The following is a 144,179-nucleotide window of genomic DNA, read 5'->3' as shown; positions in this document are numbered from 1 at the left end:
CAATTAAGTTGAAAGACTAAAACCATCTATAATCTCCAAACCTAGCAGTAACCACTGATAAATGTTAGACATTAATGATATATTTCCAGATCCTCAAATTTGCACAGTGTTTAAAGACTCATTTTCTTAGTCCATTATATTTTATGATTCTCAGTCTATGTCAAAATCATATATTTTCTTACTGAAGTATAGTTCATTTACAGTATTGTGCCAATCTCTGCTGTACAGCAAAGTGACTCAGTTTTATACATATATACATTCCTTTTTTAATATTCTTTAATAGTCTTGGTTTATCCCAAGAGATTGGATATAGTTCCCTGTGCTATACAGTAGGACCTTATTGTTTATGCATTCTAAATGTAATAGTGTGTATCTACCAACCCCAAATTCCCAGTCCATCCCTCTCCTTCCCCCTCTCCCCCTTGGCAACCACAAGTCTGATCTCTATGTCTGTGAGTCTGTTTCCGTTTTGTAGATATGTTCATTTGTGCCATATTTCAGATTCCACATATAAGTGATATCATGTGGTATTTGTCTTTCTCTTTCTGACCTACTTCTTTTAGTGGAATAATTTCTAGTTGCACCCATGTTGCTGCAAATGGCATTATTTTGTTCTTTTTTATGATTGAGTAGTATTCCATTGTATATATGTACCACATCTTCTTTATCCACTCATCTGTCGATGGACACTTAGTTTGTTTCCATGTTTTGGCTATTGTGAATAGTGCTGCTATGAACATAGGGGGTGCATGTATCTTTTTGAGTTAGTTTTGTTTGGGTATCTGCCCAGGACTGGGATTGCTGGATCATAAGGTAACTCTATATTTAGTTTTTTGAGGAACCTCCATACTGTTTTCCATAGTGGCTGCACCAACTTACATTCCCCCACTAACAGTGTAGGAGGGTTCCCTTTTCTCCACACCCTCTCTAGCATTTGTTGTTTGTAGATTTTTTGATGATGGCATTCTGACCAGTGTGAGGTGGTACCTCATTGTAGTTTTGATTTGCATTTCTCTAATGATTAATGATGTCGAGCATCTTTTCATGTGCCTACTGGCCACCTGTATGTCTTCTTTGGAGAAATGTCTATTAAGGTCTTCTGCCCATTTTTCGATTGGGTTGTTTGCTTCAAAACCATATATTTTCAAAATCAACGGCTACATGGTATTTACAGCACATGATTATAATATAATCTCCACTAGAAATTGGAGAACCTGATCTTTTCAAGAAAAAAGCATACATTTATAGCAAAACAATTAACAGAAAGTTTCTTCTTCATCTTCCTTAGCAGAGTTTCATCCATAGTCAATATAATGGAAAATTCTAAGACTTATGACTCTTTTCAACATGAACTTCAGGATTATATTAGAAAGCAAAGAGCCAGAGGATTACAACCAGAGGTTTGCTTTAGAAAGGGGACAGAAGACTCTGTGTCCAGAGAAAAGGACCACACTGCACCCAGACCTCCAATGCTGGAGCGGAGAGTCCCCTTCAGGAGGCCCCATAAGTCCCCCCGTTCCTACAAAAGGCCGAAAACAGTGGAACGCCGCTTACCCACCCTGTCCAATAGTCATCACTTCCGGCAAAGACTGGAACCTGTAAATCACTGTCAGAAAAAACACGACCATTTCTTCAATATCCGGTGGTTTCCAAGCCCACCTGTGCGAGGAATGACCATTGGCCCACACACAGCACAACACAGAGAAGAGGCCAGCTGCTTCTCAGAGGACCACACCGGCGTCCATCAGGCAGGAGATCAAGACGGAGGCTGGACGGGAAGGTCCAGGGAGAAGGGAGGAGGACATGGCAATGAGGAGCAGGTATCGTGGAAGAGGAAGCACCACAGGGATGAAGAGGAGACCCACAAGGAGGACAGGAGGAAGGCCAGAGTGGCGCCAGGAAGCACAGAGAAGTCCAAGTACAGAAAGAAGAGCACCCATGATTGGGACCCCATGAAGGAGGGAAGAAGGTCCAGTAGAGAGAAGAAGCATCCTGGCAAACGTAGCACCCACGAGTGGGACTTGTGAGATGAAGCTGTCCTCGGTGGTTGTTACTGATGCTGGAGATCTGGGACCTGGATATTAAATGACTTGGATCCATTGGAAAGGTTGGGTTAAATGGTATTGAAGCAATTCAATAGCCATACTTCAAAGAAAATAAAATTTGATCCCCACCTCAGACTCTGTTCAAATATAAAAACCCAGTTGGTTTAAAGATGTCAATTTAAAACCAAAATAGAAAAGTATTAGAAGAAAATAGAGGAAAATTGTTCTCAATCTTGGAATATGAATGGCTTTCCTGAACAAGACACGTTAGCCAGGGGCCATAAAAGAAAAAAAAAAAATAGGGCTTCCCTGGTGGCGCAGTAGTTGAGAGTCTGCCTGCCGATGCAGGGGACACAGGTTCACCCCCCGGTCCGGGAGGATCCCACATGCCGCAGAGCGGCTGGGCCCGTGAGCCATGGCCGCTGAGCCTGCGCGTCAGGAGCCTGTGCTCTGCAACAGGAGAGGCCACAGCAGTGAGAGGCCCGCGTACTGCAAAAAAAAAAAAAAAAAAAAAAGGAGAAAAAAACCCCGTGTTTTTGCAAAAACACTTAAACTCTGCATATAACAGAAGATTTTGTGGTACATTTTCTTTAAAACAGAAATGAAAAGATATGCATTGTGCATATGCATTGAGCAGCTCCAGAAAGATACACGAAACACTGGTAACTGGGCTCTGGGGGCAAGAACTGAGCTGGGGGAAGCGGGTAGACGGAGGTAGCTGGTAGACTAACTTTTCAAAGTGTACATTTCTATTTTGAATTTTGTATTATATGAGACTACTACCTTTCCAATAAATAAATATTTTAAAGGTAAGAAACAGATTGGGAAGAAATATTCGCAACACTCTCTACTAATATCTCTTGTGTCCGTGATCAAATGATTGCCTCTTAGCTCCTAGCAGCTTCTTTGCTCCGCTTTGTGAAACTGGACCCTGTAAACGTGTCTCCTTTGCCAGCCGGCTAGTTAGTCTCTGCCAGTAGAGGGCGCTGGAGGGACACCATAAACTGGGAGCTGGAGGGACTTTCTTCCTTTTCCCGGGTTTGCCAGTTTTCCCGGGCAGCAACTCTTGCCTTTGTGTGTGTTTGATCTAGCGGCAGCCCAAGCCCTCTGACATATTTCTTTGTCACTGGGGGGCTGTGTGACCCGAGAGATCTATGTTCTCTCTGCAGAGCTCTGAACCTCAGTCATGGGAGGCCCTCTTCCAAGTTTCTCTCCGCTGTTCACCCTCCCTTAACCGTCAAGGGTGGGCAACCTTCAGCCTGCAGGCCAGATCCAGCCCTCTGCCTGCTTCGTGTACAGCCCTTCATCAAAGAACCGTTTTCACACTGGATCCCCAAAGAAGCAAAATGTTATCCCAAAACAGTGGATCCCATTCTTCTCATTAAACAACTTTGTTACAAAGCTTGTACTCAATTATTATTATAGTTTTAATTTCATCAATACAAAGATTGTGGAAATTTGTTTTCTGTGTTGTCATATAAGTACCTACATAATATCATTGATTGTGCCTCTTATTCCACAAAACCTAAGCTATTCACCACCTGGCCCTTTACACGCAAAGCTCGCCAATCCCTACCTCAGTCTTTTTTTTTTTTCTTATTTTTTGGCGGTACCACGTGAGACCTTAGTTCCCCCACCAGGGGTCGAACCCGTGCCCCCTGCAGTAGAAGTGCAGAGTCTTAACCACTGGACCACCAGGAAAGTCTGCCTGCTGTAGTTTTTTTATACCCCTTTTGGTTGTTAACCACATTTTATTAGTTAAAAATTCTTTATATCTAATTTTCTCTGTTTAAATTACTGGTATGGTTTGTCTCTTGATCTGGCCCTGAATGATATAACCCTAATAGACAAAAAGCTTCTACCATTTAATAAGAAAATATGAACAACCTAATAGGAAAATAGGCATTTATCTATTCATGTAGTTAACAAATACTGAATTCCTGTCATCGTTCTAGGCACTGAGATAAAGCAGAGAATGAAATACAAGTGAGATACAAAGAAGGAAAGTAGGAAGGCAGGCTTTGTGGATGTATATATAATAGAGCTCATTTCTGGAATTGGGTCATGATGAGCAGGTAACCCCCCTGGATGTGGGTCCGGATAGACTTTGAGAGGCTTGCAGGTTGTTGGAGTGTCCATTGTTTGCTGTTTGGTATCATCCCACATTTGTAGAACATCTGGCATCCTTAGTCCCCAACCACAAAATGCCGGTAGTTCCCTCTCCCTACCCCAAACACAGACGATCAACATAGGCCCCCATAAGTCTACGAAAGGTGCCCCCTCCCCAGAGGTTTCTTCTCCCTCTGAGAATGCCCGGCTTAGCCTTCGAGTTCAACTGAACAAAAATTTAGAAATCGAGTCCCCGATTTCCTTTGTCCCTGAAGACAACCCAGGGAGACAAACAAGGCTGGTATCTTACCTCCATTTATCAAAGGAGGAACTCAAGACCTCAGGGGCTGGAAGAACCAAGCAACAATTCCAGCCCAGATCCTCTGAGACCTGACCCAGTGCTCTTCCCACCTTTGTTTCCAAATGCTACTTTAGGCAATGCACAAATACAGCATCAAACAACATTGAATGACACAGGGAGAAGGCGGTTCACTGTTCTCCTGCGTTCCTTGTGCAAGGAGAGAGGCTCCATTCAGTGCTAATGTGTCTTTACACCCCTCTCTAGGGCTGTTAACCTCCCCTGCTGACTTCAGCTTTTGTTTGCATCGTATGTAACAGTTACTTTCCATTTATGGCATTTTTCATTAGACTTTTAAAAAAAATTAATTTACTTGAGCTTTTCTTTTTAGGTCAATTTAGAGAAAATGCCATCCTGGAATAGATAAATCTGGAAAAATAAAGGTGAGGGGTGAATAACGACGGGGAGGGAAACACCAGCCTAAACCACGCCTTATATGTTTCAAATACAGGCTGACATGTTGAGGTATAAGGTAAAGATTCAAATAAGGAATAATTTGGGGAGGGTGCAATCTGGTTATGAATAGTTAGTATATCTAAAGCTGTGTCTGGAGGTTGGGAAAGTTTTTAGGCTGAATGGCTTGGGCTTTCTAGGAGTGTCTGGGCTAGTTGTGTTTCATCAGGAAGCAATAACCTGTTTCAGGCTGTTTCAGATGCACTTCACATCATCTGAGGCCCTTAACTTGAAAGTTCTTTACTAGAAAGTTCACGTGTCTGCATCACTGTCCCCCGCAACGTTAGGATCATTTTTTCCAGTATACAATTGAGAAAACTGGGGCTCAAAGAGTTGAGTAAATGTACCCAAGTTACCCAGATGGTGAGTGGCAGGGCTAGAAGGGGCCCCTGCTTTCCCAACACCACACTTGCCTCCCTTCCCTGCAACCACCCGCTGAGAATGATGGGTACAGAAGGATCAGGGACAGAGGACTCAGGGCAGGTAAGTATCAGGACCGTGGATTTTAGCACGGGAGTTCATGTGTGATGTGGAGCTTGAACTGACTGCAATTGTAATTGTCTGGCAACACGTCTGTGTCACGCAGGAGATGCAGCTCCTGAAGGGCAGGAACTGGCTCTCATACACCTTGATTTCCCTGGGCTGAACACGGGGTTAGATGGCTCCCTCTACGTGTTTGTTGAATGAATGGCATGAGGACAAGAAAGCTCTTCTAGATCAGCAGAGCCTGCAGAGGCTGGAGAGTAAAACTGGAAACGTGGCTCAGCTTAGATGATTTACAGTCATTAATGCCTCTGCTGCATTGACTACAGCACAGGATTGGCTACAGCTCTGAAAGCATTCACAGGCCAAAGCAGCTCAGTGGTTGATCTTGTACAAAGGTCACACTAGAGACCAATATCCCTTAAGAATATAGATACAAAAATCCTCAACAAAATACTAGCAAACCAAACCCAACTGCATGTTAAAAAGATTACACATTGTGACCAAGTGGGATTTGTTCTAGGAATGAAGGGACCATTCAACATAAGAAAATTAATCAATGTAATACACCACATTAACAGAACAAAGGGGGGAAAAACCCACAGAATCATCTCACTTGAAGCAGAAAAAGCATTTGAGAAAATCCAATAACTTTTCATCTTAAAAAACACTCAGAAAATTAGCAATAGATGGGAACTTCTTCAACACGATAGCATACATTTATGTGTACAGCAAAACCATAGCCAACATTACACTCAATGGTGAAAGACTGAAAGCTTTTCCCCTAAGATCAAAAATGAAACAAAGTTATTTGCTTTCACCATTGCTATTCCACATTATACTGGTAGTTTTACCAAAGCAATTAGATAAGAAAAAGAAATAAAGGCATCCAAATAGGAAAGGAAGAAGTAAAACTATCTCTATTCTGAGATGGCATGATCCTATAAGAAGAAAATCTCAAAGAATCCACACACACAGAAAAACTACTAGAGCTAATAAACATTAAGCAAAGTTGCACAGTACAAGATCAATACACAAAAATCAGGTGTGTTTCTATACACCAGCAGTGAGCAATCTAAAAAGGAAATTAAGAAAAAAATTCAATTTACAATAGCATCCAAAAGAATAAAATACCAAAGAATAAGTTTAACCAAAAAGGTGAAAGACTTGTACACTGAAACCAAGAAAAGAAAAAAAAAATGCTGAAGGAAATTAGAGAAGACCTAAATAAATGGAAAGAAATTCTATGTTCATGGGTTGGAAAACATAATATTGTTAAGATGGCAATACTACCCAAAGCAATCTACAAATTCAATGCAATTCTTATTAAAGTTTCAACAGCTTTTTTTGCAGAAATGGAAAAGCTGACTCTTAAATTCACATGGAAATATAAGGGGCCCCAGATAGTTAAAACAATATTTTAAAAGAACAGAGTTAGACAACTCACACTTCTCCATTTTAAAACTTACTACAAAATTACATGTATTAATCAGGGTTCTTCAGAGAAAGAGAACCAATAAGAGGTATAGATATAGATATAGATATAGATAGATAGGTATGATTTATTAAAGGTATTGGCTGTCTCAGGCATGATGGCTGAGAAGTCCCATGAACTTCTGTCTGTAAGCTGGAGACCCAAAAAAGCCTGGGTTTTGTTGTTCAAAGGCCTGAGAGCCAAAGGTGTAGATTCCAGTTCTAGTTCAAAGACCTGAGAACCAGGAGTGCTAAGAGCAAGAGAAGATCAATGCCCCATCTCAGGCAAACAGGCAGAAGGAGGGCAGATCTAACTTTCCTTCACCTTTTTGTTCTATTCAGGCCCTCAACACAGTGGATGTTACTCACCCACACTAGGTTGGACCATCTGCTTTAAGCAGTCCACTAATTCACATGCTACTCTCTTCTAGAAACAATCTCACAGACACACCCAGAGTGATGTTTAAACAGATATCTGGGCATCTGTGGCCTAGTCAAGTTGACATAAACTTGACTATCACACTACAGTAATCAAAATGATGTGTTGCTGGCATAAGGACAGACATATACATCAATGAAATAGAATTGAGAGTCTAGAAATAAGCCCATACCTCTGTGGTCAACTGACTTTCAACAAGCATACTAAAACTATTCAATGGGGGTAGAATAGTCTCTTCAACAAATGATGCCAGAACAACTTGATATCCACATGCAAAAGGATGAGGTTGGACCCCTACCTCACACCATGTATAAACGTAAACTCAAAGTGGATCAATAACTGAATTATAAGAGCTAAAACTATAAAACTCTTAGAAGAAAACATCAGGGTAGATCTTCATGACCCTGGATTTAGCAACTGATTTTGAAATATGACACCAAAAGCATGAGCAGCAAGAGAAAAATAGAAATATTGGACTTCATCAAAATTAGAAAGTTATGTGCATTAAAGGACATTATTAACAAAGTGAAAAGACAAGCAGCTGTATGGGAGAAAATAGTTGCAAATCATATATCAGAGAAGAGCCTGGTATCCAGAATATATAAAGAGTTCTTATAATTCAACAACACAAAGACAACCTAATCTTTTTAATGCGCAAAGGATTTGAATAGCCACACAAATAAGAAATACAAATAGCCAAGAAGCATATGAAAAGATGTTTAACATCATTAGCCATTAAGAAAATGCAAATCAAAAGCACAATAAGGGGGCTTCCCTGGTGGCGCAGTGGTTGAGAGTCCGCCTGCCGATGCAGGGGACACGGGTTCGTGCCCCGGTCCGGGAAGATCCCACATGCCGCGGAGCGGCTGGGCCCGTGAGCCATGGCCGCTGAGCCTGCGTGTCTGGAGCCTGTGCTCCGCAGTGGGAGAGGCCACAACAGTGAGAGGCCCGCGTACTGCAAAAAAATAAATAAATAAAAATAAAAATAAATCACAAAGATACTACCTCACAGCCACTGTGATGGGTATATTAAAAATAAATAAATAAAAAAGAACAGAAAGTAACAGGTGTCGGTGAGGACGTGGGGAAACTGGAACCTCATACACTGTTGGTGGAAATGTAAAAGGCACAGCTGCTATAGAAACAGTTTGGCAGCTCCTCAAAAAGTTAAACACAGAATTATCATATAACCTAGCAATTATACTCCTAGGTATAGACCCAAAAGAGCTGAAAGCAAGTACTCAATACATACTTACACAAGAAAGTTTATAGCAGCATTATTGACCGTAGCCAAATAAACAGAAACAACCCAAATGTCCATTAATAGATGACGGGATAAACGTAATGTTGTAAATATGTACAACAGAATATTACTCAGCCATAGAAAAGGAATGAAGTACTGATACATGCTACAAAATGGGTGAACCTCAAAATCATTACTGCAAGTGAAGGAAGCCAAACACAAAAATCCACATGTTGTACGATTCTGTTTATGCGAAATATTCGGAATATGTAAATCAATAGAGAGAAAATGAAGATTCGTGGTTACCAGGGGCTAGAGGGGGAAGGGAGCAATAAGGAGAGACTGCTTAATTGGGACAGAGATTTCCTTTGGGGAGATGAAAATGATTTGGAATTAAATAGAGGCGGTGGCTGGACAACATCACGAATGTACTAAATACCACTGGATTATATCCATTTTTAAATGGTAACTTTGTGTTTTGTGAATTTCACTTCAAAAAGAAAAAAGTTCACACTAATGTGTGGTCTCTCCAGGTCTGCCCTGTGTACGCTCAGGCCTCAGCGGTTGCTCCTGGTTAGGAAATATGGAGGGAGACTCTGGCCTCTGGCTGGGCTGTAGGAGCAGCCCCTTGAACTCTGAACCCAGCTCAGCAGTGCCGGTCCCCAGCGATGGGTAAGGGAGCTGAGGCAGGGATAGGTTGGAAAGGAGATTGGCTTTGGATGCTGAAAGTATCCCTGCCCCATGGCCTGCTTTAGACCTCCAAGGACACTCCATCCCCTCTTTGGTAAACTCCAGGCTTTTAGGGTGACCCACACGGCCTGCCTGCGGGTCTAGGTCCTTGTTGATATTGTGACCTTCTCCCACCGCCCTCCCCAGGTTCCCTCTGCCCCGCAGGCCCTCACGTACCCAGCTCTCCTCCTCCCCCACCTTCCCACTCCCCGCTTCCTCTGCTAACCTGCACTTGAACAGCAAGATCACCCTGACAGGTCTCCCTGCCCAGACCTTAACTGCACCACCAGCAGACAGAGCTGCAGGGCACCGCACAGCAGGAGGGGAGAGCAGGGTGAGGGGGCACACACACTCTCACACACACAAACACACACACACACACACACTCACACACACATTCACACTCACACACACACACTCACACACACACACACAGCTTCAAAGTGGGCGGGCATCTTTGTTGATCTTCTGCTAACTCCCCATTTCAGTGTTATTTTAACAGAAATTATACATTGGGGGGTGGGGGGGTAGAGAGAGCATCCTAATCTTCTCAGCTTTTCCAGACTCTGAAGGTCAAGGTCTGGCTTTGCCCCCGGTCCAGGCTGGTGCCCCAGCTCACCTTCCTCAACATCAGACTATGTCACTGTCAGTTAACTTTCCTTCACCCAAACAAGTGTGAGCCCTTGAGGGAAGGGCCTGGGTCTTGGCGACTTCAGGTCCAGCTGGCCCTGGAGTACACAGGAGGCTGCTGTCAGTAACCACTCAGAAAGGAAGGAAGTGACCGGAGTTGGGGTCCTGAGCCACCACCACTCCCGTGGGACCCTCCTGAGCATCCTGAGTTCTCTGAGACTCAGCTGCCTCGTCTGGAGTCACATGGAGTGAAGATCCTGTTCTGATCTCCCAGGGCAGGAGGCGATCACACACGTGCGATTGCTTGGAGACGCAGCCAAGACCTTTGAACTGCGGGGAGGATGAGGGCAGAGACCTTGCTATCCTCTCACCAGACTCCCGCCCCTCTCCCCCGCCGGGCCCCTCCCTCCCTGCTACCCGCTCCGCCCTCCCCCAGCTGCCCCGCCGGGTCCCAGCCCAGACCATCTTAGCCGAGCCCCGCCAGGACCAGGTGTCCCGGGCGCGCCAAGATGCAGCCGCGGCTCTGGCTTCTTGTCGCCGCGCAGCTGGCAGGTAAGGCGGGGAGACCCTGGGGCGCGCGGGGCCGGAGCGGGTAGGCTTCGCTGGACCCGGGAAGAGCCTGAGCCGTGGAGTTTGGGAAAACTGTCCCCGTGGGATGCCCAGCCCGGAGCCCGGAGCTGCGGTGGCGCCCGGGAGGCGGCCGGCAGGCACAGTCCCTGGGGGTGGAAAACCTCCCAGGGAGCTCATTACCCCAGGGCTCCCGGGAGCCTCAGGACTGAGGCCACCTCTGCCCCAAAGCCTGAACCTAGAAGGGGAGACAGGAAGAGAGGAGGGAGAGAGGAAGGAGGAGGGAGGGTTGAAGGAGATGGGAAGGCAGAAAAGAGAAAAAGGAGGTCCAGAGAGGAAGGGAAAATGCCCTTGTCCAGGTCTGGCAGAGATGTGCCCCAGGAAGGGGCCAGGGGCCTGGTTCTGGCTTTGGTGCACCGGCACTTGGCCCAGGGTTCTGTAGACATATTCTTATTACTTCCGGGGGAGTATCTGTAGCACAATCCACCAGATACGAGGCTGCTGCCAGTTCTCAGGCAGGTGTGTCAGGGTACCCCCTCAGGGTCCCCAGTTTCCCGAACACTCCCTGGGGGTGGGTGTCGTAGGCAGTGTGGCTCCCCGAACAAGCAGCGATGGAGTTCGAATGTTGTGGTTAGAATATAGCTGAGAGTCTGTCCCTCTGGCCAAGCCCAGTCTGTTTTCGTTTTTGTTTTCTTGCCGTACACGGGCCTCTCACTGTCGTGGCCTCTCCCGTTGCGGAGCACAGGCTCTGGACGCACAGGCTCAGCGGCCATGGCTCAGGGGCCCAGCCGCTCCGTGGCATGTGGGATCCTCCCGGACCGGGGCACGAACCCGCGTCCCCTGCATCGGCAGGCGGACTCTCAACCACTGCGCCATCAGGGAAGCCCAGTCAATCTGTTTTTTAGAAGAAACCCCTCCACACCCCAAACTGCCCCCTAACCTGTGGTTGATTTGCTCTCTTGTTCAAGACGTCCAAAGCTGACCCTCCTGCCAGGGTGACAAGGCCTGCCCGCCTGGGCTCTGACCTAATGAACTCACCGACATCTCAAGTAGAAGCTAGTCTAGGCCATTCAAAGCTACTAGTGTTACTCTGGGTCATTTTAGAAACAGCAGGTCCCTCTGAGAGTGGAGTCACGGGGGGACTGAGACCATCAAATAAATCAAATGAGACCATGAGTGTGGTAAGGCCTGGCTCTGGGCCCGGAGCACAGACTGGACTCAGTCAGAGCCGGGGGTTCAGCCTCCAGGGGCTGCAAAGCAAGTGGGCACGAGAGAGACCAGGGTGTGTCTCAGCCAGGAGGTCTTCCAGTCAGGACGCAGGCGAGGATGGTACACAAAGAGCCCAGGGCCCCTCGACCCCTGTCCGCTCTGGGCTTTCTTGGTAGAGCTTCTGGAATCTTATTTGCAGCCCCACTACGTGCACATGAGCCCATGCTGTGGATCCGGGTTTCCTCAATTCAAGGAGTGGCTCAAAGCTCAGGTTCTGGGGTCCCAGACCTGAGTCTGAATCTGGATCCACCACAAAGAGGCTGTGTGACCTTAAGCAGCCTCTGTTATAAGGTTAAGCAGCTGTGTTAACCTTCCTGAGCCTCTGTTTCCTCATGTGTAAAATGATATGTTTCCTCCCAAAAGATTTGGTGAGGATTAAACAAAATAATGCACGTACCATACTCAGCCCAGTGATTCTTTTTTATTTTATTTTATTTTATTTTTTTTTGACCAAGCCGCGCAGCATGCAAGATCTTAGTTCCCTGATCAGGGATCGAACCTGTGTCCCCAGCAGTGGAAGAGAGGAGCCCTACCCACTGGACCCCCAGGGAATTCCCTGTCGATTCTTACTATCTCCCCCAGGAGGTCAATGACCCCACACAATGAAGAATCTCTACTCTGCTAAAAAGACAGTATGGCTTTTGGGGAGAAGAGAGAAGGCCCAGCAGTCACTTGGGCCCCAGGTACCCTTTCATTCTCAGTGCGAACAGAAGCTCAGAGCCATCTGAGTGTGAGGGGAGTCCAAAAGTTTAAGTTCATTTCTTCAGTGTTAGAGAAGGTCACTCTGGGGCCAGGGAGCCTGAGCTCCAAGTACAGGCAGGATTATGAATGTGGGCCACGACCTCAGAAAGCCTTGGATACACACACACACACACACACACACACACACACACACACAGACTGTGGCCTCCTCTGCCCATCCAGGTCTGTGTCCTCTCTGGACCTTGATGCTCCTGGGTCTCTGCCCTGGTCTGCAGTCTCCTCTGCCCCGCAGCTAAAATGAAAGCTTTGCCTGGTCAGATTCAGTTTGTTGGACTTGGCCATGAAGGACCCGTTCTAATCCTCTCCTTACGATTTCATTTGCTACCAGTAACAGCCCCTGAGATGTGAGACACACAGACAGTGGTTTACCCACATATAGCACTTTCCACCTGGCAGTGCTTTTCGGACATTCTAAGCCTCAGAAGCAGGCAGGACTGCAGTAAGCCGCCCTCCTTTTATAGGAGGAGACAGGCTCCACGACTCGCCTGAGGTCCCACAACGCCATGGGGCACAGACGGGGTTCAAGGCCAGGTCTGTGTGTTCTGCTCTAGCTTTCCTGAACAATCCCCTACCTGCAGGGGCTTCCCATCTGAGACTGAAATGAACTCCCAGCGCCACGTCTGGGGTGTCTGTCCTTCCGCTCGGGAATGGGGATCCAGAGACCAATTGATTATGGGCTTGGGGAGTAATGGGCTAGAACTGTGCCTACCAGGGGAGAGTGAGTTCCTCTTGCTGGTTGTCACTGTCCAGAAATGGTGGCTGGCCCTCTCTTAGGTTGGCCAGACCGGCCACGTGCTCTGCCGGTGATTCTGAGCTCCTCTCTGAGCTTGCCCTGGGTCTCCTTCAGCTGCTTGGAGCCTTTTGAAGGTCTACCTAGAGCGGCAGCAGGACAAGGTGAAAGGCAACCGGCTTTGACTTCAGACTGAATCCTTGAGTTTGACCCCCGGGCACTTACTAGCTGTAAGCAGGACTTTGAATAAGTCATATCATGCCTCAGTTCCTCATCTGTGAAATGGGAATAAAAATCCCAAAGTAAGTCTGAGGCATGATTGAGGTCGTTTATGCAAAGAACGAGGCATAAGCATGCAGTCAACAAACGGTGCTCTCTCCCCTGTCGCCTTGTCAGGCTGGCATCATGAACGCCTGCCTGGTGGACGATCGCATGGGGGATGGGGTGCTCGAGCTCCGAGTCCTGGGGCCACACAGCATTTCCCCAGGCCCTGCAACTGGGCAGGCTGTCTCATAACTTCTCTCATACTTGACTACGGGTGACTGTGAGGCCCCACGAGCCTGGCCAAGAAAAGGTGCTGATGGTCTCTGCCCTTTCTGCTTCTCGCAGCTCTGCGTGGCAGCTCAGTACTTCTGCAGACCCCTGCGTCCACGACGGCTCAGACCAATCAGACGGTGATGTTGTCCTGTGAAGCCAAAACCTCCCCCACTAACTCTCGCATCTACTGGCTGAGGCAGCGCCTGGCCCCGAGCGCTAACAGTCACTTCGAGTTCCTGGCCTTCTGGGATCTCACCAGAGGGACTGTGTACGGCGAGGAGGTGGGGCAGGAGAGGCTAACTGTGCTTCGAGATTCTTCCCGGTACACTCTCAGTCTCCAGAGTGTGAAGCCTTCCGACAGCGGCGTCTACTTCTGCATGACGGTTGGGAACCCCGACCTGACCTTTGGGAAGGGAACTCAGCTGAGTGTGGGTAAGAATCTCAGTGCTGTAGATGAGCACCGAGCACCTGCTGGGGGCCGGGTGCGTGCCAGGCCCTGGGACATCCCACTCTCAGTGAGCCCCGCCCTACAGGAGGGAAGGACCTCCAGAAGCAACTGCACTACCGCTAATAGAAACAAAAAGTAACCCAGGGCCAAGCAGGTACAAGTGTCGTACGTAGTTATTTCACTTAATGCTGTCAAGCACCCTGGGAGGCAGGTGCTGTTTGATCCCGTTGTAGATGGGTTGCTTAAAAGCATCGCTGCTTCTTCTGGAGACAGGGCACACTGTCCTTCAGCCATGCTACGTTCACCTGAGGCTGTGGCTGGATTGGGCCGAGTCCCCAGACCTGCTAGTGGTTTCAGAAATCCCCTCCCAGTGTGCACGCAGGGAAAGAACGAGCATGGGGACCCAGAGCTTGAACCCACGCCCAGAGTTGCAAGGAGTGAGGAGGCTGGATCCCAGACCCGGCTGCAAATTCTGCTGCAAATTTACCCAGTGCCTGTGGGCAGGTCGCTCCCCTCCCTGGGCCTCAGTTTTCCCATCTGTATTGTGGGGCTGCTAAGGGCCTCCATGACTCCCTCCAGCCCTTAGAAACTGCAGTTCCTCAGGGGTTAAGTCATCATGTCCAGTAGAAATATGTTTTAAGATTTTCTAATAGCCACGTTCAAAAAAATCAAAAGAAACAAGTAAAATTAATTTAAATAATAGATTTTATTTAACCCAGTGTATCAGTGATATTATTATTTCAATGTGTAATCAGTATACAAATGATTACTGACATATTTTACATTCGCTTTTCATGCTAAGTGCTCGATATTTATGGGTACAGCACATCTCGGGTCAGACTGGCCGCGTTTCAAGTGCTCTGTAGCGCACGTGGCAGGTGGCTGCCATATTGGATGGTGAGGGTTAAACTGTCAAGGGTGTGAAGGAATCCTCAAAGCCCCCTCCCCAGGTTAGCCCAAGGCCAACGCCCAGTGGGCCTCCCACGGTCTTGCTTCCCACTCCCCTGGGATCTTTTCAGGCTGGGGGCATTGAGAGTGACAAGGGGACCCCCAGGAATTAGACCACTCAGCATGGGAGGTGCAGGCATAGCGACATGATCAGGAAGACACAAACCAGAGTGATGCCCTCGTCACAGGTCACCAACCTCGGGTCTTAAATCAGGAGGTAGGGAAGGTAGGGAGAGCCCTCCCGACAGGAAGCCGAGGCATCCCTGGAGGGGTGGGTGTCAACTGATGCTTGCATTGAAAATTGGGCTTTTGTGAGTTTGGGGTTTTGGTTTGATTTATTGTTTCTGTCTCTATAAGCCCCACACTGCCCACTCATGAGATTTCAGGGTCTAGGAAAGGTGGATGGTGAAATAAGCAAAACTGGTTTTCAGAAGATTCCCGCCACGTGTACCACCGCCCGCTCACTCCTGGCTTTGATCTTCCCAAACCCCTCTCACTGCCTGGTTCCCCGGGAATGGCAGTCCCTCCCCACAACATGTGCTGGCAACCGTATCATCTCCGCAGGGTACGGGTATTCAGAGTCAGAGCCTGCCCTCCTGCCAGAAGGTCAGTACATTTTAAAGGAGGAAGCCTGGATGGTAGAGAAAGTATTTGGGGGAAGATGGGCCTTTTTCAGGCCCCTCAAGACACCATGGGCTCAAAACTCCTGCCCCTTGCCAAGAGGAGAGAAGTAGGAACAACTGGGTGTGGCGGAGTGGTATCAGGAAGAATCAAGGGGACCTGCCTCTGGGCAAGAAGACATTGAAATAGAACAAGTCTCCCCCACAAACCCCCCCACCCGTCCCCAGGCCACTGTGCCCAGGCAGGGCACGAAGTCCTGTAGAGCTGCCCCCTCGAGGCTCACCACTGCCGCGCTGGGAGCCTCTGTGCCTCCACGGGTAGGAGGTAGGGGAATGAATACTTCCAAGGCAGTGAGGACTAAAGGGGGTAATGGAAGGTCAAAACACCGCAGCAGAGGGCCGAGCTCCTCCCAGGCTTTCAGGGCAAGAGACTGAGGCTGTTTTCCCCTTTTCCAGGAGGTTCCCTCAGCGCTCTGATGATCTGATGCGCTTAACTTTTTGTCGAAAGGCATTTGCTCTTGAGGCGGTGTGCGGGGTGAGAGCCTAAGACGCGCATCTTTTGGCCCAGATGCCGGCCCTGGCGTTTCGTGGCTGTTGAACTCTGAGCAAGTGATTTATTTCAACCTTTTGAGCCTAGGCTTCTTCGGAGATCAGATGGGGAAAACAGTGCCAGTCCCCAGAGTTGTTGGGTTCAATAAGCTTCAGCTGACGCTCTTGGCATGGGCAGTAGCCCGAGGTGGGAGCTTGGGAAGGGTTAATTCTGGTTAGTTGGCTCTTCTGGAAACCTCGTGGAGCAGGCAGAGTGGGGCACGTTTTCTCTACTGATCATGGCTCAGGGCAGTGAGCGTCTGAAGTGTCCACATTTTATATGGAAGCTACCGGGCCCAAACGACCAAACATTGGCTGCCCCTTCCTTTGCCCTTGACTCTAGAGTTCAAGTTCATGATGTCACCCGATTCCCTCTCCTACCATTTTGCAGAAAATCATTTCAGTGAAATGTCTTTCCCCAACCCTCAGAGGCAGGGGTTGGATTCAGCGGCGCCCGGTGTCCCCCCTCCCTTAGCATCTCCGAGCCCCAAGTGCCTCCCTTTGCCCCGTGGGCTTGTCTCTCTGCCCTGTCCCAACACTTCAGCACGTGACACTGGATTAACATGGGGGAAACTGAGGCACAGAAAAGTGATAGGACTTGCCCCAAGTCACGCAGTGGTTAATCAGGGGTTCTGGGGCTCTTTTCACATCTGGGTGGTTCCAGAGCCCCTCTCTCCAGGACACCAAACAGACCCCCATCCCTAGGCCTTCAGGTTCATCTGAGAGTCGGGGAAGTAGATCAAAAATCCCAGTGATCTGTGACCTTCAAGCCCTATAGCAGCCTAGGGAACACTGAGAAAGACTTTAGTCCCTGGATATGAGATGTGCAGTTGTAAGATTTATCTCTGAATCCACCTGCTGTTTACCTGGCCAAAACATGTGTCTTGCTTTTGTAGTTGATGTCCTTCCCACCACTCCGCAGCCCACCAAGAAGACCACTCCCAAGAAGAAAGTGTTACGGTTCCCAAACCTAGTGACCCGGAAGGGTGAGTTCTCCCACACCCCTGGATTCTCAGAAGGGCAGCAGACACTCTCCCTCCCTCCGTCCCTCCCTGCCGTCATTCCTTCCTTCCTTCCGCAAGCCCTTCCCAAGTGTGGACTCCAGCCTGTTTCTCTAGCCCTGAGCTGGGGTCTGAAAGGGAGCTGAGTGTGACAGCAGTGCTATCGTCCAGCAGCTCACACTCCAGTGGGAGACACACTCCCAAATCATCACAGGACAAAACTCAATGAAGGATACATCCACCCAAAACTTGCATACAAATGTTCCTAGCAGGATTAAAAAGTAGAAACCACTCAAATGTCTACCACCTGATGAATGGATTGACAAAATATGAACTCTCTATACAATGGAATGTTATTTAGCCATAATCAAGAGTGAAGTAATGATTTGCTACCACATGGATGAATCTTGAAAATATTTTACAGCGGAAGAAGCCAGTCACAAAAGACCATATCTTATATGACCCCCTTGATATGAAATGTCTAGAATATGACATTGCTTGAAGACAGAAAATAGATTAGTGGTTGCCTAAGGCTGGGGGATTGGGGAAGGAATGGGGGGAAGACAGCTAATGGGCACAGGATTTCTTTTGACGGGGATTAAAATGTTCGAAATTAGATTGTGGCGATAGTTGCACAACTCTGTGACTATAACAAAAACCATTAGATTATACACTTTAAACGGGTGAACTTTCCAATATATAAATTATCTCTTAATAGAGCTGTTAACAAACAAAAAACTCAACCCAAAGGACCAATGCTTTGGGACTGACATATACACACTACTATATATAAAATAGATAACTAATAAGGACCTACTGTATAACATAGGGAACTCTTCTCAATACTCTGGAATGACCTATATGGGAAAAGAATCTAAAAAATAGTAGATATATGCCTATTATAACTGATACACTTTACTGTACAGCAGAAACTAACACAACATTGTATATCAACTATACTCTGATAAAAAGTAATAAAAAAAGACAAAGGACCAGTACTTTAACCTTCCCCAGTTTTGATGCCTAATAGAGGACCTAGCGCACAGTGTGTGCTTCGTATATGTTTACTAATGAGTAAACCAACTCACTGCTCTGTGCTACACGCACCAGACACCATAGCTGAGTACACACACGCACACGCACACACACACTTGCCTTGAACCCATCAGCCAAATGTGTTTCTGGAAAAACACTGACCTCTGTCCCCCCAAAGTTACTGGTGACGAAAAGAAAGTGTCACCTGCTCCCGCCCATAGGACAAACCACAAGCAGCCACACCGGGGCCGCCTCATGCTACTGGTGTTGCTTTGTCTTAAATATTTATATAAAGTATCAGAAAGAGTCTGGGGGGAGGCATCTAGCTGGATCCAGGGCATGGGAGAGGGAAGCTGCCACGTGAGTTCACAGTCAAAAGCAAATCAGAACCCACGTACAGAAGGACAGAGCCTTAGGGAACATAAAGGCGGAGACAGAATGAGCTCATTTTATAAAGTACGCCCCCCAACTTTGCCTAAAGGATTTCAGGCAGGGTATAACCAAAAAGAGGACACAAAAGGCCAAGACAGTAGAGGCACTAAGATGAGGATGTAAAACCTGGGTCTGTGCCCTGGCTCTGGAAGAACCAAAAAACCCAGTGAAGCGAAGAGCAGACCCCAAGTCACGTGGCATCACTAACACCCCTCCTCCCACCACAATGATATAAAGAAACCACCCGGGCATCAAAGCCTTCATCCTGGCGCTAAATTCTAGAAAAAAATCTGCTCTGTTCATTCTTATGTAAGGACCGCTGAATGACAGTGAATTCAGTAACACTTTATAAATGATGGAAAAATGGTCTTCAGAGTTTTTGCATCATTTCTGATACCAACCCTCAGTAAAATCCCAGGGTAAGATGCAATTCCAACATTAGCAGGTTATTAAGAATAACCAGGATGTGTGTGAAGGTGGCCAGGTTGGGGGGAGGGGCGTCAAGGGGAGTAGGTGGAGGTTGTATTGGGGGTGAGGACCATGGGGAAGTGTAGCCTAGTGGTAAGTTAACCAGGCCTAGGTCTGCATCCCTGTCTACCGCTGCTTATACTGTGCGACCTTGGGCAAGTGATTCAGCCTCTCTGAACCTCAGTTTCTTTCACCTGGCAAGTGGGAATGCTCACCTGGCTGCAGGCAAGGCAGGATAAAATGCGATACTATACACAAGGCGCTCAGCTTGGCGGGGCACCTAGACAGAGCTCAAAGCTTGTTATCATGAAAGAAACCCACAGGCCGCCATGGGGAGGGGCCTGCTCCCCTTGAGACAAGCTGGGGAGGTGCTGGGGGACAATTTCTAAACTGCTGTCACAGGAACAGTGTGGTGAGATACAGATCTCAGGAGACCCCAAGACTCGAGTGAGGCAAAGAAGGTGGGGCTGAGTGTCGCTGGTGTGTCTCTGGCCACTGGCTCCCTGCCCAAGCAGGCTTTTCGCCACCTTTACTAGAAGCGGCAGTTTTCCTGGTAGGTGATCGCGTTTCACCGAGGACCCGAGGACCGGTAGCTGTCTCTCGGCCTCTAGTTCAGGTCGTAGCTCAGGAGGCCTCCCCTGACCCCTCTCCCCGATCCCTGCAGCCTGTGTCCACCTCCCTTACTTAAAACTTTATCCAGGCATAATTTGCATGTCATAAAATTCACCCATTTCAAGTGCATGTCTCAATGATTTTTAGTAAATTTACCGAGTTATACAACCATCACCACAATCTAGTTTTAGAACATTTCCATCAAACTGTCAGATCCCTTGTGCCTGTTTATAGCTAATCTCTGTTCCCACCCCAGCCCCTGGCAACCGCTAATCTACATTCTGTTGCTATAGATTTGCCTCTTCTGAACATTTCATACAAATGGAGTCATAGAATATGTGGTCTTTCATGCCTGGTTTCTTTCACTTCACACCATGTTTCTGAGGTTCCCCCAGGTCGGGAGAACCATGGGGGAGATGAGAGGGAGGCAGACAGAAACCCTCACGCATCAGAGGTGGGAAGGACTTCCAAGGGCCTCTCACCCAACCTTCTTCTCCACGTGGCACCATGCAGCCTTGGTGATGGCAGGCTCCCTCCCACGGAGCAGCCCACTGCATCCCTTCTGCCACCTCTCCTGCCCTTAAGCTGTCACGATGGGACTGGCAGGGGCTGTAGAACTCGGGGCATCTGGGTCCAAATCCTGGCCCTGCCTTTTAGTATCCAGGTGACCTAGGGCATGTAATTGAACTTCTTTGAATCTTGGTTTTTGCTGAACTGTAAAATGAGAGATAAAAATGACAGTAATACCTTCCTTCCTCACAACATGGACGTTTGTAGTTAGTACTATACTTGGCACATAACAGGTCTTCAGTAAACCTTCTCCCCCTTCCCTGACATCGAAAACTCTTTCTAATTTTTTTAACCTTGAGCTCAAATCTGCAGCCTTTCCCTTTTCACCCATGGGTCCTCATTCTGCTCCCTCAGCTACTCACAGGGACACGAAGGGTGCCAGAGAAGGATTTGGGGCATCGATGATATAAACTCTGCTGTTTACATAGCATCCAAAATGGGCAAAGGAACAAATAGGCAACTGAGAGAAGAAAAATCATACGCGGCCAATCTATGAAAATAGGCTGAAATGGACAAATGGTGAATTGAAGTGAAATATCATTTTTAACCCACTGGACTGGCAAAAACTAAAAACTTTGATAATGCCAAGGGTCGGCAGGGTGCACAACGGGTGATTAGGAATGGAATTCACTGCAGCCTTTTTAGAAGGCATTTCACAGTATCTGTTATAATTGAAGATGGATATAGTCTATGGTTAGTAGTTCTCGTTTACAGTATCTGCCTCCGGCAGGCTCCTGCATAAGGAAAGAAATGTACCTGGATGTTTTCTGCAGAGGTATTTGCAAAACACAGGAAACAAACAAAATGTCCGTTAAAAAAAAAAGAATGTGCTGGCATGTTTAAGTGAAGAAAAAAAAAAACCTGGTTGCAGAACAATTTGTACTATATAAGCCTCTGTATTTTTAAAAGCTCTATGGGATGTATCTATGTAAATTATGTATGTGTACATGCAAATTAACAATGACAGTTACTTCTGTGAAGGAGCTGTGTTGCCAAGGGGCATTCTAACCATATACTTAAATCTTTTACAGTGAAAATATATTCAGGTATTTCTTCTGAAATTAAAAGTTTTAAAAATAAATAAGAAAAATCCCATTACCAGGCATGCAAATTGTCTATCTCATTTGAACATAAATAGCTCCTGAGTTTATTAATTTTTAAAATTTGCACGTGGGACATGAAATTTTATATATGAAATGATCTCAATGTGTTTAAAGAGCCCAGAAAAAAGACTGGAAGGAACTACGTAAACAGCGGTATTCTCTGGGAGGTGGGGCTTCCGGTTGATTTTTCCCTCTCTGTGTTCATCTGCACATCTCAAATATTTAATACGTGTGTGTTTTCCAGGCCCGTCCTGTGCCCCCCTCATTGTCGGCCCACTGGTGGCTGTCGTCCTTGTTCTGCTGGTGTTCTTGGGCGTGGCCATTCACCTACACTGTAAGTTGTGCCCTCCTGGGCCGTCATGGCGACCCCTTTTGCTGTTGGAGGTGTCCCTGAGGGTCCTTCCTTCTCTAGGGAAGCAGAGCACATGGCAGCCTGTTGGAAGTTTGCCCCTCCAACCCTGAACCCATGATAGTTCCAAGAAGTGATTCTTGGCCTGAGGCCAAGCTTCAGGGATCAGAGAACACCCTGTCTCTGGAGTCAGGCAAACTTGGATTTGAATCCGACTCTGCTGATTCCTGATCTAGTGACCTTGGGCATATGCCCCGGCCTCCTTGAGCCTCAGCTGCCTCACCCCGGGTAACCATGTTACCTACTTCCCAGGGCTGCTTTTGTAAAGTCCCGCCCAAGTGCCCGGCTCGGGGCACGTGCTCAGTAGTCAGGAACACCCGTGAGCAGTTGGGACGGAAGCAGTGCATGGAGATTGTGGTAGGGTTTGGGTTATGTTCCCAGAAGCTAGAAATCCTCCGCTCTGTGAGGCTGTGGGGGAACTCAGAGATGGCTGCTGCACCCCGTCACTTCAGAGGTGGGATCACCTCCTTCTACGGGCCCCCCTGGGAGCTTCAGGGGAGGCCCACACAGCTGGCCAAGAGCCCAGAGCCCCAGACTCTAGCCCTGACTCTTCTGCTCACCTGTGCCACCTTGTGCAAGTCACTTACCCTCTCTGGGCTTCTGTAAAATGGGACGGGGTGGCCCACAAGGACGTGGACTAGATCAGTGGCTCTTTCATAGGTCACAGACCCCTTTGAACGTATGATGGCAATATGGACCCTCTCAGCAGAGAAATGCACCATGTGCCTATTTTTGCATACAATTGCCGCCCCCAAAAAAGGGATCCATTTATTCCATTCTAAGAACCGTTAGAGTTCAGTGGTCTGCAGACTTTTTTGATCAAGGACCTCATCAGTAAAAAAATCTTCTAGTTATAAACCCTAACTTCAATTAGCTGTATTTATTTATTTAATATATTATGTATGTATATATTTAATATATAATTATAACTATAGTTATATTCTTAAATGATTAATATTTATGCTAGCTGTGTTTATTTAATAGTCTATGCATGTTATTAATGTGCTTCATTAATAACACACTAATAATAATGTGCTTCAAAATTAATAATGTGCTTCAAAAATAAAAAGGATGAGATAAACATGTAAATAGACATGGTCATCTTTCCTTCCTTCTTCCCAGGGGGAAACCTTGCACTTCCCCAGAATACACATGCTCTGATTTAAGGCCACCTGTCTGTACAACCTCTGCTTCCTGACCTGCTGTGAAGGGCAAGGTGGCACATTTAAGGGCACACAGACTGCCACTTACTAGCTACATGACTTTGGGCAAGTCATTCAGTAACACACTCACTCTCTATGTCAGCTTCCCCATATGCAAAACGGAGATAGTAAGAGTACCAACTCTTAGGTTTGTCATGAGCAGTAAGGGAGTTAAAACCCATGAGGTGTCTGGAGCAGAGCCGGGCACCAAGGAAATGGTCCGAGGTGTCAGCTGCCCCTTCATCGCCCTCCTCCCTCTCTGGGGCTCGGTGTCAGTGGCTCACAGCTCATGCCAACCAGCGGTCTTGTTTTCTCCTTCCAGGCCTGCAGAGGAGAGCTCGGCTTCGCCTCCTGAAACAGTAAGTGGTTGGGGCCTTGGAAAATTGCCTGGGCCGCAGCCCTGGGTGTGGCCCCGGCTTCCTCAGCCCCTGCTGCTGCCCATAGCCTCCAACTGTGAGAGCCCCAGACACACACCACCTTCAAAAAGATCACACACTGTGTAAATAGATGGGCTCATGGAGTTCAGGCAAAGAGAGAACCTAAGCAAACAGAATACTGATTAGTCGTCTAAGTATATGTCAAGTATGGTAAGATTTAGCTCTTAGCTCTCCTGAGAATAATAGTGAACTCTTTTTTTTAAATTTTTATTGAAGTATAGTTGATTTACAATGTTGTGTTAGCATCAGGTGTACAGCAAAGTGATTTAGTTATATATATTCTTTTTCAGATTCTTTTCCGTTTTACGTTATTACAAGATACTGAATAAACAATCAACTACTGCATGGGTAGAACCAGTAGGATACCCCAAACTCTTTGCCACCGTTATTTCATTCAACTTGGTCCTGCATGACACGGGAGGGTTATTTTTACAGATGAAAACTTGCTCAAAGCATTTGGAACAGTAGAGAGCAGCCTCGAACTCAAAGACAAGTCGGTTCACCCCAAGGCCAGCATCTCCACCAGTGGAATTCCTTCCCTCCTGGTGGTGTGTGTTGGACTTGACCCCACCTGGGTCCCAGGAGTCGGCAAACCCACCGGCTGAGTCACATAGACACGGGGGCTACAAGGCTCACTGCTTAGGCCCACTGAGCTGGGTAAGCTCCAGCAGAAGCCAAGGCAGAGGCCAAGGCTGCCTGAGGCTCCCAGACTCAAGGGCTCTGGACCCCTGTTTGGCCACGGGCAGTGTCCTTGGACTGCCTCTTCTGCCTCAAAATAGAGCTTGTTTTGCATCTACCTATCTCATTCATTACACTCCCCTCTATGTAGAGCGTTTGAAAAAAAGAAAGCAAGCCCCCACTCCTAGATTGAAGATTAGCTCCGTTGTGAGGCAGATCTGGGTTTGAGTCCTGTCTGCTACTCACCAGCCTTGGGACTGTAGGCAAGTCACTTCACCTCTCTGAGCCCCTGATTCCTCATCTGTAAAATGGGATAACAGTACCAACCACTGGCTATTGTAAGGACTTACTGAAGAGGCACCGTCTAAGTGCACAGCCCCTGGACGCTTGGAGTCAAGGCAGCAGCTCATGTTACTTACAAAAGGCGACTTTACGAGCCCAAGAACCAAGAAACAACATGTTTTATTGTGGAATTATAAGTGACAGACCATATTATATTAGTTTCAGGTGTACAACATAAAATGTATTTTTAAATACTCTGAAATGATACATTTTCATATATGCTCACTAGACTGTCTGCTCTACACAATTACACACATTGTGTATGTATATATTTGTATACATTGTGTTGTATAGTTGCTTAAACATGCCTGCTGCATGTCGTGGGCAATTTTCGATGGTAATTTTGATGGTGTGCAATTTTCGCTTTACGTGCTGGATTTAGAAACTACCCCGTACTTAAGAGACAGTAACTTAAGTGTATTTGTCGAACTCTAGACCTCCAGAATGTTCTGTTCAGAATCTTCCTTGTGGTGACCTGTTGTGGAGAACGACTCCCCCTCAAGGAGCTGCCTGTGTTGTGCCTCCCCCTCACCCCTTCGTTTTAACTTGTTTCCCAGTGATTTGATGCCAGTTTGGGAGGAGTCGGCTGCAGGACCTCATGCTATGGCAAACCCCAGGGGTTCCGAGGATCAGCTCAGGCGAGGAAGGGGCTGTGGGTGGCCCCGGGTGGGACCCTAGCCCCCCCCTCACCCTTTTCATTCCGAACAGCTCCGCTTTCATCCGTTGCCTGTAATTACACTTACCTGTAAGATGTCTTTGAACAAAAGGGTTTGTGGCTAAAAAGAAGTTTGAAAACCACCTCTGGTTTTGCTGTCATGATCCAGGTGTGGATGAAATAGTCCCTGGGCCTCAAAGATCAGCTGTTACTAATTCAAGTTGCAATTTGGGGCAGACATTCCCCAGCCTCTAACTGGCCTTAGAAAATCATCTAGCGGCAGGCCACGTGCCTCTGGTCCCCTAGTGTGCATCGGTAAATCGCTTACCTTAGAAGGTACCGCAGGAAGTAACACTATTCAAAGCTAGAGTTCTTAGGGCTGCGTTTTTTGAGCATTTCAATTTTTCTTAATGACTGAGTTGGGCCCTAAAAACATACCAACACAAAACTCTTGGCCCTAGGCTACTTACTTGGAGTGGAGCCTTGCATCCTGACGTGCCATTTATCTCTCTTACAGGAAATACAATAGCATTTGCCTGATAAGTGGTTTCACAGCTCGCTCTTTTTTTCAGGTTTTATAAGTGAGCAGAGGATACGTTTTTGGTGTCCTGCTACAAAAATACATTGGTCGGTGACGAGCAAGATCTGGAAAAATGAGAGAGAAAGGACACACTCAACCATGGAAGTGTCACTGACCTGCTGAAGCTGCCTGCTTTTAACTACTGCAAGTTCTTTCTGTGGGCCTCGTGCATGGGAGCAACTTGTTACATGGTCATCGGGATCTTAGAGAGAAGGTTTCAGAACCCCAGGGCACTTTCTGCAACTTGCAAGGCAACTTGCAAGGAGGATTGAGTACAAAATAGCACCAGCGCCCCACTTCCGGCTCCTGTACTCATCCTGGGTTGGGCTGGGAATTTCAGTGTTGGCCATCCAGCCACCGCCTTGCTTTGTCCAGGTAAGGCGGTGACATTGAGACCCGAGTCTCTCGTGGGATGGTGCCGGGATGGGTTCCTTTGGTCTTCCCAGGCTGGGGCTGACCCTCCTCACAGAAGGCCCCAGAGAGCAGACCCGGACTGGAAATGAGGCTCCCAAGAGGGACTGACCTGGCTCCCACGGTCACTTCAGGTTCTGAGGACCTCCTTTGGGGCTTGGAACTTGTGGACTGGGGGACATGAGGCCACTTGATCTCCCACCAGAAGTCATTCAGCTTTCACTTCTGCCCTCCCATGACTTGTATGTTTCTTCTCTTACTCTCTGTTCTTTTTATGATAATATCTTGGTTGTAAAAATAAAATCTTGAGTCAATGGTGCACGTGGCTCCTGTGATATAAACACACAAAAGCTCATCTACGCGGCAAAGATGTCGGTGCTCAGTTAAAAAGAGATGAGAAGGTTAAAATGACTATGTCTTCATTTTGCGTCAAGCTCTTCATTTGCCCCCAAACATGCTGTACTCCACTGTATAGGTGCAGAGAGAAAGCCTGGACAGGTTGAAAGCACCCAGCACCCAGAGCCAGGTAGCAGGTGCCCCAGGGGCCACCCCCCCTCCAGCCCACCCCCAAGTTGCCTTCACTAGCACCTGTTCACTCCTACCGAGCATGGGACCCCAGGGACTCCCGGCCACGAGGCCGGCGACCTTGCACCAAAGAGAAGGTGAGACACATCAGGGTCTCTGTCACATGTCCATTAATATTTTACTGTCTCTCAGCTTCCATAGTCGAAGAAAGATGCAAGGAGAAAATGCTGAGCTGGGATGAAGGAGTTGTAAAAGCCTCTGGATCTTATCTTAGTTCCCCAGCCTGGGCTTGAGCAACTTAAGAGCTATTGAGCCAAAGAAGAATCCAAACTTTGGCTGCATTAACAGAAGCACATGGCCCAGGTCAAAGGAGGAGAGAGTCCCACCTGCTTTTCCTGGCCAGCCCAGGGCTGGGAGGTGGGATTTAAGCAGGGCAATGGCAAACCAGGCCGTCTTCAGAGGCCTCTGGCAGCCGCAGAATGTGACGAAGGGCCAATGAGACCGTCTCCCAGCATCTGAGAGGCTCTCTGTGGAGTCAGGGGCGCAGCAGGACTCTAGCAGTGGTGGGTGGGAGTTAGAAGGGCGTAGATGCAGGAGGTGCTCAAGAGAAACTGACTCTTACTGCCCATCAGCTGTAAGGCTGCCTCCCAAGGCTTACCAGACTCTTCCGGGGTTCACTTTGCTCCGAGACGCCCTGTTTAATAATAGACTAAGGCCCAGACATGCAGCCTACCCTCCCTGAAGGCTCACACCCTGTCCGCAGAGGAAGTAAGAACAGATCTCAAGGCCCCCCAGCCCACTACGGGCTCTGCTATTTCGCTGCATCTCCCCGCTACTGTCTTTGTGATTGTGTTTAGTTGTTTGTGCGTTTGCATGGGGTGAGGTTTGGGGTTCAGGATGGGGGGGGTGCCTTTCTGTTTTCTGTGCAACAGGCACCTGCTGGGGCAGCCTGGGCTCCGTCTGCCCGGGGAGCTGGCACTGGTTTGGCTGCCAGAGGCAGGGGCTGCGGTGAGGAGGTCTGCACTCAGCACCTGACTTTTGTTTTGAAGAAGGAACTGAGCATTTGCTACTTTCTGGAGGGCCATTATGGCAAAATATCAAAACTTTTTTTCTTCATTTAGCTATCTTTTGACTAGCAATTTCACTCTTCGGCACGTATCTTAAAGAAACACATCTCAAAGTGATGTGCGCAAAGAAATATGCCTCAACTTGTTCCTTGCAGTGTTGCCTATTAGCCAAAAATTGGAACCAATCCAAATGTCCTGCAAAAGGAGCCAGTTAGATCAATTGTGACGCAAGAGACTCCACGCAGCTGTGAAGGAATGAGCTAGAAGCCTATACACTGGCATCAAATGATGACCGCTACATCTGCATCTATTATAACATCTGTATTGATTATTCTCATTTTAAATGTAATACGTTGTCACTGTTAAAATTCAAGCACAGATAAAAACAGGCAAATATATATAAGCTAGAAGTCAGGATATGGGTACCCTTGGTGCAGGGACGGTCATGAGAAGGGAGTAGGAGGTTTGGGGTGGGCATGTTCTGTTTCTCCATGTGGGAGCTGGTCATAGGGGTGTGTTCAATTTGTGAAAAGTCAATAGAGCTGTACAGTCATGAGATGTCAACTTTCATATATAGCTATGGAAATAGATATACATTATACTTCTATAAAGAGATATTTTAAAAATCCAAGTACAGAACATTTCAGAAATGTGTAAAATTGGTGTTTGAAAGTTTCTTGTTCTTCCAGATTTTTCCTGCAGTACTTTTTAAACAGAAAATTGAAATCTTATAAAATATAATATACGATATATAACATAGAATATTGAATCTTATTGCTTGATTTTTTTTCTCTAATCAAGACCTCTGGACATATTTGTTCCTATAGGAATAGAAAAAGGTCTGGAAGGATATGCTCCAAACTGTTGATGGCATTTCCTCTGGGGAATTTCCATTTCTGCATGGTACATTTCCGTGGTCCGTGAATTTTTACAATAATCATCTATTATTTTTATAACTGGGGAAAAAAACGGAGGTTTGGAAAAAAGAAACAACTTCTTCTAAAAGAGGCTCTGGTGATTGTAATCTTAAAAAATTGGAATCAGCTTAAATATCCATCAGTGAGGGATTTGTTCATAAATCATGATTTTTAAAAATCTGTACAACAGAAATCACTGTGATGCACGCTGATACGGCTGGACAACAGGACCTAACTCTACCAGCTGTACAACATTGGGGGAGCTACTTGACTTCTGTGAGCCTGTTCTTTCCTTTGAAATGGGCGCTCCAGCAGTATCTCCTCCTTGGTCTTGCTGTTGGCCTTGAATGACCACAGATAGGAGGGTCTGGGGCAGTGCTTGTTTCCTCCCCTCCCTTCCTCTTAGTGGGAAGCAAGAGTGGAGGGTTCTGGGCCCCAGCTTGCAGGTGTGGCGCCCGCCCAGCCCCAGCGGGGCCAAGTTCAAAGGAAGAAGGGGGCTCCCACATCCCCCTCCTTTTCATCCTTACTCAGCCCCACCCCCTCACCCCAGCCGCTCACTCTCTACCTGTGGGAAGTGAGCAACTTGTTTTCAGAAAGTCATCCCCTGCCCCGTGTGGGCTACAAAGCTGATCCGAATCTACCACCCAGTCAAAGGGAAAGAGAGAAAGAGCCCCGTCTTCAGAGGCCTTTCCAGGTGTGGAGGACAAAAGAGATTTTCTCTGTCACTTCTTGGGAAACCTCCTCAGATGCGTCACTGACACTCCTCAGTGGCTGTGAGTCACTGGCTCCTGGTGTCCTCCTGCTGCAAAGCTCAGCGCATCAACTCCAACAGAAGGGAACCATAGTCCCCAGCACTGGATCAGTTTGAGAGTCACAGAAATATGCGAAACACGTGTGATTCTTTTTTTTTTTTTTTTTTTTTTTTTTTTTTTTAGCGGTACGCGGGCCTCTCACTGTTGTGGCCTCTCCCGTTGCGGAGCACAGGCTCCGGACGCGCAGGCTCAGCGGCCATGGCTCACGGGCCCAGCCGCTCCGCAGCATGTGGGATCTTCCCGGACCGGGGCACGAACCCGTGTCCCCTGCATCGGCAGGCGGACTCTCAGCCACTGCGCCATCAGGGAAGCCAGACACGTGTGATTCTAATCAAGCCGAAAGCAGAAGTGCTGAAAAAGGCACGCCTGTTCCTGCACAGTATCACTGGTTCTCCGGGGTCGTGTTTTTTTCCATCAATTGACGGCATTTTACATGCGCGTCCTCATCGTTAGAGCTTAACTTCTGCTTCTAAGTTTGAATGGAAACTGCCTACCTCTCTGTTCATATATTATTTTTTAATTAATTTTTATTAGAGTATAGTTGCTTTACAATGTTGTGTTAGTTTCTGCTGTACAGCAAAGTGAATCAGCTATACGTACACATATATTCCCTCTTTTTTGGATTTCCTTCCCATTTAGGTCACCACAGAGCACTGAGTAGAGTTCCCTGTGCTCTGCAGTAGGTTCTCATTAGTTGGCTACTTTATACATCGTATCAATAGTGTATATAAATCAATCCCAATCTCCCAGTTCATCCCACCACCCCCCTTACCCCTTGGTATCCGTATGTTTATTCTCTACATCTGTGTCTCTATTTCCGCTTTGCAAATAAGTTCATCTGTACCATTTTTCTAGATTCCACATATATGCGTTCATATACGCTATTCGTTTTTCTCTTTCTGACTTACTTCGCTCTGTATGACGGTCTCTAGGTTCACATATTATTGATGGCAGGCCATCTCCCATCCTGCCCCTCATTTCTGTGAACTAATTACCTGTCCCTCTCCCTGCAGTTAGTGACCCTCTTCCTTAGGCTGTTTGCTGCCACTTCAAATATATTAACTTGGGCAACATCTGTGTGCCCAGCCCACCCTGTGCTGGGATGAAGGTGGACAGGACGACAGAGCACAGCCCTCCAGACTCACATCTGCCACCAAAGAGGCTTCTAGGCTGCAGTTCCCTTCTTTCTAGCCATTCCCTCATTTCCTGGAGTGAGAGGACCAAGACCTGTGGGAACCCTCTGGCCCCATCCTGCCACCTGCACGAGTGGTCAGCATTCCCAAGCCCTGAGGCCAGAGTCTATGTGAATAAACAAACAAGCGACTTCCTTCACTCTGTATGACAGACTCTAGGTCCATCCACCTCACTACAAATGACTCAATTTCGTTTCTTTTTATGGCTGAGTAATATTCCATTGTATATATGTGCCACATCTTCTTTATCCATTCATCTGTTGATGGACACGTAGGTGGCTTCCATGTCCTGGCTATTGTAAATAGAGCTGCAATGAACATATTGGTACATGACTCTTTTTGAGTTATGGTTTGCTCAGGGTATAAGTCAGAAAGAGAAAAACAAATACCGTATGCTAACACATATATATGGAATCTAAGAAAAGAAAAATGTCGTGAAGAACCTAGGGGTAAGACGGGAATAAAGACACAGACCTACTAGAGAATGGACTTGAGAACACGGGGAGGGGGAAGGGTAAGCTGTGACAAAGTGAGAGAGTGGCATGGACTTACACATAGTACCAAATATAAACTAGGTAGCTAGTGGTAAGCAGCCGCATAACACAGGGAGATCAGCTTGGTGGTTTGTGACCACCTAGAGGGGTGGGATAGGGAGGGTGGGAGGGAGGGAGACGCAAGAGGGAAGAGATGTGGGAACATATGTATATGTATAACTGATTCACTTTGTTATAAAGCAGAAACTAACACACCATTGTAAAGCAATTATACTCCAATAAAGATGTTAAAAAACAAACAAACAAACAAGAGAGAAGGCTCGCCTAGGAGGCCTCGTGTGCCCACAGGCAGGTTGCTCCAATGGCAGTGGGCCGGGAGCACCGCCCTCCCTCTCCGGCCCGTCAGCACCTCTCCTCCTGGATACCCCACCTAACCTTGCTGGGCATCCCAAAGCGGTGAGGACTCAACTTCTCCACTTTCTGAATGTTTACTCTGCCAAGTACAGTCGACAAACCCCCTGGAGAACAGAAGCTCAATGTATTAGATGCTAATTGAGCACCTAATGTATCCCTGGCACAAATCCTGGGCTTACATCATCTTCGGGGACATGGACACAGGGCTGGCACCTGGGTGACGCCCAGAGTGAGTGCCCTTGGGAGACCTCACTCGCCCCACCCTCGAACCAGGCCTGAACAGTTGGCAAACAAGCCACCAGGTAAATACCCAGCTGATGGGAACACAGGCAAAGGCATGAATTGCTTCCTCACAGAAAAGCTGTGTTCCCACTGACAGAAGGGTTTGCAGCCTCTCACAGCAGATTTGTGGAGGTCTCTGTGGTTGGGTGCGGGCAACGTGAAGAGGGGAAGATTTGAAGTGTTGGCGGGAAGCGGAAGACCCTCCTTCACCCCCTGCATTCCCTCAGCATCCTGTGGGCCGAAAGCTGGCGGCTTGGCTAGACCTGCTGGCCGGGGAGGGCCAGGCGGGGCCAAAGGGAGGATGTGACTCCTGTCTCTCCCCCTTCTCCACACTCCGGGCCTCAACCAAGCTTGGGGGACCCAGAGAGATTTGGGGGTGGGAAGAAAGCTGACTTCTACAAGAGGAGCAGGCCTTTGTGGAAGACCTTCTCTGGACCCCGCTCAAAGCCCACCTCCCCAGAAACCCAGAACCCCATCTGTGGTGGCCCACCCAGCCGTGTGGGGGGCTGAAGGAGGCGCAAAGAAAAGCACTCTGGGGCTCAGACTGCACCCAGTCTTTCCTCCAAGGGCTTTGCACCTCCAAGGGCTTTTGCATCTTCCTCTATCAGGACTCTGCCAGCCCTGCCAGTGCATAAGGAGCTGATCCGTGGAAGAGGGAATGATGCTACTGAGGTTTTATCTAGGTAATATCCAAGTGAGTGTGCTGCTGTGTGTGAGGGGCGTAGAGGATGTTTGCCTTGTGAACTAGGCCTGATTTGATAGACGAGGCCTTTCAATGGACAGCTGTCCCATACTTGAGCCTGTTCAGACTCTGCTGAACAGAACAAAATCTCCCCAACGGCTTCCCTGCCCTGCTTTTAGTATCCAAACTAAATTAAGACCTCTGTGCGTATCTGTGTGTTTATGAGAAGAAGATATTCACATGTTCTCAATCTCCCGTCATAACCTCTACAGAAAAATTTCATCTTCATAGAATGAGTTGCGACTCGTCAAGGTTAAGAAGACATTTTCCAGAAAATGGAAACCCGTCGTTTGCCTACAAATGGTCACTGGGTGCAAATGTAAAAGCAGGATACCACTCGCTGCTGGAGAGAATGTGGACAGCCTCATGGGGGTTGTCGACGGTATCGTGAGACACTGCAAACGCCTCGAAAACAGTTTGGCAGTATCTAGTAGCGTCTAATATAAATCACATCCTCTAACTCAGCACTCCTGGGAATATGTCCCCTATAAAGGAAAAGCACCGCTACCTAAGAATAAATATACAAAATAAATATACCGCTACCTAAGAATAAATATACAAATAAATATAAAAAATATATAATATAAATAATATTATATATTTATTTATATAAATAAATATACAACAAATAAATATACAAATAACTGATGATTATTTCAATTTCCTTTACTTGGGTAAAGTAAACACTGGAAACAACCCCAAGTTAATGAGTAGGGAATCACTAAATAAACTGTGCTCTATCCACACCTTAAAATATCATACAGCCATCAAAGGAATGACTTAAAAAAATGATTTGGCAAGATTGCCAGGGACCCTCAGAGAACAAAGACAGAATGTATTTAAAATATGATCCTATTCTGCAAAGCAAATAATCATCTGCAGAAAACCCTCTACATATATATATATATATATATATATATATATATATATATATATATATATATAACTGAGCGTATATGACTGCATGAGGAGGTATCAATATATGCCGCTGTAGAAGGACACCTAACTGACTACCAACATGAGGCACTGTGCTAAAAAGCACTGAAAACGGAACTAGTGTCTTTTAAGTAATGAGAGATTAAAACAAAAGTAATCCTTTTATTTTTATTAACTTGACTGTTAGTTAAAATTCAATTTCACAACACATCAGAAAGCACTTAAGAATAGATATTTTTATTTATTCTGGCACTGTCCAATTCCAGAAAGGATTTGGGGCAGCTGACAAAGCTATATGCACAAAGGGAGCAGTAAGGACAAACCAGCAATGGGACGGAGCCGAGGCGGCATCACAGCGACCCAACACCCACCGGCCTTCAGCATCTCTAAGCTGGCTAATCTGGTGCACGTAAAACTTGATGTTTCTATATCCTTCAACCTGATATGATATCACCTCTTACTTTCCAGTTTTAGTTTTCCAATCACTCCAGATAATTTATTTTCTCCTCTAAATTTATCTAAAATTACAATTCACCTCCCCCCAAAGTCTATACTGCTCCGGCTGTGGGATCGTGGTATGAACACTCAGGTCGCTCAGAAGCATGGTGAGATGAGAGAGCACAATTTCCACTCATCTGTACTTTTTTCCACAGAAGTAGAATTTGTTATTGCAGTAGCTGAACATATTATAGTTCCTGCATTTAAAAAGATGTATCTTGAGCATATAGGTACAAGGAAGTTATTGACTTACTGAGAGGTTGTTCTTTGATCCTTTAAAAACTTTATTTTTTTCTAAAAGCTTGAGAACAAAACTTCTCCCATCTCCCCAAACTCTTAGTTTTTAATTTCTTATCAGGGTCTCAGAGTCAGGCTGACTTCTCAAAGTGTCAGAATCCCTGAGGCTGGTCTTCAGCCTCTTCTGTGAACACCCCTACCCGCTGAGACTGGGGGATCTTAAGTTTTCACACGAGCTTTTGTTACTGGTCGGCCACATTCTGAATTCTGGATTCCTTCTTCCTCACCGTGAAGGCCTGTTTTTCCCATCCTTACGGCCCAACAGAGGAAAAAATTGCAGAGATGGAAGAATGTGTGACTAAGTCATCTTTTGAGAATCAGAAAAGTTTTCTTTCTCAGAGGTAAGAGTCTCTCCCTCCCAAAGGGATTAGCAGCTACTAGACACATACTGGTCAGTTTACAATTACTGATCCCAGTAATTAAAATACAGTGATTCAAGAACAGACCCCGTAGAATATATGGATTATATGCTACAAGCGGCATTCACATACACGGGGAGAGACTGGATTCTATAATAAAGGGTGCTGGGACAATTAGTAACTATTAGGGAAAAAGCAAGTTTTAGCCTTTCACATCTTGCACCAAAAGAAATTCCAAGTGGTTTCAATAAGTGAATGTTTTAAAAATATATACTGAAGGACAGAAACCAGAAGATCAGTATTTTAATGAATAATAAACTGTAATAAAAATGAAAGACAAACTTGTTTCTAATACAGATTGGAGTTGTTCAAACAAAAAATAAACAAAAAAGGAATCCATTTTTAAAATGCATTTTACCAGATTACACCAGAAAATAATACTCCAGGTAGATAAGAGTGCTGAAAAATGAGCCCATGAGTATTCCATGGCTCGGAGTACAGACTGGTGCCACTACCGTGAAGGGCAATTTGGTAACATGTACCAAGAGCCATAAAGTTGTGTATATTTTTTGACCCAGCAATTCCACTTCTGGGAATTTATCATGAAAAGATCCTTATGGTTACACATAGGGATTATTAACAGCAAAGACATGCGAGCGTACTGAAAACATGCTAAAAACCTAAATATCCACCAGTGAAATAAAAAAATACAACAATACAATGTAAAGAGAGCCCCTAAAATGATGCTGTGCAAGAATGCTTAGTAACTGGAAAGATATTCACAATATATTTGTTGTTTTTTGATTTTTATTTTTTATTGAAGTATAGTTGATTTACAATGTTTCAGGTGTACAGCAAAGTGATTCAGTTATACATATATATATTATTTTTCAGATTCTTTGCCATTATAGGTTATTATAAGACATTGCATATAGTTCCCTGTGCTATACAGTAGTAGGTCCTTGTTATCTATTTTATACGTAGTAGTCTGTATCTGTGAATCCCAACTTCCAAATTTAGCCCTCTCTCCCCTTTTCCCTTCGGTAACCATGAATTTGTTTTCTATGTACACAATGTATTTTTTTTAAGATTTTTTTTTGATGTGGACCATTTTTAAAGTCTTTATTGAATTTGTTACAATATCGCTTCTGTTTTATGTTTTGGTTTTTTGGCCGTGAGGCATGTGGGATCTTAGCTCCCCGACCAGGGATCAAACCTGTACCCCCTGCATTGGAAGGCGAAGTCTTAACCACTGGACCGCCAGGGAAGTCCCCACAATGTAGTTTTATTTATTTATTTTTTTAACTCTTTATTTTATATTGGAGTATAGCCGATTAACAATGTCGTAATAGTTTCAGGTGCACAGCAAGGGGACTCAGCCATACATATACATGTATGCATTCTCCCCCAAACTCCCCTCCCATCCAGGCTGCCACATAACATCCCACAGCGTATTTTTTTTAACTTATTTATTTTATTTTTGGCTGTGCTGAGTCTTTGTTGCTGTGCGCGGGCTTTCTCTAGCTGCGGCGAGTGGGGTCTACTCTTCGTTTCGGTGCGCGGGCTTCTCATTGCGGTGGCTTCTCTTGTCGCGGAGCACGGTCTCTAGGCGCACGGGCTTCAGTAGTAGTGGCGTGCAGCCTCAGTAGTTGTGGCGCACGGGCTTAGCTGCTCCGCAGCATGTGGGATCTTCCCGGACCAGGGCTTAAACCCGTGTCCCCTGCATTGGCAGGTGGATTCTTAACCACTGAACCACCAGGGAAATCCCGGCTCCACTTTTAAAAGAGAGAATCTGGAAGGTGACCTAACAGAGGCTGCCAGTTATATCTGTGGGGTAGAATTGTATGAATGTTTTCTTTGCCTCTTCTCTTTGCTTTGCTATATCCTAAATTTTCTCTAAAAAGACACATGACTTTGAAAATAATGTTTTTCAGGGTGTAACTATTTAAAACATAACTATTTTAAACATACAGAACTTCACACTCACACGTTGGCTCTGAACATCACAGATCCACCCTCTCTAGCCACCCTGAGGATTTCACATCTCTGAGTCCATGACTGTCAGAAAGGCATCTTACCCTCCAAACTGAGCTCCACAACAGCATTCCCTGCAGCTGCAAGATCTCCTCGAGAGGAAAAAAATCATCATCACATAACAAACAATAAAAAGAAATCTCAAATTTATACATCTATTTTTTAAAGTTGTCCATGGGTCTGACCACACACGCACACACATTTCTACTTGTTTTCAGAGAAGGGTGGCCTGCCTCCAATCTCACTAGAAGTTTAAAGTAACCAGATGACCCACACTTTCACGCACTGTTTACTGACATTCGATTCAACCTCAATGGCCAGCCACCATCTCCACTTATTAGGCACTTATTATGGGCTTGGTACCGTCCTGTTTTACCTGCACTGTCTCAACTAACCCCTCATGCACATATGCATTCTTGCTATTTTATAAGCAGGATGCTAAGCCCAAGCTCCAACAAGTCCCCGGGGTTGGAAAGCAAAAGGCAGAGACAGGAATACCACCACCCGGTGATACCTGGTGAGATGTCCTCTTCACACCCCAACCTGTGAGGACTGGAGCAAGACCAGTTGAATCTTGGGTCCTGCACAAGCTTACCTGGTCTTCTCACCATACAAAACCCCACAGTTCATGATCCCTGCATATAACACATCCCGTGGGCTCTTTCCCTACTCTTCCTGTGGCTGGAGCAAACTGCAACTAAAATTCGAAAACCTTTGCAATTGGTAAAATCCTATCTTTTAGAGTTATAGAGCTCTATGTTGGGAAAGGAACTTAAAGCCTATCTGATTCAGCTTCCAAAATAAGACTTCAACACCCTTTACTACAACCTTGCCAAGAGCTCGGCCCTCATCCCCGCATTTAAATACCTCCTGTGGCATGGAACTCACATTCTCTGGGCAACCCAGTTCGCAGTTAACTAATTCCACTCGAAAATGTTTTTCTCAAAGGAAGTCCCTGCAAACTTCCAAGAACCGCTCAAAAGCAAGTCTACTCAATGACTGATACTTGACGGCAGTTCTGAATCACGAATGCACCAAGTTGACCTTTTTGCTGCCATAAAATTCACAGGGAGGGGAGTTTGGGGGAGAATGGATACATGTATATGTATGGCTCACACTATATATCAGGAATAATCTTGAACCAGCTCTCCTGGTTTTCAGGAAGTGGGTATTTTTAATTGCCACTCTTCACACCCAGCAGTGACACAGTAAGGTACCCATACAGAGAAGGTTAAGAGGGTGAGTTGGGGTTCCTTCCATGTGACAGGGCTCAGGCGATGCCCCCAGATGTACCGCCACCCTTCCTGGGTTCATCCGCTTTCCCAGCACATCTGTTGGTGTTCCCCTTGCCCAGAACCACTGCAACTTTCAATGGTATCACTATGAATTGAGCAGTGGTTCCTGTTTCCTCTTCATTTACAAACCCACACATCACAGATTCTCTGACTATTCCATTGTTTGCGAGAAAGTCACCACTTTAGGTTGCTGTTTGTTTTGTTTATTGGGAGGAGCGCACTGGCTTTATACCTCCCTCACCCTGCCACCCCGCCAGGTGGTGTCGCTGGTTAAGCAGGGGACAGTGTGACCTTCACTCCCCTGGCCCAGATGGACTCCTCCGAGAGCAAATGCTCCCCACAAGACCGCACTTCCTCCCAGGGTTTCAAGGGCATATCAATACAAGAAAAATGAGACTTTCTAAAAAAACACCTAAAAACACGGGTGCCTCAGTCTGCTGGGTCTACAGATCTATCAGAGTTTGGGGGCACTGTCTTGGATGTTCTCCTCCAAGAGCTCCAGCCGACGATGTCCACACATTCGGGTACGTGCTCCCCTTCATGACCAAATGGTGTCCCGTCCCTGAGAACAGGGTCACGGCTGCTCTCCTCGGTGCATCTCTGGGGGTGGCTGACAGACACCTGCTGAGTCACTGGGCCTGATACAATCAGGTAAGGGCGGTAAAGGGTGACCATGGATGGGCAGGAGATAAGCCGACCAGGAAGGAGGTGGTCCTTTCTGGAAAGCTCCCACGCCTTGGTGACGGTCTGTTGAGTACTCAGACTTGGAGGTGGTACCAAGAACGGGTCTCAGCAGTTTTCTTCTCCCTTGTATGTTCTGTTGGTTTCTTGCCAGAGGTGTCTGGCCCATGGGCATCAGCCAGTCGGAGGCTGAGCTGGCGGGAGCCCAGGCTCCCAGGGCAGGGTCTCCCCCAGGGCCTCAGGGCACCATCCACTAGCAGAAGTGCCAAGTGGTATCTGCCAGGGCTGCCGTTCGGACTTCAGCGTGATCACAGCAACCGCAAGCCAGCCACAGGCCTCTGTCTTTGCGTGCCTGGGGTCTGCTGCAACAGCTGGGGACTCTGAGGCTGCCCTTCAGATGAGGTCAGATTAAAACGTGCAAGAATTCCTGTACTCTGGACTCTTTCCCAAGGGAAGTTGAAGGGAATGGCCCAAGGAGGGGTTGGGGGGACACCTGAGGCAGGCAATTGACACCCATGAGCAAGGGGAGTCAGGCAGAGCTGCTGCCACCCTGGATCCCACCCGCACACCTGCCCCTTTTATGTGGGGACGTTATATAGGGCGGCCCCCCTCCAGCAGCTGTTTGGGCTGAGGAACAATTTCCCTTACAAGCACAGATGCAGTGTCTCGGTTCTGACCTCTGTGGAAGGCCCACAGACACCTTAGGTACCTTGGGAGGTCAAAACGGACAGGGCCCAAAGAAACTGCTCAGACCTTTGAAACCCAGTCTGGAGATCAGTCTCAGGAAAGGTTACTCTTGGTGTTATTTGAATTGTTTAACAGCATTGTTTGTGGACTTTAGAAATTATCGAAACAATGTAAATGATTGACAGTAAGAGGAAATTTTCATAAATTGTGGTCCATTTACTTGGCAGACAATTATTCAACGCTCAATAATGACAAATATCTTGTAAGAGGCTCAGAGAATGTTTATGCAAATAAGAAATGGAAAAACAGGACATAACGTTGCATTTACAGTAAGTAAGGTCTAGACGAGGCTTTAGGAAAGAAGCAGAAGAAAGCACACCTAAGTGTGCTCTGAAGAGTCTAGAATCTTCTTTTCATCTTCTGTGGTGGGCCCTGCTCCCCCTTCCTCTCCCCTCCTCCCCCCACAGGCCTCCCTCTGTCTTCCCCAGGCCCAGTGGAGTGATGAAACCTCCCTCCCCCAGGACCCTGGGAGGGAATGAGGGAGAGGATGCGGGGGCATAGGACTCTTTTTTTTTCTCTTTTCATTCGCTCTTTCATGCAATCACTTATTCAGTCTTCACTCACTTGCTCTTTGACCTTGGGCGGCAGCTTCTGGTCCCTATGCCTGTTTTCACTCCTACAAATTTAGAGATAACAATCGCCTGCCTGCCGTACCGCAGGCACTGTACCCACAGCCGCCCAGCCGTAAACCAAGATGCAGAGCAAAGTGGCAGTTCCGGGCTTGGGCAGTGCTGGGTGAGAGGCTGCACTGACCTGTGCCTCGGCCTTGGTGTCTGGGAAACAGGGCTCCCTGGCACCTGGCCCGGGAGGTCGTGCGGGTACAGAGTGTGGTAGAGTCAGCAGCCCGCACGAGATACTGGCGTTTGTTCCTGCTCTTGGCTGTGCACTTGGCCAAGCCCCGGGCACTTCTTCCTCTCAACCGGGCGAGAGAAGCAGGTCTTCCACACCTTCCACCACACCTAAAATACATTCCTCAGCCCCCGGGCCTGCCATCTCCCTCAGGACTCCTGCACGCGCGCTCACTCACACACACACACACACACACACACACACACACACACACACACACACTCACCCTGCGCAAAGACCCCTTCCTCCTCATACTCTGTGTTCCCCTCCCTCTGCCTGGACCCCCCAGGGCTCCTCCTCGACTCCCTCCAGGACCCCTCCTCCACTCATCCGACAACACTTAGGTTTTCCAGAAAGCCCCCTGCGGTTCTCCGTCACCACACTCAGCGTACTTCTGATGCTGTGTCCTTCTTTCTCTGTTTTCCCTTGTTCTCTCTGTGCCACTGCCCCGGAGACTGACCACGTGCGTTTCTTGAGCATTGCTGAACCCTCTGCCTAGCACTGTAATATTGGCATAAATGAGCAAATACACATTACGTTTAAAATGAAAATAAATCGGGGGCTTGGTCCTTATCGTTAGAGAGCTTTAAAAATGATGGTGGAAAAGATAAATATTATATGATTCCACATAGAAGAGGTTCCTAGAGTAGTCACATGCATGGAGACAGAACGTAGAATGTTGGTGGGGGGAGAGTTAGTTTTTGATGGGAATGTGAGAAAGTTAGTTTTTGATGGGAATGTGAGAAAGTTCTGGAGTTGGATGCCACTGATATTGCAATGTGAATGTACCTAATGCCACTGAACTGTACACTGATTCAAATGGCAAATTCTATGTTATATACATTTTGCCACAGTTTTTGAAAATTTTAATAGTTGTGGGAAAGACATAAACATACTAAACTGGAAAATTATGAGACGACATAGGAATACACAACACAAACAATATGGAACAGAAAGCAACACACACACACACACACACACAAACACACACACACACACACTACTCGATTCAGCCCCAGAAAGACAGAAGCCGAGTTCTGAAGGCTGTTTCCGGGCAGAGTGAGGCTCTGCAGTGAGCACTGCTCCCCGGCAAGGGAAGTGAGTTATTTTTAAGTCTTCCATTTGTAAAAGTAATAGAATCGTGGTAATACACATCGCAGAAACTTAGAAACTAGAAAAAAGAGTGAGGAAAAAGCATCTTGATGTATTTTCACCTAATGTTTTTAAACATTTTTAGTTGTAATCATGCTGAGTGTCTATTTTTATTAAGTATACTATAAGCATTTTTCTTGTTCTTACACAGTTTTCATAATTACAACAATTCATAATTTTTTTAAAAGATTTATTTGGTTGAACCGGCTCTTACACGGCAGGTGGGCTCCTTAGTTGCACGGCATGCGGCATGCATGTGGGATCTAGTTCCCTGACCATGGATCGAACCCGGGCCCGCTGCATTGGGAGCGTAGACTCTTATCCACTGTGCCACCAGGGAGGTCCCATCAATTCATGATTTTAATGTTTAAGATTGTATTGAGTGGATTATCATAGTTTACTTAAATGACCCTTTATTTCTGAACATTTCAATTGCTTTCAACCATTAACATCTCTGTTCATACCCTACTGTGACAAGTCTAAGATTACATCCACTAGAGAAATTTTCCAGAACATACGGGTACAAATATTTTTGTAGCTTTTAATACTTGGTTTCAAATTGCTTTCCAGGCCATCAGCAAGTACCAGTTCTACACCACTTTCACCCACAATAAAAAAGGTATCACTTTTTTATCGCCCTGCTGGGTTATAGGTGGGAAATACTTTTTCAGTGTTGGTATGATTCTGTATTAGGAGATTGCCACATTTTTTCAAAGACTTTGTATTTTTAGAGCAATTTTAGGTTCACGGCAAAATTGAAAACGTACAGGGACTTCCCATATACTCCCTGCCCCCAGATATGTATATCCTCTCCCCTTACCCACATCCCCCATCAGAGTGGTACATTTGTTACAATTGATGAACACATCATTATCATCCAAAGTCCATAGTTTACATTAAGGTTTACTCTTGGTGTTGTACATTCTATAGGTTTGGACAAATGTAATGGCACGTATCCATCATTATAACATCATGCAGAGTAGTTTCACTGCCCTAAAAATCCTCTGTGCTCCACCTGTCCATCTCTCCCTCCCCTTAACCCCTGCCAACCACTAGTCTTTCTGCTGTGTCTATAGCTCTGCCTTTTCCAGATGTCATATAGATGGAATCTTCTCACACTGGCTTCTTTCACTTAGTAATATGCATTTAAGTCTCCTCCATGTCTTTCCATGGCTTGATAGCTCATTTCTTTTTAGCACTCAATAGATTCCCTTGTCTGGATGTACCACACTTTATTTATCCATTCACCTACCGGAGGACATCTTAGTGCTTCCAATTTGGCAATTGTGAATAAAGCTGCTATAAATATCTCTGTGCAGTTTTTTGTGTGGACGTGAGTCTTCAACTCCTTTGGGTAAATACCAGCAGTATGACTGCTGGATCATACGATAAGAGTATGTTTAGATTTGAAAGAAACTGGGAAACTGTTTTCCAAAGTGGCTGCGCCGTTTTGCGTTCCCACCAGCAACGAGTGAGAGTTCTTGCTGCTGCGCGTCCTTGCCAGCATGTGATGTTGCCAGTGTTTTGGATTTTGGTCATTCGAATAGGTGTGTGGTGGTAACTCGTTGCTTTAATTCGCGTTTCCCTAATAACGTATGATGTGGAGCATCTTCTCTCATGCTAGATTGCCATTTTCCTATACCCTTTGATGAGGTGTCTGTTAAGCTCGTGGCCCTTATTTTAATCAGGTTGTTTGTTTTCTTATTGTTGAGTTTTAAACGTACTTTGTATAATTTGGATAACAGTCCTTTATCAGATGCATCTTTTGCAAATAGTTCTTCCGGTCTGTGGCTTGTGTTATCACTCCCTTGACATTGTCTTAGCAGAGCTGAAGTTTTTAACTTTAACGAAGTCCATCTTATCAGTTACTTCTTTCAGGGATCGTGACTTAGAAAAATGCAACATTTTAAAACTCTGTGTTTCCCAAGTGGAACAGCTTCCCTTGTAGTACACAGACCTTCCTGCTGTGTTTATAGACCTAAAGCATAGAGCTTATGCTAGAAACACTGCAGGAACTCAAAGCCCTAAGGAGGGTACCTGGTTTACTCCACCCTGTGCCTGGAGGCAAGTTAGGGCAGGATTATTTGGAAGCGGTAACCTAAGTACAGGGTTACGCTGAGTTGCTTGAGGAGACAGCAAGAGAGGCTTCACTGAGGTCCTTGGGCAGAGACTCCTCATCCAGGCAGATAGATAATCCAGAACCTGAAAGCAGTGCAGTAGCTGTCCAAAATGAGAGAGAAACAGAGCTGGAAAAGGCAAAAAGATAAAGAAGGCAAGATGGGGTGGAGCTAAGGCATTAGCAGTGGGAAGAGCAGGGTGCAGGAAGCAAGGGGCATAGAACGAGCGCATCCCCCCACAAGGGGACTCTGCCTTTGGAGAAGGTTGGTTACGGTGGGGGCTTTCCCCCGCTGTGGCAGGGTCTTGCTAAAAGTGAAACTGGGATTTTCCAAGGGTTCTGAAGGGGTTTGCCCTGGGAAGGAAGATGTTCCACTTGGGGGTCCACACTGGCTTAAAAACAATCCTCCAGCTTTCGTTTACCAAGCCCTGTGGGAGTGACCCCAACTCACCCTGCATCTCAGCGTGGGCCGGGGCGTGAAGGACCCCCAGTGTGGCTCAGCTCAAGTGCGCAAGGACTAGACCCCAGCTGCTTCCTCACCACAAGATGAAGAAGAGTAATAAAGCTCCCATCTGCTGAGTGCCTCCCAGGCGCCAGCACGATGCTGGGATCTGTGCGTTCCTTTTCTTCTTTACTTTCCTAACAGCCTTATTTAAAGTAGATATTAGTGAGGAGACTGAGGCTCAGAGACGTTCCCCAGCATGATCGAAATCACACAGCATTTAATGAATTGGAACAGTACGATGTAACACCTAGCTCCAACGCCTTACCCATTCCCCACTTATCCCAGAAATAGTCCAGCCGCTCCATAAGACTTTCAGGGGCATCAAGCAGGTGAGTCTGGAGAAAAACTTGCGAGAAGCCTGTGTAACCTGATAAAAGTCTGAGTTATTGGATTATTTGAGAATAAAGTTGGTCTTTTCAAATCAACTAACTCCAGCTACACAGCATGGTTCAGGTAAAGAGGTGAGGCTGGAGGACGGGTGGTCTGAGCTCTTGGGGCAGACAGAATGTCTCAGTGGTTAGGACAGAGGCTGGCGTCTGGCAGACTTGGGCTGCTGTGTGACCCTGGGCAAGTGATCCTGGTTATTTCTCCCCCAGTTTTATTGAGAGATAATTGACAAAATACCTTATTAGTTTACAGTGTACAATATAATGATTTGATATATACATATTGTGAAATGTCTACCACACTAAGACTAGTCAATGTCCCTCATTTCACATAGTTACAGTTTTTTTTCGCATTATAAGGACTTTTAAGACCTACTTTCTTAACAACTTTCAAATATACAATACAGTGTTGCCAACTACAGTCACCATGCTGTACGTTACACACCCGGAACTCATTTATCTGATAACTGGACGTTTATACCTTTTGATCCCCATCACCCAACCCCGCCCTCCCATCTTTTCTCTGTTTCTCTGTGTTCAGTTTTTTTAGATTCCACATATAAAGGAGATCATACAGCATTTATCTTTGTCCATCTGACTCATTGCACTCATTTAATGCCCTCAAGGTCCATCCATGCTGTGGCAAATGGCAGGATGTGGCTGAACAATATTCCATTGTTTATATACATATTTTCTTTAACCATCCATTCATCTATGGACTTTTAACTTGTTTCCATATCCCGACTATTGTCGATACTGCTGCAGTGAACATGGGGATGCCGATCTCTCTTCAAGACAGTGATTTCATTTCCTTTGGAGCAATACTCAGAAGTGGAATTGCCATATCATAGGGTAGTTCTATTTTTAATTCTATTTTTAATTCTTTACATTCCCACCAACAGTGCACAAGGGTTCCTTTTTCTCCAGACACCCTCCACAACATTTGTCATCTCCTGTCTTTTAGGTAATAGCCATTCTAACAGGTGTGAGGTGGTACCTCATTGTGGTTTTGATGTGCATTTCCCTGATGAATAGTAATGTTGAGCACCTTTTCAGGTACCAATTGGCCATTTGTATGTCTTCTTTGGAAAAGTGTCTGTTCAGTTCCTCTGCCTATTTTTTAATAGGATTGTTTGATTTTTTGCTATTGAGTTGTATGAGTTGTTTATATATTTTGGATATTAACCCCTTCTCAGATACATGATTTCCCTGGCTATTTTTGAACGGCCTAAATCCCACCCCGACTTAAGGCCAGGAAACAGATGGTTCATTAACCTTGCGAATTCCAGTACTTCAGACTGTGCCTGGGACATAGCAGGTACTTGTTATATGTAATTATTCTATAAAAAACTTCAAAAGAGGACAGAGTTTTTGAATTTTTGCTTTAAATTGCATAATATGTCTTAGATTCCATATATATGTGTTAGCATATGGTATTTGTCTTTCTCTTTCTGACTTACTTCACTCTGTATGACAGACTCTAGGTCCATCCACCTCACTACAAATAACTCAATTTCGTTTCTTTTTATGGCTGAGTAGTATTCCATTGTATCCATGTGCCACATCTTCTTTATCCATTCGTCTGTTGATGGACACGTAGGTGGCTTCCATGTCCTGGCTATTGGAAATAGAGCTGCAATGAACATATTGGTACATGACTCTTTTTGAATTATGGTTTGCTCAGGGTATAAGTCAGAAAGAGAAAAACAAATACCGTATGCTAACACATATATATGGAATCTAAGAAAAAAAAATATCATGAAGAACCTAGGAGTAAGACGGGAATAAAGACACAGACCTACTAGAGAATGGACTTGAGGATATGGGGAGGGGGAAGGATAAGCTGTGACAAAGTGAGAGAGTGGCATGGACATATATACACTACCAAACGTAAAATAGATAGCTAGTGGGAAGCAGCCACATAGCACAGGGACATCAGCTCGGTGCTTTGTGTCCACCTAGAGGGGTGGGATAGGGAGGGTGGGAGGGAGACGCAAGAGGGAGTAGATATGGGGATATATGTATATGTATAGCTTATTCACTTTGTTATAAAGCAGAAACTAACACACCATTGTAAAGCAATTATACTCCAATAAAGATGTAAAAAATTAAAAAATAAATAAATTGCATAATATGTCAAATAAAAGCACTGAAAGTCATATCATAAATGCCCAGGGACCCTTGTCAGAGTTAGAAATTTTAGCATTTTTCCAGTTTGCTTCAGTTTTTTATTTCAAGAAATAAATGTTCATACTTACTTCACCCTCATTCCTTCCTCCACTACTGCCCAGAGATTGTCAGAGTATAAAAATCCAGGACCCAACCCTATGTTGTCTATAAGAAACCTACTTTAAATGTAAAGACTCAGGTAAGTTGTAAAGGGATGGAGAAAGCTATATCATGCTAACACTAATCAAAAGAAAGCTGGAATAATCAGACAGAACAGACTTCAGAACAAAGAAAATTACCAGGGTTGAAAAGGGGCATTACGTAATGTTAAAGGGATCAATTCTCCAAGACTTAACAATCCTTAAAGTGGATGCACCTACCAAGAGAGCATCAAAATATATGAAACAAAAACTGAGGCTACAAGGAGAAATAGACAAATCCACTATTACAGTTGGATATTTCAATGCCCTTCTATAAGTAATTGATAGAGCCAGCAGGCAGAAAATAGTAATGAGTTAATTGACCTGAACAGCACTATCAAATAACTTGATTTAATTGACATTTACAGAATACTCCGTCAAACTACAGCAAAATATACATCCTTCCCAAGCTCACATGGGACATTCACCAAAATAGACCAGATTCTGGGCCATAACTCACATCTTAACAATATTTAAAAAATAAAAACCATACAAAGTATGTTCTCAGAACACAATGAAATTAAACTAGCAATCAGATAACAGAAAGATATCTGGACAATCCCTAAATATTTGGAGATTAAACAACATACTTCTAAAAACACATGGGCCACAGAATAAGTCTCAGTAGAAATTTAAGAATGTTTTGAACCAAATGAAAATGAAAACACAACTTATCAAAATTTGTGGGATGGGGGCTTCCTTGGTGGCGCAGTGGTTGAGAGTCCGCCTGCTGATGCAGGGGACACGGGCTTGTGCCCCGGTCTGGGAAGATCCCACGTGCCGCGGAGCGGCTGGGCCCGTGAGCCATGGCCGGCTGAGCCTGCGCGTCCGGAGCCTGTGCTCCGCAACGCGAGAGGCCACAACAGTGAGAGGCCCGCGTACTGCAAAAAAAAATTTGTGGGATACAACAAAGGCAGTGCTTAGAGGCACTGCACATAAATTTATAACATTAAATGCACATATTAAAAAATAAGGAAGGTCTAAAATGAATAACCTAAGCTTTCGCCTTGGGAAATGATAGAAAGAAGAACAATTTAAGCCTAAAGCAAGTAGAAGAAAAGAAATAAAAATTAGAGCAGAAATCAGTGAAATTGGAAACAGGGAAACAATAGAGAAAAATCAATGAAACTAAAAGTTGGTTCTAAGAAAAGATAATAAAATTGATAAATCTTTAGCCAGGCCAACCAAGAAAAAAAGAAAGCAAACACAAATTACTAATAGAGAAATGAAAGTAGGGTCATATCTACTGATAGTGTGGACATTAAAGGTATACTGAAGGAATACTGTAAATGGATGGCGCTCCTTGTGTATGACGAGCTGGTGCTGAAAAAAAAAGCAAAGGACTCCAGTTCCCCACACCTTACCCTACCCTCCCTCTTACCACACCTCCTTTATCTGAGGGACACTGGAACAGGAAACTTTCGATCCCGGGAAAATCATGTAATCTCATTAGACGTCACTTTTCCCCATATTTCAGCTCAGTTACCCTAAAATCTCACCACTATAAAAAAAGAGCTGGAGGCTTCCCTGGTGGCTCAGTGGTTGAGAGTGTGCCTGCCGATGCAGGGGACACGGGTTCGTGCCCTGGTCTGGGAAGATCCCACATGCCGCGGAGCGGCTGGGCCCGTGAGCCATGGCCGCTGAGCCTGAGCGTCCGGAGCCTGTGCTCCGCAACGGGAGAGGCCACAACAGTGAGAGGCCCACGTACCGCAAAAAAAAAAAAAAAAAAAAAAAAGAGCTAAAGAAGCCCCTCCCCCCAACTGTATAATCTTTAGGTCCCACAGGACCCTTATCTGCTTTGTGTGCTACATTGAAAGATCTGCTCAGGTAGCAGGGAGAGAGGCAGTCAGGGTGAATTCAAGGTGTCTGGTTTGAAGGGATGGATTTTTTCTTTTTCAATAAGGTGTTTTGTGGTAGAATAAACAAAAACATAATTCCTAGAATGTAAGAGCTGGAAGAGATTAATCTCCACAAATTAAAAGTTAGAAAACAGAAGCACAGAAAGATGAGAACAGACTATCCACACACACACAAAAGAAAATTCAACTGATTAGACCTACAGAAAAAAAAAAGATCAACCTCAATAAAAATCAAAGTTTTAAAGTATCCCCATTTCTTACCATCTTGTTTGTTTGTGTTCTTTTTATACCTTTTGCTGACCATGTGGCAGCCAACAATGTGCATCTGTCACATCCTTAAGAGGCCAATTTGGCTTTCAAGGCCATTTTCTTCTGAAAACAGGTCAAGAAAATAATTCAAAAATGCATAAAAAGATATATATGCCAATGAGTGTATTTGTTTATCATCTCAACAGCCACGTGGTTTTTACACCTTATAATGTTACTTTAAAATATAGAAATAAAACCATCAAAGGGTACAAATTTCCAGCTGTAAGATGAATAAGTTCTGGGGAAGTAAGGTACAGCATGGTGACTATAGCTAACAATACTGTATTGCATTTTTGAAAGTGGCTAAGACTGTAGATCTTAAATGGTCTCAACTCACACACACAGGAAAAAAATGTAACTATATGAAGTGATAAATGTGTTAATTAACTTTATTGTGATAATTTTGAAATGTATACGTATATCAAACCATCATGTTGTGCACCTTAAACTTATACAATGTTACACGTCAATCATATCTCAATAAAACTTGAACAAAATTTTTTTAAACAAATAAATATGTAAAGCAGAATCTGTTAGAAATATAAAAAGGAAATGGCAAATCCACCAACATATTTTGAAAATTTACAGTTCTTTCAAAAATTAACCCATCAAGTAGACTAAAATAAAGAACATAGCAAATATGGATAATATATACTTACTAAGCTTGATCTAATATATAGAATTTTTTATTCATTCATTCAAAACTATGCCTAAAGTTATTTTAAAAGTTGACCGTCTATCAAAAGCTCAATAAATTCCAAAAGCGTACGTACAAGCCACATTCTCAGACCACAGGACAATAAAATTAAAAACAAATGGGGAAAAAAATCTATCCACTTTAAAAATTGTAACATTTTTAAAGAACGCTTAGGATAATTAAAACACAAAAATTGAAATTACATACTATTTAGAAACCACTGTATCATAATGAAAAAGTACACAACCTAAATGTCCAACTAACTGGGGGACGAATTGGTCAAAATATAAACAGAATATTACGCAGATGTCAGGTGAGACTCATGAAGAATACGTTAGAAGAGAACTGTGTACGATACAAGAATTGTAAAAAGCAGCCTGGAAACCTGAAGAGGAGATATGATGACAATAACGGAAAAAAATTTTTAATATATAAGTATAGGATTCGAACAAAAAAGGCTTAACCCCCCCCCCCCAAAAAAAACCAACAAACAAAATAAATACACCAAAATGTTGAGAGATTATAGTTCCATACTGGCACTATGAGCGATTATTTTTTCTTTTCTATTTTTCAAAATTTTTGACCAAGGGGCTCTGGTTCCTAGCACCTCCTGGGCCAGTGCGGGGCTGAGCCTTCCACATAAACTAAAACCAAGAGCGGAACAAAATCGGTGAATACGCCAAGGAACCTCAGAGAGGCCCTGGCCCCTGTAACCTCTCACCTAGTGCTCCGAGGCTTTCCCTTCTCCCAGACCCGCCCGCTCCCAGTGCGGGCGAGACCCGACCCGCCGCCTGGACCTTACCCTGCACAGTGACCACCGCGCCCTGCTCGAGAGAAACCAGGGGCTAGCCGCTCCACCTGACCCCAGGGCATCCCAAGCCCCCCGACCCCGTCCGCTTCCTGCCTGGTGCACCCCTCCTGCCCTCCCTCGGGGCTGCTGGTCTGGATGAGCAAGCTGGAGGAAACTGTCCGCCTCCCCTCCGCGCCTGGGCCCCGCCGTTCGCGCCAGGGACCAGCAGACAGCTGCTGGGTCAGCCCCGGACGGGGCTCCCGGAACTTGCGACGGCCCAGGATCTCCAGTCCGGTCCCTTTTCATTTTTGACAACGGAGGGAAGGAGAGTTGGGAGAACTCACAGCCTGGCACAAAGAAGAGAGGTTCTCAAATTGGGGACTCCTCTCCACCATTAAAGCGTTGACATTTTATTTCTACGGACGATGCATCGCACAGATGGTTTAGCATTCACTGGTAGATACTGAGGGATTGGAGGAGGTTAGGAGTCTACCCGAGATATCTCCCCGCCCTATCTTGGGCCAGAAATTCCGTCTTCAACCAGTCTTTTGATCCCCAGTCAAATGCAATTCCTGCCCTCCACCCCACGCCACTCCGTCCCCCAATGTACCCGCGGTTGCCGAAGAAAAGTAGAACTCTAGGGGGCTGTAATAGGACTCCTGGGAGTCGGGGTGGAGATCCTGAGAAGAGCGAGGCCAAAGCCACAGCCCGGGAACAGCTAGGTGGGGTCATTAAAGAGGGCTGGGCACCGGCGGGCTGGGAGGGAGCGTAAACCGGCTTCAGTTTTGCTTGGGGGCACGCGCGGACTGAATTCACAATTCCTCCCGCCCCGCCCCGCGCCCAACCAGGCCCAAACTAGAGCAACATCGCCCCCTGCTGGACTGAGCGGGGCATTAGATTTTATTCAAGGCAGGCAGCGCTCGGGAGCGGGAAGGAGCGTCCCGTGGTACTTGGTCCCGGCTCCGTTCTGGCCTCCTGAGTTACTCTAGTAAATGGCTCACCGTCCCTGGGCCTCCGATTTTCTTCCTCTATAAAATAAATGTGTTGGATCGGATCTTCTCTGAGCTCACTTCCAGGTCCGGATTCTAGAACTCTCCTTTCTCCTCCCCAACCACCCTGAGAAATCCTCCCTGGCTCTTACCCCAGCCAGGGGCCCGCAGGCGCTTCTTCACCTGCCTCCCCCCCGCCCCGCCCCGCCACCCGCAAGGTCCTGCCCACCCGCTATAGCACCCCAGTTTCTACCCCAGTGCTGCGGGCTGAGCTCTGTGCCCTATGCGTGCAGCTGCAGAAGGCCAGCACCTGCCGCTCGTTTGGGGCCCCTGTTTTCCTGGGGTAAGAGTGGGAAATGTGCTGCCCCCTCCGATGAGGGCTGGCTGTCCCAGAAAAAATTTCTGCGAGAAACGGGGGAGGAGAATCCAGGCCTTGGATCAATCGGGGTGGATATTTGAGATCTCTGCCCAAGTCTGGCCGAGAGAATTGTGCAGAACGAGTAACCGAGAAGGGAAGGAGTGTCAACCGGCCCCCAGCTCCTCTCCGGCATCAACTCGGCCTCCACAGCCCCGCCTCGGGCCACCGTACCTCTGCAGCACCGCCTGCCTTCAGCCTGGCTCGCCACCCGGCCCCCCCACTCCCATCACGCCTGCTTCTTCGCCTCCAGGAAGACTGAATCCGGACCCAGCTGGCTCTAGTCGCTTTGATCGCCCTCCCCAGTCCCCACCCCACCGGGCGGGAGGCTGGGCTTCTCGTGCGCCTGTCCGCGGCGGCACCCACCACATCCTGGCACCCTCATCGTGGTACCACGTGTTCCCTTGTCTGTCCCCATTTGCTTAGCCGGTGCACCGGCCGGCAAGAGACACCCATGGCAACCGCACGCCCACACACACACACACACACACACACAGCCCCGCACCCCAGCCCCCTGTAGCCCCTCTCCATTGCGCGATCGCTTGGGGGTCTCTGCGTGGAGATCCTATTTCATGCCTCTGCCTCTGAGCACAGCCAGGAACATTCCTGAAGGGCAGTTTACCGCAATGTCTGGGGTGTGAAAGAAGCAGCTCATTTCTCTCCTTCCTGCTAAACTGAGAAGGTGCAAACCACCCTGAGAAATCCTCTAACGCCCATCATTCCGCCCCCGCCAAAGGCGGTGGGTGGGAGGAACCGGAGGACGAGTCGAGAAGGGAGGGAAAAGCCTTTGGCCTCTCTCATCTATTCTTTCCTTCCCTAGCTCCGCCTTTTCTGCCCTCCTTCCTCTCCCAGGATCCACACCTCCCTCCTCCTCTTCCCAGAGAAGACTCTGATAAATGGGTTACCGTCCTACGGGGCCCGCCCTCTGGCTCTGGTGGTTAGCCGTGGAAACAGTCGTTCTCCCCTCTTGCAATGTTTCCATTGCTGCGTCCTCCGGCTTCCACAGCTCACCCCGCAGGTAACCGGAGACCACAACTCAGGTCCCCTCGGAAAGTTGCATGAGGGGCTTGTCATAGTTTGTGAAATGTGAGCGTGAAAAGCTTGACGGTCGAGTTCAGGTTACTTCGTGGATGCTCCACCAGCGGCCAAATAAAAAAAAAAATAACCCTCTTGTGCAAAAAGAAAAAATTCCACTGACTTTTTAAAGTTTCTGTTTTGGGTAAACGGTTTCAAGACGACAAACTGTCTCATCGAAAAAGAAGGAGGAGGAGGTGAAAGAGGAGAAGGAGGGCAGGAGGGAGAAGGCGAGGGGACAGAAAGGAGCCTTGGCCTTTTGATAGTTTATTTTGCCTCGCAGAGTTTTTTGGCAGAGGCTGAACTGTGAATACAGCAAGACTCAGGACAGTCTGAACAGAGAAAAGAGCTGAAGCCTCGTTTGGTTGTTGAAATGAATAGTGAACAACTGACTGGCAAGAAAGCATGTTCTTTAAGCACCAATGAAATTTGTATTTTAAGTGATGTGAGTTCTGGAAGATAGGGACAGCACCTGGTGTGTGGAAGCTACTAACATTGTTGACACTCAAAGAAGGCAAAGAAAGCAACCAAGTGCTTTTCAGAAGAGGCTGAATGGCCAACATCTGACAAAATGCTCAATCCCATCCTTGTTTAGGGAGATGCGGGTTTAAACAACAATAAGATACCAACTCACACCTATCAGATTGGCCTAACTGAAAACACTGGCAAAACCAAGAATTAGAAAGCATGTGGGTAAATGGAAATGCACCCACAGCTGGTGTGAGTGTAAGTGGGTACCATCACCTTGGAGAGAACTTTGCCAGTAGCTATGGGGGTAAGAGAAGAAGATGCTTCAAGACATCATTCCTCTCAAGGTCAGTGTCCTCCTTAAGTCATTCCTCTTCCAGGTTGATACCCTAGAGAAAATCTTGTACATGGACTCTAGGAAGTATATGTACGAGGATGTTCACCGTAGCGTTGTTTATAATGGCAAAACCTGGAAACAGCCAAAAGGTCCATCAACAGAGGACTAGAGAAGTAAACAGTGGCATTTGTCATCAAATCTTACTTCTCTTGTATCACCCCCTAAATGTGAAAGACTATGTGCTCCACTCATTTAAAAAATTTTTATTGTGGTAAAATACACATAATATTTACCATCCTAACCATTTTTAAGTGCACAGTTCAGTGGTATGAAGTACAGTCACATTGTTGTCCAACTATCACCACCATCCATCTTCAGAACTTTTCATTTTGCAAAACTGAAACTCTATACCCGTTAAACAACTCCCCATTCCCCCTCCCCCCCAGCCCCTGACAACCACCATTCTACTTTCTGTCTCTGATTTTGACTACTCTATGTACCTCGTGTAAGTGGAGCATACAGTATTTGTCTTTTTGTGACGGCCTTATTTCACTTAGCCTAACGTCCTCAAAGTTCATCCATGACTACAGTATATGTCAACATTTCCTTCCTTTTTAAGGTTGCATAATATTCTATTGTATGTATATGCCACATTTTGCTTATCCAGCCACCCATCAATGGACATCTGGGTTGTTTCCACGTTCTAGCTACTGTCAATAATGCTGCTGTGAGTGTGGTGTACCTCTTCACTCAGTTTTAACTTGACATCAAACACTTTTCATAATAGTATACTTGTAAAATATATAATTTCCAATGTGTTGTAAATATTGGTATTTTAAAATAAAACTTTACATCACTTTTTGTTTCTAATAGAATATAAACAGATGATGTATCAATTTTGTTTCAACCATTGATGCCAAAAATCTTGGCTCTCTGTGCACCGATGCCAAAAAGAAATATGGAGACAGAGTTTTGGAGGAACGAGAGAGAGTAGCTTTATTATTTGCCATGCAAAGAGGGAACACAGTGGGCTAGCACCTCAAGAACTGTGCCCCCCTCCCTGGGGAATAGGGAAAGGTTTTTGTAGCCCAGGGCTTGTGGTCTGGGGTAGGTGATAACACTCAAAGTAAATAAGGTCTTGCATTTCTTTTCTTCTGAAAATTCATGGCCAAAGCTGGCATCAGGCAGCGAAGCAACCTCGTCTGGTGTCCCTGAAGTTATCGGCCCATAACCTTCTTTCTGAAATGAAGAGTGCTACAAGGGAGTGTAGGGAGAAAAGAAATGCCAGGTGCAAAGGGTAATTCATACGGAGTCAGAGAGTAATTCGCTTTGTGAAGGACAAGTCTAGCTACGAGTGTTTGTTAGTAGTAACAGCAAAAGAATAACCAAGATTGCTTAACTCTTTATGGGCTGTTTCCCCAGCCTGTTCATTGTTTCCTTATTTTCCTTGTTTATCAGAAAAGAAAAGTCTCATTTCTATTTTTTGCTGCAACACCATCACCCATTTTAAAAATACAAGAACAAGTTCTTTAACTTTTGGAAATTTTCCATCATTCCTTTTTTTCCTCAAACTTACGAATTCTATCCCACTTCCTCCATAGACATTTATTCTAATATAATACGTTCTTCTGCTTGAAGATCTTTTATTGATCATAAATTTCTAAGTATTAAAAGTTTAGATTATGCCATCATTGCAACTATCAGTAGTACACAATTGTTCAAAAATAACAAATTTAAAATAAAATTAATTTTAAATTATAAAAATTTAAATTATTGAACAAAAGAAGTAACCCTTGGTTCTAATATACTACAGTTATGCCACATGTTACCATTGGGGCAAAGTAGATGCCCAGATACTTGGAATCTGTCTATATTATTTCTTATAATTGCAGTGTCGATCTGTAATCATCTCAAAACAAGAAGTTTTCTAAAAAAGTAACTTTGAGGGTGTCAGCTACGAATTGGCATTTCCCGTCGGCACTTGCCATCGACCTCTACAAGGATTAAATCATGAGCTGCTACAGCTGCTGACTTTCAACACCCACTGAAAGGAGTTCAGGTAGAGAGCAGAAATGAGGCACTCTGTGCTCTGGGAAAAACTGGCAGAACAGGTCTTCAGATAGTTAGATATTTTCAGGAGCCCATTTTATGAGCCCAATTCTTGTATCTCTTCATATCTAGAAAAGCACTAAAATCCTTCATGGTGACTGACCTCTGCTCTTCTTGGCTAGCAGCAACCGTCTGTAAAAAATATGTGCTTGATTGAATGTACTCCCCCTTCACCAAAATCACATATATACTGATCTTCCCCCCTGCCTCTTTAGAGCAGTTTCTCAGAGCTATCTGGGATGCTGTCTCCCGGACTGCAGTCCTCATTTTGCCTCCAGTAAAACTTAACTTGCTCCTCTCATGTTGTGCATTTTTTTTAAGTCGACAAGGGGAAATTCAGCTCTTAATGAGATGAATAGAGTCCAATTAGTTAATGAACCCACAGGATAATATTACCTATCGTTAGAATGAGACAGAGTTCAGCATCAATTATTTTCCTTTTTTTGTTTGTTTTTGTTTTGTTCATAACAAGTAAGCACTGAAAAATCTTGTTTCCATAAATAAACAATTGGTTTTGTTACAGCAGAGTCACTAAATCTTTTATCTTTTTTTTTTTATATAAATTTATTTATTTATTTTTGGCTGCGTTGGGTCTTCGTTGCTGCACGCGGGCTTTCTCTAGTTGCCATAGTAGGGGCTACTCTTTTTTGCGGTGTGCGGGCCCCTCATTGCAGTGGCTTCTCTTGCTGTAGAGCACTGGCTCTAGAGCGCAGGCTCAGCAGCTGTGGCGCACGGGCTTAGCTGCTCCGTGGCATGCGGGATCTTCCCGGACCAGGGCTCGAACCCGTATCCCCTGCATCGGCAGATGGACTCTTAACCACTGCGCAACCAGGGAAGTCCCAATCTTTTATCTTTTTCCAAAATTTTTTCGGCCAAAAAACCCCAATCACCCCACAATAGTGACCCATCATCAGAAGGTAATTTTAATGATCTATTAGTTGCTTTGTTATTTTGCAACTAACAAAGTACCACAAAGTAAGTAGCTTAAACCACAGGAACGTATTGTCTCACAGTTCTGGAAGCTAGAAATTCGGGATCAAGGTGTTGACTGCGTTAGTTCTTTCTGAGGGCTGAAAGGAAGATCTGTTCCATGCCTCTCTCATAGCTTCTAGTGGGTTGCTGGCTGTCTTTGGTGTTCCTTGAATTGTAGAAGCATCATCCCTATCTCTGTCCTTATTTTTGTTGCAGCAAAAATAGAAATGAAGTTTTCCTTCTCTTGAGAGCAAGGAAAACAAAGGGAACAGTGAACAGGCCAGAGAAGAAATATAACCTGGCCTGAAAGAGTTAATCACCCCTTTGTTTTATTTTAACTGTTACTAATCTGTAGTGTCTGTAACTAGATTTGTTCTTCACAAAGCTAACCTCACTCTCTGACACTATGTACATTACATTCTGCACCTATCACCCCTGACTCTGTGTGAGTTACATCCTGTGCCTATCACTACATTCCCTATGCCCCTTGGTAAGAAATCACTCCCTGTAGCTTCTGCATTTCTAAAGAAGATCCCCGGCGGATAAACCAGAGACAAACGGTCCCAATTACCAGAATGCTGGACCCCAATTACCGGGCTGCCTGACGCCAGCTATGACTGTTTTGAAATAATGCAAAGGAAAAATAATGCAAGACCTTCACTATTTTGATCCTTATCACATACCCCGCCTGTGAGCCCCACGTATAAAATCTTCTCCAATTCCCCAAGGAGGGGGGGGGCACAGTTCTTGAGGCACTAGCCTACTGTGTCTTCCCTTTGCCTGGCAGAGAAAAATAAAGCCATCTCTCTCATCCTCCAACATCTCTGTCTCGGTATTTCTGTTCGGCATCGGTGCACAGAGAAGCTGAGATCTGGCAACATTTTCACTTGATGTTCTCCCTGGCTATGTGTCTGTAACCAACTTTCCCCTTTTTTAAGGACACCAATTATATTGGATTAGGACCCACCCTGATGACCTCATATTAACTCGTTTACCTCTGTAAAAACCTTATCCCCAAATAAAGTCACATTCAGAGATACTGGGGATTAGGACTTCAGCATATGTAAATTTTTGGGGGGGTGGGGAGATTCATTTCAATCTCTAACTGTTGCCAGCTCTAGTAGGTCTTCTTCTAATTATGTTGGAAGGAAAGACTCAGGAAGCACTGACCTGCACGTGGATTGGTCATGATCTTTAGAGTTATTCACTTCTCAATTTCTGGAATCCACCGAAATAGGCTTTATACTACAGCCTATCAAGTAGCTATCAACTGCATTGTTCCTCTCTCACCAAAAGCATTTGCCTACCCTGATGAACTTAGAAAGGGTTGGGGAAATAGAAATATTTTTAATTACCATACAAATTTACCAAAACAATATTTTGATAAAATATTTTTTATCTTATCAAAGGCTTTACAGGGGCTTCCCTGGTGGCGCAGTGGTTGAGAGTCCGCCTGCCGATGCAGGGGACGCGGGTTCATGCCCCGGTCCGGGAAGATCCCACATGCCGCCGAGCGGCTGGGCCCGTGGGCCATGGCCGCTGAGCCTGTGCGTTCAGAGCCTGTGCTCTGCAACGGGCAAGGCCACAGTGGTGAGAGGCCTGCGTACAGCAAAAAAAAAAAAGGCTTTACACTTTGTTTTCATGACAACTTTGGAGCTAAAGGTTTCCCTCATGTGATTCACGGAAAATAAAAAGACTGCCAACTAACCTCATTGGCAAAGGCTTCAATGTCAAACCAACCAGCAAATCAGGCTTCCGTTCTGTTAAAAAAAGAAGTCTGATCCCTTTTGCAAGTCTAATGAACATGTTAATGTACATCCCATAATAACTGTCTCGCTTCTGAATTCCAGCTCTGCAGTGGAGAGGCAGGTAGAGTGAGGAGACTTGGGAGTCTGTCCTGAGGAGCTCTGCCTCTAGTACTCTCCCACATGCCCTGTTTCCCAGCATCTCGCGGACTCTACTCAGGAGAAATGCATTCTTTGGCAATTCCGAAGCAGACGGATACTAAATGAAAACTATTTGGGTGTTTCTCTTTGATTGCACCACAGTAAGGTACAGGAGGGTGGGAAGTCTGCTGTTTTGTTTCAAAGCAGGAAAAGAGCAATTATGAAATGTGGGCTGGGGACGGAGAATCTGTGTGAAAACTTGACAAAGGCATTTGTTCTTGGGCAGACCTGTCTCAGGAAAAAGGATAAACAGGCTTTCGGGATCTGGAAAACAAACCCCTTAAAATTATGTGTATCCTCTGTTGGCGGGAATGTAAATTGGTGCAGCCACTATGGAAAACAGTATGGAGGTTTCTCAAAAAACTACAAATAGAATTACCATATGATCCAGCAATCTCACTCCTGGGCATATAGCCAGACAAAACTGTAATTCAAAAAGATACATGCACCCCTATGTTCATAACAGCACTATTCACAATAGCCAAAACATGGAAACAACCTAAATGTCCATCGACAGGTGAATTGATACAGAAGATGTGGTACATATACATATATACAATGGAATACTACTCAGCCATAAAAAGGAATGAAATAATGCCATTTGCAGCAACATAGATGCAACTTGAGATTATCATACTAAGTGAAGTAAGTCAGAAAGAGAAAGACAAATACCATATAATATCACTTATACGTGGAATCTAAAATATGACACAAATGAACTTATCTATGAAACAGAAACAAACTCACAGACATAGAAAACAGACTTTTGATTGCCAAGGGGGAAGGTGTGGGGGGGAGGGAGGGATTGGGAGTTTGGGATTAACAGATGCAAACTCTCACATATAGAATGGATAAACAACAAGGTCCTGCTGTATAGCACATGGAACAATATTCAATATCCCGTGATAAACCATAATGGAAAAGAATATGAAAAAGAATGTATGTATATGTATAACTGAATCACTTTGCTGTACAGCAGATATTATTAAAACATTATAAATCAACTATACTTCAATAGAATAAATTTTTAAAAAGTTATGTGTATCCTTAAGGACAGTCTTTACGTCCCCCCAAAGGTATGAAGACCCTGATTGAGAACTACTGAACTGTGGTATATTCACCAGATAATATTACTATACAGCATTTAAGTTAAATGAACTAAATTTACGTCTCAGCATAAATCAAACTCAAAGACATTCAATATGATAATATTTCTGTATATTGAAACATTCTCAAAAATTATATACAGCTAATACATATATATATATATATATATATATATATATATATATATATACAGTAAAAGTATTAAAACAGAGAGGGGCAAGTTGAAAATAATAGGATAGAAAAAGATATCGTTCAAACAGAAAACATAAGAGAGCTAGAGTGGCCATATGAATATCAAACTAGACTTCAAAACAAGGTATCACCAGAGATAAAGAGGGACAATGTGTAATGATAAAAGGGTCAATCTGTTAAGAAAACAGAACAATCTTAAATGTGTATGTATCCAACAACAAAGCTTCAAAATATACAGGCAAAAAGTGGACAGAGTTAAAGGGAGAAATAGAAAAATCCAGGATCATAGTTGGAAATGTAACATCCTTCTTTCACAACTGATAGACAAAAACCCAATTTTTGCTTCTGGGGAGGAGGCAAGTTATTTGAGGATGCTGCAATTGTATCTGTAACGTTTATCTGAAGAAAATATGACAAAATGCTAACACATTAGTTTTGAGGGGTGTTTTCCGAGGAGCATATGAGTGTTTTATATTATTTGCTCTATTTTTTCAGTGTCCAAATGCTTTTGTAACTTAAAAAAAAAAAAGTGAATGGAAGAAACATTTAAGTGAATGAACAATAAATGAGGTGCAGACATCAATGTCACCTCATCCAACATTACTCCAACTCCCTACCCTCCCCAGCCTACCCCCCCTCCCCCGCCCCCCTCCCTACCTGTGAGTCTTCCTCTGATAAGCATGTCCTTAAGTGGACCAGGCACTGAACACAGGCTTACAATCTCTTCCTGCTACGGGCTGTATTCAAGCTGTCCCAAGCTTGAATGCCCTCCCAAAGCTCCTTTATAGCCCACACCTGCAGAAGCCACCTCTCCATAAACCCTTGCCAACTTCTCAAGCCCCATCCTGAAGTTCCTACACCACCTGAATTAATGCCAGTGTTTTCTTCCATCTCCTTAAATATGCGCCTTCCCTAAAGGTTCAATATCCTCTTCTGCTCCTCCCCTCCACTCTACCTGTCTTTGCAATCAGACCCACTCTCACAACTTAAATTATTTCCCCCTTGCAGAGGCTGCCTCCTCAGCCCTGGCCCCTCACTTGAATTCAAATCCTGGCTCTCCAGCTGCATTCAGGATGCTCCTGTTTGAATGTTCTCGACATTAAAGATCTGTAGCAAGTTGACGCAACTTTACAGCAAATGTGTGTCTGCACCAAGAGAGGAGAATGACACAGCGTGAATACAAGTTGTCAACCAATATGTGGGTTTTTCCCATCACAGATCAGCTTCTTACTCTCTTCACCCCATCCAAACGGTGACTAAGGCTCCCCCAAGCATATTTTAAACATCATCTCAACTTCTTCTGGCCTCCTGGGTTGCCTTCCTCTCTTTGCTTTTGAAGTCTTGTGGTTCATCTTGATATGTTCAGAGATGGACATAGTTTTACTTATCCTATTTGGCATTCTGGGAGCACTTTTGATCTGATCACTTGTGTCTTTAATTGTAGAAAATCATAAGCAATGATTTCTTCCATTTTTCCTTCTCCATACTCCCTTTATTCTCCTCTTTCTGAAATCCCATTAAACATTTCACAGTGCTGATTCACATCTCAATAGCTTTTCAAACTGCTTCTGTCTTTATCTCCTTGCATTGCAGTCTCTGTGAATTCCTCAATGCTAGTTTCCATTTCACTAATTGTCCCTTCAACTATGTCTAATCTAGAGTGTATCCTAGTTTATATCTAATCTATATATAGATTTCATTTCCAGTGTGCTCAGTATTTATCAGTATTTATTCAGTTGTTCTTGTTTAATTTCTGCATTTTCTACACCTTCTTGTTCTCTGTTTCAAACTCTTTTCAGGTTGTTCTATAATTTGCATCTCTTCTGGAGTGAACTCCCATCCCAATTTTAGTTAAATATCTTTACATATATTTTGAATTTTGAGTGTCTATGTAATCTCATCTTGAATGGGAACTTTAAAAAATCTCTCTCTGTTTATACTGCATCCTCCTGGGTTTTTTCAGGGCCCACCGTCAGAACCAGGCCTTATTCTGATGGCTCTGGGCTCCTGTCCAGTGGTGACACTGCCACAGCTCCAGTCTCTGGCCTGCCTTCCCGACACTGTAGGGGAGCAGCCCTATGTGAGTCATGACTATGGAGAAGCGCACAGCTTTCTCCAGACTTTCACCAAGAGAAATCCTGACCCAAGACACAGACTCAAGAACAGATCCCAACAAGATGGCCCCAGATTTCAGCCCTGGTTCCACCCCTACATCCAGGATGACACTCATCTTGCTTTTGAATGCATCTATCTTCTCCCCTTCCTCCGTCTCCTTCTTTTACCTTCAACCATACCATTACTACGTATTAAAACATGGTATCAGCACCATCTTGATTAGAAGTCAAGTGCCTCATTCTAAGCAACCTCTCTCCTAATTCTTACCTTATCTACAAACCAGCCACTTTGTAAAGCCTTTCCTGAGCACTCTTACCTGAAATGAGCAATCTCTACCTCCTCTGATCTGCTTTACGCTGCATTTAGCTTTTACAAAACAAGGGTTTCTTGAAGACCAAGTGTGTGCCATGGTCTATTAGGCACCGCAATATAAACGTGAACAATACCAGGTCACTTCCTCAAGACACCAAGGGTCTGGTCATCAAGCTGGATGAGCAAACAAACCATTGCTGTGCAGAATAAGTGCTTCAGTCCAGGGATGCCCAAGGTCCAGGTGACACTGAGAAGCATATGGTCTGTACTGCCTGGGAGCACAGGGAGGGGGCAAGGGGCTGAGTCCATGAGGAGGAGATGCTTGAACTGGGTCTTAAGGAAGAGGAGTTTACTAAGCAGAGAGCAGAGCTGAGAACAAGCCAGGCTAAAAGAATAGCATGGAGGCAATGGCACTGAGGTGGAAAGGAGCAGGGCCCCTTGGAGAAACAGAGAGGCACCAAGCCTAGAAGGTGTGAAGGAGGCAAGTGGGAGGGGACAAAGATGGGCTGCAGAGACGAGTGTGCAGGGCCTCAGACAACATCCGGGATCCCCCAGTTTTCTCCTAGGGACCATGGGAAGCCCTTGCAGGATGGAGCACAGGGTTGGCAGGACAAGATCTTCACTGAAAGGGACCAGAAGCACTGGAAGAGACCAGAGTAGAAGTGGGGTGGCCAGTTAGGAGACCACTGCAAAAGTCCAGACAAGAGATGACAGTAGCCCCATTGAACTTGGGAGTCTGGGGGGTGGAAAAGTGGAAATGGCAGAAGTGAGGTAGAATTAAGAGGTATTTGTGATTGAGATAAAGCAAGGCTCTGATAATTCTAGAGTTCAAAGGCCTTTCTAGGCCCAAACAAGCTAACTCTGTCCAAGGAGACGGTAATGTCTCTTGGACCGGCAAGGGGAGATAGCAGGCAACTTCCAACACCGTGATTCCGGGTTGGCCCTGAGTCAGCGTCTTAGGAGCTGATTAATTTCCTACCACTGCCCTGCGCAGTTATGCGTTCTGAATAGTCTTTAATTAATGTAAAAAAGTATTTCCATGGCTTAAGAACACACACCTTGAGAAAAAACAAAGACCTGTTTAAATTCAGCATAGAAACGGGTTGCTCTCTTACCCTCTCTCTCTCTCTCTCTCTCCCTCCCTCTCTCTCTCTCTCTCTCTCTCTCTCTCTCTCTCTCTCTCTCTCTCTGGATATCTAAAAATAAGGAGTTTATTTGACAGAGTGCTACAGTTCCCCTTTCTTCATCCACCCCATGTGAGTGCCACACAGTGTGGGATGTGGAAGCTTACCTGGCAGGTCCCACCCAGCCCTCTGCACACCTGGCCCTGCAGCAAACAAGCATCCCCAGAACTTACACAATTGCATCTGTTCTCCTGTTTGTTGCAGGGCGGATGTCATTGTGGTTTCATTGAGAATCTACGAGTTCTGCGAAAAATATCATTGGGGTCGCAAAGCCTCCTTGGTGGGTTTAACATGTTGCCCTGACATCCCCCCATCCTCTGTCATGCTCTGCACAAAAGGGGCTGCCACACACATGGCTGACACTTTTCTTAACTGCAAGGCTGGAAGACCTCCAAACCAGCTGCAGTTCACTTCCAGGAGACTGGGATAGGACGATTCTATTTTCAAGTCTTGTACCTCAGAATCTGGCCATCATCGTACTCAGGGACCTGGTTCCCAAGATCCAAATATCTGCAGGTCGACTCTGGCTCTCCTCCAATGCTTCCTCCACCAGCAAGTTATGCCTCTGTGGCTGACCATCCTCTTCACCACCTCCTGATTGCATCTTTTGGCCAGAAGGGCCATCTAACATTCCTGCAGTGGGAACAGAGACGAAACAAAATGGGAAACTATCTAAAAAGAGGATTGCCTTGTCAGTGGCCTATCTGGACTTGGCTGTTCCTTTGTCACCCTCATTGATGTAAGTTAAGGCACAGCACTGTGTCTACACAGCCAGGAACACACACACACATATATTGATATGCCAGGGGACCCACTGCTGTGTGCCACAGTCATATTTACAGTTACAAAGGGTTTTCCTTCCCCAACCTGCCTGTCTTCCATCTGAAAATGTTACATGTGCATGAGTGACTCCTCAATGATACAGATACATTGTATCTACTACAGCCTTACTAGTAATTGCAAAAATTGAGAAACTGCTTAAATGCCTATTAATAGGAAAACTAAGTTAGGGAACACCCATATAAAATGCACCTCTTTAGAAATATGGAGTAGATCTACAGGTGCTGACATAGAAAGCTTTCTTCTGCTGTTAGACAAGAAAGGCAAGTTGCAAAAAATATGTGTATAGTACAACCATGTGTCAAAAATGATGTATAAACAGCTGCTTATGCATAGATTATATCTGAGGAGCACACTTAACTGTTAACAGTGGTTTTCTCTGGAGAATGGATGATGGCGAGGAGAGCTGAGACAGGGAAATTTCCCCATACTCTTTTTTGTATCGTCTGAAGTTTTTCAAGAATATATAACTTTTGTAATTTAAAAGACACTTTTAAAAACATGTCTAAATATAAATGGTCCACGTTAGAGTAAGCACCTTGGATGCTTTGGGCGGAGGGCGGGGGGAGAGGGTTGAAATCAAAGTAAAAAACAAACAAAAAAAAGCCCACCCAACACTTAAGTTCAGACCGCACGAGGGGAGTACAGTTCTGCAAACACAGCTCAGCCCAAGCTGTGATGTGACATGCGACCTCGCAGTGGTGGTGGGGGGTGTTGTGGGGGTGGGCGGGGGTGTGTGTCTGGAACATAGTTCTCGCCACTGCCGCGGGGCAGAACTCACGGGTGGGGCAGACACCTGGAACAGATAATGCCAGGTGGCTTGTCTCTAGAATTAGGCAGCAGCAGCATGAAGGGCACCCACTATGGGATGCAAAGTGGGAAGACCCTGAAGAAATGAGAGAGGGCACCCACTGTGGGGCGGAAGGTTTCCGGACAGCAGCAGACAAAAAAGAAGTGGCCAAGTGTGTGTCAGGTTCAGACAGGGAGAACTGTCTCCACCCAAGCATTCACCCAGGCTGCACACTTGTCCCCACCAAGCAGCCATAGACAGAGGTACAGAGGAGTGAGGTCCAAGCCCCCTAGCACGGGAGCTGGGCCTGGGGCGGAAACAGAACAGCATTGCAGGCATAGGGAACAGCAAAGGCAAGAGAAGCCCACAGTTTAGACAATCTCAAGCCCTGTGGGAATGCAGTGGTAGGTGGATGGGAAAGACCAGAGCAGAGGCTTGGGAGGAGCCAGCACCCAAAGGCTAGGAGCCAAGCCAGGGCTGAGCTGCCACGCAGTCCTGCAGGTCATGGAAGGTTGCGGGAGTGACACCATCAGATCGCCTTTCGGAGAATAATGCTCACAGCAGGGTGCCTGGGGGACTGGCCAGGAGAGGGGCTGATGTGGAGGCTGCTGAGTGGACGCCGGAAGGAATGAGGCTGTGTGGCCAGGTTCAGCTGCTGGGGAAAGCCTGAAGGGTATGGTCAGCAGAGGTCACACAAGGCTTGAGTGGCTGCTGCCCCTTGGAGTTCCGGAGGAGTGGGCCAGTCACGAACTCCTCTTCAGCCCTCAGGGCCCATTTTACGGCCTCAAAGCCCCAAGATGCCGGTGCTAAGGCCACTTTAAGTGAGGGCAAAGGAAGTGGACACTTCTCTCTCCTTCCTGCTCACTCACCCTCCCTTCTTGAAATCTCTCATCTCTATCCTCCGCCGCTGTCACACCCACAGGAGAGCCATTCCAAGGGCCACTTCCAAGCCCCTTTCCTTGTCCTCAAACCCGTGGTTCTCAACCATTCCCAGCTTCCTGTCAAGGCTGCCTCGACGGCCCCCATTCACGGCCCCCAGCCCCCTCTCTGGGCTGGAAGGTGACAACCGCGAAAAGGAGGGCGACTCTCTCCTCCGCAGGGCTTCACGTGACATCACATCCTCCGAACGCGAAATCGGCTCCGCGGCCGGCCGAAGGGCGCAACTTCCCCGGTCGGCGTCCCACCGGCTCCTGCGCTCCTCCGCAGCTTCGAGCCGCTAGCGGAGCGGCGCCGCGGGGAGCGCGCCATGGCCTCGCCGGTGACCGCCCTGCTCCTGCCGCTGGGCCTGCTGCTCCGTGAGTTGGCGACCCCTGGGGAAGACGGGGCCGGGGCTGGCGGGGGGCGCGGGGCTCCCGGCTCAGCCTCACTACGTGTGCCCCGCAGATGCCGCCACGGTCCTCGAGTCATTCTCGTTCCGGATGTCGCCGGTGCAGGTGCAGGCTCGCCTGGGCGAGAAGGTGAAGCTGCACTGCGAGGTGCTGCAGTCCAGCATGACGTCGAGCTGCTCCTGGCTCTACCAGAAGCCCGGGGACGCCTCCAGACCCATCTTCCTAATGTACCTCTCCAGCACGCGGTCCAAGCCGGCCGAGGGGCTGGACACCAGTTACATCTCCGGCACCAAGGCCGAGGGCGCCAACTTCCACCTCACTCTGCACCGCTTCCACGAGGAAGACCAAGGCTACTATTTTTGCTCGTTCATGAGCAACTCGGTTATGTACTTCAGCAATTTCGTGCCTGTCTTCTTGCCAGGTCCGGGCGCCAGGGGCGTGGCACCCCTCGGTGTGGGGTTTGGGGCTCAGTCTGAGTCCATTTTTCACACGCTTCGAGCCTCTTAGCGCCCCTCGGGGCTACTTAGATACTGTTCCCATTTCACAGATGAGGAAACTGAGGCTAGGGCTAGAGTGCGACTGGATAGGAACTGAAGATGGCATTTTAGGTCCGGTTGATCTGGGCTCGAGTTCCGGGCTTGTGTGATCCTGGGCAAGTTGTACTTAAATTCTCTGAGCCTCCCTTTGCTGGTCATTAAAATGCGGGTATCACCTCCAAGCCCACGAGGTTTCCGGTGGGGCCCTGGAGAGAGGCCGGGCGGAGGGGAACGGGCCCTGCCTTCACGTCCGAGGCGCCGGGTACGGTTCGCGGACCAGGAGGTCCCACCCCATCTCCCCTGCCCTGAGCGCAGAGCTCCGCGAGAGCGGTGGTCTACGGCTCCTCCAGCGGAAAATCGGGAGGAGGCGCCCACTTGGCCAAGGCGCGCGGAGCGGTGGGGAGGGTTCGCGTGCACAGCTCCAGCTCGGCCCCTAACCACTCTCTGTTGCTCTCGCAGCGAAGCCCACCACGACGCCGGCGACGCCACCAGCCACGCGGGCGCCCACCAAAGCGTTGCAGACTGTGTCTCCGCGCCCAGAGGTGTGCCGGCCCTCGGCGGGCAGCGCAGGTGAGGCGGCCGCGGGGAGAGCCCTCGCCAGGGGCAGCCCTGATCCTGAAGGTGGAGCCGAGGGCAGCCCGAGTGGTGGGGAAACCGAGAGACGGAGCCGGGAGAAGGAAGTGCCCCGGCTGGCTGGGTGGGGTGAGGGATCCCGGGCCCGCTCCTAAATGTTGGCGTCTTCTGTGTCGTCAGTAGACACAAGGCGGCTGGATTTCTCCTGCGATATCTACATCTGGGCGCCCCTGGCCGGGACCTGCGCCATCCTTTTCCTGTTATTGGTCATCACGGTCATCTGCCACCGTCGTAAGTCCTAGGGAATCGCGGCGGGGAGAGTCAGCCCGACTCCCGCCCTTTGCGCGGCTTCGCTCTAGGCAGCCCTTGCCGGGAGTCGGGGTTGCAATTCCTGGGACTCCGAGCTGCTCCGCAGGGTCAGGCGCAGCCTTTGTCTTTCCTGGAGAGAGAACGCGGGAAGACCCCTTCGCGCTGCTCTTTCCACTCTCCGGGAGGTTTTTAGGAAGACAGTGCCCCGGAGCGGCAGTAGCAGGGGTGGGATGTTCCATGGGCAAAGCCTGTAGCAAGCGCACAGGTCTGGGCTTATTACAAACGCCTGGGACAGGGGGCAGTGGCGGGGGAGGCGCGGTGGGGGGGGGGGGGGGGGCTCTGTGGCCCTGGGACTTGTGCCCGGGAGGGCTGGGTCAGAACCACGACAGGCAGTGGTTTATCCTTGGTCCCCCTGCTTGCGAGCCCCCCACCCCGTCTTGGATCCCACGCAGGTGATTGTACTAACCCACGTTCACCCACATCTGTATTTGCAATGTTTTTTATTTAACATCTTTATCGGAGTATAATTGCTTTACAATGGTGTGTTAGTTTCTGCTGTATAACAAAGTGAATCAGCTATACATCAGATATATATCCCCATATCTCCTCCCTCTTGCGTCTCCCTCCCACCCTCCCTATCTCACCCCTCTAGGTGGTCACAAAGCACCGAGCTGAGCTCCCTGAGCTATGCAGCTGCTTCCCACTAGCTATCTATCTTACATTTAGTAGTGTATATATGTAATGTTTTTTAAATTGATACAAAGAGGGATAGGAAAGAAGCCCTCACCTGGACTCTCAAGAGTTATAATCTTACTTACTGTATAGCACAGGGAACTATGTTCAACATTTTGTAATAACCTATAATGGAAAAGAATCTGAAAAAATATATACGTATTATTTGTATAACTGAATCACTTTGCCGTACAGCTGAAACTAACACAATATTGTAAACCGACTACAATTTTTAAAAATTTTAATAATAACTATTAAAACCATAAAATATAAATATTATATCATGCTTGCTTTACAGCTTATTTCTTTATAGTATAAATTAATCTTCACAGTGTCAATCATCATTATGCACTATGTCATTTTACAAGTTTATGTCTTTTTTTATAATGTCGATGTAGTTATTGTTTGCTTTACATAAAATAGTCATAGCCACACTAGAAAAAAAAAGTTATAATCCTAAATAAATAGGAAAAGTGAAGGAGAAACCATATTTGGGGACTATTCGTCGTGATGGGGCAGACGCTTTATCCCTTCTTTTTCCTTATCCAGGGAACCGAAGACGCGTCTGCAAATGTCCCAGGTGAGTCTCTTATAACCTCTGGTCCTGCTAACCCCAGGCAGCCCTGGACACAGGTCCTGGCTTCCCAAGCAGCAGATGGTGGGAATCTTTCCCAGAGAGAGGCCATGGCAGTGGAGTCCTGGGGGCCAGGGAGTCAGCATAGAGCCTGAACAAAGAGCGGCAGAAGCCTGACACTGGGGAGAAAATGGAGGCCCAGGTCGGGCTTAGCGGGAGAGAAGTATGACTTCAGGAAATGTCTGTCTTATTTGGCCTAGTATCAAAACGCCCATCTGAAGGATTCCCCCAATTAATCCTAGCTCCTCCAAAGACCTGAGGTCAATTTATCTGGATGATTCCAGCTGGGTCTTGTATTTTTCTTAAGAAAACTTATGTTTTCCTATTGGCTTGGCCTAGCCTTTTTTGAGAGACAGCCAATTATATCACCTGAACCAAATAAAGAACGGCCTCAGTTCCTAATTTCCCTGTGGCAATTCGGGGCCTCGATTTGCTGCCAAGGACTGCAGTGGGAAGAAAGGAGGACCGGGGGTTAGGGGCAATTAGCTATCTGGCGGTCCGACTCCCTCATCCAGTTCCAGCCCATGATCGTTCTGAAGTGATTAGGAAAAAACAAAAACGAAAAACAGTGTCTGGAAGAGAGGCCTCAGTCTCCTCCCTCCTTCGAGCTTCGGCCACGCAGCGCTGTGCTAACATCTAGCAAGCGCCCACTCTAGCCCAGCTCTGTGGTGGGACTTACACCCAGGGTCTTCCTCATGCTCACAGCAACCCCACGGGGGAAACACCGCAGTGCCATCTCACAGATCACTGGCTCAGAGATCAGGAAACCTACCCAAGGTGGCAGAGTTATGCTTACACTCCAATTATCAATAATATTGAATAATAACAACCATTCGATGAAAGCCTAAAGTGTACCAGTGCCATATATCACTGGTACACTTTATATATATATATATATACAAAGTTTCAAGTTTCATAACAACCTTTAAAATAGTTACTGTGACCACCATTTTACAGACGAGGAGGCTGAGGCTTAGCACACTTAGTGACTTGTCCAAGGCCATACTGCTAGCAAGTAGCAGAGCTGCAACTGCTATTCAAAGCCCAGGCTCCTCTCTGTGGCTGGGGGCCGAGGCGGAGGGCGTTAACGATAACCAACTATATTCACCAGTTCCTTTCGGTAGGTGAAAATGTTTCAAGTTTTATACCTGGGGTTCGCATTTCACACTCCTTGATATTTCTCTGCAGGAACCCAAGTTCACTGTCTTATACATCATTATTTTTAACAGTGGAAATGGAATGAATTTCCAATGCATATACTAGAGGTGATATACCAAGGGGATGAAGACTCTTTAAAAGCAGAGAAGGATTTTTAGCAATTTCAATATTCGGGGTACAGTTGGGAGCTTTTGGAGGAGAATCGTCCCTTATCTCTATCTTTTCTGAAAATTCTCATTTTGAAATGAGCCACTGAGAATAAAACTCTGCCCTGAAATACAAAGCTACGCAGGTTAAAAATCTGCATAAAAATATGAGGAACTCACACACGAGTTAATAAACTCAGTGATGACCAAGGGCAGCTCAGCTTCAACACAGAGGTTTCGGAGGATGGTGTGTGTAGACATGACACTCACGATGAATCAGCCCGTTTAGAAGGTGCCAGCCCAGTACTGAATTAACACATTTTTAGTGCAGCATCAAATTTGGGTTGTCAAAGGGACTTTCAGGTAAAGCAGCTCTGCTTGGTTGACGACAGTGGTTCTTTCACATCCTCCCCTAACACTGTGATCCTCCTGAGGGCTGAGAATCAAGTCAGATGATGGCTTGGTTACCAGCCTGCTTCTCTCACCTCCATGGGGACCCTGACAAAGTCTCTAAGAAGCTGGGCTAACTGGCTTCAGATCCTGGCTCCACCGCCTCCTAGTTATGTGACCTTGGGCGCGTTCTCTAACTTCTCATCCCCGGTGGCTACCCCTCAGGTTGCCATGAGGATGAAACAAGGTGGCACAAGGAAAGCTCTTGGCAGGCTGCTGAGGTCATTCACCCAGTGCCATGCTGGTGCCGCAGGGACAGGTCCTCAGACCCCCATGGAGGCTGGGACGTTGGTGAGGGGTGGGTAGACACGGGTGGATGCTGCATCGCACTGCAGGGCCTCTTGCTGCAGTGACGGTCACCTGCCTCTCTTCCAGGCCTGTGGTCAGACAGGGAGGCAAGCCCAGCCCTTCAGAGAGATGCACCTAACGTGGCGACGGGCCCCGCGTGACAGCCACTACAAGACTTCAAACTGAGAACTCTCCTGACAGGGAGAGCAGGAGTCCTTCCCTTTTGGTTTCTCCAGCCTTCCTTCCTTCCATATGTATTCATTCTCATTAGTATTGTTTTCCTGGGGGTGGGGTGGGAAGAGTTAACTTTTTCTTTACGTGTTTACTTTGATTGACACAAAACGAGACTCTACCATGTCTAGGGTACACCGCAAGGGTTATAATACCGTTGTGCTCCCATATTGGGGTAAAGGGGAGGTAGGCCAGAGCTACCGCAAGCTGTGTTCTCGGAACCAGGCTGTGAGGGCTGGCGGGGGCCTCGGCACCCACTCAGCCCCAACCTCTTCCCCAGCCATTTTACAAAGGAGGAGGCTGAAGCCCAGAGACGGGCAGCAGCTGTATCAGAGTCCCAGCAGGGCTCAGGGCTTGACCTCCACACAGTTCAGGTCTCTCTTCTGGAGGCCTCTGTCTCAGAATGCGGAGCTGTGTCTCAAGCTTCAAGAGAACAAGTGATTTCTTTTTTTCCTTTTTTTTTTTTTTTTTTTTTTTGCAGTACGCGGGCCTCTCACTGTTGTGGCCTCTCCCGTTGCGGAGCACAGGCTCCGGACGCGCAGGCCCAGCGGCCATGGCTCACGGGCCCAGCCGCTCCGCAGCATGTGGGATCTTCCTAGACTGGGGCACGAACCCGTGTCCCCTGCATCGGCAGGCGGACTCTCAACCACTGCGCCACCAGGGAAGCCCACAAGTGATTTTTCTGAGCACCTGTGATAGACCCATTACTGCGCCCAGAGCCCTGAGGAGGTAATGAAATAAGACAAGAGAACTTGACAGAGTTCTATGATGTAGCTGAACAGGATCAGACCTTTTAATAATTAAGCGTGAGACAATACAGAGGACAGGAATTCCTCAAATAAAGTGGAAGGGGTGAACTGAATCCTGGAAAATGAACAACTAGACCTCTGAAGAAAACCTCTGTGAAATCCCAAAGTGGAGGCAGGATGGTTCTCCCAGCCCTCGCGTTGCAGAAGGACCCATGAAAGAGGAGAGGCTGCCCTTTGCAAACAAGATTTGAGCATCAGGAAAGCTGAATGGAAGTCAGCTCTCTCTAAACTTGAGATTTTGTATTTGAACATGCTCCTGGGATCATCGGTGAGTTTTTATAGTTTGTAAAGGCAGAATGGTGACAGCAGCTGGTACAGGCCCTGGCCTCCCCCGGACCAGCAGATGTGGGAACGTAGCAGACAGACTCTGGTGAGGAAGCTAAGAGCCCAAACTGCAGCCCTACACACGCATTTCCTCTCTTACCACGTTGTAGAAGAAATGCATGCTCATTGGAAGAAAAGACTTAAATAGATAAGGTAATAAGAGTCACCCATAATTCTTTACCTCAGGAATAATCCATTGTTAATATTATGGTGTACATTCTTCCTGATTATTTTCTATGCATATATATAAAATATATACTTTTTAAAAATGGGATTGCACTATGCTTTTATAAGTGGCTTTAATAAACAAACATTTATGGCAAACTCTTTTTTTATTACTTGGCTGCATCGGGTCTTAGTTGTGGCACGTGAGATCTTCATTGCGGCATGCAGGATCTTTCGTTGCGGCGTGTGGGCTTCTCTCTAGTTGCAGCATGCGGGCTCTAGAGCGCGCGGGTTCAGTAGTTGTGGTGCACAGGCTTAGCTGCCCCACGGCATGCGGGATGTTAGTTCTCCGACCAGGGATCGAACCCACATCCCCTGCATTGGAAGGCAGATTCTTAACCACTGGACCACCAGGGAAGTCCTATGGCAAACTTATAATAGCAAAATCTCATTCCATTTTTGGTTGTGCCATCACTTAACTATGACTTGACATTTAATTGTTTTCAATTTTCCACTACTATAATAACAAACACTACTAAAATGCTGCACACATCTTTAGGAGGAGTACCTAAAATTATTGGGTCACTGCCCACTTTCACCTTGGACCCCCCCCCCCATTTTCACATCAATTGAAATGGATTCCTCTCTTGTTGTATCATCTTCCTTCCTTTTGTGCTTTCTTGGCAGCAGAAGAGCTGATACTCCTCTCATAATAAATCACAAAATCTTCATTTCTGTTGTTCAGGTAAAATATACATACTGAAAAGTGCACAAGTCGTTAAGCATACAGATCCAAGTCGTTATTAAATGAACACTTGCATAGCCAGCACCAGGGCAGAAATAGAACTTTCCCTGCCCCCCAGAAACTGCCTTCCACAGCCTTAACTTTTAAAAACAGTCTACTTTTTTTTTTTAAATATAGAACTTTATGACAGAATTAAGGGTAATGAAATGTCAGTTTTTTTAAAGGTTTTTAAATTTATTTATTTATTTATTTATGGCTGTGTTGGGTCTTCGTTTCTGTGCGAGGGCTTTCTCTAGTTGTGGCAAGCGGGGGCCACTCTTCATTGCGGTGCGCGGGCCTCTCACTATCGCGGCCTCTCTTGTTGCGGAGCACAGGCTCCAGACGCGCAGGCTCAGCAGTTGTGGCTCATGGGCCCAGTTGCTCCGCGGCATGTGGGATCTTCCCAGACCAGGGCTCGAACCCGTGTCCCCTGCATTGGCAGGCAGACCCTCAACCACTGCTCCACCAGGGAAGCCCCAGTCTACTTTCAGAGAACAAAATTCTAGAAGAGAAAGTATCCCGAGTGTGGGAAAGCAGAAATGAAAGCTGAGAAAGTTCCTTTGAGACAAAATCTGGTTCCTGACCCCTCCTCCTGAACATATCAAGCTAACCAGACCAGGGTTGTGGGGGGGCACCCCAGGGACTGAGGCCCAGCTTGGAGCGGGTGCCAGGCTCTGGGCCGTCTCTGGGTTCCCTGAAAGAAGTGAGGAGAGAAGCATCCCACAAAGGGCACTCCTCTCCTCACGGCAGAAACTTGTAAGGATGGCTGTCCTCATGTGACTAACTTGAGAGGATGGCCGTGGAGTACCAATGTCAGAGAATCTGAGCCAGGGCGAAGGGACAGGAAAAGAGCTCCAACCTGCAGCTCAGGTGTACGGGAAGCCATACTAGGGAGGCTCCAGAGAAGGTTAAATATAATACTTACTGATTTTTTTTTTTCATACCCCCTACAAAAGGGTTTCACTTACCACAAATAAGATGGTAAACAACATTTTGGAGATTAAAAACATCAACATAGGAAAAAGCATTCATTAGAGTTGGCCCTCGAGACCAGGAAGAAAATAGAATGCCAGTCTGTAGACCACGAGGCCTAAAGCATGCTAGGGGTGGGCTGCGAATCTAGGCTCGGGGCTCTCCGGAGACCACAGACATCCAGCCTGCTTGTTCTACACCTGCAGTTCAAAGCCGAAGGCCTCAGGTCCAACAGTCGTATTTTGCTTGCCAATCTCTAGCCTGAAGCTCTGGGTTTACAAGTTCTCCTATGTGAAAGATGCCCACAACACGTTTGGACCCTGAAAAACAGGAACTAGAGAAATGACTTCTGTACTAGGCAGTACACTTGTTTATCAGCTGGCCAGAATCCAGCCTCAGTGCGGTTCATTAAACAAACATGCGTTCTCTTAACAAAATGTATCCTATTTGTGGAAGAAAAAAAACAGAGAAATTGGTCGTTTCTTTCTCCAGCTTTTAAACTGTTTTTAAGAGAGCCCATCATACGCTTGGAAATCCCCCATGACTCTTCAACAACAAGTGGCTCAGGGAAAGGCTCTCTCTTTTTTTTTTAACCAGCAAGAAGCTGCCCCTCCCTTCTGCCCTGGGCCTGTATACAAATCCTTCCTGCACACGATTTTACAACAGGTAGGGACAGGCGCTTCTTAACCTGCTCCAAAAAGCAGGTTTGAGCAGCGCCTCTCCACCAAAGGGAGCTGCAGGAGGCCATGATAACCTGAGATTAGGTTACATGTAGAGGCTCTGAAAGCAGCTTCCTGGCTCTGCTACTTATTAACTGTGTGTTCTCCAGCAAATGACGTCTCATACCTCAGTTTCCCCACTTGTAAAATGAGGGTAACAATCGTCCCTATCTCAAAACGTTCTTGGCAAGAACACACACGTTTATATGTATCTTCCAAGTGCCTAGAACAGGTCCTGGAACATAGTAACAAATGTATACTGAAAAAATGAACTTGTACTGAATTTCTCAAAACTACTGTTGTACCAATTACACTCTGAATGCAGCCACTCGTGTCTGATTCTTCCAATTTCTATTGCAAAAAGGGGTACACAATAGTCATTCCTGATGGATCCACGGGCTAGTACACCCAAGGATCTCCACCCCTGTGTGCGGAAGACAGCCCTTCATGCAAATCTCACAAGAGCTCAGTCCCAGATGGACGTGGCCTCTGCACGGTGTGATGTGAAGCTCCCTTCAGCCTGGCATCCTGAGTGCCACCACCCTCCCTGTGCTGGTGGGGGCTGTGCCTGTCCACTGCACAGGAGAGTAGAACAGTTGGCTGAGGCCAGCAGAGTGGGAAAAGGATATGCCCGACCGTTGGTCATCTCAGCATCTACTGAAGGCCCCATCCCTGCAGGTCTATCTCACCTTCGCACGCCAGTTACAAATTCCCCTTTTCTGCTCTCTCTGAGCTGGCTGTGACCCGCATATGTCATCAGTCTTATGTTTCATTGACTTAACGAAATGATAGCTACCGGTTACTCAGCACTCACCGTGGGCCAGGTATCTCATTTAAGGCCTCACCAAAGCCATGAGGTAGGAACTTTTATTCTACTTTACAGGTGAGTAAACTAAGGCATAGATAGGAAGCTTCTACCACTTGCCCAAGAGTCTACAACTAGAATCTGGTGGGATCGGGATTTGAACTCAGGTCTAATCCCATAGCCCAAACTCTTAACTGCTTTGCTAGATTGAATATTTTACAGTCTGTTTTTAATTTTAAAATTAGGCAAATACAGGCAAACCTCAGAAATGTTATGGGTTCGGTTCTAGACCACTGCAACAAAGCAAGTATCACAATGACGTAAATCACTCGAATTTTCTGGGTGCCCAGTGCCTATAAAAGTTATGTTTACACTACACTGTAGTCTGTTAAGTGTACAGTAGCTTTATGTCTAAACAAAGGCACATACCTTAATTGGAAAAACTTTATTGCTAAAAAGTATTAACCATCATCTGAGCCTTCAGCAAGTCGTAGCAGTAACATCATAGATTACTGATCACAGACCACCGTAACACATAAAATAGTGAAAAAGTTTGAAATATTGCTAGCGTTACCAAAGTGTGACAGAGACATGAAGTAAGCAAATGTTGTTGGAAAAACAGCACCAATAGATTTGCTCAACGCAGAGTTGTCACAAACCTTCAATTTGTAAAAAACACTGTCTCTGTGAAGCACAATGAATTGAAGTGCAATAAAACAAGGTCTGCCTGTAGAGCGCTTAAAAATTCTCTAAAAGTCTAAAAGCATCTCAAAACCAAATGTACTTTTTTTTACCTATGCAGCCCAAGGTAGAAAACAAAGGTCACCACCTGCTCTGAAATTCAACAAATGGGAAGAATGTTCTAGAACAAGAGTAGAACAGGGGTTCTGTCGGAAGTTAGGGCGAGGTTGCTGCTTCTGAATACCACCAGGGGCCAAGAAATGCAGCTCAAGGAGACGTACTGTCAGTGAAAAGCACTGACAGCTAACTCTTCATTTGTCCAGTATCTCAGGGCAGGTGAAAGCATTGACTACTGGTGCTGATGACTTAATTCCATTCTGTGACTCAAATTTCACCTGTTTCCTGGCTGAGATACATGGTTAAGTGTGGCAGAGACAGCAGGTTGCCTTCCTAACAACCATTCTCCCCTTCTTCCTTACCAACAGAACTTTCATTTTATTACAGGTGGCGATGTGCCAGGCTCAAAGACTACATTTCCCAGACTTCCTTGCAGCCAAACGTGGCTAGTAAGTCACTGCGTAGAGCTTCCAGGAAAGACTTCAAAGGGGCTAACTCAGCTGGAAGCCTGTTCTTTCCCCACTCCTCTCCTCCTCCTTCCTGCCTGGAACACAGATATGATCAGAGGTGAAACTGAGGCCACACGTCAAGGCTGTGGAGCAGAATGACAGGATCCTGGGTCCCCTGAGAGCGTGAAGCCACCACACATACCCCAGACTGCCTGCAGCACACATGGTGCTAACTGATACACACTAGCACAGACACGGACCCTCAGCCCAGATTTCCAGAACCACCTGTCAAAGCTTTCACGACAATGTAATAATTTCCTGTGAAATTCCTCTGTAGGGCTGACTAGCTCCCTAATCTAACATAACTAAAAGCAACAGTCTTGTGTTGAATGAAAGGAAAGCTAAAATGCATTTCTAACCTGATCAAAAGGGGAAAGCTCCCGAAACAGTCTTGAACGCTAACAAATAACGTGTTTCCTTTTAAGGTACATCTTTGCTTCAGAGGGGAAAGGACACCAAAGACCTTCATTTGAAGGGCAGCACTTGCTCTGTGGTTGAATGCAGTCTTCAAACGGAGTAAAAAGACCAGTCCCGAGCTTCCCTGGTGGCGCAGTGGTTGAGAGTCCGCCTGCCGATGCAGGGGACACGGGTTCGTGCCCCGGTCCGGGAAGATCCCACATGCCGCGGTGCGGCTGGGCCCGTGAGCCATGGCCGCTGAGCCTGCGCGTCCGGAGCCTGTGCTCCGCAACGGGAGAGGCTACGACAGTGAGAGGCCCGCGTACCGCAAAAAAAAAAAAAAAAGACCAGTCCCAACGGGAGACTGGCATATCATTACACAATCCCCATAGTGTAGGGGACCAGTATAAGTAAGCAGAGTGTGGAGAAGTTAGAAACTCACCTAGAAACTGGGGACAATAGAAAGAAATGGGAATATCTTCTAGAATACCAGAGCAAGGAGTCCCATCGCTTTGAGAGACAAGAACGCTTCAATGCCTCTATATATTACAAAAGATTCTGGAGCACTGTGTGTGACAAAAGCATCACCTTGCTGCATTTTCATCACACTTCTCTCAGATCACCCTCACTGAGAGTAGAGACCAAGTCTGTCTTGTTCACCACTCTCCTCCCGGAACCTAGAGTGCTCAAGAGAAACTCACTCTCAGCTTCATTACCTACTGTACTGGCCTCCCAGGGTCTAAACTCCTCCTCTCCCCAACCACCTTTCAGACCACTGTGGCCAGAGTGGACCTTAAAGACACACAAATCAGGAAATTTCCTGGCGGTCCAGTGGTTAGGACTTCACGCTTTCACTGCCGAGGGCGCGGGTTCGATCCCTGGTTAGGGAACTAAGATTCCCGCAAGCTGCGGGGTGCAGCCAACGCCCCCCCCCCCAACACACACATAAATCATTACATCTCTCCTTTCTCTTCTCTCCCATCATCCTCCAGTAGCTAGGTCACTGGTGGGAATTAACCTCACTACAGGGTCTTTGTACTTTTCTACTTTTCTGCACCTACCAGCAGTCCATAAGCTCCTGGAGGCCCAGGAACTTGCTTCCTCCCAGTGCCTGGCGCTTAAAAAACAAATTCCATGTTGAATGACTGAAGATGTCATTCCATGATATGTTAAATACTTTCTGCATTTAACAGGCACACAACTGCTTAAGTTACTAATGGATTCTATCGCACAAGCCAGTATTTAGCTTGAAGCACTTTGCACTTTTCTAAGCTGGAAGGAAGCATGGCTAAGGAGGTACAAAATTCCCTGACATACGTGAGCCCTTGCTTAGGCAGTGCTTCTAATGTTCAGAATTATTACATTTGCTAGCGTGGAAGGCTCACGGGAGCGTAACACCCCGCTGCAAGGAAAAGGTTTTTGGAAAAAGAAAAAATACTTTCTATCATACATACTGACAGGAGATTTCAGTGAAGCTTTGTGACTGGATCATTACACTATCGTCCCTTAATGCAAGGCTGGCTGGCTTGCCTAACCACCCATCCATCTATCCATCCATCCATGCACGCACGCATCCATTCATGCCGGACCTCGCGGCTTCTTGGACCTCAGGCTTGAAAGCGCAGAATCCTGACCACTGGACCGCCAGGGAATTCCCAATGCAAGGCTTTTTTAAACAGTGGATCCTGACCCCTTAGAGAGTCATGAAATCAATTGTTTTGACGAGCATTAACCAAATAATAAAAAATATCAGAGCGCACCACACATAAGCATTAAATATATAGTTCTGATGAGTCTCTCTCTCTGAGAAAATATACAGAAGCAGCACAAATAGATCCTTGGTCTCTACCACCTTAGTGTGTCACGGTGATGACGAGACCATTCGTCCTCTGTTCCTCCTCGGCAAAGCTGGGTGTTCACGCCCCACTCCACCAGCAGCCTGGGCAGAGCTGTTTCCGGGCCCCTCTTCCCGGTCACACGCTATTCACTCGGTCAGAGGGTCCCAGGCAACCACAGGATGAGTATGAGGGGCAGGAACCTGTAAACATTAACCCGATTCCCCCCTTAGAAACTGGGGACAGTGCCCAGCCTCCTCCTCTTCTCACACTGCCGGTGGCCCAGAAACAGGATGAGATGGTGACAAAGATATCTGCTCAAATTCTTTACATGCAGACCCTCAGCAAATACAGACAGCGATGTTCTCTTACCTCCATACTCCCTCCCTCCTACCTCTGGCACCTGTCACATTTATACAGACTGGTTCCACAAAACACTTTTCAAATGTGCATTTCTTTTTAATTTTTAAAAATATACACAGGAGAAGCCATGTGTTTTACAAAGGAATACACACATTAACAAAGCATTTCTTATAGTTTTCCAAAACTCTATTATATCAGTCTGAAATTTATAAATTAAATATATCAGAACCTTTTAAGTTAAAATGATATCCCTGAAACTACTGGATATGCTAGACTTTTCTCAAGATCAAATGAACAGAGAATGTGAATATGGTTTGTGTTAAATAAGGTTTATTGTTAGCTTTATTGCCTATAGTCTATAAGATGCAACTTTATTGTGCCTTTGCAAACAGGATACATTTCTTAAAAAAACTGATCAAAATTTTCCATACATATAGCTCTATATGATAGATTACAGTGCAACACTATTGTTACATAATTATAGAAATACTATAGAACCCAAGAGCACAGGGTAAGCAAAAGAAATACAATCCTGAGCCATCTGAACAAGATGATTTGATGAATCCTTTTAGTATAAGTCTAGAAAACATGGAGGAGGGCAAAAAAATACATGCACACTGCAGTCAGGAGCAAAATACATTAAATACCTGTTCCTTGCTAGACACAGGTGGGGGTAATGGTGAATTTCAGACACATGCACACTCATTCACGCTCCCATTTTCTTCTCTTAGCTTCCCTCCCATCCCCGATACATTCACTCCCACCCCTTCCCCAAAGAAAAGATCAGGCACTAAGTCCTCGTGAGCCCCACATCTGCCTTGCTGGAGAACATTAAAATAAGAGTGTAGGTCATCACCCATAACGTGAAACAAAGCATGTGCTATAAGCCAGTTCCAGCTGCTTCTGCCTCTTTGGAAGTAAGTGAAGCATATGCTCACTACAGTATCAAACTGTAGAGGGAAATGTCTTGAAAACGAAACTGTTTTCTCTCCCTACGTCTTGAAGTAGAATCAACAGCGGAAAAACTCGCCCTAAAACTAATTGCCTCATCTGCTATTAAAATACATTTGTCATTCCATTTTTGGTATCTATTCAATTATCGTTAAGAACAGTTCATGAAGTTTGTACCTGCTTATGGTAAACACCACCGTGCTACATAAAACCTGCCACAGCTGGACAGGCTTACGAAGCACCAAACCTTCTGTTGTGTTCCTTGCTAACATCCCCCCAAGACCAGAGCATTCTAGTGTTACCAAAGACAATGTACGAAGAGTTAAGTAATTAAAGGTATTTGGTTTGTGTCTTCACCTTACACATCCTAGTGTTGAAATTAACCGAACATGCCTCCATGCCTTCCCTGAAAATAACCTGAGTCAGCTGACTAAGTAGACTGGCCAGCCTGACTGTCAATCCACTTAATCAGAGGTTGAGCTGGAAAACCAGAGGGCTAATGTCTACCAGCAGCTTGTCTTGTGCAGATAAACCAAAGTTCCTGGTTTTTGCAGTATCTACTGTCCCAAAGGCTGAAACCACCGAGGTGGAAAATAACTCACAGCGTAAAATATACTGAACTTAAACTGCATAACCTGTGGGACTACCTGGAGAGAAAAAAGGATCCTCGTTCCCCCACAAAATGTGGCGTGGGGTTTAGTGTCTCTGTATACATCAGCTGCTACACAAAAGTCAAAACAAAAGATTTACTTCATAATCTCCTTAGTTTCAATCAAAGGCTCATTCACCCACAAAATACTCACACACCCTATGAATATGAGGTGGCTCTTTTCTTCAAAATTTTAAAAATCAAGAGGCACCAATACCCGTTCATTTATGTATTAGAAGTATCTTATCATCACCACTAAAGCAACAGAAATGGCATTTGTGATGATCACACAAAGGAGAAGAAAAGATCAAAAGACAACCTTAGCCACTGCACTTCAGATGGTACTTGAAAGCACAGATGCTCTACATCAGAATCTAAGAATCTGATAAGGTTTTACTGGTTTAGCATAGTCCCATGGCCTCTGTCCATGACTGGTAAATGGAAATGGTTTCCTAAAGAAATTTAAGAAACCACTCTGAAATTCTGTTTTCAATGGACGTAACTAGTCTGACTGTAAAAACCTTGGCTCTTTTTCACGACCTTTTGCAGGAGGAAGCAGAGAGCGACGAAGCGCATCCTCCCGCACTGCTGACTGACGGCCTCAGTAATGACATGGTCCTGACACCATTGGTGAAGGTGTTTCTAGAGCAGAAAGGACAGCACGTCGTATTTCAGCATCTTTGGTTAAGGTCTGGCCTCTTCAAATCCACCTCTCTCCTTCACATTTAGTCACCAGTGAATTTGAAGTCCATGCATTTAATTAAAGAAGGTTAGAAGACATCATTTGCATGTTAAATTGTCAGATCAATAGAGTTTCAAATTTTTGGCCCTAACCCTGCCCAGTGGGACCACAAGGACCTCGCACAGGAAGCTGTAAAATCCAATGCTTCCATTAAAGCATATTCTTTCTAAAGTTTCATGAGCTGCACAGAAAACTGTCAACAGGATTTCCAACACGGGGAGAGGGACAAAGCAGAGCTCTCTCCTGATTTTCTCCTTGAAACTGGCCTGAGCCAGCTGTGTGAAGTGTCTGGCCGCCAATAGACATTTACCACCAGCCTCTGGAGCAATGTCTGTATTGTCCCAACCTTATGTAAAGCCTAAATGTCGTGCAGGTATTTGAGGTGGAAAGGTGAGAGTAAGTTGTAACTAAAACTAAAACTACATCTGGCCTAGTGAGAAAAAGGTAAAAAAAAAAAAAAAAAAGACACTCTGGGTTTCATTCAAAGGAAAAAATACATAATAAAGCAATTTTACATCCTCGGCCAGAGTGTCGCCTGGAGTTCTCTACCTTCTCCTGGAGTCCAGGGAGCTTCTCTCTGCTCCCTTCCTTCACTGTGTTAGTGGACAGAGGGTGCCAACAGGAAAGCCATGAGGCTGAGCCGGAGGCTGGGCACGGCGAGCGGCTCGGCAGGCCAATCGATCCCTGGCTAAGCCCCCCAGCACACAGTACCTCCTGCCATCAGCCTGATCACACACAGCAATCAAGCAGTACCCCTTTCCTTTACAAACAAATCCCCGTTCCCTCAGGTGAACGTTTCAGGATAAACCAGCCAGGCTAGGATACACTACAGCAAATGCTGCCCGTTTCCAATTAACTTAGCACCAAATCTGGGATCTCCCTCCCCCGCAAACGAAGTCAATCTGCAGTTTAAAATGTGAAGCGTCACGTTTCTCTTTGCTTCTGTGTTTTCTTCTTTCTTCATTTTCTCATGAAAGTTTTCCTCTATTGGTATTCGGTTCCATGTCAGACGACACAGAGTTGCAAAGTATTTGGTGATTTGACGTCCTTCTCAAAATGAAGTAACTTCATGGGTTTAAGTCAGAATTATGTCCACAGAAGTCTTTTCCACGTAGTTCAGCATCCAGAGAAAGACTCTTACGCATGGCTATTTCTGGACAGTGCATTAAATGAAGATACCTCACAAGAGAAAAGATCATTATCTGTATCCATGAGAATAATATACAGATTCACAGTCAGTGAGATGATATGCTTTGCAGAAGAGAGGCATTGAACAGTATACTATTCAAATATAAAAACAGCAATGAACATATTCTGCACTACAGAAAATCTGTTAGCTTCTAAGTTTAAGGGTTGAAAGTGATGAGTCTGGTAACTGCATTTTAGGACCGGAACATGCTTCTTCCCCTCCAGATACACAATGTTTGATGCTGGTGCACATATATATATACACACACACATATATATATATATACATACACGCAACACTGTGCCTGCAATGATATACAAACGCAATATAAACAGCCAAGTCCTGAAAGCAGATTTGACAGAAGAGGGCTACCAAGACCAAGAGAGCAAATATCAACTTAAGAACACTTCTAACGTCACAATTTTGTTTTATTGAACACTCTTTTAAAACAAGCACCTCTTGGCAATAAAAGCAAAGAAACAATAGTACTGCTTCCACTCTGTTCTAGTGGAAGACTGCTCACACCAACCTGCTAATAAAATGGTGATGGAATTTTATAACAGGCAGCCTGCTGGGGCTACAAGCAGACCTCAGATGCAGGTCTGCTGACTACTTGGTGAGAGCTGGAGCAGAGGAAAACATCAAAAAGCAAATTTGGAATCTATCACAGCTCTCTTCCTTAAGCAAAATAACCCCTGCAAATTAGTTTCATAACCACAATTCAGTTTTTCAAACTTTTTCTGAAGAATTTTCATTTAATTATGTACACGTAACAGGAAATAAAACTTTTTCACAAACATTCTCAAGGCTTACAGTTATCAGGAGAATGACAAAAGTAAAAGCAGGAGAGATATTAAACACATGGCAGGAAGGTAAATTTCTGTTTCTGCTCTTAAAAAGTAAAAAAATCACCATATAATTAAGTACAAAAACCTGCATTGAATGACAACTGCTGGTGTATTTACTTGATCAGAAATGAAGACCAAGAATATAATAAAGCCCTATGATAATATTCATCTGGAGCACTCCCCTCAGTGTGTACACACTAAAATGTTGGCAAAGTTTCCGGAGCATTAGCTTATATAAACATGGGAGTCCTTGGTTAGCTGCATTAAATGGAACGTTCTCTCGATTCAGTTTCACTTACAAATTGCAAACTAAAGTTATTTCTTCAGAAAAATATCTGTTTGGCATCCCCTGGACTTTGTTCCATTGGACAATATGGACATTTTAATCTAAAGACAAGAAAGAAAACATTAAATCAAGGAACAGGATCAGTACTGAGCATTCAATTTTTATCTAGTTATAGAGTCTTTAACAATTACACACACACACACACACACACACACACACACACACGTCTGTGTTTTGCTTTGAGGATTAACTGTGCTTTCCCTTAATGTAACAGCCAAGCTTTGAAGGGTCACAAAGAAACACCATCCAAGCCAGACGCTAAACTCCAAGGCTCTTCTTCAGTGGAAATCAGTGAAAACTATTTTGAAAACAAAGACAACTGTTCTGAAAATTGCTTTCGGGGTTTCAGAAGTAAATCCAATTTTTCTTCTCCAAGGTTTAGCTTATACCTATCTCAAAATGACTTTCAGAGGTACTGGTGTCACAATCCACTCACACGCAGCAACCCTGATGCCAGCTGCTAAGCCTACAAGGCATGCAGCCTACCCAGAGCCGCCTATGTGCCCTGGCGTGGCACACAATACCCTGCAGTGGCACGTGAAACCAGCATGGTCTGAACCAAGACCAAGCTCTGGCTTCAAGTCACCACCTACCTGCACTCCCAGGGTTTCTGGGAAGAACATGAACTGCTCCAGGGCCTTCTCTTAAAAGAAAGACTTCACCATAATGGGTCTGAAATGAACTCCAATGAGAAATTTTCGAGCTGCCTTAGCTAGAAATAGGGTTTTGAGACTGTATTTTTAAGTTTGGGTTCATTATGTATAGAAATTATAAACGTATATACCTGTTGAATTACAATTCTACAAATTTATAAATCACATATAGATACGGTAATTCACTTTATAGTAACAAAAGTTAAATGTTCATCAACAGGGAGCCGGTTAAATAAATCATCACATTTCCATATGACAGAATAATCTACAGCTTTAAAAAAGAACGAGGGCTCTTTCTACACCAGAAAAAAATCTCCAAGATGTATCACTAAGTGAAAAAAAGCAAAGTTCAGAACAGTGTATAGTATGCTACCATTTGTGTAAAAGGGAGGGGAAGGGCTGGGATGACAATGTACCACCCACCCAAAAAGTTAAGAGTTAAAGATCACGGTTATAAATCTAATCAATAAATTCATGAACAAAGATTAATAAAGCCTGAGAAAAGATACCACCCACTAAACTAAATAAGTAGTTAAGAAATCTATTTCTTTCTAAATTCTAGCTACATTTATTTATCCTTGTTACTTATCTTCCCACTAAGTTCCAAAAGAGTATTTGTTTCTCTTTTGTTTTTTTTTTTTTACTGACACTGAAAAAGTCAGACACTTACTTGCTACCATTAAACATTTTATTCAGGGCATCTCTTGATATAATGTGACCACAGACCAATTTCATGGGTGGATTGTTATCTGTGGTTTGCTGACGAAGAATAGGACAGGCAAATATTGAGTGATACCAGCACTTTTTACCAAGGTCCACTTCAATCTGTTTTTAAAAAAAGGTAAAAGGCTCAAGTTATATTACAGAAAACCATCCACATGTCAGTACGTACTCTGCAGCAAAGAACATTTATCAAACCTACTCATCTGAAGGTAACTTTTTACAGCACTCTTCTAAACTAACCAAAGATGGACAGTCTTTGGGATTGAAAGTATTACCTCACAATTCTAAATTATTTTTAACACTACGTATCAAACCAAATTCTGCTGCCTGAGAGCAAGAGTCAAAGGCAAGGCAACACTCTAGAAGTCAAATGCTCTTGAAAATCCATCAGCAAATATCGAAGAGTAAACCCGCGAGACTCCTGACTGTTTTTACAGCACCCTTAGCTAGGTGATACAATTCAGCGTGATAATTCCTTTAAAGGCAGACTAAACATTGTTTACTGCTGTGTGGGCTTCAGATCCAGATCTTTTCCTTGTTTTATGTGTAACTGTCCAGAGAAACTACCTGAAACAAGGGCTTTAAATTAAAGTTCAGCAGGAGAATTCACAACCCATCCATCTGAGCTCACAGCACTTGTATCAGCTCTCTCTCTTTGCAGTGAACAAAACAAAAGCTATGAAACCACCTTAGCATAGTGGTTAGCACAGCACAGAGGCTCCACAAACATGAGTTCTTACTGTTTTCTTTCCTTTTAAACCTAAAATGGCTGTAGCAACATAATAGTCTATTGCTCAGATTCTTTCAAGAAAGGTGGCAAAGTGTAACAATAATCCTGAGAAAAAATGACCAGATCATCCCCCCCCACCGCCCTCCCCGCAACTGTTTTATCACCCTGACACACAGGCTTTGGGTGAATTCAGATTTCAGTGTGCTTTGCTCTAGTGCGCAAGTGTCAAAGATACTGACAATACACCTGGGAAACTGCCAGGTTCTTGCAGGCACCTGCCTCAGCAAAGCGAGTGAAGACTCAAGTTCGTTTCACTTGCTCAGATGAGCAGCAGCCATGCAGGGTCCTGCTCGTGTCCCGACCACGCTCAGGACTGGCAGTGCACCTGCGCCTTTAATCAGGACAGATCTCTGAGAAGCTGGGGCAACCAACCGACAGTTACCAGCTGGAAGAACAGGGTAATTGCAGATAAACCTGCGCACAGGGGTGGCAGAAAAAAAGCAAAAAGCCAAATGCATATTTTGGCCCTTTAGGATCTGTGACCAAGTCAAGACAGGAATGGTAATTCCCGTCAAAGTTTCAGTGCCTACTGTCAGAGGCCTGATGGAAACATACACACACGATGACCTTTGTTACTGCTCCATGTCATAACTACTACGGCAACAAAACCTGACTACCTACTATGTGTCCTATATTATTCTAAGCATCCCTCTGTTACCTCCAGCCTTTAATAGCCCCATAAAGAGAAGGACGGTCCCCATTTCAGAGACGGACAAACTACTGCTTTGAGAAGTTACAGAGCTGGCAAGTGACTGGAGCAGATATTTAAAACCATGGCCCAGTCCATGACAACGGTGGACACACAGCACGGGAGGGCCACTGATGACCGCAGATGTCACTGCGACGACCTTTAACAGCTATACACTTATTTTAATTGGTATTAGAAAAATATAACCAGCACAAGCCCATGATCTCATAAATATCAATGTTCCAGACAAAACTAAATCAAGTGGACTCCCTGCTTTCATATTTTAAAAAGCTCACAGTACGAGTGGTTTAGCACCTGCACTTAGAACATACCACACGCTACAGTATATCCACCCTCCCCACTTCTGATGCTTTCCTCCATTAGCTGTCACTGCCACTCTAAGTCAAAATGGCAAGAAAGATCTTCTAGCGCCTCCAAAATGTACTAGCTCCCCACTTCTACTGTTTAGTCATGTCTACATACACATAAAAGATCCCCTGTCAAAAGGCTACAGTAATGTTCTCTGACTAAAAGGCAAGACAGGCATTTAAAATCCTTAACATCCACGTTCTTCTAATGACACGAGAGGTAATAACTAACAGAAAATGGCACTCACAGGTAATTCATCTTTCTGGTTCCAAACTCCAGTGCACTGCCTCTGTTCGATCACGGCTTTGATATTAATTAAAGCTGGCAGTGCCACACAACCTGCTGAGAAACTGGGAAGGCAGAAGAGGAAATGTTAATGCCAGGCCAGGTGTCAGAAAGCTTGGTCCTAGGAAACATCAACTCCTCCAGACTCCGTGCTATGTGCAGAGGACCCTGGCCATTGGATTCAAAGCATTACAAAGCCCCCTATTTTGCGTGCGTGCACGCACACACACAGTCTTAGTTTACAAAACCACCAGATTTAATAAGCTCTGCCTACCAGTCATTAATGGCATTCTTTTTTTTTTTAATTATTTTATTTTATTTTATTTTTGGCTGCATTGGGTCTTTGTTGCTGTGCGTGGGCTTTCTCTAGTTGGGGCGAGCAGGGGCTACTCTTCATTGCAGTGGCTGGGCTTCTCACTGCAGTGGCTTCTCTTGTTGCGGAGCACGGGCTCTAGGCACGCAGGCTTCAGTAGTTGTGGCACGTGGGCTTCAGTAGTTGTGGCTCGCGAGCTCTAGAGTGCAGGCTCAGTAGTTGTGGTGCACAGGCTTAGTTGCTCCGCGGCGTGTGGCATCTTCCTGGACCAGGGCTTGAACCCGTGTCCCCTGCGTTGGCAGGCGGATTCTCAACTACTGTGCCACCAGGGAAGTCCATTAATGGCATTCTTAACATTAATGACACTCTGAAACATTTTCTTTCACAGTTCCTTCCAGACCCAGATCACCCCTGTACAGGGCAGAAGCACCTTTCTCATCTAGAAGTGCTGGCGGTCAGCTCTCCACTGAGTCCCCTTCAGGACTGTCCTCATTTGGAGAAAGCGACCTGACCAGGGACACGTTCGATGACTGCTCCACCTGAGGATACAAAAGTTGCACCAATTTGGGACAACTCCACAGGCCACTGCAGCTCCAGAGCTCCGCAGGGGTGGACTGAGGCCTCTGGTGAGACTGGATCACAGTCCAGCTTCTCCCTCTGCCTGACCCTGCTGCTTTCATTCCCCACAGGAGCTGATCCCAGCACACTTCCTGCACGTGAGTCTCCGCTCATTTCAGAGTCTGTCCCAGAGAACCAGACCTGCAGCCCCACCACACCTTACACTTAACTGCACGAGTCTGTCTCCCCCGTTCAGGTGGAGCCCCTGTGGAATGCAGGCTGCGCCTTATTCATCTCTGTGTCCCACACAATGCCTGGCACGTAGCAGGGATTCAAAACACTGGAGGAGCCAAATAAATAGAAGAGCTAAAAAGGTTCTTTTTTTTTTTTTGGTTGCACAGCAAGGCACATGTAGTATCTTAGCTCCCCGACCAGGGATCGAACCTGCGCCCCCTGCAGTGGAAGCAGAGTCCTAACCACTGGACCGCCAGGGAAGTCCCCAAAAAGTTATTTCTTAAAACTGGTTCTTAAGCCTTTTGGATCTCAGGACCCCTTTACCGGCTTAAACATTAAGGATCTCAAAGAGCATTTAATTTTGTGGGTTATACCTATCATTATTTATTGTATTAGAAATTAAAACTGAGAATTAAAATATTGATTAATTCACTTAAAAATAAAAAACATGTTATAAATAACAGTCTCACAAAAAATAACTGTATTTTCCAAACCAAAAATAAACCTGTGAGAAGAGCAGCATTGTTTTACGTTTTTACAAATCTTTCTAATGTCTGGCTTAACAGAAGACAGCTGGATTCTTACGACTTCCTCTGCATTCAATCTGTTGCAATGTATTCTTTTGGTTGAAGTAAGTGAAAGAAATCTAGCCTCGCACAGATGTGTAGCACTTACACCACCTTTTCAGGTAACCGTGGATAGTCTTCTTTAATGCCACACCAAAATTCAACAAATAGTAGTTTTGTTTTGTTTTGAATTTAGCTGCCCCGGGTCTTTGGTTGCAGCACGCGGGATCTTCAGTTGTAGCATGTGGAATCTTTAGTTGTGGCATGCGGGATCTAGTTCCCTGACCAGGGATTGAACCCAGCCCCCGCTCCCCCCGCTGCATTGGGAGCATGGAGTCTTAACCGCTGGACCACCAGGGAAGTCCCAACAAGTACTAGTTTTTTTAAATGTTAGTTGGAAAGTGGAATGTGAATCCTTGCCATTGTACTTTTCGTACCCTGCTCCACTAAAACCCAATGGTCTCAGACTCTGAATGAATCTTTTACTCATGCATGATTTTGTGAGATCTTACTGATCTTCCAAGTGTTAGCACATTTCATTATGTAATATCAAAAAATTCAAATTCATTATTATTACCACCAATCTCATCAGAAATGTCTTTAAGCATTGGGGAACTGTCAAGCTTACAGTGGTCGGTTCAAGTTTTCCCAACTTTCTATTTTAGCTTACAATCTTGAATTTTACCACTGGAGCAAAAGATACCACCAGTTGCTTTCCCTGATGCGACAAGCTTACTTCATTCATCTGAATAAATATCTCCTAAAAACCTGAGTCTGAGTAACTACAGTCTGTCTTCTAACATGTAAAAGTAAAAACTGTGTTCAAGTGAAAACTGTGTTCCAGGAAAAAAGCAACTAGTTTTTAGCTCATAACTCAAACATTATACAGATGCTTTTTCTTGAGACAATCATCATACTGTCTCATGATTTGGCATGAGCTGAAGTGCTTTATCTGAGCTTCCTATTTGGGCACACAGAATGTTAAAAAGATGTATATTCAAAGGTCGAAATTTAATAAAGTGAGTGACTTTTAACGTTTTGTCAAGAACAGTCTTAAGTAAAATTAAAATATCTGCAAGTGTGTGGTGGATGAGGAATACAGCCAGTCCTTGTGGGGTTTGGGACCACTGCCCCGATCTGTGCTAAGGCTGGAGCAGTTTACCCCACAACGTGAACACAGTGGAAAAGGCTCTCAGAGACCCCCCAAAGGATCACAGACCACACTTAGAACTAGGTCACTGCCAATTGTGACGATCTCTTGAAATACCAACTGTACTCTTCTTCAGAAAGACACATGTTCTCTCAGCTTTAAACGTCAAGAACTAGACAACAAATTAAGCAGAACTAACCAATGCAACGCAGATTTCAATAACAGGACAATTTCCATACCTGACACTGAGTGGGGACTCCACGGAGAGCCCCAGGAGGGCACAGGCATCCCGTGTAAAGATGTCACAGATGTCAGCCCACTGGTTTGCGTCAAGCAGGTGAACATATGGTGAGTTCTCAATCCCTTGTCTCAGGTACACGAGGCTTCCCATCAAAACCTGAATGTCTAAACAAAAGCAGAAGCAATTTGGAGGTTTGATGATCACACCTGAAACAGAGCTGTCAGGCAATACATTGAAAAAGGCAAGAATTCCCCCAGCTGACATGGCATAAAATAACTTACTGACAATGTCTTTTAAAATTCTGGTACTTAAGCTTGGTTTCTATTAAAGAAACAGCACAGAGAAAAAGAAGAAGAAAAGAGACGCACTAAATACTGAACTTATAATTTATACACAGCATAGTATAATTATCATTATCTACAGAAGTAATAATAATGTCATAAATGGGGTCATCACATATCTTTGGCTGTAAAACTAGTCAGTCCCTCTACACTGACACCTGGGAGTAACTGCTGCTGCCCTGTTGCACCTTCAGACACTCTGTCGTGGCCATAACAGCAGTACGGTGGGGGGATGCAAGGGCATACTTTACGTTTTCTCTGTCTCCTCTTAGGTTAATGTAGAATCCCCCAAAATGCAATGTCTCTCTCTGACTTTTCAACTAAGAGGCTTTAATGCTTTACTTTTGTTCTAGAGCCAGCCAAGAAGCTTTGTTTAGTAAGTGATTTATCATCTACAATTGTTTCAGTTTATTAGCAAATGTGTATTAGATCTAGTTAAGATAAACTTAAATTCCAGTGGCGGCCATGGTCCTGTTCCAACCATTAAAAACAGCTGACGCTAGACTCACCTTTTTGATGATTCAGGGCAAATGGCTGAAAATTTTTCGCATATTGTAATGCCTCTCGTTGATTTGTAGTTCCACCCATTAACAAGCTAATAAAATAGAGCCTGTGCAGCTTAAATTCCAAGGAGCTGTTCTGGGCTATGAGCATTTCTCGGTTTGATACCGCCCATCTAAAGAAAAAGCAAAAAAGATTTTTTTTTTTTCAAAAAAGATTTTTAACAGTAATTAAGAGCACGAGCATGTGTGTTAAAAATGGTTTCAAACACCTAACACCAAAAAATGGGTTTATTCTGCCATCTCGTGGAAGTCAGTGGTAACATCTAGCCCTAGGCCCAGAGACTTTCGTAAAGAAAGTAAACAAACTATACCTAAAGATGCTTTGCAGCCAGTGAAAGAAAGAAAACATATTAAGTTAGATGACAATTACATATTTAATAAGGTTTAACACCAAGACAAGACTGTCTCTGACATATCTGGAACTGTACCAGGCCACACTATGAAGCAGGTGTCAGCCATGAGATTGACTACTGACTGCCTAGATCCACTACTCTTTTCCTGTTAAACTGGCATGTTATAAATGAAACACAAGATGCTGAAGGGGAACATCTATGTTTAAACTTTCACTGGTGCAAGATCTGGTGCCATACGTGCTTTGAGATTAAAAACAGTAATCATAAGTATTTACCCTCAAGATGCTTTCAGTCTAATCAGGCAGATAAAGCTGTGTAAATAACATACAGTGTCAACACACAGCACCAAAAAGATTTGTACAAACAGTGCTAATGAGGGAAAGAACAACATGCAGTTTTGAATCATCCAAAGTACAGTGACGCAGGCCTCTAGAGTACAAACAGTTGGGGCTTCCCTGGTGGCGCAGTGGTTGAGAGTCCGCCTGCCGATGCAGGGGACGCGGGTTCGTGCCCCGGTCTGGGAAGATCCCACATGCCGCGGAGCGGCTGGGCCCGTGAGCCATGGCCGCTGAGCCTGCGCGTCCGGAGCCTTTGCTCCGCAACGGGAGAGGCCACAGCAGTGAGAGGCCCGCGTACCGCAAAAAAAAAAAAAAAATTAAAAAATAATAATAATAGAGTACAAACAGTTGGAATAACCTTGAGCTGGGACTACCAGTTAAAGGTGAGCACTAAAGCAGAAAAGCATTATCAGACAGCTGTTAAAATCAGATTTGCAAGCAAGTGGTAAGAAACACTGCTTCACTTCTTTAAACATATTAAGATGTAGAAGGTGTCAGTATCATTCTTCTTTAATCTGATCTTTAGTTGGACAAATATTCCCCACCTAACCCGATTCACTAAGGACCCTCAGAATCTGAACTACTGGGTACGAATATAAACCCTGAGTTACTCCACAAACTACAAGAGTAAAATGCTTCAAGTTATTCATAATGAATCAGTTGACTGGGATTAGATTTCATGAAGCAGCACTTTCACTGGATCCTGTCCTTCCCAAAAAGGTCTGCACATGCATATGAATATTCGAATCAACTTGTTGATACATCCACGTCTTAGAGTCAAATCATGAAGCTTCTCTGACCTCAAAATCAATGTGATTTTTAAAAATAATAATCACTTGGGCCTTGGAAATATTTGCTTAAATTTATTTAAGTAAGTCTTGGATCCTTACGTGGCACTAAGATTAATGCAGTCTGGCTGCAACACCAAGTCTGGAGACTTGGTGACACCAACCAGGTACCTCCAGCAGCTCTCTTTTATGAATGCCCAACACCAGCCGCCAGTACCAAAAGTACTGTGCATCTGCCCGTCTCCAGTCTGTCAGGTACCTTCCCGACTTCCAGGTCCAAGCAAGCATATTTAAATCAGATCACTTACCAAAGTTTTTCCTACTCCATTCTAACTCATAAAAACATGAGTATGTTTTCCTACTACCAAGTAAAGAAAGGCAGTGAGCCTTTTCTTTTTTCAGTTTCTGATAATGAGGTATATATCCAAGCGTTTGCAAGAGTCAAAGAAGGGAACTAACAGAGAGTAACTACAAACTTTAGTAAACGATGAAGACCAACAGAAAAGGGCAAAGTCCTTAAGTGGGCAACTCACAAAGGAGGAAAAACTCTATTTTTATAGGCAAATGTTCACGATACAGTGTTAAAGGGGAGGAAAAGTTGTGATATATAGGAAAAAAAAAATTCTACTCGCCAAAATTTTTAACAGGAATGACTCTAGGAAAGTTGGATTCACACATCAACTGCTACAGTGTGGATTATGACTCACTGGAATAGGGCACCAGCTATTAGAGCAGTACCAGGGGGCTAAAAACACCCAGGAGGACACAGCGATGAACAGCAGCTAATAGCAGTCCAGATGACAGTGATTTTTAAGATAGAAGAATTTGGGCTTCCCTGGTGGCGCAGTGGTTGAGAGTCCGCCTGCCGATGCAGGGGACATGGGTTCGTGCCCTGGTCCGGGAAGATCCCACGTGCCGCAGAGCGGCTGGGCCCGTGAGCCATGGCCGCTGAGCCTGCGCTCCGCAACGGGAGAGGCCCGCGTACCGCAAAAAAAAAAGGAGAGTTTTCTATAATGAACATATATTACTTATTTTTATACTTAACTTTTTTTAGCTAATGTAAAACTAAACAAAATTTCTTAACTTTCTTTTTTCATCAAAGAGCTAATGGTGATTGCAAATTACTTTCGTTAAAAGTAATTCAGGCTATGAATTAGAAATTCAAGCTTTTCAAGCTATAGATATATATACCTCATTTTTAAACTTGGAGAGGCATTTAGACAATGTAATTCCTAATTTACACCTTGAATTTATTTTGACACACTTTCAAATTTTGCTATAGACAGGGCTACAAAATAATCAGGAAAAACTAGCATTGCTAATTGCTGTCCCCCTACAATATTCTTAGAAAAGTAGATACCGATTACAAAAAAGAGCTGCAGAGAGTGTAGGGAGAATGCAAAACCTAAATTCATAGAATACAAGTTTTCCCGTGTTTCTCAAGGGTCATGTTTCTTGTCATTCTATTCTGAAACACTGTATTATCTTCATTTAACTTCTGAATAGTATATTGAGCTTAAATCTCACAAGGCCAGGGATTAGAATAAACATTTCTAAATTCCTCCCTCTCTGGCAAAATGTCATTTTCTAAGCTAAGGCTGGTCTACCCCATTTTTAGCCCCGCAGACACGTAAAAGCACATTTAAGCGTTAGGGTGAAACGCTTGCTGATGCGGCCTCTCCCTCATCCCCAGGATTGTACCCGGGCCCCCATGTTTGTATTTTCTTGACCCTAATTCCTGGGCCACAGTTAACCAGCCAGGAGAGTATAGGTTTAACACTCTGTGTTGCCTCCTAACGAGAGAGTTCATCTATTTTGATATCCTTCATGATCACTTCGTGGTCCCACATCTCTAGTTGTGTAAGTTCTTGATGGGGTTGTCTCTCTGGACAACCATCGTTAACACCTGCCTTACCTAATCTTTGGAATCTGGGTACGAATTTCACAGCAGCTTTCTTATCCACGCTAGCAGCCTCCCTAGACAGTTTAACGTTAGTCGATTCACGATGATTTCTGAAATGCTGAAACCATCCTTTATTGACAGTAAAGTCCTTCCTCAATCTCCTTTTTAAACTGTTTTCTTTCAATGAGGCAACTAATAACTTAAGCACTTTGGCCTGAAAGTTAGCCAAACTGATGGGAGGTGTTTTGGTTTGTTTCGTTTGTTTTTACAAACAAAGTAGAAGTAAATGCGCCATCATTTAAATCACAAGCAGCTTTCTGTTCCCAGTGCGATTTAAATTAAAAGGTGTTGAAGCGACTTTAACCTTGGTTTTGACATTCATAGGACTTTTCAATATGCAGTGTACCATAGCTTCATGGAGGCCCAGGCCTTGTCCTAGCTTCACTTTGCTGTCATCATTTTCAAATCTTCCTCAAGGCATTCAGTTTCACTTCTAGCAATTCATCTTTGTGGACCAAGTCCCTCTTTCAATGATCCATTTCTGTAATGTGTCATGTGGGCTTATCAGCAGAGGCAAGGAAGCAATACAACCACACCTTTGCTGTCTGAGGGTGAAATGAATTGCACTGTGACCAATCACCAACAGACTGAAAAAGCAGTGAGGTGACCAGTCATGATCACGATGCACATGTGTTATTATGTATCTGTGGACTGAAGAGCTTGCAGAGAAGTTTTCATTTTATGCAATTACTCACAATACTTCATGGTGACTGAAATCTGAACTCTGTTGTTGGGGAATTGGTGTTATTTAACTAAACTGTGGTAAATGAAATTTGGGCACACTGGAATCGTGCAGAGAGAACTGTCCATCGGTTCAACAGAGAAAAGAAATAGGAGAGGAAAAACATAAGGCTCTCAGAGGCAGGAGGTTACTTTATAAAGGCAAAGACAGACCAGAGTGATACAATGGAGAAGGAAGCTTGGGAACGGGGCCTGTCATCACCGAGATCTCTGCCCCGCCACTCTTGTTTCTAAGAGGGAAGGCTGGAAAACCAAGAGGTGGATGCCGACAGGCAGCACAGGGAAGGTGAAGAACACGGTGGCTGGCCAACAGGGTAAATTAGAGGCATCTGCCATGTGGTATAAAGAATTAAAGGAGGGAAATAAGAGGCCTCTTCAGAACAGAATGGAGGCAGAGAGAGGTGCAGGCCAAGAAAAACATGCAAACAGATTCAGACAACCTGATGTAGCGATATGCAGCACCATCAACAGTGATGTGTCCAGGTGAATGAAAGCTGGTCCAGGTAGAGGACTTGTTCCTTCTATGAAATTAGAAGCCATGGTCCTATCTCCCAGTGCAGGTGCTAGTTACATTTTTACAATAGTACAATCAAACAAATTGAGTAGCTGAGAACGGAATTGAAAAATTCAAGGCCCAGGCTCAATGACCATATTTTCTACAAGTTCCCTACTCATCTCTCCATCCACAGAACTCGAGAGGTTCTTTATTTGAACCTCTCCCAGCTCTTCACACACAATCTACTTGGTAGGACAGTTTCTGGCCTCTTAAAGCAGGGGCTCTGCCTTGCTCAGCTCGGTGCCCCTTCTACTCTGCATGGGGTACAGTGATACAGGGCACAGGTTAATAGAGCCAAACATGCATGGCCCTTTAAATCCTGGCTCTGTGGGGTGAATCGGGGCAGACTGTCACTTAATGCTCTCAAGTCTGTTTCCTTACTGTAAAGCGGGGGCAACTCAGAGGGTTATGGGCATTAAATGAGGGCGCTCGTAGAAGCACTGAGCCGGGAGACTGGCACAGACAATAATAAGCTACTTAACATGAGTTTACTGAGGGGATAGGCTTAACGTTCTCCAAAGTCATTAGTAAGAAAATTACATTTAAAAGAGTTACTTGGGCATTTCCATGTAATACTCACTGCTGCTTTGATTTTTATAGAACCAACTCTGTGGGAATCAGCATGTACCAGTTAATCCCCTTCAAAATTTTTTGAAGTTGTCTTCGCTAGAAGTTCACACTGAATATTGGACTGTGTGATTCACTGAGCAGGAATAAGGGGTAGAACAGACCTTAATTAACCTGATAACAACAAATCCAAAACCAACAAAGCACACGGGACTGCAAAAGCGCAAAACTACAATCGGCACCAAAAACTGCATCCACTCGTCTACAAAGCACTAGAAGACATGTGACGGAAAGACAAAGAACAGTTAATAAGTGAACGGGGTGCTGTGTTCTGGCTAATGGCGTTCCTAGCAGAAAACTTTTGATTTTTCATTTTTAAAAAACGAACGATCACTATACTACAACCAGCAAGCTACATGTAAACATGCAGGTAAATTATTAGCTTTACTGTGGTTTCTAAAATAAATTCTGCTCCCACATCTCCAATGTGTGCCACAAGAGCAACGCCAGCTTTGGAACCATTCCTTGTTTAGAGAAACACCGGAGACCAGAACAATGACACCCAATAAGGTCACCATGTCACAATTCTCTCTGCTCACTGCCACTGCAGTGACTAGTAGAGAGAACTTCTGGGCCTCTTCCATTAAAAGACCCCAAAACAATCCTACTTACTTAGGTGATTAAGTCAGAAGCGACCCGTATCGACGCAATTATCCCACAGAAACATGAAGCATTAATTATCTCCAGCGTCAGGCCTCCGAAAAACTTGGCCCATTGTTAGCTCCATGTTTAGAATTTCCATATTAATCCAAAAATAATTAAAACAAGATTCTACCTTCAGAGCTAGCTGTTCTTTCCCAGAAACCTAACTGACAGCACTGGTCTGTTTATCTCTCCTCTCACCATTCTGCCAGCCTGGGCTGGGATCTGTTTCTGATAATAGTGAATAAAAATGCCTCTCTCCAGTTCCTACGGCACACTCCACTACAACCTTTCACAGCGTTTTAAAAAGGCTTACAAATACCTTCTTCTTCTAGTCTACCTTGGGGCCATCTTCTTGGGGGTACAGGCTGAAGCTCAGGGAAATGAGTGACATGCGTTTACTCCACAGGTGTGGACTGGCTGAATGTTACTGGTGACCGAATCAAGTGCTTAAAAAATCCAGAAACTGGAATTCAGCCAGAAAAGTGAAGAACCCTATCACTTTGCTTTAGGATAGCTAGCATTGGATTTCTGGGATATTTTCAAATGGCAATTCAGATATGAGTTGAGTCCATCGCTGGAACTACTAACGTTTTACTCATCTCAGAGTTGCTGTGGATCTCTGTCCTCCTTCCATGCTGTTTAAGAAACCACACGAACTACCGTGTTTCACGTTTGAATCATACCTTCAACTTTACATGAGGTTCTTAGTAACACAGGGCTTGGCGGCCATACCCAATAGCTACCTCTGACAAGTGGCCACTGCATTGGACAGCACAGTTCTATAGATTAGGGATTTTTTTTTTTTTGGTGGTACGCGGGCCTCTCACTGCTGTGGCCTCTCCCGTTGCGGAGCAAAGGCTCCGGACGCGCAGGCTCAGCGGCCATGGCTCACGGGCCCAGCCGCTCCGCGGCATGTGGGATCTTCCCGGACCGGGGCACGAACCCGCGTCCCCCGCATCGGCAGGTGGACCCTCAACCACTGCGCCACCAGGGAAGCCCGTGATTTTTTAATAAAGTACTTAAATATGACTTTGCCTTATTTACTGCTAGTTTCCCACCACAAAACCAAGTTTTTGATAAGCTTAAATTAATAACCGTTCAGCATTTTATAAGAACAAATTCTAGAGTCCCTTTAGTTCCCCCTCCTGGCCTAGTTCAACTCCTTATTCTTTTAAACACTTAATCTCAGTGACAGTTTCTTTCAATTTTCCCTTTTTGTAAAAGAAGATTCTTAACCTCTCTATAGTCGTAGCTTGCCCACTCATCTCCAGTAATGCCCAGGTCCCTGGTGAGGAGGGATCCAGGTAAGAGATGGCCATGTCTCTTCTTCTTCCTGAGGAGTACCTACTGTCTTGGAACCTCATACAGACTTTTGCCAGCAACAAACAGAGAACAGACAACAGAAAATGATGTCCTCACCCCAGATATTTTTTCCCCTTTGGCCTTTATATTCCATTGTGCTTTTTTCTCTTCTGTGTTCTTGCCACTGGGCACCTCTTTCCATTTTCAATTAGCTTCTTTTTAATAGTCGCTCTCTCCACCAGACTTAGTGCATGGTCCCCGTGAATTAAAACAATACCCCTCAACTCAGCTCTTCTGCCCTTTCAGAATTAACAACCCCTGGGACACAACAAAACAAAAAAAGAAACAAGACAAAACAGAACCCCCTCAGACTGGGGGAGGGAAACCCAACTTGTTCAAACCTTGATTCCTCTTCTCCAAAAGTACATCTATCAGAGTCTTCATTCTGTGGTTCTATGTAGCTATTAAAAATGCCTGAATCAGCAAGACTGCCTGCCTACAGGAAGACAAAACTAACAACGAGAAAACAGACACCGGAAACAGCGTAATCCCGGTCACCCTCTTTGCCAGTGGCGGCCAAGGCTCTATGACCAGGCACCTTGGCTTGCTTCCTTCATTTTCACTTTCTAAAACCCTTCTCTGCTTATAAATTGTGTTTTATGCACTGATACCACAATTTCTCTAAGTCCAGCAACCATTTTCTTCTCCTCAGACCCACCGTTCACACACAGCACCAAGAAACCACAATGGCAAGCTCACCTCACATTCCTCTGTGGTTTCCATTTCTAGCCTCACCTGATCGCTAGGCTTAGAGATGGGATTCCTCTCATACTTCAACAGCTTGACTGATACTGTTCACGGCCTGTCTAATTGAAAACTCTGCAGTGATCTAGACTAATGAAATAGTTTTTCTCTCTTCTTCTGTGAAAAATTCTATAACATCTCTTTCTTATAATCATTCAGTTAGTTTCTGTTCTCTTAATGGCATTCTACTGAGACTTTGCAAATAGAACTGCAAATTCCTCTAAACAAGTGCTATGAGGCCCCTGGGCCTGCTCTGGGTATTGAAAAAAAACAGGTTCCCAAGTCTGCAAGGTTGAGAGTCAGATTCTAGACTGCGGCAAATCCACCAAGGCAGGATTACTCTTTGAAACACCTTTAGGAAGGCAACCAAGCAGCTTCCCCTCGAGACAGCACTTTCAAAACGTCAGTAACTGGCACAGAGTTACAGACAGTTTCTATTTTTCTAATTTTCTCCATCTCCTCAGAGTAAGTTACTGTTATTCTTTTGTTGACACCAGTTATTTTTGGCTTTGCTTCTATCTGCCACATGAAGGAGGAGGTCATGTTTGTTCAAAGTTCTCCTTCAAATTATTCCATCTTTTATTGAGTGCCTGCTAAGAAATAAGCACTATGCTAGATGCCAAGAGGAACTCAAAAAACAGATAAAGTGATCTGGATGAGGAGAAAAATCTGTACACAAACTCAGAAATACAGGGACAGGAACAAAAGAGTAGGCAGGGTCCTGACTAGATCTGTATATATAATTAGCTGTTCTTCTGCCGCTTCTCTCTGCCATGTCACCATTCCTTACTCACTTCTTTTCCACCGTCTTTTATTAGTTGCGATTAACAGGTAATGCTCACCAGACTTCCCTCTCATCTAGGCCTTCCATGACCTCTATCCACATTAATCTTTTTGGTTGGCCGCTGCCTCAACTGCCTAGGCTGCCTCGAGAACTGCTGCAGGCTTTCACCTTTTGCTTTCTCTCTCGGTTGGTTCCACGGTGGTTTCTGTATCCCCCAGCAGGTACAAAAGAAGATGCCACACATGAAATATGAAAGATTTTCCACTGTGTATCTGAACCAAAATCCCTGAAACTCATGTCCCACATTTTTAAATTTTTGGTACAAGTTGAGTACAGTGAATTGTCCATACCTTGCCCATAAAATATGTTGAATGAGTATTTGCTTTGCATCCACCAATAGGCAAGAATTGGAGAAGTCTGAGTTTCTGTAATGGAGATTTCTGTTAAACTAAGATTTTCCAAACTTACGTTCTACAGATCACCAATTTTGTGAGTTTTAATAGGTGTTAGGAGACAGGGAGTCTGGTTAAATACGCATGGGAAACACTGGGTTTTACAAAGTTAAATGAGTTTCTTTACCGTAGGACTGCTGATGGCCCCTCTAATATGCTAAAGTGAATCTCTCATTTCTCTTAATTAACTTTTACTGGAATATAGTTGCTTTACAATGTTGTGTTAGTATCTACTGTACAGCAAAGTGAACCAGCTCTATGTATAAATGTATCCCCTCTTTTTTGGATTTCCTTCCCATTTAGGTCACCACAGAGCACTGAGTAGAGTTCCCTGTGCTGTACAGCAGGTTCTCATTAGTTATCTATTTTACACATAGTATCAATAGCGTATACACGTCCATCCCAATCTCCCGATTCATCCCACCTCCCCCTCCCCCCCTTGGTGTCCATATGCTTGTTCTCTACATCTGTGTCTCTATTTCTGCTTTGCAACTAAGTTCATCTGTATCGTTTTTCTAGATTCCACATGTAAGCAATATTAATACGCTATTTGTTTTTCTCTTTCTCCCTTACTTCTAAAGTGACTCTCTTACAGGAGAATTTTAGGGAATACCATGTGAAGCTTTCCTCGACTGACCTTTTGACTCCATATCCTTTTTTTCATGGAGCAACTTCCAGGCTCAATTCCCCCTCTGTAAACCCAGTACTTACTTCACGGGGTTATTATGAGGATTGAATAAAATAATACAAATAAAATGCTTAGAACAATGCTAGGCATATAATAAGCACTCCTAAAGAGACAACTATAACTATGACTACATCCCCATATGCAGATATTTAACATGGCAATATTCCCAGAAAAGCGAAAGGAGAAAATTGCTACTGTACAGTTGGCCCTCCGAATCCACAGTTGCGGAACCTGCAGGTATGGAGGGCCTCTGCAGGTTCCGCAGCCGTGGATACGGAGAGGCAAGGCTACCAGGCCGGTTTACATAAGGGACTTGAGCATCCATGAATCTTGGTATCCACAGGGGTCCCTAGAACCAATCCCCCATGGATACCGAGGGACTGCTGTACAGTAGTTTCCACTGTTAGTGCCAAGGGGATGGAATGAGTCCTCCCTTTGCCCGAGAGGCACTGCTTGAGGCTACAAATAACAGAAAACATTTACAGAAATCATTGATATATATGCCATAGTTACCAGTCAGAAACTTAGATCTTACAGAAAAAGCCCAAAGTTAAAAGGGTCTTATGAATTTTCTTCATTCCAAAAGGAACAAGCCTTGAGAATTTTGAGGGCTAAGGCAGTCCAAATACTCAGCACAGTCTCTGGTACATAAGCACTCAATAAAAGTTTGATGATGAACCTGAGAAATTAATGGATAAATGACTATTACCTCAAATAACAACTCATATGTTATTTCTAAATCACTATAAGACAACTGTGAAACCCATTACATTTTTATATTTAGGCTCCCTCACTCTCCTTTATAATTGTTTAATCATTTAGGTGGAATATAAAAAGTAGACAGAAGAATGGCTGCCATATTTTGTTTAAGAGGTGTTATTAGAGGTACTTGATTAAATTTAGTCTCACAGGGATGTCACAATAAAATCTAAAAAAAATCAAACTATAAAGGTAATATGCATAGTACACAGTGGTGCTGCTTAAGTGACGTTTACATCTTTAAAGAATTAAAATAAATGAGGTGGCGCAGTGGTTAAGAATCCGCCTGCCAACACAGGGGACACGGGTTCGATCCCTGGTCCGGGAAGATCCCACATGCCGCAGAGCAACTAAGCCCATGCGCCACAACTACTGAGCCTGCGCTCTAGAGCCTGCGAGCCACAACTTCTGAGCCCGCATGCCATAACTACTGAAGTCTGTGTGGCCTAGAGCCCGCGGGCCACAGCTACTAAAGCCCATGCGCTCTAGGGCCCGCACTCTAGGGCTGCAACTACTGAGCTCGTGTGCTGCAGCTACTGAAGCCCACGCTCCGCAATGAGAAGCCACTGCACCACAACGAAGAGTAGCCCCTGCTCGCCGCAAATAGAGAAAATCCACATGCAGGAACGAAAATAAAATAAATGAGTCACCTCATAGTTACAATTTATACAGAAATTAGATATTTATAAATTTACACAGGACTCTATCTCTGCCTGTTCACCTAGGCTGGTTTTAGAACTCTGCAAAATTTTCTAAGAACTGAGAAATGATGAGAAACAGAAAACTAACCTATGAAAAATTAAATGGGTTAGTAGAAGGAAAAGGAAGTGTATTTTTTAAAACTCATGAAGGATCTTCCCAACTATTTTTTTTTCCTGATAACAACGATATCAAATACCTCCAGTTTTAAAATCCCAGGATTCTAAGGCTATGACCTCAAAATAATATCACTGCTTCTATCACCCAGTTTCTTCCTTTTATTTTATAACTTTCCTTCCTTCCTCCTTCCCTTTCTTTCTTTTTAAAACAAATAACCTGATAATTCTCACATTAAAAAATTCTAGGACAGGGGTCAGCAAACTATGGCCACCGGCCAAACAGGACTTGCTGCCTGTTTTGTATGCCAGATGGTCAAGACGGTTTTTTTACATTGTTAAAGGGTTGTAAAATAAAATAAAGAAAAATATGTAACAGAGACCTTATGTGGCCTGCAAAGCCTAAAATATTTACTACCTGGCCCTTTATGAAAAACTCTGCTGACTCTGTACTAGGATAATATTTATCAGAGCTAACCCAGTAATTTCATATAATTCACATCAATGACCAGTTCACAGTGAATTATTTTATGACGGCAATTAGAGTAAAACTCCATAACAATATTTGTTCTCTTTACGTATACCACTTGGTTCCAATAACCAATTAAACTGCTTTTTTTTTTTTTTTTTTTAGAATGCAAGCAGTGAACCCAGAACATTATGGAAGTTCAAATATCAAACTCAGACCATCTGAACAACAGTCCTTCAGTTATAAAGCTAGTCTAAAGCGGAGGTATAGCCTAGCTAGAGGAAACCCTCTTCTCTCATGGGAATTCAGACCAACTGATAAGTGAAATAAGCCCTAACCATTTTCTCATATTGCATATCCCCCAAACTCACTTCGCTAAAAGAAATAAAATAATTCTCCCTTGATGCCTCTGAAGTCTACCCCAGGTGAGATATATATATAATCTCAAAATCTCTAACGTGTTTTCTGATTCCATTTTCTTACAGAGTTCTCTCAAAGTACTTAAAAGAAAACAAACTCAGTAACTCACTCCAGAGCAGGTCTCAGAACTCGGACTTTTAACGCTTCTAATATTCGGTTTAACTCCACAAATGGTTCTTTCTGGCTCGGGTCTACAGAAAGACCAGATTCCTGAAAAAATTGAAAGAACTTTCATTAGCAGTAATCAGAATAAAGAGATATGGTACAAGCATATTCTACATTATAAAATGTGAGGCAAATCACTAAAGATAATTTCTTTTTACCATGCATTTCTCTGGCAGAGACTGATGACTGAGCCCCAGCATCATTCTTCCTCCTTTTCTATAATAGTAAAACCCCAAATTTTAGCTGGGCACATAACCATACGGAATAAAGCTGGACATGGCTTTGCAAGATGTAAGTTCTGGCCAGTGAAACATAAGTATATACTCTTTGCCCCTTCCTGTAATACAAAATGTCTAGCTGGGGTTTGGGCTATCCTGGACCATGTGGACAAGGGACACCTTAGAAACAGCAGAGCTACAAGCAGCCGAGGTCCCTAAGAGCTTCACGGCACACGGCTACCACATATGCAGTGGATGGCTTACTACCTCCGATTTCTGTGTGAGAGAAATAAACTTCATTCTTGTTTAAGGCATTGGTATTTTGGGTCTCTGTTACTTGTAAACAAAACTTAATCCTAAATGACACAATTTATTTTAGGAAATTTATATGGACACGTACACAAAATCCCATAACATACAGAGAAAGACTTGAGTTATTGCTTATCTGAATTGTTTAACAGAAAAGGCTTACATTAGAGGTCTGGTTTACAGACTGGCTTTAAATTATTTAATCCTTACGGTCCTTCATTTTTCTAAATGGAAAATACAACAGTACAGAATGTAAGCCACAGAACAGAGTCTGAAGACACACGAATTGGAACTGAATCCAAGTTCCTCCACTAAGAACCTGTATGGCCTTGGGCTGGTTACTTCTCCAGACCTCAGATTCCACCTCTGTAGAATGGGAGCAGTCATTTCTTCCTCAACCATTTCTTCCTCACAGGGTTGCAGTGAGGAATAAGGCAGGGCTTGGAGGGTGGTAAATACTCCATACAGGGCAGCTGCTAATATTATGACTATGTGGTATTGGGAAACTGTTCTGAGACCCCTAACTTCATGTCTAATGGAATAAAAGACAAATGCTGTTCACTTGAAGTAAATTTTAGCTTGAAATTCATTTGATAAAGTTCTTTAAGCTGGGCTAGATGAGAAAAGCAAATATAAACCTCTTTGTCCTTTTCTCCTCTGCTATACTAACCTTCCCTCTTAAAAGAGATGTTTTATACATACTACTGTATATAGAAGATAACTAATAAGAACCTACTGTACAGCACAGGGAACTCTATTCAGTGCTCTGTAAGGACCTATATGGGAACGGAGTCGAGAAGAAAGTGTGAATATGTGTATGTATGGCCAGTTCACTTTGCTGTGCAGCAGAAACTATCACAACACTGTAAATCAACTATACTCCAATAAAAAAATTAATTAAAAAAATAAATAAAATGCCCTGGCCTTATTCCAAACAAACAAACAAACAAAAAAAACAAAAGAGGAGATGTTTGAAAAAGTAGCATCACTTCTGACCCTTGATTGATGACCTGGGACCAACATTCTGGGGCAGGAATAAGGAAATAATTTGAATAACAAGTTCTAGGACTATAATTTTCACCAACTTTAAAAAAAAAAAAAAAACTTCCTAGTAAACTGAAGTCAGCCCAGATGATTAAAATGTAAAAACCTGCCTATGGCTGAGAAGACTTAAAAACTGCAAGGACTTCCCTTGTTTCCATTTCCTGCTCTCACAGGTGGCACACTGTTACCTGGCAGAGCTCCTCAGCTACATCCAGCATTCCTTGTCGAAAGAAGTGCTCCACCATCACCTCATTGAGAAGCCTTTGGCTGTCTGCCTGCCAGCAGCCATCTATTCCCACACTGCTAATGTCAGAATCAAAATTCTGAAAAACAAGAAAGCACGTCATGAATTGACCAGGATACATCACTTGGTATGTTTTCACCCCACCTAACTTAACAGAAACAATGGCCTTTGTTTCACTCTGAGACGCCTCAAATAAGTACCCAATTCCAATTCATCTGTAGCCTATGACAGGAAGTAGCTTTTCCATTGCTCTTTTCTAAAACTTGCCACTCTCACTCATTATCGCTGGGAGGGTAAACAAGCACATTTTTTGAGGGTATTTTGGGGAAATACATAAATTTAACAATGACTTCTGTGAGTAAATTGATTTCTAGGTATTATACAATAGCAATATTTTCAGAGGTGTGCAGTGATCCCTGTAAAAGCATGTTCAGTGCAGCACTAACAGGAAAAAAAAAAAAAAGAAAACCCATTATGTCCAGCATAGGATTATTCAATAATCCGTGGCACATCCCAACAACTGCCGTGCCAAGGTGGAGACTGGGGATAGGAGAACGGCCAGATAGTTCAAAGAACAGGCTCTGGGGCCAATCTACCCAGGTTTGAATCCTGGTTCTATCTTACTAGATGTGTGATCTTGGCCAAAATTACTCAAGGTCTGTGAACCTCAGTTTCCTTATCTTAAGCAGAGAAAAATACTTTTATGGGTTGAACTGCATCCTTTCACAATTCCTGTGTTGAAGTCCTAACTCCCAATACTTTATAAAGTTAAAATGAGGTCATTAAGGAGAGCCCTAATCCAACAGGACTGGTATCCTTATAAAAGGAGGAAATCAGGACACAGACAGGCATAAAGGGAAGACCATGTGTTACAGACCGAAGGTCTGTGTCCCTCCCAAATTCCTACATGGAAGCCCCAGCAACCAGTGTGACTGTATCTGGAGACAGAGTCTGGGAGAAAGTGCTAAAGGTTAAATGAAGTCCTAAGGGTGGGGCCCTAATCCGGGAGGCCTGGTGCTCTTGTAAAGACAAGGAACAAACACCAGGGCTTAGCTCGCTTGCTAGCTCGCTCTCCACCACATGAGGACACAGCGAGAAGGTGGCCATCTGCAAGCCAGGAAGGAGGGTGTCTGCCTTCAACAGGCAATGAATTGGCCAGCACCTTGATCTTGGACTTCTCAGTCTCTAGAACTATGAGAAAACACGTTTCTGTTGTTTAAACCACCCAGTCTATGGAATTTTGTTATGGTAGCGCAAGCAGAGGAAGACATCACATGATGAAACAGGAAGAAGATGGCTATCTGCAAGTCAGGGAGAAAGGCCTCAGAAGATACCAACCCTGCCACACCTTGATACGGAACTTCCTGTCTCCAGAACTGTGGGAAAATAGACGTCTGTGTAAGCCACCCAGTCTGTGGTGCTTTGTTATGGCAGCCCTCATAAATTAATATACTTCCTTACTGGTTCAATGACATGGTAACTGCTACTATACTAGTATTACTATTCATAATTAAAAAGTGAGGTTCATTGCTCTGTATCTACTAACATGGAAAAATGTCCATAACACCTTAAGTGAAAAAAAGCAACTTCTACAAAACTACAAAGTTATGACTCCATTTGTTAAAAAAAAAGAATCCTTAAAAACCCAACCTGTCTCTCCCACTGAATGCAGTTACAAAATCAGGACTGAAACAAAAAAGTGAATAGTAGTAAGTGGACTGGGGAGGAAGGCAAAGAGCTGGCAGTGAGTTTACTACTTTTCTCCCTCCAGTATCTCTTAGCCTGGATGCAATGCAGCCAGAACCCACAACTGGGCACCCGGGATGTAGACAGAGCGCTCCAGGAGAAGCCCTTCGGTGCTGGCATGGGGAACAGGAGTGTATTCTCCTACCACATAGAGAGCGGGGGAAATCGCATGCTTTTTTCCCTCCCTTTTCTTGTACTGTAGCCAGGCAGTCTGTAGTTAAATCAGTTTCTATTTCTACCCTTCACAGCAGTACCTAGATTATGTTTGACTGAATAACCATGGGACAAGAATCTTGGGAGAACTTTAGAACTCTGTCTACCATAGCAGGAAGCCTAAAACTCTGAGGCACCTTTAGAAAGGGATCCTTCCTCTCCAGTCAGAGAAGCTATGGTCCCAAGAGCGAGGGGCAAAAACCCCTCTTGCATCTTTTCTCTCTGTCCTTCCACCTTGTAGCCCCAGATATAGGCAGAGTTATGGTAAATATACAGGAGAGCAGGGTAGGTAAAGCCCCGGATTTCTGGCTGGGTGACTAAAAAGGCAGCCCCAGAGAACCATAAAGTAGCAGGGAGATCACAGAGAGGAAGGAACGCAGGAAAGTGATCCCCCCACCAAGTTGTTTAGGAACTCCTGGGCTCACCCTCAAGTTATACAGGCATGGGTCTGACCCTCAGCAGCATACCACAGACTTTGAAAACTGAACTAAGAGACAGCCCTAGTTTCCAGGTCCCAGGATGGCCACTGGTCGGCACACAAACAGAACATATCTGAATAGCTCTGTAATAGCTTTGGAAACGAAGCTGACATTGAAACTATTTTAAAACTCAGAGAAGACTGAGGAGCCCGAACCCAACCAGGTCAAGTCCGCTAAAACAAAAACATCAATATTCTCCACAGAACTTAAATAAGACCCAGAGGCTCAAAACATAATATTAAAAATGTCCAAAATACAATCCAAAATTATTTGTCATATGAAGACCTAGGAAAACCTAAATTCACATAAGATGTTCAACAGACAACAATGCAAAGATGACAGATGTTGGTATCATCAAAGACGTTAGAACAATTATAAAATTGCTTCAAGAAGGAAGGGCAAACACTTCTGAAAAGACAGAAAGTCTCAGCAAGAAACAAGACACAGTAATCAAAATTAAAAACTTGTTGCATGGACTCAACAGCAGAACAGAGGTGACAGAGCAAAAGTCAGTGAAGATCAATAGAAATGATCTAATCTGAATAACCAAAGATTGGGAAAAAACCAAAGATTGAGAACAGAGCCTCAGGGCCCTGCATGACAATAACAAAAGATCTAACAGTCATGTCAATGGAGTGCTAGAACAACAGAAGAGGATAGTGTAGAAAAAAATGTTTTTAATATTTCCCAAACCTGGCAAAAGACATAAATCTAGAGATTCAAGAAGCTCAACAGACTCCTAAAAGGATAAATTCAAAGAAATCCACACTTAGACACTTCGTAATCAAACTGTTAAAAACTTAAGACAAAGAAAAAATCTTGAAATAGTTATCAAGAAAAGTGATGCACTACTTATAGGGGAACTATGATTCAAATGACTACAGATTTCTCAATAGAAACCATGGAGACCAGAAGAAAGTGGCACACTTTTCAAGTACTAAAAGAAAAGAACTGTCATCCCCAAATTTTGTACCAAGTGAAAATATCCTTCAGGAATGAAGGTGAAATAAAGACATTCTCAGATGAAGGAAAGCTGAATTTGTTGGCAGAAGACCTGCTCTAAAAGAATCGCTAAAAGTTCTCCTGATTGAAGGGAAATTATACTAGAAGAAGACAACTCGGAACATCAAGAGTGAAGGAAAAACAAAGCTACCTCTGAAAGCTTTCCCTGCTCAATTTTACTTCCACCGCCTTATCTTTCATAGGCAAACCTCTTGCATTTCTTTCTTTCTTTCTTTTTTTTTGAAGCACATGAATTTAATTAGACGAGATCATTTAGATTTACTGAAATTACAATCTTAGTCAATCATTGCTTAAATACAGTCCACACGACACAGCATTATTTTACAGTACATACACGAACAGGTAGTAATAGAACTGCAAACCACCTACCATTTACGATCACTACAATGCAGGAGAGCTCTCCTCTCCAACAGTAAGCCCATTTTTCTTTAAAGAGCTATCTCTTCTTAGGTGTCAAGTCAGTAGCCTAAAACTAAATGTGCACATTAACATTTGGAATTACTCAGACAAAAACAAAAAGCAAAACTACTCTGAGTCTTCATTTTTCTTCATTTTCTTTTTACAGACCTCTTTCTTGGCCTGGTACTTAATCTAAAGAATGGAAATAATACAGGGTATCTAGGTGCTACAGCAATAGTCTCCGTGCCCATACTGAATAGACTATCTAGCACTGAAGAAAAGCCAGAATTGTTTGGATAAGGTTCTCTAATTTCCCATCTGCTTATCAGATTCCGCCTGCTGAGAGAGGACTTCATAACAGTTCATCAATACTTTTAAGCAAATTATTGTATCTTTATGCTGTCTATGACAACTAGAACACTAGAAGTGAAGATGGTGCTATGTTGTTCCTCTTCTGGACTAAGGTACAAGCCTAGAAGGGTGACTGATGTACACTCTCCCATATTTTATTTCCCCTGACAAATGGCCATTCAAATGACTAAAGGAATGGGTATCAGATGACAGAATTTATTATGAACTCAGAACTCTGCCTATAACTGTATAACTGTCTGAATGCACCCTATAAGCAAGAATCACTGAGACTGATTAAGATTCCTCACTGATCTATCAGCCTCATTCACTCCAAATACAACCTTCAGATTTCTACGTATTCATTTAATGATTACTCCCCAACCGCATCAACCCCCAACAGATTTATCAGGTGTCTATTATTCTGCAGGAAAGAAAGAAAAAACTTTGGAAGACACAATGGTCAGCTCAAAGCACAGACCACATTAAAACAGACAATTCTTTTGGTAGTATATACTTAGTCAGGATTTGAATAGCTACCACCAGACAGTAACTGCTCCAATCAAACAAAACAATTCCTTTAAATCTTTCCTTAATATACATACCAAAGGTAAATGTTCATCTAGAAAACTTGATGACTTTAAAATGAAAGAGTCTAACATTTAAACAAATTTAGATGGTTTTACAATGATGCTCTTCATGTAACTTTATTCCTATAATGTGTACCATGGTCACTACTACACAGGTGGTAAGAAAAATTGAATACCCTTGTACTCAGGATACCTCTACTACATTCAAGTTCTAGAACTTATTTGCTAGTCTTGGAAAATACAACTAAGCATGAATAAGCAATGCATTCGATGAAAATTTCTGAGCTCCCTTCTACCGTTCTGATTTTCCAGTTTAAACCACTGAGGTTGATAAGTAAATTTTTTTCATAGCTTATTTTCTGCTCACATGCAGTAAAAATTAAAGCTAAAATTATATATAAAAAAAAAAGGTTGAGGAAATGCAATATAGTATAAGAACTCCTTTTGTTTTAACTGCACATTCTTACTGTTGCATCAGAGCAAGGATCAGTTCTAGCCCCTGTTGCTAGGTGACCAAACTCATTTGCATGGCTGCCCAGGAAATCAGCAGCACCGCAAACCAGCCAAGAAGTGGCTAGTGACGAGAAACATCTGTCTATTACCACTTCTGTTTCACTATACTTTTTCCTTTTATATTTTTAAAGGAAAAGAAAAAAAAAGTGGAAAGATGTTCTTAAATGTGAAGGCAGGATTCAAAGAAGAATCAAAAGCAGAAAAGCACACATTCAAGGGTGTGTCCGCCTAGAAAAGATATTATGGCTTAAAAAGAGAAATCAGGACACATAAATTCATACACCACCTCATGTACTTTTAGTATCATTCACATTTTTGATGGGTTAAAAGTTTTAAAATCTGGAAGCTAGGCAGAGGAGGAGTAAATGACTTTAACAGACCATCACTATGAAACCATGAAATCTAAAACCATCCTACCTCTCTGCCGTATCATGAACATGCTTACAAATTGGTTAGATTTAAGGACTGGCTTTCATTGCTCACCATCCATTTCTGAAACACATTTTATGAAATTATAATTATTGAGCAGGCAGTGATAACCATACACGATAAAACTCAGCATTTGTTTTAGTTCCTAAGTGCCAACTCTTGAATACTGTTCATTTTTTTTAAACTTCTCCATCTACTTTTGAAGAAAAATTGGCCTGTGACCCTAACTGTGTGCTACTGTTGTACCCACCAGGAATCAACTTCCCTTCTAAGCACCCAGTTAATCTGATTTAGCAGTGAGAGGTGAACTGCAAAGCATATTTAAAAGAGAACAAAAAGACCTGGATTCTGGTTCCACGCAGGCTGGGAAAAGCTACCGACTTCACTACAACCCCCAAGAGATTAGTATCCAAAAGAGGTTTTTTTTAAAAAAATTCCTACCAATCAATAAAAAAGACAAATAACCCAGTAGAAAACAATGGACAAATAACCAAGAAATTCACAAAGGAGAAAATTCACATGGTCAAACATATGAAAAGATGCTCAACTTCAAAGATGATGAAGGAAATGCAAATTAATACAAATGGATACTATTTCACATCCATCTGATTGATTTAAATTTTTTAAAAGTCTGATAGGGCTTCCCTGGTGGCGCAGTGGCTGAGAGTCCGCCTGCCGATGCAGGGGACACGGGTTCGTGCCCCGGTCCGGGAAGATCCCACATGCTGTGGAGTGGCTGGGCCCGTGAGCCATTGGCCGCTGAGCCTGCGCGTCCGGAGCCTGTGCTCCGCAATGGGAGAGGCCACAACAGTGAGAGGGCCGTGTACCGCAAAAAACAAAAACAAAAAACAAAAGTCTGATAATACCAAGTGTAAGTAGGAATTGAGGAAACAGAAACTGTTATATATGTTCAGTAGGACTATAAATTGTTATAAACCCTTTAGGGAAAAATTGCTAAATTTTTACTAGTAAACTTAGTAAAGGTGATGATGAGGTATATGCCCTGTAATAAAATAATCCGTATGTAGGTATACATCAGACAGCAGTGCTTTGCCAACTATGGGTTGGAAAACAAATTTAGTAGTGTCTCATAATGAGCATTTATAAATGTTGCTCCTTTTAGACATTCCAGTCTCTCCTCTGCATGACATTCATACCTCTCCTTTAGTTTTCAAAGTTAAGAGATAGGTAGATTAGCCAGATCAAGAAAGGTGGGGGGGGGGGTTAGGGGGTGCACACTGATAAGTTATTTCTTTATAAACAAAGAGGAGTCATGTGGCGTGGCCAGACATGTGTCAAACTACTCTGTTGGGCTTTTAAGATCCTTAAAATGCCCCACAATCTAACCACCTGTCACATTTACATCCCCGTCCTTCACAATTATTTTACATGTTATTTCACATACCTTTCTGCTCTGGTCAATCTGCTTCCCCAACTTCCTCCTTATCTGAACCAACTACAGAAATCTGAGTGACTATTTTACTAATTCTCCCAAAGAAGGCACACACCTCTTACCACTCTAGAAGCACAGGACAGAAATTCATACATACAGTGGGTGCCCTCAGGGCACCAGGAATTAATTCTTTCAAAGAACTCCAGCTGGGAAAGGCTCTTCAAAGTCTTAAAATCTGGGCTTTTATCCCAGCTCTTCCATTTGCTTTCTAGTTCTGTGATCTCAGGCAGGTTACTTAACCAAAGTCTTGGTTTTCACATCTGTGTATGCCGACCACAATCTCTACCTCACAAGGTGTTGCTAACGACTACATTAAATAATGTACATGAAGATATCTACTATCAGTACCTAGCCCCTGGTAAGCCTTCAATAATACAGATGCTGAATCTGAGGGCCACGCCTGCCACCAAATCTTCTGATTCTACATTTAAAAGAGCTTCATTTTAGAAAACATAAATAAAAATAAAAACACAAAAGCACTTTAACAGAGGCATTAATAATAAATTCATTAATTTAAAGTCACCTGAATACTATTACAGACTGGATTAGTTGGCACAGCGTAATAGGGATGGGGTCTGTTTCCCCTCTCAACCCAACCTAGCTTGGATGCTAGACCAAGCAAGCTGCTTCCTCTCGACGCAGGCAAAAGTGGGTTTGTGCCCCCTCCAGATCCAGTGGGGCTCTCTGATCCTGTATCCTAATCTGAGACTTGACTGCAAAGGTCCAGGCTTTCCTCTGTGGACTAGACTATAATTCAACAAATAATTATCATTACCAACTAAATAATGTAGTTTCATTCTGCTCAGAGCCTAAAACTAATAACGTAATGGGACACATGGCAGAGAAAGCGGAACTCAACTCCTCTTCTGAGAATGATCTCCAGACTGAAAAGGACAAAACCAATATCGTTTCACGGAAACTGAAGCCCAGTACAAGTGAAGAGACCCAGAGAGCAACTAGCTGCTTAAGTCAGGACTCTTGGTTCCTACAAACAGAAATCTCTTTTGCCCAAGCAAGTAGGATTTAAAAGGAGGCACAGGGGCTTCCCTGGTGGCGCAGTGGCTGGGAGTCTGCCTGCCGATGCAGGGGACACGGGTTCGTGCCCTGGTCCAGGAGGATCCCACATGCCGCGGAGTGGCTGGGCCCGTGAGCCACGGCCACTGAGCCTGCGCGTCCGGAGCCTGTGCTCCGCAACGGGAGAGGCCACAACAGTGAGAGGCCCGCGTACTGCCAAATAAAATAAAAAGAGGCATAGGTAACCAGGGGTAGACAGGAGGATAAACGGGTCTCAAAAGATTTCCCCTCCCTTATTCTCGCGACATGTAGGTTTTGCTTCCCACAAGAGATCAGATTCTTTCAAGGGCTACTAATCACTCCAGGGCTCACATATTTTCAGCCCTTCTTTCCATAAGGGCTCTAATGAGAAAGATCCTAGGGAAGGACGTTGAGGTACCCACCCTGAAGCAAACGAAGGTGGCCAAGCCTGGATGGCTCAGGCCCATCCTCACACCATGCAGCACTGTGGCCAAGGTGGACACGGTATCGAGAACACGGCTGCTCCTATTCAAACCACATAATTTAAAAAGAACAGCTTCCATCCTGACCCCAAAAATATGGGATTTTTATTAAATGCCTTGCTAGTAGTTGGTGGCGGGGGGCGGGGGGGGAAGGCGGTTAGTTTGACATGTTCTATTTTTAGGGAATTTGTTCCTAGCTTCTAATCACTGTTGTCTTTTTATGACTTTGTTCAACTTTCCTTTTCAATAATTCTAAAAATTCCACCCAAAACATAAATCAAATTATCTGCCTATATTTCAGAACTCAAAACTTAGCTTTTTCATCTTAGACTAAATTTTCTAGCCTTTTTAATTGCCTTCATTTCCTTCCTTAATCTCCTTCCTTCGTTAACGTCTCTCTACCACAAGGATTTATCCATTACATAGTAAGAACTTTAGAGCCAACCTCACCCACTCAAACCAAATGACTTTTTAAGGCTGAAGACCCCAAATTTTCTCCTGCCAGTATCTTTTTCTCCTCTCATACCCCAGTCATACCTACATAAAAGGCAGTTCCAAACGGCTCACCCAGAACTATCTTAAAATATTCTCGATTTCACTTTTTACAGCCTTACTCCATTTTTTTTAACCATCACCATGTTGCCTCACCAGTGCAGATGCTCCATCTAGTGGCAGAAGATTTTCCCCCTTAAAACATGACCAGCCCTGCAATGGCCTAACTGATTTCCTAGCACAGCAGTGTTTAAGAACAAACGCTTGAGTGATACCTCTTCCCAAACATCAATTCACCACTTCCAAGCTGTACACCTGGGGTATGTTACTTAGTATTTCTGAATCTTCGTTTCCTCATATGTGAAATGGGAATAATGCACGTGCATCGTGGGCTATAAATGTACATAAAGCTCTCAGCTCAGTGTCTGGAACACGGTCAACACTCCATTAAGTGAGAGCTGTATTTTCCTACTCCTGACTTCTCCTTAGTCTAATTTCATCCTGTCTAACGAAGACAAGCAAATACTCAAATGCTTTCATCGTTCCCTCCCTTTCCCCCTCATCTCCTTGGAACAAACCCTGACGCCTTCCATCACTGGCCTGTCCCCAGCCTGATCTTGTCCTAGTCCTGACAAGGGCAGCCACTCCAATCCAGTCAGTCCCTGAGAGTCTTTAACAGGAGTCAAGCATTTTCTCAGCTGTTCAGCTCCTTTCTTGGTGCCACAGAAGAACCACACCTCACTGCTCTGCTGCTCTAAATCTTACCCATTCTTTCAAATCAAATTTAAAATATCAACTCCAGAAACCTTTGATTTTTTTTTGCGGTACGCGGGCCCCTCACTGCCGTGGCCTCTCCCGTTGCGGAGCACAGGCTCCAGACGTGCAGGCCCAGTGGCCATGGCTCACGGGACCAGCCGCTCTGCGGCATGTGGGATCCTCCTGGACCGGGGCACGAACCCGTGTCCCCTGCATCGGCAGGCGGACTCCCAACCGCTGCGCCACCAGGGAAGCCCTTCCCTTTCCCTTTTATAGTAAGCAGAGTCCATCCTATGCAAACTTACTTTATGTTGCCTCGGAATCTTTCCAGTTCTTTTATGTGTACAAAAAGCACCCTTACATGAACAAACTAGACCACAATCTTCTAAAGAACTGTACGTTTCACTTTCCACTGTCCCACAGCAAATTTTAGACACTTTAAAATCTTAGCACTATTTCACACACACACACACACACACACACACACACACACACACGAGTCTAAAGCAATAATTGTTTTTATTGACTTTTCTTAGGAATTAAACTTTAAAAAAATCAAAAGACTAAGTAAAACACTAAAATACACTAAACAGGAGAGAATTCTAGATTTTCTTAAAATAGAGAAGGAATTTAAAAATTATAAAATAAATATTAAAAACACATTTAAAAAATTTTTACCACAAAACCCAATGGTTGTTGTTATCATATATTATAAACTATGATTATACTACAAGCATCTGGAGATAGTCAACACGTTAAAGCACAAATCTTCAATAACTTTTTATGTTGGCAATAATTAAAAGCCAGAAAATGTCTTGGTTAACATCATAAACTTCTCTTCTGTGTACATTTTCAGCGAAGTGATGACTAAAGAGCTTTAAAAGGAGCACTGAAACATTAAAGGAAAAAATAAATCATTTAAGCATGTCAAAAATTTACTGAAGTTCCTCACTCAACAACCAACCTGCTCATAAAGGAGTCACCGGCTTCTTTACTGTCCTCCTCTCAGCAGGGTGGGAACATGTGTCCATAACATGGTACTCACAGGCCGCTGGATGACATTCCAGTTTATTACTCAAGGCTGTCTGTTGTGTAAAGGCTTGAGCCACAATGGCTTCAGCTTCATCCTGTTTGTTTACCAGTCCACACAAGTCCACCCAGCCTTTATAGCAGGCGGCCCCGGAAGCTTGCACAAATTTACCAGGTGCAAACTAGAAGAGCTCGAAGACTTTACAAGGCAAAGGAGTCTTGACAACAACAGCCAACACAGAGTTCCTCATACGCATGGGAAGCTCATGTACAAGGTCTAGGTAGTTCTAGCAGGGTAACAGCTTCGTTTACAGCTGAGGCTAAGTAGATGCCCCCACCCCACCCCAAAAAAGGGGAGAGAATGCACTGGAAAATGTTAGCGAACTGGGCTAAGAGATCCAAGCTTTCTGCTGTGCCCCGGGACTATAATTCAACAAATATCACCACCATCAACTTAATGATCTTATTTCATATGATAGATCAGAAGAATCTAGAAGCCGGGTCACCTAGAACCTAAACTACTTTCACAGGAACATAAAACCTACCAAAAAAAAAAGAAATTACTTGAAAAAGCCCTTATAACTTCCAAGTACCTGAAAAATGTCTTCAAAAGAGAAATGAGTAAATTAAAATATTTAATTAGCAGCATTCACCTCAAACACATCCCCCCTAAAAAAGTCAGAATATAGATTACTCACTATGTATTCCCTTGTTATCCAATCTCAAAAAGAGAACTTCCATTTCTAGCACCAAATACATTTAAATGCTTTGCCTCAAAGATTAGTCAGAACATGATAACCCTTGTGAATATCTATAAAGACTTGCCAGGTCGGGAGGAAGACATGTTTAGCAAGTCACCAGTAGCTGGGGGACAAGAGTGAAAGAGGGTTCTGATGATAATTATGACAGGACAAGACATAAGCTAGGAAATGAGGACATATGGTCACCCTACCAGTGGCAGAATGCAAAGCTCCTGAATTATTTGCCCAAATGTTCCAAATCTTGGTGGCCAGTAGTCCGCACACTTGAGGTGCGACTGCTGAGGCCGTTCCTACCTATTCCCAGAATCTGGGCTCTTTTCTCAGACGCTTTCTCTGATTGGCTGCTTTGGAAGCTTCAGCTATTCTCACTGTCATGGCATGTTCTGGTCCTGCTGCCCCCCGACACTGGCATAACTGCAGGTAGCCTGGTGGTCAATGCCTCCAGGAACCTCCTGGGGTCTGAACCATCATTAGAACGCCTTGGTCACTGTCAGCCACCAAAATCCGAAGCTTCCTAAACGCCACCAGCAGTTACCTCACCCTAAAGAAACAGAGGGTTCCTCACCCACAGTGATTTAAGACCACCTCTAAAGTGCCCCCGTCACCATTCCAGGAGGTCTTTAAGCAGCACACGCCAACAATCACTTCACGCACCAGCTGACCGCATCCTGCGCCACAGCCCCCAGAAGGCTGAGGCTGAAGCCACTTCCAAGCTGTGTTCGCTCCCCTGCAATTAACAAACAGGCATCACAACCTCAAAGCTATTTCGGAGCACACTTGCTGCCTTCCCAGCCCCTGCTGGCAACGGCCATCACTGACCCAAAAATGAGGCTGCTGCCGCCAACACCACTGCTCTGCCTCTGGCTGAGGTGAAGCCCACGGCGCTGTGGGAGTGGTGAGAGCTCTCCAAAGGGCACTAACACTTCCGAAGGCACAGCTACCCAAACAGTCCCCCGAGCCCCACCACTCACAGTCCTGTCACACCGTGCCTACCAGTTAACCACATCTCCTTACAAGCATCTAGTGCTCACTGAGGCTGCCTCGAGCCTAGCTTTTCAACACTGCTGCTCTGTAGGATTATTTCTAACAGACTTACCCACGAGTTACAGCCACTCTCTGGATTCCACGAGTTTCTACGTTACAGCTACTGTTCTCGTGTATACATATGGAGCAGCTCATAAGACTGGTTTTACTACAAACAGCTCTCCCCAAAAGTTCCTCCTACCCTCCCGGAAGTTTACAATGTGTGAACAAAAATGTCCATAACCAGTCACAAACTCCCCAACGTTTGACTATTTCAAACTCCTCTGAAAGAGTCAGAGGTATCACACAGTAACCTTAGGCCACTTCTCTTAGTCGCCACTAGGACTATGAACTCCAAGGGCAAAATTGGCCCAGTGCTAAAAGTGAAAACTGCTTAAAAGCAAACCACCAAGTTAAAGATTTAAGAGATGTCGCAAGAGTAACTATATTCCAATAAAAATTAAAAAAGAAAAATCGCCCAATACAAGTGACAGGCTTTGCTAGCTAGCAACCAACCCACTCACACAGAAAGCAACACTGGAGAAAAGTGACTAGCATGCTCACAGGAAGACAACAAGAGTTAGAATGATGCAGGGGAGACAGATGCAAGCGTGTTATCCTAATCATCCCATAACAGAGGCAGAGTCATGGCCTGGGAATTACTCAGGAAGTAGGAAAAGTTACTTCTATAAACAAACTCCCTCATAGTAAGTGAAAATTTCTTGGAAATTTACTCATCGTGACACTAGGAGCGGTAATCATTTAAGCAAATGGGTAAAAAACAAGGCTGTAAAAAGGGAAGGTTTTTGGTTTGTTTTCTTTTTGTTTTTTAAATAACAGCAACAGGGAACTTGAATAACACGGTAAAACCAGATGTGCAAAAGTTTATGAAAAGCAAGGATAAAAGAAACAACATAAAATAATCTGAGACAGCTAATGTTATTGAAGCAGTGACAGGAGATGAAGGATGACGCTAAAGCACACCAGACACTCCCCTCAACGCCATACCTTATCAATGGCTTTTCCAACCCGAGAAACACTGCTGTGGATGTCTTTGTGGTCTGAGGCCAATTTTTGAACAGTATCCTTTATTCTCTTACAGCACTGTGTCAAAACAAGTGAAAGCGTCCCTGATAATTCAGCATCTTGACCTATAAAAAAAGAAAGAAAGGAAGAAGACTGGTTATTCACAAAAGCAAATCCAAAGATGGCAAGTTACACATTGGCCCTTTGGAACATGAAAGATGGAAGTAAAGTGAAGAAAAATCAGTGTCTGCTTTGAACAGATGGTCACATTCATAGATAATATTTTTCAAGTGAATTCTAAGAAAGCTATCTTAATTTTTTATTGTTTGGAATAAATTTTAAAATTTTACCATGAAATAAATCACTTTTGTAATTACTAAAATCAGGAGACAATACTACTGTGAAGGCATTTTTCAGAAAATATGCCTACATGAATAAACTCACTTCTTCAATCCACTGAAACTGTCCAAGGCATTCCCACATTTTGATTATTACTAAATTTCCTAAAGAGAGGTAAATCTAAATGCTTTATGTTCTACATAAAGAAGAAAAAACAAACTTCTTTGGATACCATGATGAAAACAGTGAAAAGAGAAACAGGGCAGAAAAGAGTTAACATACCCCCACCTGTAAGCAAGAGTGAGCCACTCTGAACCAGTTAGGGGGTAGGAACCCTCCTGAAATCCAAGTTCCCAGATGCCAGCCGAGGGTCAACCTTGCAAGCAGGCCTGGAACCGGAGGGCTCCTACCACCCTAACTGGTTAAGAATGGCTCACTGTGCCTAAACTGTTTGTATAGTGTGGTTTGTGCTGAGCTACTTTTCTTCTTGGCATCCCTGGACTTTCGGTATCTGCTAGACAGAGGGGGCCTGTATGACTAGTACCCAGTAAACACCTGAATACTGTGTCTCTAAATGAGCTTCCCTGGTAGGTAACACTTCACACTCGTTAGGATTTGATGTTAGAGGAATTAAGCGTGTCCTGTGTGACTCCACTGGGAGAGGACTCTTGGAAGCTTTCTTCTGGTTTCCTCTGGACTATGTCTCATGTGACTTTTCCCTTGGCTGATTTTTGCCTTGTGTCTTTTTGCTGTAATAAATGTTAGCCCAAAGTATGGGTGTGACTACCTGCTGAGTCCAGTGCATCCTCCTGGTAATCGCTAGAACCTAAAGGTAGTCTTGGGGACCCTGACACACACAACTAATCAACTGGAAGTTACTACCGTTTATATCCTCTTTCCCTGTGTTACTTCCTCAGGAAATAGGGAGGAGGAAGAGAAAGAGAAGAACCAAGAGAGGACAAATTCAGTTATACTTGTCAATTACCTCATAGATCTACACATCCATACCTGTAAGCAACAGACCTGGCTCCTGAAATCCTGCTCATACCGGTGGTTCTTAAACTTTAATTTACATCAGGAATTTGGCTGCGCTAAGACCCAGCGCAGCCAAATTAAAAAAAAAAAAAAAAAAAGCCTGACCGTACAGTAGCCTTAGGATGTTTATTCATTCCACAGCTATTTATTGGGCACTCGATTATGTGACAGGTACAGAAGTGTCCGGGCAAAAATCTCTGCCCTAAAACCTACCTTCTGGTGAGGAAGATAAACACAAAGTAAGTCAATTATACAGTACGACAAAAAAGGATACGTGCCACTGGCAGGGGTGGGGGGAAGCAGAGTGAAACAAATGGGGAGGGTATGTGGCTTGAGCAACTGTAGTCTTAAACAGGTGGACATCGTAGGCCTCACTGAGAAAATGACATCTGGGCAAAGACTTGAAAGAAGCGAGGGAATTAGCCATGTGGAGACCTCGCGGGGGGTGAAGGGTAGCAGAATACGCCACCCCAAAATCGCTTCTTTGGCGTAAGGATGATTTTGACCTGATTATTCTGAGAAACAGCAGACACAGAAGCTCTGAAAACAGAGTAGAAGTTACCCTTTGGTAAAGGAAACCTAAATTTATAAAATAAATCTCCATTTGTAAGGGTATCTCCCTCTCTGTACCAGGCAGAGAAGAATGGCTCTAAACCTCTAAAGAAATTTTTTATCATGGCGACAGCTCAGACTTAGATCTGTATAACAAACCTTATTCTTGTTTATTGTGCTTTTCCTGGTAACCTCTCCATTACTGGCCTCCCCATACCAACCTTTCCTTTGTCTTTAGCTGAAGATGGTATTTAAGCCTGAATTCTAAGCCACCTCTTTGAGTTACTCATTTTTCCCTGAGAATCTCCCACACACACATGAGGTATACATGTTAACAAACTGTTTTTCACTGGTTAATCTGTCTTTTAATATAGTATTCTCAGCCAAGAACTTGCAAGGGTAGAAAGGAAATTATTCTTCCTCCCCTACAGAGGAAAGCATTCCAGACTGAGGGGGACAAAGCCCTATTGCAGAAATATACCTAGATTATTCAAGAAATAGCAAAGAGGCCAGTGTGGCTAAAGTAGATTTCTGGCAAAGGAAATCAGGAGGAGAGGAAGCCCAGGAGACCGGGGCGGGAGTCCCGATCTTGTAGGGCCTTTCTGGTACTGTAAAGTCTTTGCCTTTCACTTTCTTTGAGTGATAGGAATGCCCATTGCAAAGTTTTGAGCAGAACAGCTACATAAACTGACGTAACATTTTAATACAGTCATTCTGGCTGATGATAGGAGTACAAGACAGAAGCAGGGCGATGAGTCAGGAGGCTGTGGCAGCAATCCAGATGAGAACAGTGGCTCAGCCCAGGGTGTTAGGTGTGGAGGTGGTGAGAAGTGGTTGGATTCTGGACATATTCTGAGGGCAAAGCCAACAGGATTTTGACTGGGTATGAGGGAAGAAAAGGACTCACAGATGACTCCAAGGTTTTCACCCCAAGTCAACCAGAAAGACAAAGCTGTCTTCAATTCAGATGAAAAAGATTAAAGGCTGAGCAGTTATGAGGGGGAGGGAGACATAAAAGAGTTCAGTTTGGGGCTTGTGAAAGCTGAGATGTTGAGGAGTCACCCCAGTGCATATGTGTAAGAGTGAGTTGGATATATAAACCTGGAGTTCAAGAGTAAGGTCAAGGTTGGATACAAATTTGTGAGTTACTGGCATACATATGATACTAAGTGAAATCAACAAGAGAGAGTCGGGGCAGACACACAGAAGTGATAAAAGGAGGGAGTCCTGGGAACTCCAAGTTTATGAGACCAAGACAAAGTAGAACTGGAAAAGGGGACTAACAAAGACTACTGAAATACTAACTCTGGTGTGGGAGGAAAATCAAGGAAATATGGTATTCGGAAAGCCAAGTGAAGAAAGTGTGCCAAGGAGGAGGGAGTAACCAACTGCGTTAAATGTGCTGCTATGTACCAAGTAAGATGTGGACTGAGAGCTGACCACTGACCTACAATACAGAAGTAATCAGTGACCATGACAAGAGTAGTTTTTCCAGAGTTTTAAGAAAAGGAATCTTGAAGATTGTAGGGACTGTGAAGAGGGAATATAGTAAGTCTGACTCAATGACAACCACTGAGAGAAGTAAAAAGATAAGTAAACTGGAGATAGTGCCCATAAGGTACCCAATCCAATGTGGGGTGGCCAAAATAGAAACTACCCTCACTTCTAAATACAACTGCACAAAGTATATATCAGGTGCTTCCAATTTCTAATAACACAGTTTAGGCTAAGAGAATACTTGGTAATCCAGGAAAATTTTAAAATCTGTCTAAAAGGTGTCCCATACATACTTGGAGCCAAAAGAATCTAATTGCTTCAGTAAGCTCTGCTCTGACCATTTCTGGTCTTTCTGTATCTAAACCTTATCTAAGGTCAATGGCTTTATCTTCTCTATGAACTTCTCTGCCCACAGACTTACTCAGTCTTCTCAGTTCCTAATGAATTCTGTTCTCTCCACCACTCCTCTGGCACGGAATCATACACTATTTAACGATTTCATGTATATATGCCACCATCACTCTCAACTAGATGTAAGACCCAAAGGGAAGACAAGTTCTTATTGTAAACTGTATACTCCACAGTCTTATATGCCTTGCACATCTGCAGGCACTATTAATATAAGTATTTGGATTGATGGTAAATAAAGGGGGGAAAAGTTAAAAAGAAAGTCATATTGAACAAATGGTGCTGGGATAACGAGCTATCCATATGCAAAAGAATCATACCATAGAGAAAAATTAAATCAAAATAGAATGAAGACTGAAATGTAAGAGCTGAAACTATCGAATTCTTGGAAGAAAGTGGGTGCATTCTTGACCCTGGATTGGGCAATGGTTTCTGAGATATGACACCAAAAGCAAAAGCAACCAAAGAAAAAATAATTAAATTGGACTTCATCAAAACTAAATTTTGGGGGCTTCCCTGGTGGCGCAGTGGTTGGGAGTCCGCCTGCCGATGCAGGGGACACGGGTTCGTGCCCCGGTCCGGGAAGATCCCACATGCCGCGGAGCGGCTGGGCCCGTGAGCCATGGCCGCTGAGCCTGCGCGTCCGGAGCCTGTGCTCCGCGACAGGAGAGGCCGCGGTGGTGAGAGGCCCGTGCACCGCAAAAAAAAAAAAAAAAAAAAAAATGGGCAAAGAATCTGAATAGACATTTTTTCCAAATAAGATATACTGGGAATTCCCTGCTGGTCCAGCGGCTAGAACTCGGCGCTTTCACTGCCGTGGCCCGGGTTCAATCCCTGGTCAGGGAACTAACATCCCACAAGTTGTGTAGTGCAGTCAAAACAACAACAACAAAAAAAGATATACAAATAATCAATAAGCACAGGAAAAGGTGCTCAACATCTTTAATCAACAGGGAAATGCAAACCAAAACTACAGTGAGAGGGACTTCCCTGGTGGCACAGTGGTTAAGAATCCACCTGCCAATGCAGGGACACAGGTTCGATCCCTGGTCCGGGAAGATCCCACATGCTGCGGAGCAACTAAGCCCGTGAGCCACAACTGAGGCCAAGTGCCATAAATACTGAAGCCTGCGTGCCTAGAACCCATGCTCCTCAACAAGAGAAGCCACCGCAATGAGAAGCTGGCACCCCAAGGAAGAGTACTCCCCGCTCGCCACAACTAGAGAAAGCCTGTGCGCAGCAACGAAGACCCAACGCAGCCAAAAATAAATAAATAAATAAATAAAATTTATATATAAAAAAAAAAACTACAGTGAGAAACCACTTCACACCCACTGGGATAGCTATAACAAAAAAGATGGACAACAACAAGTGTTGGCAAGAATATAGAGACTCAGACCCACATCCATTCCTGATGGAACGTAAAATGGTGCAAAAGCGGTAGAAAACATTCCTCAGAAAGTTAAACAAAGTTACCACATGACCCAAGAATTCCACTCCTAGGTATATACCCAAGAGAAATGAAAACGTATGTCCATACACGAACTTATATATGTTCATAGCAGCATTTAATAGCTCCAAAGTGGAAGCAATCCAAATGTCCAAATGATGAATCGATAAACAAAATGTGGCAAATCCATATGACAGAGTATTATTCAGCTATAAAAAGGAATGCTGATACATGCTACAACATGGAGGAGCCTCGAAAACAGTAAGTGAAATAAGCCAGACACAAAAGGCCACAAATTGTTTAATTCTACCTCTATGAAATGTCCAGAACAGGCAAGGAGATTAATGGTTGCCAGGGGGTGGGGGAAGGGTGGAATAGAGAGTGACTGTTAGTGATATGAGGTTTCTTCTGGGAGTGATGAAAATGTTCTGGAATTAGATAATGGTTATGGCTGCACAACTCTGAATGTACTAAGAGCTAGTGAAATACACACTTTAAAAGGGTGATTTTTATGGTATGAGAACTGTAACTCAATTTTTTAAAAAACCTAAAAAATGCAAACCATAACTCCTATCCATCCAGACATGTTTGTTTCTACAGTCAGTAGACAACAAAGTAAGCAAATGGTTAAGGAACAGAAAAGCAGAGCCCAAGCTGGAGAGAGGGCATTTGGAATTTACCAGCTGAACTTCTATGCCCCATCCCTGAAATCCATCGATATTTTCGAATCTTAGCAACTTAGTTTTTATAAATGATAGATACTAGTAATATAAGGTCAATTAATTAACACTGAGAGAGTCTTCAGTATGCCCCAAGGAAAAATAATTTCTACAAACTATTTGGAAGCCCAAGAAAAGTATAATGGAATAATCTGAAAGAGAACCCTGGGAAAGCCCTGCTCAGAGAGAAGGATTCCACTAATGCATTTTCAAATGGATTCAGTGGAAAGTAGCCAAAGGTAAAAACAGGTTTGAAAATCACTGTAATAACAAACTGACTGAGACCAAACTTCTAAGTCCTGAAGGGAGTGTCCTAATGTTCTTTTGATTTATTTGTCTGAAAACAAAACGTGCTTCAAGGAGAACCATTCTGTGAAAGAAATCTAACTGGATTCAGTTCCTAGGAGGAAAGCTGGGCAATTACTGTGACAGCCATCTTTACCATAACTAAACCAGCTATGAAGGTGAACGCTGGATTCCAGGTTTGCCACTGGAGTGGCCACTCTTTACCCAGGATGAAGTCCCGTGCCAACTGTGTCTGGCAATGCGATAGACCTCCCTGTACTCAGAACCCATACACAAACATGAAAGAAATCGTTCTGAGACAGTGCTCACCACTTAGTCACCACGAGTACTTTTTTTTTCTAATACTTTATTTTTTGAGAGCAGTTATAAAACTGGGAGAGAGCAGAGGAACAGCGAGCAGCTAAACGTGAAAGGTTGGCAGCTGAGAGGGCGCTGGTTCACGGTGTTGGTAGTGCCAGAGCCTCCAGTGCTGGGCTTGAAATTGAGACTGTGTAATACACTATCTGTTATTTTTCTGTTCATTCAGTAAATAGTTATTGAATGCCTGGTAAGTGCTGGTTGCCATGCTAAACGTTTACAACAAAACTGAGAGGAGGCACTGAGATTTCCCCTATATACGTTGCCCCTATACATGTACAGTTTAACGGCTCATTTCTTTTTATTTAGTCCACTGTCTGGACGTAAGTACACTTTGCTTATCCATACACCTACTGAAGGACATCTTGGTTGTTTCCAAGTTCTGGCAATTATGAATAAAGCTGCTATAAACATCCATGCGCAGGTTTTTGTGTGGACCTAAGTTTCAACTCCTTTGGGTAAATACCAAGGAGCCCTGATTGCCGCATCTCACGGTAAGAGTAATGTTTAGTTTTGTAAGAAACCACCAAACTGTCCTCCAAAGTGGCTGCACCAGAAAAGTACTTTTTTTTTTTAAGGTCACTTTTATTATTAGACTTGATTCAACAGGCAAAATAATTAGCATGTCAGTAAGAGATTTTAAATCCAAACAAAGAACCAACACACATGGTTGGTCTAAGTTAAAGATAATTTTTCTTTTAGTGCAATAGAGTAGTACCTTTTATAAACAAATTTTAAGCATGATATTCTCAGAAATTGGAATAGGCATGGTCTCCTCCAAAATCAGACAACTGCCAAACTAAATTAAAAATATTTGAGTTAACTCCTAAATTGTTTTTATAGAGCCCAGCTAAGACTTCAAGCTCTGCCCCCCTTCAGCTTCACTGCCTAGCCATTTCAGGATTTGTGTCCATTAGTTTCACGGAAACTGTAAATTAGAAAAATATTTGTTTGCATAGCTTCCTGTACTTCTCTATCAGGGTTTCACACTACATTGTAAATATTTATTTGTCTATCACCCCCACGAAATTACTTGAAGGTAGAAAATATGAGTGTTTAATCTCCAGCGGTTAGCATGGCAACCAGCACATATCAGGCATTCAATAACTATTTACTGAATGAACAGAAAAATAACAGATCATGTATTACACAGTCTCAATTTCAAGCCCAGCACTGGAGACTCTGGCACTACCAACACCGTGAACCAACGCCCTCTCAGCTGCCAACCTTTCACGTTTAGCTGCTCGCTGTTCCTCTGCTCTCTCCCAGGATGCTTAAGCTGTACTACTCCCAAGAGCATTGCACCCTAAATTTCCCAAACACCAAATAAATACACCAATCAATACACACACCAATTTTCAAATAAAACACATTCACAAAGTAGAGTCCCCCCAGTTATAAGTTCCTTCTCTTTTCCAAATAACAACACTCCCCCAAAAATACCCTTAAACATGTAGGTGAAGACTTGGAATAAGAACTCACAGGCTTGTGTTTTGAGCCACAGTTTCCTTGTTTGTAAAAGCAAATTATCCCAAAGCTTGCCAAAGAAATGAAATACTTCTCAACTTTAGTACATAATGTGTTCCTATAAAAGTGTACCCAGGGGCTTCCCTGGTGGCGCAGTGGTTGAGAGTCCGCCTGCCGATGCAGGGGACACGGGTTCATGCCCCGGTCCGGGAAGATCCCACGTGCCGCGGAGGGGCTGGGCCCGTGAGCCATGGCCGCTGAGCCTGCACGTCCAGAGCCTGTGCTCCGCAATGGGAAAGGCCACAACAGTGAGAGGCCCGCGTACAGAAAGGAAAAAAAAAAAAAAAAAGGGTATTTGGTTCCCACAAAGCAAAAAATTATAAAATTCCTAATTTAACTTGGTTTTACAAATAACTTTTAATACAGTTTGATCATTTTGCTCATATATTTGTTCCATTATTTTTCTTCATTACTAATCACATGGCTTAAAACAGCCATGTGAACAACTTTGTGACATGATTTACTCATCATTTTGGGCCACCTAATACAAGCAAGACAATGTTATCATTAAGACTGAAAACTAAGTTTGCATCCCTACTCAGCGTTTGCATTTTCAATTTTGTTTGCCACTTATTTTTATGGTAGCCCAGGGAAAAAACCACAAAAAATTACACCCACACAGTTAAAGTGTTGTTAAAACTGAACAGCTGGTTGGTAGGTAGCTCTACAAATGCCATCAGTTGATATGTCTGCTCATCGGTAGATAATGAAAAGTTCTAATTTGGTCCATAAAAGGCAGTTTAGAGGTATCAACTACACCACAAAGTACATTGCTGCCTAAGAGTCAAACACGTGAGAGATGAGACTCATGATAATTGAGACCACTCTATAAAAGATGGTGAGGCACAACATAGAAAGGTGTTGCTATGATGACGATTATTAACGTTTCCCAAAAAGCTGAAAACCTCACCACCTAGGATTAGGACAGTTTGGTAGAAATAAATAAGACTCCCCAGAAATCACTAAGACTTTACTTAACGCTTTTATGAATATTGTGGAGGCAGGAAAAAATTTAAATATCCAAGTTTATAAATAAAACATATATGGCAATTGAGCTCTTCTGAGTTATTAAAAGTTAACTCCGCTTTCATAAAATGGACAGAGATTTTAAATTTGGAATTAAGGGGAAAGCAAAATGGCACACAAGTTTTAATCCAGATAAACAGAAAGAAATCCATTTACTAAACATAATCCTAACTGTACCTAAATGAAAACTCAGACCTCACAGAACTATACTCCAGAATTCATTCTAGATTCGTTCCTTTAAAAAATAATTAAAGAGGGGCTTCCCTGCCGGCGCAGTGGTTAAGAATCCGCCTGCCAATGCAGGGGACACAAGTTCGAGCCCTGGTCCGGGAAGATCCCACATGCCACGGAGCAATTAAGCCCGTGCGCCACAACTACTGAGCCTGTGCTCTAGCCCGTGAGCCACAACTACTGAGCCCGCGTTCCACAACTACTGAAGCCCGCACACCTAGGGCCCATGCTCCATAACAAGAGAAGCCACCACAATGAGAAGCACGTGCACTACAATGAAGAGTAGCCCCTGCTTGCCGCAACTTGAGAAAGCCTGTGCACAGCAACGAATATCCAACACAGCCAAAAACAAATAAATTTATTTTTTTTAAAAAAGGGGAGGGAGAAATCACAACATTAAGAGTCAATGAACATTTGAGTGCTAAATGTTGTCAGCAGCGTTGAGGGTATGGATTAAGTGTTCTATACAGATTAAGCAATTTAGGATAGGAAGGAATTCCCTGGCGGTCCAGTGGTTAGGACTCGGCACTTTCACTGCTGGGGCCCGGGTTCGATCCCTGGTCAGGGAACTAAGATCCCAAAAGCCCAAACCGAACCAAACCAAATTAAAATAAAATGAAATATTATCTCAGTATGCATGACTAAAGACAAAAAAGCTTAAAAAGAAATTTAAGATGGGAATAAAAGGAGATAAAGGATAAGAGTCCAAGACTGATTCTAAAGAAGTTGTGGACAAGGTGAACATGGATGTGCTTGCAAGATATTAAAACAGAAAAACCTGAAACTCTAAAAGGTAAGGCTGGTATTAAAAATAATAATAAAAGGGCTACTTCGTACTGTGAGTAGCAAACCAAACTGTGGCCTATTGACGTTCTGAGCTTCTTATGAGCTACCTCAGCACCTAGAACACAGCAGCTGCTCATCAGAGATTTCCTCAGAGGAAAAGGAAAAGGCACAAAGAGAAAACACTCATTTTTTTTTTTCTAGAGGCAGTACATCCTGAAAACAAAACAAACTTTTTGGTATATGTGATGTACAAATGTACTGGCAAATGTACAAAGTAAAGGATAGTATTTGTTGGTCAACCTCTGACCTTTCTGAACAGAAAGGCAGATTCACAGACAGGTGTTCTGATCCACTGCACCAAATCACAGCCTAGTGGGCTGCAAAACCAACCACGAGAGAAAACAAAAACACAAAAATTTATCTTTGAGAGCTAAGTGACGTGGTACAGACTAACAGCGCTCCTGGAGCCGAGAGCAAGTCCAACACGACGGGCACAAGTTTGAAAGGTGACGCTCTACAGTAGCCTGTGAGGCAAGAACTACCCAGAGAAGAGGAGGAAGATGCAGGCACACGTTTTTCAATGTCTGCAAGATATTTTTAGAGAGCCTGTTCGCTCCGTTCAAATTAGAAATATAGAGAATTAATCTCTAGACATCTATTTATCTCTGAAATGAATAGGTGAACCAGATAGGGCTTCTTTTAGCATTTGAATGTGAGTTTCACATTTAAAAATCAAACCCAAATTTCTACCTTCCCCTCTCCTAAACTTCCCATTTTCCTCCTGGTTCTATAATTGTCTACCTGTCATTCATGCTCAGACCTTAGATTAACCTTTGATTTTTCCAGCCCTTCTCTCCTACTCTGCACCAAGTCCTGGTAACTCCTTCCCTCAGGAGAGCCCACGCATGGGTCTCCATCTCTACCACCGCTACCCCAAAACAGGTGCCTGTTTCATCAGATCGAGGTTGACAATAAACCTTAACTAGGCTTCTTGCCTCTAGCCAAACCTCACTCCCAACTCCAATCAACTTAAATGCTAACTGGTCTCAGATCATGTCCCTGTCCCTTCCCTGTTCAAGATGCACCTCCCTCCCCTGCCCCAAGTCATTCAGTATCTTCCCAGTCTACCGCCTTCCCTGATAGCCATGACCCTATAAAACCTGATTCCAATTTAATTTTCATTCTTTTTACTCTTATCTCCCCACTATGGTCCTTCACTGTTCCCAGGACACCTTTGTTCTCGCCAACCTCCTCTCCTGGCAGCCCGCCCTATATTCCCACTCTCCACATTCAGTCTGTTACTGAAACTTCCCACAGGTTAGAAGAGTCTGTCCCTGTCTCAAACCCTACCCTATTGTTGGTACCATTCAATCAGCATTTGGCCTATCCTCTACACATGGCCTTGCATTGTAAAAACATACTGGGCTCATCTCCCCAACTACTCAGGAAGTTCTTACAGCATGATGAGGACGAGTGCTTGTCCTCTGTAACTTCCACAAGACTTAGCCTAGTTCCACATATACTTGGTGATTAATAACTACTGATCAAGTGCTCTACAGTTCAACTGAAATAGCCCACCTCCAAGCAGCTCCTTCTAAGGGGTCCTCTCTTCCCATTTCTCTGAATTGCTAGTATTTATACCAAGCAGAAACACTTATCTATTATAGCGTACTGTGCTATGGCCATGGTTTTTTCCCCTCTCAAATGTAAAAGTCTGGCCCATTATCCAAATACAGCTCCTTGAAGACTCTGTTTTGTATAGCTTTTGAATATTCCTTATAGCAGCAGTCCCCAACCTTTTTGGCACCAGGGACCAGTTCCGTGGAAGACAATTTTTCCACGGACCGGGGGGTGGGGTTGGTTTCGGGATGATTCAAGCGCATTACATTTATCGTGCACTACATTTATTGTGCGCTTTATTTCTGTTATTATTACTTTGTAATATATAATGAAATAATTATACGACTCACCATAATGCAGAATCAGTGGAACCCGTGAGCTTGTTTTCCTGCAACGAGATGGTCCCATCTAGGGGTGATGGAGACAGTGACACCTGAAGTGTGTTGCTTATGTCCAGTCTACTCCATAAGATGCACCTTAATTGTCACTTGCCACTCACTGATAGGGTTTTGATATGAGTCTGCAAGAAGTTGATTTATTATGGGCTCTGTGCAGTCAGATATGTCTGCTAATGATAACCTGTATCTGCAGCCACTCCCCAGTGCTAGCATCAGCACCTCAGCCCCACCTCAGATCACCAGGCATTAGATTCTCATAAGGAGCACGCAGCCTAGATCCCTCACATGCACAGTTCACAGGAGGGTTTGAGCTGCTATGAGAATCTAATGCCTGATGATTGGACGTGGAGCTGAGGCGGTGATGTTAGTGATGGGGAGCGGCTGTAAATACAGATGAAGCTTCGATCGCTGGCCCGCCACTTACCTCCTGCTGTGCAGCCCAGTTCCTAACCGGCTACGTCCTGGCCCAGGGGTTGGGGACCTCTGCCTTACAGTGTTAAGCAGACCACTGGATATAGAATGGTAGTTAACAAACACCAGTAATAAAGATATCTAAATAGTCAGAGTGTCTCAATTAAAACACTGCTTAACACTGCTTAAAGGTACAGACCTTAAAAATAACAAGTAGGGGCTTCCCTGGTGGCACAGTGGTTGAGAGTCCGCCTGCCGATGCAGGGGACATGGGTTCGTGCCCTGGTTCGGGAAGATCCCACGTGCCGCAGAGTGGTTGGGCCCGTGAGCCATGGCCGCTGAGCCTGCACGTCCAGAGCCTGTGCTCCGCAACAGGAGAGGCCACAACAGTGAGAGGCCCACGCACCGCAAAACAAACAAACAACAACAAAAAAAACGAGTAAACCTTGTTTTACAGATTTCAAAGCCAGTTCATATCATCTATTTAATTCCCATAACTCCGTAATATAACTTACCAGTCTACTGAAGAGGAAAGAGGCTATGCAAGATTGTAGAACCAGTGAAGTGGCAGAACAAGGACTCAAATCCAGATCTCCTGAGCTCAAGGACAGACAAAGCTTTATGTTCTTCTCCACAAGCACAGACTCATCCTCTTACCTCCTGAACTAGCCTCCACCTTCCTGGAGGACTGAGGCCATGTATACAATGTTTCTTTTTAAAGAAGTCTCTCTTTATCTCCTCCCAAATGTCTTCATATACCAATACTAAGATATTAAATCTATATGGATTCCACAGATACAACAAACTCATCAAAGGTAACACACTGTGCCCAGGCCTCTTAAGTGGAGAAAGACTTGGCAACATAAGCCTTATGGACTCCCTGAACAATGTTCCCAAATAAGATGAAAGCTTATTTCTAAAAGCCTCAAGTTCTGCCAGAGATCCTAGTCTCTGTTCTTTGAGGCATTAGACTGTACGGAATCTAAGAGGAAGGCCAGACGAAACGCCCTGTTGAGAGCATCACCTCCCTGGTGTCTATCAACTTCTGGGAGTTACATGTACACAACTCAGGGCCAGGGCCCCCCCCCAACAGTTCTCCCCTCAACTGCATTTTGGGGTCATTTTCAAAGATTTTACAGATCAAGAAGCAGGGCCCAAAATAAAAACAAGACAGTTTTAATATCCCAAGTGAATAGTAGTTTGCCTAAAACACCACTCTCACTACTCGAACTACTAAGATTAAGACATGAAAACAATGGAAATTTCTCTACTAACTCTAGTATGACAGTATCACAGAAGTGTTGGCAAGTTTCTCCCTTACTGATGTTATTATCCAGAGTCTGAAACTACTTAAGAGATAAGATAACCCTAGGAAAATTATACCAATCATTAAAGCAATTTCAAATAAGTTCCCAAAGGTAACATGAATTGAGTTGTATTCTCTAGTCTACAGATTAAGTCATACCAGCAACTCAGTATTTGAATTATATGAACATTACAGTTAGAAGCCAAGGCAAAAGCTAATAAAGAAACCATCTCAAAGAACACTGTTATCAAATGTAACTTGTAGCTGCTCAACTATCACAGACATCTATCACTTCTGTCTGGGTGTGCAAGTCTTCCTTTCTAGAACTCTCCCCTCTGAGCAACAGTGGATCACATGGCCATACATCTGACATTTGCTAAGCACAGCCCAAGGTGGCTAATGGACTCCACCCACCAGGCCCAGTTACTGATTCAGGAAAAGCTTATGACCTGAACCAAGACAATAAAGATATTCCCTGGTAATTTTGTTGCAAATACAGAAAACAGGCATGTTCCTGTATCTGGGATCACAAGCAGTACAAGGATGACATGAGTCCTCTGGCCATCTTTACTTCCATGTGGAAAAAGCTCTGCTGAGAATGAAGCCAACCATGGAAAGCACAGCTGAGAGAGGAAGAGACCAAAATCAGTCCTCACAACACCCTCTGTGCCCCTGGAGCCGCTAACCTAACCTCAGCCTTTTTAGTTATGAGTCAACAAATTCCATCTTAATTAAAACTATTCGGCCACTTGCAACCAAAAGGATCCTGAGTAATATACTAGTCTGAATGAGTATGGCGCCAAAGGACAAAGGAATATCTCCTAAATGAGCCTGAAAAGGAATGGGTGACAGTTAAATCTGCTTCTAAACCCAACTGAAAACACCAACACTAACCTATTATTATTATTCTCACCATATATAAAATAGGCCCAAGTAGCTTGGTGACTGGTCTATTCTCTTCCTTGAGTATTTGAACAATGGCTATTGTTTATCCATGCAAACTTTTCTGACCTACTTATCTGCTACCTTCCAGACTAGATGTTCAACGTAGATGTCAAATTTTATTCAATTCAGAACTTTAAAGGTATTATTCTCTCAGGAGTGTCTTGTCTAGCAAAAAGTTTGATTAACAAATGGAAGACCAAGCTACATAGTCTACTTGAAGTACACCAAAGAATAAAGGTGAATAAAAAGACAAAGCACCAGTCCACCAAACCCTGATCCTTTTACAATTCATTCAACACAGTACACTCAACACTGGTAGGCTCTGAAAAGCAGAGAATTTACATATATAAATAAACATACTTTTCAATATGTATGTAGTATATACAACCCAAATTCTAGAATGCAAAGGTATGCCTAACATGCGACCATGGACCTCTGGTTTTTGTCTACTGACACAATACCACAAAAATTAGTTTAAAACATGATCATCTATTTTGTTTTTTCTTTCATGTTTAATTGCCTACTTCTCATTTGTCACCCTCAAATTTAAAAAAAAAGGAAGCAATTCTGCAGATAGTAACTAAATTCTCTTTGATTCTCCAAAGAGATAAATAAAGATAGAGGATCATACTTTAAAAGATTTTTTTTTTTTTTTTTTTGCGATACGCGGGCCTCTCACTGTTGTGGCCTCTCCCGTTGCGGAGCACAGGCTCGGGACGCGCAGGCTCAGTGGCCATGGCTCACGGGCCCAGCCGCTCTGCGGTATGTGGGATCTTCCCGGACCGGGGCACGAACCCGTGTCCCCTGCATCGGCAGGCGGACTCTCAACCACAGCACCACCAGGGAAGCCCTAAAACAGTTTTATTACTAAGCGTCAGACCACACACACACACACACACACACACACACACACACACACACACACACACACACACACACACACACACACACACACACACACACGGAGTTTTAGATGATAATATGTATTGATCACACCCACAAATGAAATTGTCTTTACAAACTTGCAAATTGAGATAATACTAAGCCTAAATCACAGTAAGTAGAACCACAGGTCCAATGCTTCAAAGAAAAAATAAACAGTGATAAATTATCATTTCCCTGAATCCTCTTAAAATTTTTTCTGGAAACTAGCATCTCTGGCTGTGAAGTGGTCCAAGAATAAGAAAGACTGAGATGGAGATTTTTTTACTGGGTATCCTTTTTTATCATTTGAATTTATACCATTTACATGTATTATCTACTCAAAATAAATACAATTTTAAATTTAGAAAATTCCTTGAGAATCACTTTCAGAAACTATATGAGAACTCCCTTTAATAACAGCCTAAAAATAATAATTTTTTAAAATACTGTACATCCTTTACACTTACAAAGATTATAATTTTTTCAAGTATACCACATACATGTCATAAAGCCGTTACCCAATTGTTTCAGCCTAATTTTCTATCACGAAATATGAATTTAGAGTATCAGCAATACATGATATAGTTCTTTTATGTTCTCCCTTTCACCACAGAAGTACAATGAGAAACAAAATATAAATATACTTGCCAAAAAAAGATAATAAATAATCACAAGTCAAATCACCAAAATGTATCTATACCATTTATCTGTTAATCAAGGGCTGTCCAAAGTGTGGTTCCAATACCACTGATGTGAATGGTGACTTTAGTTGTATGTGAAATAATATTTTAATAGTTACAAATTTATTTTTAATACGTAGTTGATTATACCTAACACACCAAATCTATGATTTCACAAATATCACTGCCTAAAATGAGGGTAGATCTACTTAGGTGAAATTGTGAATCCATTTGAAAAATAAGAGTGCACATGCGTGAGGGAAGTTTGAGAAGAACCAGCACAGCATCCACGTGAGATCAAGGGCACTCTGTGAACAATCGCCGAACAGCATCAACGGCATCAACTATACTGATTCTTAAATTAGACTGAACTTCACACTCACAGGGAAACTCTCACTGAAGAGCTGATACAACTAAATGACAACAGTGCTCTCTTCTTCCCTCAGAGTTGAGGAAATGCCACATGGGGCAATTTAGAGCAAATGAGAGATCTTAGGGCAGGCCAGGCAAGCACCCTTTGGGCAGTGTTTTCGATCTGGAATCAGAGTGGTGAGAGTGGACCTGGGTTGTCAATGGGCTTACAAATTAAACTCCACTGATGTTTGATCAGTTTCTACCACAAACCATCCTAACTGTCCTCACTTGGTATAGCTGTCCACTCACAACTTTAGAAAAAAGAAATTTAAACATAAGAAAGTGTAATTCAACCTCCAAAACTGACCTGATCCCCTGACCCTCGCTAATGGACACTTCTAAATCAGGCAGTCACTCACCAACAGTATGATGCAAACTAGGGGATCTATGAAGTCCAAGATTCTACTTTATTCACACCACATTCTTACAAGAATATCACCACAAATGAGCCCAGAGAATGAGATCCCAAGCCCTAATGGAGGGTCCCAATTGGAGCCCCTCCCTCAGGTCACCAGAGGCCACCAGATCACTTGCCCAGACAGGTACATTCAGAGCCTTGCAAACTTCCCTTTAAACTTGAAAATGGAGTTCCAAATTCAGATTTCAGTCGATATGACTTTGAGAAGGGTATATCTAAGATTCAATATAATACCCTGCAGAGAACTTTAGAAATTACCTGCTTTGAAAAATACCATAACCCAGATAGCAAAGCATGATGTCTGTTGTTTTTATATGTAAGAACACCATAAGAAAGTAGACTTTATTTTGAAAACTAGACCTGGCACTTGTGGTACTTATTTTTCTTTCATGTTTTATAGCTGCCTTTAGTCACTTAATCCTATTACTAAAGAATTTTTTAAAAATCAAAGAGATTATTAATTTAAGACTGCAATTTGGTAGACAAGAAGGTTAAAAAATAGGAGGCTGAAGAGGGAACACACACAATTCACCACATCAGACTGAATAGCACAGCAAACTCTGTGGCTAATACCCCGTTGACCGTAAGTTCCTTGAAAAGTTCCCAAGCAAAGAGGTCTAAAACACATTCCTGCTTCAGCAAGTTCTCAAAATTATTTCACCCATCTGGGATGGGCCCCAAATCCCCTAAAATGAGGCTCACAATCACATTTCCCTACAATTAATATGCCCTCTGTCTTCTCATGGAAGAAAGGGATTTTACTTTCCATCTTCTGCCTCTCAAGCTCTGCCTATCCAAGCCCTCAATCTCTGACCTGGTCCCCAAAAATGAAATGTTCCTTCCACCGCTCCAAGTCTGCACCCTGCACCCACTCCTTCCCTTTCTGTCTTTAACAAAACAAAGATCTCCTCTCCAGTTTAAGGCAGAGGGGGCACACCTTCAGCCCCATTACTTAAGCAGCCCCTCACCCCTCAATCTGCATTATTTTTCTTAACTCCCAGTCACCTAGTTTATTTTAACAATTCTATGAAACTGCAAGCAAAGAGGGTCACTGACTCCCAATAGCAAATACGAGTTGACCAACCTCTCTTTTTCTAAGCCTGTCCTTTCTGTTTCCGGGGGCACCTCCTGGCCCTCCGCTCTTCAACAGGAGTTCAAGCCTGTGGTTAGATCCTAGAGTCGTTCTTCCCTGCAGCCTAAGTAATCTCCTTCACTCTCCTCTGTAGGAATGACACCAGGAAACCATCTTAAACCTTACTTTCCTCCTAAACTCCATCTGTACATCTTCAGCCACCAGTAGACATTATGCCCTTGGCTATCTTCATTGGCCTTTCAAGACCAACTTTGTCCAAAACCAAGTTCACCAGAGCCTTGCCAGGAGTCCCACCCCACTCCACCTCTCCTTCCCCATCACAGGCAGCCGTCTAGGTCTGCTCATTTTTCCATATTCATATTCCAAGTCGTACCCCCACTATGGTCTCTGGTTTGCTTCTTCCTCGGAGTTCAAACGTGACTGCCAGTGTCCACGATGAGACGTTGCTGTTAAGACTCCCTCACCATGGATGAGCACTAACTTTCAACTGAAAGCAGTCTGGGAAAGGAAGGTGTACAAGAAGGAAGGAGAGGTGGAGAGAAGCTCGGCTATTGCCACTGTCCTCAATCGCTCCTACCACAGTATCGACATCACCCCAGCTACCAAACCTCCCTTGTCAGAAACTTCTGTTCAGCCTCTGAGTTGAGACCTCCCAACCTCTTCAATAAATCCATTAAATAAAGTCCTTTATTTCTTGCTCCCATCTGGGATGGGATTTGGGGCCCATCCCAGATGGATAAAACACTATGGATATTTTAATCTAAGGATACCAGACCTTTAACAAAACCAAAACCCAAAACCCTTCCCAACCAGCTTCCACAAGTTAACTCTGGCAACGTATCTGCCCCCAGGGCCCAGGGCAATAATATAGGGGAAACCCCTTCTAGAGAAAATCTTTTTTCTGAAAGGAAATCAAGTAAAAACTTGACCAGGTAACGCAACTAACTAACAACTTATGTTACAATGTGTTTCCGGAGAGTTGCCTCTGTCTCTTCGCAGGCTAGGAGAGCTGAACAGTTTGATTTAGCCAGTTTCCTAGGAATCGTGTCGGTGCTGCTGCGGAGTTGAAGAAAAGCTACTTCTACACAGAGTCAAATTATGGACTTGCAGGAGCGGCTGTTCCGTTAATCCACAGCTAAGAATAACACTCGAGTTTCTAATTTAAGAAAAAGAAAAAAAAAAAAGAGAAGAAAGGCGAGGAAAGTCCCCGGGCTAAGTGTTCGGAGCAGGGGAGGAGGGGGGCTCGCTGCACTGACCCTCTCATGGCCCAGATCCTTGGGCCCAAGGCAATTGACGAGGAGCGCCCACCCCGGGAGTGTAGCAGTTTGCAGGTGCGAAGGACCGGCCCCCAACCCCGTTTAACCCGGGCTGGAGCCCGTGGCTCCGGAATGGGTTTCCGGGTGGGTTCGCGCTGACTCGTAATTAACAACGAGGACGGGGCAGGTTCGAGACAAATCGGGCGAGAGAAGGAGAAAAAGTCACAGGGGCCTGGTGGGTCTCCGCGCCCCGGGGAAGGCGGGACCGGGCACCCTCCTAGCCCGCCGGGGCCTGAGGGACGCGGGCGGGTGGGCCCGGCCCCGCGCGCCCACCCGGGCCGCCCTACCGTGGCTCTGCAGGATCTCGTGCTTGAGGCCGCCCGTGTAGTCGATGAGCTCCTCCAGGCCGCGCTCGCACAGCTGCCCGTAGCCTGAGAACTTGTGCAGCACCTTCTCCAGCTCGCGCTCCACCGTCACGCACTGATCCATCCCGGAGGCGGCGGCGGCGGCGTTCGGCTCCCCGGTGCCCGGGTGTCCGCAGCCGTTCGGCCCGGGCCCGGCCGAGGCCGCGTCCTGCTCCTCGTCCCCCAGGCGGGCGGCGCGGGCGGCCGAGGCGGCGGACGCGCTAGCCCCGGCGCCGGGGGACCCCGGCGAAGCCCGTGCCCGCCTGCCCCATGGCGCCCCGACCCCGGCGCGTCGCCGCTGCTCCCGCTCGCTGGTCCCACCCGGCCCCGCGCCCCCGATCCCCGCGTTCGGCTGCCAGCCTAGGCGCCGCCGATTGTTTTTGTTTTCACGGGAACCGACCGATGACCTGGTTCTCCCGGGCGGCACCAAGCGCCACCGACCCGAGGGGGAGGCAACCACCCCAGCTAGAGAAGGAGGAGGCGCGGGCCGTACCAAGCGCACCCTCGAGGGGGGGACAACCCGGCGAGCGCGGGCGGAGGAACGCGACGAGCGTCCGCTTGCGCCGCCACTCTAAAGCTGTGGGCCGTACCACACGCGAGGCGTGCAAGGGAGCGGGAGAGGGTGGAGCAAGGACCCAATTGGTCCGAAGAGCTAAATAGGGAACTTTGGAGACAGCCCCAGAGATTTGAGAGCGCTACAACTACGCGCTCCGTAAACAAGAGGGTGGAAACCGTCCCGAACCACTCCGCCCAGAAACGGGGAAAACGAACCAATGGGCGCCGGGAATACGTAAGGAACAAACATCCTCCAATCCCTGGCCGAGGCGTAACCCTTCAGCCAATCCGAGACTAGGGGCCAAACCAATAGGCTCGCTGTTGGAGGGGGTGACTTGGAGAGCATCCCGGGAAGCAAGTCGTTTCTAGAACGCCAAGAGGGAAAACAAGGCAGAAATAAAAAGGTCTATTTCCCGTAGGACTTCGCTCTAGCCCTGAGTTATTTCATCCCCCATCACTCCTGGGGGTACTGTCGTTCCGAAGTTCTGGAAGACCGACTTTCCACCCCGGAGGAAAAATCAAGCCTGGCCAGGAGTGGTGGGTGGTGCTGCAGGCGAGGGTCGCTAAAGAGAATGGAAGGCGGGGGTGATTCTGGGGCGGGAGAGGGGGGCTGCCTGCTGGCCGGGCGCGGTCCGCGGTGCTGTCTCGACTCTTGCGACACTTGGAAGGTCACACGCCTCACACCTCCACCCCCGCAGGCCTCGGCCCTTTGGCCCCTAGGCCTGGAGCCTCTCCTGACCGGTTGCCTCACCCCGCGTCTAATGCGGGCAGCTTCGCGGAATGCAAATTCGCATCGGAGATCCTGACGGCCTGGCCCCTGCCTCTTCGGCGCCTTACTCCTTTGAATCGGATGGAGTAACCCCCTTTGCGTAAATCCTTTCCTTGACTTGCCGTGGCGCCTCCAACCTTGGCCTATACCTGCTTGCCCACTGAGCTGCACCTGCACGAGGAGCCAAGCTGGTTCTTGCTTCAGGGCCTCTGTCCTTAGCTTTTCTTTGGCCTTGGAAATCTCTTCCACCTTGTCATCCACCTTGTCATTAGCACACTTGTCCCACAGAGGGTCCTCCCCTGACCACACTAATGTATCTTCTACCCTCCCGCACTCCCTCCTCCATTGGATGTAATAAACTATATCATTTATTATAATACCTATTATACTACCAGTTTTATTCTTTTCGCTCTATTTATTAAAATCTGAAATGATCGGATTAAATTATTCGTTTACTTTTCTGTTTGCACCTCTTCAATAAAGTTCCACGAAGGCAGCCCCCTTGCCCGTCTTTTCTGTGCGTGGAACAGTGTCTGGCAACATAGTATGAAATCTTTTTTTTTTTTTAATTAAGGTAAAATCTCTTTGAGCCTCAATTTCCTTTTTTTATAATTTGGAAATAATCAGAATTAATAACACTTCATGTCATTGTTAGGAAAAGTAAGTGAGATAATTTGTGTAAACACCCAGAAGCACGTGATAACCACATGATAAATAGTGATGGTGGTTGTTACTGTTGTTGTCAGTTCCCAGGAGTAAATCTGAGATGGCAGTTTAAAGTCATGGAATCATGTTGGTCTAGCACCCAATCCTGTAATTTATTTCTTGGTAATTCTCAAGGGCAGCCCCAACGGTTGCTGTTACATATCTTCTTTCTCTTCCCCACCTAACCTGATTTCCTTTCTCCTTTCTTGGCAGGTGGCCCTGATTCCGGCTTCACTGAGAAAGTGAAAAACATCCAACTCCAGCACCCTCTGCCACTCTTCTCAAAGTATGTCTACCTGTAGCATCCATTTTGTTAACTGTTGTCAAATACCTAAAGGAAGAAGTGTCCCTTCTCCCTTCCTAAGCTGCCAGCTGACCTGGGGACATGGGGGAAACCTTCATGTAACCCTTCTCAAGCTGTTTCCCTTTTCCTCTCAGTCCTTCCATGGCCAAACTGCCCAAACAAATCCTCTGCACTTGTTCCTCCTGTTTCTCCAAGGATTTCCTTGATAAACTCAGTCACCCTTTTCTCACTCTTTTTTTCCTTGACCTCCGGAATGGGTTTCCGGGTGGGTTCACACCATCACTATTTATCATGCAACACATGAAAATTGTGCCTAACCTTCACTTTTAAAATTCTTCCTTCACCGTCAAGGCATTGCCATGGTATGGTTCCGTCACCCCTTCTCCCTTCCTGGCTCTTCTTTCTCGTTTAGTCACCTATGTGGATGAGCATTCGTCCCAGCTTCTATCCTCAACCTTCTCTTTTCCCTTTACCTGCTCTACTGTGAGAACACATTAAACTTGCCCCTCTCCAGCCTTGATGTGTCTCATAAACCAGCTTCACATTCCCCCCAACTAGCAAGGCATCATCATCCAGAGGACTCGTTACCTCCAGTCAACATGTCAGGAACAGAATCCGTATCTCCCTTCTACAACAGACTTTCCTCCTCTTGACTCCTCAGTTTTTGTCAGCATTACCTTAACTCTCCCATGTTCCTCTGCCACTTCACCATCCTCATCATTAACTTACCTCTAGGATTCTTGAAAACCTTTTCCCCATCAGATTTCTTGACTCCACTAACCTGTTTCCATTGCCAACTACATCCTTCTCAAGATCTGTCTACTAAGTCAGCTGCTTTCAGTCACCCCAGAATTATTGG

The 144,179-nt window shown here is 44.6% G+C and overlaps 3 protein-coding genes across 4 annotated transcripts; 2 read left to right on the top strand and 1 right to left on the bottom strand.

The window, feature by feature from the left end:
• Nucleotides 1–10,417: 10,417 nt before the first annotated feature.
• Nucleotides 10,418–23,626, top strand: CD8B (CD8 subunit beta; the record flags this gene model as incomplete). Its single annotated transcript, XM_082672884.1, has 5 exons — nt 10,418–10,514; nt 13,900–14,259; nt 17,328–17,417; nt 21,897–21,986; nt 23,586–23,626. Exons 1-5 carry the CDS (start codon nt 10,472–10,474, stop codon nt 23,624–23,626), a joined length of 624 nt encoding a protein of 207 aa, XP_082529010.1. The 5' UTR covers nt 10,418–10,471.
• A 43,161-nt stretch (nt 23,627–66,787) lies between these two features.
• On the top strand, nt 66,788–71,890 carry CD8A (CD8 subunit alpha; the record flags this gene model as incomplete). The annotated part of the gene is made up of 6 exons (XM_082672343.1): nt 66,788–66,836; nt 66,925–67,290; nt 67,865–67,975; nt 68,159–68,269; nt 69,569–69,599; nt 71,783–71,890. The coding sequence occupies 6 exons, from the start codon at nt 66,788–66,790 to the stop codon at nt 71,832–71,834; spliced, it is 720 nt and encodes a 239-aa protein (XP_082528469.1). The 3' UTR covers nt 71,835–71,890.
• An 8,628-nt stretch (nt 71,891–80,518) lies between these two features.
• RMND5A (required for meiotic nuclear division 5 homolog A) lies at nt 80,519–141,173 on the bottom strand. Of its 2 annotated transcripts, XM_082672559.1 has the most exons (9): nt 140,931–141,169; nt 120,868–121,010; nt 107,033–107,167; nt 105,218–105,318; nt 92,551–92,717; nt 91,699–91,864; nt 88,601–88,703; nt 86,454–86,608; nt 80,519–85,171 (listed from the first exon to the last, which is right to left on the bottom strand). In XM_082672559.1, exons 1-9 carry the CDS (start codon nt 141,070–141,072, stop codon nt 85,108–85,110), a joined length of 1,176 nt encoding a protein of 391 aa, XP_082528685.1. In that variant the 5' UTR covers nt 141,073–141,169; the 3' UTR covers nt 80,519–85,107. The 2 variants fall into 2 exon arrangements, with proteins under 2 accessions (XP_082528685.1, XP_082528686.1); XM_082672560.1 differs by lacking the exons at nt 80,519–85,171; nt 86,454–86,608; nt 88,601–88,703 and adding an exon at nt 88,760–89,490 and having other exon boundaries at nt 140,931–141,173.
• Between the last annotated feature and the right edge of the window lie 3,006 nt (nt 141,174–144,179).

Source organism: Grampus griseus (assembly GCF_964374135.1).
Source record: "Grampus griseus genome assembly, chromosome: 15".
Taxonomy (NCBI): Eukaryota; Metazoa; Chordata; class Mammalia; order Artiodactyla; family Delphinidae; genus Grampus; species Grampus griseus.
This window is presented reverse-complemented; position numbering and strand designations above follow the sequence as displayed.

What these genes read in the sequence shown, in the direction of transcription:
- RMND5A (XM_082672559.1), bottom strand. Translation starts at nt 141,072, where the DNA reads ATGGATCAGTGCGTGACGGTGGAGCGCGAGCTGGAGAAGGTGCTGCAC. An exon ending in CGAGATCCTGCAGAGCCACG is followed by an intron (nt 121,011 to 140,930) that starts GTAGGGCGGCCC and finishes CTTTTTTTATAG; the next exon opens with GTCAAGATGCTGAATTATCA. An exon ending in ACCAGAAAGATGAATTACCT is followed by an intron (nt 86,609 to 88,600) that starts GTGAGTGCCATT and finishes TTTTAAAAACAG; the next exon opens with ATTGAAGTGGACCTTGGTAA.